General features: G+C 41.0%; 1 protein-coding gene across 1 annotated transcript; it reads right to left on the minus strand.

Annotated features, from left to right (window-relative positions):
- Positions 1-15839: 15839 nt before the first annotated feature.
- DNER (delta/notch like EGF repeat containing) lies at positions 15840-121566 on the minus strand. The gene is made up of 13 exons (XM_033150337.1): positions 121129-121566; positions 68296-68592; positions 65383-65477; positions 60118-60284; positions 53705-53850; positions 46656-46809; positions 43984-44097; positions 33917-34141; positions 26795-26917; positions 25368-25481; positions 21445-21576; positions 18084-18330; positions 15840-16920 (listed from the first exon to the last, which is right to left on the minus strand). Exons 1-13 carry the CDS (start codon positions 121387-121389, stop codon positions 16809-16811), a joined length of 2187 nt encoding a protein of 728 aa, XP_033006228.1. The 5' UTR covers positions 121390-121566; the 3' UTR covers positions 15840-16808.
- Between the last annotated feature and the right edge of the window lie 330 nt (positions 121567-121896).

Consider the following 121896-nt stretch of genomic DNA (forward strand, 5'->3'; position numbering starts at 1 on the left):
TATACATATTTTCCCAGAATCCCATTATCTCTGCACTCCCACCACATATGTAGAAAGGTTCCTGCCGCATTGTTGCATCTCCAACAGACATCACTACAGTTTTTATACATTTTTGCCAGTCTGACCGGTGTCAGGTACCATCTGTATTGCATCTTCGTTACATTCTCTCTTAAATTATAGCATGCCATAAATTTGATATCTCTTTTCCACAGCCGTTCCCATTGGCTCATCATAATATTTTCCCCTAAATCCTAGGCCCACTTTACCATCACTGTCTTCACTTGCTCCTCCTTTACCTCCCATTTTAGGAGCAAATCATATAATTACTTAGTAAAGTATGCTTTAGTTGGACCCTTCATTTCTGATTTGTTGGCACGTGTTAAACTGGGTATAACATATACCCAGGTATATGTTGAGATAATTTGACTGATTTGATTTGATTTAAATGAATCTCAAAAGTGGCTTACAAAGAATAAATAACAATAACATAATGAAACAATCACAAATACAGCGTAAGTCATAATCCAGTGTTTTTCAACCACTGTTCCGCGGCACACTAGTGTGCCGCGAGATGTTGCCTGGTGTGCCGTGGGAAAAATTGAAAAATTCAAGAGAATTACTTTATATATAGTCAATATAGGCACAGAGTTAAATTTTTTAGCATTTTCTAATGGTGGTGTGCCTCGTGATTTTTTTCATGAAACAAGTGTGCCTTTGCCCAAAAAAGGTTGAAAAACACTGTCATAATCAATAAAATAATTGCAATCTATAAAACACGATTAACAAAACAGCATCTAAAACATAAAGATCATTATGACAAAAGTCATATGATTGACAAGTCAATATGGTGTTTATAGACCATGTCTGGTTTACTCGTGAGTTTTTATTTTGATAGTTGCTGTGTCCTTTCCTCTTTTAAAACAAGGGACCCCCTTCGGGCAGTTAAAATCCACTCAAAAATGTATTTTGAATTCCACTTTGCAGATTGCAGGCTTTTCCCCTTACATCTTATTTTCCTTAGGGAAGCTGCTGTACACAGGCATAAGAGCATCTGCGCGCACACACACACATACACACATATACACAAGTACACATTTAAAAATCATGCCCCTGGATTCAACAAGATTTACGTGCAAGAATAGCAACATGCATCAGTTACATCTGGCCTTCCTCTTTATTTCAGAAACATTATGGACAGAAGACCAAAGGCAGAGAGAGAACTAGGAGCTTTCTGATACCCATCTGCAACAAAAAGTCCCATCTCTTTCCTTCATTATGCAATCTGCACTAGTAGGTGAGAGTAACAGAGACATCTGCTGGTAAGCGATGCAGCAATTTCCCTTATTTGGCAGGACTTATTTCAGGGCCCAAAATTCATTGTTTTCCCCCCTAGACCACACTTCAGACCACACATGGAAATAAGCAGCAATCTGGCACAGGAAACCTCGTCTGGTGTTGATTGTGGCAACTGTTCTCTTAATTATTAATTCTCTTCATATTTATTTTTTGAGGGGCGCAGTGGGAGAGGCCAAGTTCAGCTTTTAGGTTTTAATACAGTGAAAAGAACAAGAACTTTTTCTTAATGCCAAAAATGCTTTGTTCACTTCACAATGCATTGACAAAATTGTAAAACTTCTATTATACGTTAAACTTAAAGCAACATGTTATGACAAATTAGTTTTATTTATCATTGTTGTTAATGACTGCAGCAACATCTGCAACAACAACGAAATTAAAGCATTTCTGATCTTTCGATTTAGTACCAGTTTGAAGTCACCTTTCCTGCTTCTTTAGCCAAAGCACAACAACATTTGTGGGATCATAGCTTTGCGGGATTACTGCTTGCACAAATGTTAAGGTACTTCTTTAGCACGTCTCCACTAGTGCCTGCCCCACGTAAAAGCTTTTCCGTGTTACACTAACTAATAAACCAGTCAACATCTGCAGAGAAAGGGGTTTTTTCCATGATCTGGAGAGAACTGTGTGGCTGCTCTCAGATTTTGGAACATCACCCCTGTTGAGATACAATGGACCCTCGCCATTTGTAGTTCCCAGAACCGATCGAAAACATTCTTGTTTTGACAAGCAACAGCAACAACTTCCAGCCCAACAAAAAAAACCATACACCACCCCAAACCACCATTATATCGCTTTAACCGTCATGAAGAATCATGAAAACCATAGTTTGTTAAGGGTATGACCTCGCAGAGCTGCAATTCCCAGGACCCTTAGCAAACAGGATTATCCATGATGGTTAAAGTGGTATAATAGTGCTTTAAATGTACAGTGCGGGTGTGACACCGGTGAGGTTCTCCACTTCCTCCCTTCCTAGACCAAGGGAGTACGGTGATGGAGAGCCTCAACAGCACTGCCATTAGGAGAGGGGCTTCTGCTGCCACCATCACAGGAGGGTGGACAACAAAATAGGGAGACAAAGGCAGCAAGGAAGCTAACACAGTGACCTTGGTAGGGGAAATCCTGCTGCCTTGGGGGTTTGTTTGTGTTTGAAAACCTATTTTTAGTTGCTTTATCGTACGGTGGTAAATCACCTTGAAATTTGCATGAAAGGCGATTCATACCTACAAAAATAAATGTATAATAACTTTTTCAGAGCAGTGTAAATAATCATATGTTATCAGCACCTTCAGCAACTCTGCTAAAGTTTTCATTAGTTCCTTTCCTTTCGTTACTTTATTGAAAGCAACACACATATCTCGCCAGAAGGGAACCGCCAGAAGGCCGAGCGCCGAGGGCCTTCTGGCGGTTCCCTCACTGCGAGAAGCAAAGTTATAAGGAAACAGGCAGAGGGCCTTCTCGGTAGTGGCACCCGCCCTGTGGAACGCCCTCCCATCAGAGGTCAAAGAGATAAACAACTGCCTGACATTTAGAAAATACCTGAAGGCAGCCCTGTTTAGGGAAGTTTTTAATCTGTGATATTCTAATGTATTTTAATATTTGTTGGAAGCCGCCCAGAGTGGCCGGGGAGACCCAGCTAGATGGGTGGGGTACAAATAAATTATTATTATTATCATCATCATCATCATCATCTTGCATTTATTTTACTTACGCGATCACCGTTTTGTGTAGGCGGGGGGGGGGGAATAAATAAATGAAGAGTGGAGGAAACACACTTTCCAGAATTCCGAAAGCCAGGTAATGCAGAGTGCTGGAGCCCTTTCACCTCCTTCCCAAAGCTCGGCAAACACTTACTGGGCTTTGGGAAGGAAGAGGGAGGACTCTAGGACTCTGCTTAGTGCCTTTACGCCTCCTTCCCAAAGCTGGGCAATCAGCCCTCCACCTTGCAGGAGGCCCAGTTGAAGGGGCTCCTGGCCTCACACAACATTGTTTATATGCACAATGGCCAGGAACATAACCCCCATTTCCCTATGTATTTGTAGGAATTTTGAACCACAGCTACAATGGAGGAGACAACCTGAGTTTTCAATATTATTAGTGTGGCAATTTTGCCTGCATCTCTTTTTCCTGTTGCTTCAATTTCATTAGTGTCCTAATCACTGAGTAGAGTCACAAATGATTTTTTTTTAAATCCTGTTGGCTTGGGGGGGGGGGGGACTCCATTGCTATTTCATACTTTCAGCCAGTAAGAAAGTGTCCATTTCTTCCCTTTATTTTTTCAATGGATTGCATCGTTTCACATTTCCTGCCTGTAGTTTTCCAGACAATTACTCGTAATAAGAAGTGCTCATAGTCTATAATTCATTCTTTGGAGTGCCTTTCTAGTGAGATCCTTCATCCTGCCAGTGCCACTATCACACTCCACACATTTCCGCTTCAGTTCCATCAGCAAATCAAGGTCCTATAGACAACAGACCAAATTATTACTATGATTACTTCTAATGCGCCATCAGAATTCATGACAAGAATGAAAGTACTGGTAAATCTCTTTTCTGGGTAGCTTTGAGTCCAAAGGTGGACAAGTGAAAGGGATGGAAAGAGACAGGAGGGAAACATGATGGAATGAAAGACTCACTCACAGAAAGGCAAATACACTGTACTAAAATTAAGCCATCATTCTGAACCAAATTTAACCCATTTTCCCCCACCAAGGAACACTGGCTTTTGTTTAGCTGGTTTACCAGGTTAAGCAAATAATGTACCTGATTATTATTTTTTGTGAGGTGCAACCAAGCCCACTTTGCTTCAGAGGAAACTGCCCTGACCACTACACTGGTTGGGTACCCGATTCCTTTTCTAGTGGCTAAAACACTCCAAGGTGAGAAGGGCCCACCTCATAATTGATGGGGATAGTTCCAAGGCTGTGACTGTCCTGGCTGCAATGGGTGGGTGTATATCTGGTTCCTCAATGATGCCCTGCATTTGGAACTCCTTGTTTGTCCGTGTGTCCTTCCTACCCCATTCTACATAGGAGTGCCTTCAGAGCATGTTGATGGAAAGCTGCCTTCTCCCATTGCAGCAGTCTTCTTGTCCTTGGTCACTGGCTCTCTGTTACTTGCCTACGCTTCTCCCTGGGATCAGTTTTGTCTTCCATGCATCCCTGGGGATTTTGTGCATCTATCAAAGCAGGCAAGTAGGTGGGCCACTAAAGGATGCCATGCAGTTCAATAAGAGCAGGTGTTCTCAGTGTTTAATTCCAAAAAGTGAGGTGCCTTACTGATTTCCAAAGAGGAGCACTTCCACTACATGCTATAATCAAGTCATTCAATTCCTTGTCTATTAATCACACTTGACTGCAGTGAAGCACAAGCTATTCAATAGCTGGCAGTATTGGTTCCTCCGATCAGGATAGTTATGAATAAAACCTGAACGGTGAAGAAGAGAAACATGACTCGACACCAATGAAGCCACAGTAGTGGAATAGCTCAGCTCTAGTTTAAGGAGGAAGGGTTTAAAAGAAAAGGATAATTTAAAAAGAGCAAGCATGTGGTCAATGTACTTGAATGGATTTAAATAGATTCCGCAAGTGCTAGAAGCAAATTCAACTTTGCAGTTGTACTTTGAAACAGGTCCAGTTTAGAAGTGAGATTGAGACTGCATGAGACACACATGTGGTGTTACTAGAGACTGAGGGAAAACTTCATTATTTGTCTGGATGGTTTTCAGAGTGTGGGCAAATCTGTCTGTTTCCCAGGTCTGGAGGGAGGAAACACAAGAATGGGCCTTTTCTGCAGTGGCTCCTCATTTGCAGAATGCACTCCCCAGAGAGGCTCACCTGGCTCCTTCATTGCATATATTTAGGTGCCAGGGGAAAACATTCCTCTTCACCCAGGCCTTTGACTAATTAAGCAAGCTGCAGACTTTTAAACTGGGTTGGGTGTGGGGCGAGTTACGGTTTGTTATTATGTTATGTATCTTTGTGCTTTTGAACTGTGCTTTTGGAACATGTTAAAAGCTTCTAGTACTTGGAGGTAGTGTTTTATACTCTACACACCACAGACCTTTTGCTTCCCAGAAATCCCAAGCTAAGCAGTTTGCTTATGCTGTGTGCTCTCTCTCTCTCTCCCTTTTACACCAAAGGGAGTCAGTAGATCCCTGGAGCTATTAAACTTTTTTAATGCTAGGATAACTTCCCAGTTTCTTTATGGAGCTGCTATTTTGATTGGTTCAAACAAAGCCCTAATGCATATCCCAAGATGGGCTCCTGACGCAGCTCTATTCTTGGAAATGGGGCAGTGCCCTTTTGAGATAAGAGCTTGGTTGGCAGCCATTACTAAAGAGCTTTATGTTCAAAATGGAAGCAGGGCTGTGAACACATTTCCTTGGGGGCACTTATTGCATTGTTGGGACAAAGCTTGTTGCCCAAAAACTGCCTATATTGGACACCGTATTTTCTTTTTCTTTGACAGCATTTGATTGGTCCTTTACTGACCAAATTACCAGTAACATCAACTCTATTTCCACTTGATGGAAAATAAAATCCTAAGGATCCCACTGATAATGACTACATTTTGTCAGTAGGAGTGAAAATGAGAGAAAAAATTGCCATGTAAATCTGAAAGGGCTATCTCCCGGGGACTATCCAGAGGTGACTGTACCTCTGTGTAGTTGTCATTAAGTCACACTTCTGAATCTGTTTCACTCTGAAATTCAGGGGAACAGTATGTATTTGTTTTATTTCTAGTCTATTGAGTGTAGTAAATTGAATGGGTGAAATTTCATTATGTCCTGTAACTATTGGTGAATTATGTAAGACATTTCAGTGTTGTGAGCCATCTTGAGCATGGTTTAGTATGGAAAGGCAGCATGCAGATAAATTATGGTGATGATGAGTGTACTGTTTAAATTGGGTCAGAGTCCTTAAAATGGAAAAGAAGCTTTCTCATGCATGAAGAACACATTGCTAAGCACTTGTGAAACTGAGGCAGGGCTGCAGCTCTCAAAACACCTAGAGACACTCTGTCTTCTGTGTAGTTTGTACAGCACTTACATTAGGGCTGCAGAATATAACTCACAGAACCCTTGTGCTCTCTTATTTCCCATGATCATAGGCTGAGTTGCTATGGCAACCAGGTATCCCTCAGTGACCCATCTTTGTGCCAAAAGAATTTATGTTTCAGGTATCCATTCAGCTGGAATCCTGTTTTATTCAGGAATGCCACAGGGCCTACTAATTTCTATCCTCCCCTGTGAAGTATGCTTCAGAAGCGTTAATTTGAAAGCCGACCAGAGATGCAAAATAAGCCAATTAAGGTTGTAGTCCTATTCACACTTAGGAACAAATGTCATAGAAGTTGATGCATGCATATACAGAGGGGGGGCGCTGTGGCAGTGATTAAATAAACGAAATTTTGCATGTTTGGTGTTCTGTTTATCTTCATGCTTGTGAAGGATCCCAAACTGCCACTCGCAATGCTCTGGATGCAATGTCACTCACTCTAGGGGCAATGTCCAGCATGTACCTGAGTCAACAATTTGGTAACATGGAACAATGGAAATTATCAAACTATTTCCTTTCAAAGCATGAAAAATAGACATCTGCATATTATTTGATTCTGTTTTAGTTTGTTATGTGAGGCTTCTTTAATGCTACTACTGTATTCTGGAGGGGCTTTAGCACAACAAAAGTGGGACAAAAACAAACGACGTTTGGTGCTATAAACAAGTTATGGGATTTCAGCAGGAAGCTGCAGAATATGCACTGATTGGAAATGAAGTGGCATGACCTCTCCCCAACTTTTGCGGGCACAAACATTATTGAAAGTGGAATCACGTATCACCATCCTTTAGCATCAGGAACACAAATAATCGTGAACGTACAAGAAAAAGGGCAGCTGGAAGGTTCCTCAGAGTCAGTTGTGTATAGAAGTTGTTTGCTTAGTGCAAAATAATTTTGCGCTTAATCTTTGACACTTTTAGTAGTTTGCACCTTTTCTAATTTGCAGCAAGAAATTGCAAAGCCTTCAAAACGTTGCACTACTTACGTGGACTATTTCTAAGGAAACCTTTCCAAAATAAATGACGTGGAGTTCTCAGTGCAAGTAATTTAGCTGCAGCGAGCTGCTGGAAGACATTTTGATTGAAAGCTCAATCAACAACTAGCTCATCACAGAATTTAAATCCTGCACATGCCAAAAAGAAAAACAAACAAACAAAACCCTACAAAGCATCAGGGGTGTGTCATCTCAGTCCATGCATGAAGTATTCTGTGTGTGAAAATTAAACGGATGCTTTTGAATGGTGAAGGCAAAGCTGACAAACAGCACAGTTATTGTCGCCTTTGAAAACATCTCATCCAAGCTTTATCTTTCTCTAATAATTCATTTGTCTTGTTTGGTAGGAAAGCTAAGATGTGAAAGGCTAAGACATATTTGCTAACCACCACAATTTCAGTGCTCTAACAATTTAAATATAGAATACCAGACGAGAAGAAACCAGAAAGTCAGCCTACTGTAGCCTTCATAACAACTAGAGTTGTGTTCCTAATTTGTAAGATGTTTTCAATTGTTTGTGCCAGATTTATTTCATGGCATGCAGCCCACAAGGTAGAGTAATCAGGACCTTGCATGTACAAGCTTAAATCACTCCAGTTCTAAAAATATATCTGTTGGGGTGTGTGTGTGTGTGTGTGTGTGTGTGTGTGTGTAAATAAAGACAGCTAAAGAGAAATAACACTGGGGATACTACACCATCTGGGGGAAAGTCTTAAGAGGTTATGATTCTGCAACATGATTCGTGCTTGCTGGCTGAATCCTGCAGATGACAGAAGGAAGGCAACAAAATTGAAAAGCTGCCATGTGTTATAAATGTTGGTGGCATACAGATGGCTGTGTCAACAGGCACACAGGCTTGGCTGCATTAGTAATGCCTCCGATTCCTAAAGAGTACTCTGAGATATTCCACTTTGTACTAACCATTAGCCCCAACCTATCCATAACCAAGGGTTATAGTAGGATGGGCAAATCAGTGAGTTTCTGACCTGTCTCTCTTTCTATCCTGCATCTGTTTTGAATTCTGATTCATTTCCCCATTAATCTGTGTTGTTGGCATCTATCTGTCTTGAGAGACAATGGAGTGTGTCTCAGGGGGTGAAGTCAAACCATGGCATTAGCAGCACCAAAACGACCTTCCATGGTGTGCAAGCCAGGGCAGTGTGTATGGGGGTCCTGGGTTGTCCAGATGAAGAGACTCCCCTCTTGGCCTTGCTGATGTGGCACCAGCAGGAGTTGCTGAAAGGAGGCATACAAGGTGCATCCAACCACCTTAGGGACTCCACTCCAGATTTGTGTAGGGTTTACTCCTTAGCCTTCTCTTCTCCCGAAAATATCCCGCAAGACAGTGGAGTTTTATGGTCAGAGTTTTCCTTCTCCTAGATGGGCTACCTTCCCAGGTTGACGAGCTCTATCTGCTCCTTTAATTGCATATTGCAATATGGTTTGTTTTTTTAAAAAAAAATACTTTTAATTAATTTTCCAATAAAAACAGCCAATTAACAAATCCATCAAATCATAATCCAATTAAAAACAATAAAGTAAAATTTAAAAAACCAACCAAATTACAATTCAAATTATTAATTATTAATTTTTCCGGGCCTCCCATAGTCTGGACCTCTGAAGTATAGCTCCAATATCTTCGTTGCTGCCTTCTTGTTGTTCTCATATTTTCCACATTCTGTTCTTAACGCTTTAAATTTCTCTGTCCCTGGCTGTGCAATTCTCAATCAAGTCAAAAATCATATATCCTTTCATCCATCAGCTTTGTGTGTGTGTGTGTGTGTGTGTGTGTGTGTATTCAACTGTTTATTTGCCAGCGCAGCTTTTCCTGACTTCATTCCAATCTTCCAAACTAGGCTGTTGTCTAAGTCTATTGTTTGAAGTTTAATGACGCAGCAACTCCCAAGTTGTTAAATTATTCCAATCTGGGCTGTTGTCCAAGCCTGCCGTTTGAAATTTAATGATGCAGTAACTTCCAAGTTGTTAAGTTATTACTGTTCACAATGATTTCCCATCGTTAAATTGTTGTGCATACTGTTTGCAATATTGCAATGTAAATGAACTGTATTCCATAGATATAAGTCATTTGGCGATCGATCAGCTTTCCCGGAGACCACACAATCCCCCCCTCTGGGCCCTAGAAGGGGGGTTGCTAGACATCCATTTAGCCTTCTCTCTCGCTCATAATGAAGAAATTATGCAAACAGATGCACTGTATGTTATCCCAAACTGTTGTCTCAAGTCATTATTAAGTCAGCTAGCAAATATTTCCCACTTCCCTCGAAAAAGGGAGAAGTTGTCATTTTTCCATGCTGCGTCATATTTACAAGCGCCATCTTGTTTCTTTTATCTTTATCAAGTCTTTCAAGTCTAAGTAAAGCTGTGCAATTTAATACTTAATTATAAATAGAAGTCCATCTGTACTTTTAAAAAAAATAGGTTTCTTAATAAGGCTTGGCATAGAAAAACAATTGTAGGTATTGAGAAGAAGAAGAAAAAAATAATGTACCAATCACCTCCATTAGAATCTCTTTGAAGTCCGAGCTTAAACACCAGGGACTGTGCAGTTCTGCAGCATTTTTCTCAGTCTTCTTCGGTCCAGACTATGTCTGTTTATTGTCCAAATCTAATTATTTTATCAAACAGATATTTCTGGCTTGTGAGAGTGACTTCGGAGAGTGCCAGCCATACCATGCTCTGGTACCCAACGTCCTGCTGCTTGCATCTTGATGCAAGCTGACAATCTCAGACAGTCTGCGGGTCTACAAGTCTACGAGTCCTCCGCCACCCTGGGGAGTCTGCCAGGGCTACTTAACCCCATATTAACCCTGAATTACTGGCACGGCTGAGGTCCGATCGTGTGGGAGTCAGCCATTTCTCACCGCCGGAAACAGGAAGCCCCTCATATTACAATGTGCTTTTAAGCTGCATCACAACATTGGGAAAATAACAAAATCCAGTAGGTAGGTAAACTCCAACCCACACATTGGTCTGAGACATGTAGATCATGCATGTCATTTTGGTTTAGAATTTACAGATATCGAATTACTCAGTTCAGGCACTTTCATTAAGCATGCTAAGCAAAGGAGAGTGAGTATGAACTACATTGTCCAGCTTCTAGTAATGTACTCAAGTTTAAAGATTAAAAACAGAGCCCAGAATAGCTGCAGAAATATTTCACTTAATGTAGACCAGTAACGGGGGAACCTATGATATTCCAGATGTTGTTGAGAGTACCACTTCCACAATCTAGGACCATTGGCTAGGCTGGCTGTGTTCAACATCTGGAAGGCCACAGATTCTTCATCCCTGATGTGCCCATCTTGATTTTTGATGTTTGCTGAGGAGGCTTTGTTTTAGCCACTTTCAAGAAATGGCAGAGCTTCTCAGTGGAATCACTGTTGTTGCAGCTCCACCTTTCTAAAGAGGTCTTGCAGGTTTCCTTTGCACAGTTTTAGAAATGCATTTTAACTGAACATTTCTCTTGGCTGCTATGGATGTTCTCTGTTTCTTTCTCTCCACTGTTTTCTTCAGAGTTGTCTTGTTCATTCTTTCTATTTGTATTGTTTTAATATGCATGTTTCAATTACACTTCATTTTTAGTATTTTTTTTAATAGAAAGGCAACTTGTAGGTTGCATCAATTAACAGAACAGTTTGTCAATTTGTTTTTAAAAGCATTAAGGACCACCTGTGAATGGCAGGCTGAAATGAGATTATCTTCAACAGCAGAGACAAGGTGACACAATCATCACTCAGGCATTCCACAGAAAGAGAAGATCCAATCCCAGTAAGTAATAATTTATTTTCCAGCAAACTAATGGCTTCAATCACAGGTAGGCAGAAATATTACATTTAATAGTAGCAATACTGTAGGAGTAATTATTTATACTAAATTAACAATGTATGTGGCATGTTCATCAGCAGCAGATGCAGAAATTAACAGCACAGGTGAAAAGCTATTTTAGAAGGACACAATTGATTTAATTTCAGTCTCCTAACTTTGATCTTTCCAAACCTTCTCACATCACAGCTGGTGTACAGATAGGAATAGCCAAACTATATGAATATGGTTTCAGTTAGTGAGGAGGGTGGTTTATTGGGTTGTTGTTGTTGTTTTGTTGTTGTTTCCATTATGTATTTTATGTTTTTATCTTGTAATTTTATGTTGTGACCTGCCCTGAGATTTACAGACAGATTTAATAAATAAAAGAAGGGCACATTTCAGAAGGGTGCTTTGCATCTGTACCCTCTATTGATGCCTCTGAGTAAATGTACCTTCCAGGAGCAAGAAATTGGCAATCTTATTAATAGAAGTAGTACACATACTTCTTCCCATAATGGACACCTCTTTGCTTAATTTCAGAGTGGTCAATTAAGTTTAAAAAAAAAACCTCAGGCATTTTTATTGAACTTAACTAATGGGTAGAATGGTTGTTTCCTCTCTCTGTCTCTACTGCCTTCTTACAAGGTATGTTGTTCCTTAATTGAATATTGTGTGTGTGTTTCTCTCTCTGTGTGTGTAATATACACATACATCTATAATACCCACATAACTTTGTGATGGGTTCAGGACTTGGCTTTGCAACCTGTTTATAATTCTAGGCTTCAGCCCTGGCAAACACCAACTAATAAATCCCGCAGTCAGTTACAAAGGTCCTAGGTCCTTACTTGTTCACTCTTGAATAAGTACAGTAAGCTCCCAGTCATTTTGGAAGAGGAGAAAATATTTCAAGGGCAAACAGCTTGAGCCTGGCTATCTCTCTTGATTTAAGTGATTAATAAACACCATGTGAATTGCATATGGCAGCAGTATGAATGAATGGGGAAACGACTGAATAGAGAAGATGCAGGGCTGCCGATTATCTTGACCTAAGCATTGTCTGTATCTTGAATGCTGAATTGCCTGCTCAACTGCTAGGTTTTAAATCATTTGGGGGAAATGTCATCATAATTCTATCAGCAGTCAGAATGAGCAGCTGTAATACCTGGTTTTTAAGTGACAGCCCTACAACAACAACCATTATAAATATAGCAAGTTACTCACATATTTTGTTAAACTTAGGCAGTTCAGTTTGTAAATTTGGGGCAGAATTATCTAGAAATATAGCAAACTGATTTATTTCGACCCAGACCACTGGCCTCTCCAGCAGTTTTGTCTACTGACTGGCAGTGGCTCTCTTGAGTTTTGGACAGGAGCCTCTCCCAGCCCTTGCTGGTGTTGCCAGAGAGTGAACCTGAAAATTACTGTATGCAATACGTGTGTTCTACCAGTGAGCTCCATATGAGGACATAGGTCAGTTTAGGACATAATTATGACTACGGAGAATTCCAAAACAAGGCAACCATTGTCATTGTACAGCTCTTGCCCACAAAGTGCTTGTGATATGGAGACTCTGAACCGGAAGCGACACATCTACAGATCAGCTGTGTGGTGTTGCAAACACAGCCTGTTCCCAGTCAGGCACCTTTTCCCATGGTGAAAGGGGGTTGGGAAGCCAGAAGGAAAATAAGAATGCCAGCTCCAGTGCTTGCGTATTTCCCTCCATTCTGGTGGCATAGCAGAATAGGGGGACTGTAGATACAAAGGCTCTCCCAATGTGCCCTCAGAATGCCCCCTTTTTGTTATTACTACACATTGGAGTATTGACAACAGATTTGAACTGGCAGAGATTTCTGCACCTGCTTGCGAGGGGACAGTTGCTGGTACAGATTGCCCCCAAAATGCTGCATCCAGAGCAGGGGTAGGCAACCTATGGCCCAGGGGCCAGATGCGGCCCAATCGCCTTCTCAATCCGGCCCACAGACGGTCCAGGAATCAGCATGTTTTTACATGAGTAGAATGTGTGCTTTTATTTAAAATGCACCTCTGGGTTATTTGTGGGACATAGGAATTCGTTCATTTATTATTATTTTTTCAAAATATAGTCCAGCCCACCACATGGTCTGAGGGACGGTAGACCGGCCCACAGCTGAAAAAGGTTGCTAACCCCTGATCCAGAGCATTGTGGGTAGCACAAAACATTTGAGATGGCATGTTTTTAAAAGGAAGGAAAGAACCACTGTTCTGTTCACAGTGATCTCCTGACAAATATGGCAGTGGAATTTGCCATACCCACTTGAAAAATAAAGCAACTGAACACTCCACTTGCCATCTGTGGAAAAGGTGGTGAATTTGGATTCCACAAATTCCCTAGCTGAGATCATGCAAGATAGAATCCATTTATTGTTTTTTTAAAAATGGCACTGAAAGAGATGTAGGCTTACAGTAGTAGCGGGAAACTGGTGGCCCTCCAGATGTCACTGAATTACAACTCCCATCATCCCTGGCCACTGGCCATGCTTCCTGGGGCCTGATGGGAGTTCAGCAACATCTGGAGGGTCCTGGAGGGTCAAAGGCTTCCCATACCCTAATATGGGGAACAACAGTACAAAAGAGCTGAAGGGGAACGGCAAGTATTTTTTACAGAAGCAACATCAACTTTTGCAGTGAAAATGGAACTTTATGAAAATTCAATGCAGCACTAGATCACCTTTGTCTTTGCACTGAGGTGTGGGTGTGGGTGTCCTTTGATAACCCGAAGGCTGTGTCTTACATATTTTGGAGGAACATACATGAAAAGAACAAGGAAGAAGAAAGGCAGAGAGTGGGATTTCAGGGCTTGTTTGTTCTGCTACAGAATTCACAGGCTATCTGGCTGCTGTGATATCAAGCATCCTGCTCATGCTGTGAAAAGAAAAACACACAAAGCAGAAGCCACACGTTGCTTTCAGGCTCAGCAAACCAAGGGGATGAAATGGCATCACTGTGAATGGCTTTGGGGCTCATCAAAAGGAAGTCTCAGAACATCTCTGTCCAAGGTCAGAAAGGAACAAGATGCTTTCCCACAGAATAATCACTGCTCTGTTTTTGAAGCAGAGTGGCTCCTCTGCTTTAGGTGGCTGCTCTGTTCAACTTCTCAAACATGGAAATGCAACAGCAGGATTAACATAAAGATTCTTGGTATTCATAGCAGAGTTAAAAGCTTAGAAGCTGGGGCTACCTGGAGTTACCCAGTCCCACCACCACTCTTTCTGTTTCGTTCACACATCGCTAGCATAATTTTAAAAACAAAAAAATAGTTGGTCTTATGGTAAAGGAAAGGAGTCATTTATCTACAACTTCTTCATAACCACAAGGATTCTAACCTAGTTAGATTCTAAGCTAGTTCTCATGGCTGCCTCAAGCAGGAGAGAGAGAAGAGGGTGAAGGCAATGAAGACGTAGGGATGGGACTTTGGGCTTTGGCAGGAAACCACAAAGTGTATTCCTCCCTATTAGTCTCATCCCTGCCCTCTGCTGACTGGAGGCATGTAAAGTTGCTTAAACCCAACAGATTTCCCAACTCCCTTTCCAGAGGGAGGCTCATGCAGACATTTTTGTGCCACACTTTCCAGGCACAAGTCTGAGTGAGCCCCAAGTCTAGCACCAGGGAACAAGCCCAATGCTGCTTGTTTTTCCATATTAATTTCCTGCAATATTTATTTTTCACTTTAGATGAAATATGAATTAATTTTGTTTTAAAATCCTTCCTGAAAAGCAATGAACCTCTAGCCCCCTACAACTCCCACCATCCCTATCCATTGGCCATACTGGCTGGGGCTGATGGGAGTTGGACTCCCATCACTATCCCTGGTGTACATGATGCACTGAACTGTGGGGATAGTATTTTTTAAGTGTCACATATAGCTGGGCCCTGGAAGACAGGGTCAATGACTAGGTGAAAGCCACCACATGAACTTGATTGCTGAATTCAGGTCCTCCTAATCCAACACTTTCACAAACTTTCACCCTCAGCAGACTTGAAAGTGCACTGTAGATAGTGCTGTTGCCTAGCATTCCCACGGTTCACCCTGAGAAGGTTTCATCTAATCAAGTGGCCATTGTTGCTGTACCCATCTCAGCTGCTTGTTTTCCCCTTCAGTGAGCGGAAGAGTATGAAGCTGAAGCAATAAAGCAGGAAGGTGGGAAGAAGCCTTCAGCTGCCCCAAGGTCCTCCAGTCATGACAAACCTGAGCCCAACTACTTTTAATATATGAAGACGGCGAATGGTACATATATTGGTGCCCTTACAAAATACTATGCCCACAGTTCAGTGCAATCATGTACAAGGAGGAAAGCTGGACACTATGGCAGAAAATGATAGTTGTCCATCTGTAATGAATGGCTTTGAGAAGATAGGATTTGTGCCATGTGGCTGCTGTCATACAATAAGCCACACCAACCGCATCAGCACCATACAAAAGCGTTCTTAGTGTCACATGTGAAAGCACTCTAGAAATGCCACAGCAGGTTTATATTATGATGGCTCAGATTCAAGGGCACTCCTCAAAAAGTGGTTAAAAGAACTCCATCCTTTAACATCAGCTGAAGGCAAAACAAGATCAGCTGCCAACTTGAATTGATCACATTTATTCAATATTCTTCAAAATAAGCAAGAATTTTGAAGCACATCAGCAATCAAATAGAGCCACAAAAACACACACACGCATAAATAAGATACACTATGTGAAATGCACAATATTGAAACAAAAATAATACTGTACAGTAACAACATTTGAGAGACAAACAATTCAAATTAGGGTTTGCTTACTCGCACTATAAAAAACTTGACTTTGTAAAGAAAAATATAGATCCAATATAAAGGCCTGATCCTGAACACTGTGAAATCAATGGAAATTATATCATCCGCTCACTTCAAAGGCAGCAGGGTCAATCCTTTGTTTGCCTTAATAGGCACTTCAATTGATCGTTTTTTTACAAAGCTTACCTTGAATACTATTACAAAAAATGACAAACATCAACTCAAGAGAATGTTTCAGCAAAAGTTTCAGTAACATAATGCAGAAATAGGTTAGTTATCCATGCACAAAACAGGGAGAAAGCTAATTCATTCAGTTTAAGAATAATATTTTTTACTAGATTCCTTTTCACAAACACAAACATTTTAGACTTCATTTTTTTCTGTAATGGATATATCAAGTTTTACATTTTTCCTAAGTCTACTGAGAATACTGGAACTGTTATGTCATTGCTTAACATATTGCATTCTGTCTGTAATAACCACAAAGGTTCATCATCTGAGTTTGGTAAAAGCACACACTATTGTTAAGATTAGAGTTTCCTAAAGCTGAAAGTACATTAAAAGGAAAACCATGAACTTCACAAATTCAGTTTTAAAATATTTTTCCCCAACTAAAAGCTGCAGAAAACTTGTTCTTAAATAATCTACAGAAAATTCTGGAGCAGCTAAACATTTTAAATTTCTTATACTTTCTTCCGTCTTAAAAATATTTGAATTAATTCGGTAGCCCATCCTTTTGAAAAATAATCCAAAAAAGAAGAAAAGACCTGAAGTAGATTACAAATCTTTTGTTTTAATCAGTGTGACCAAGGGTTTGTCGTCAGGACTGTAATCTTCATAAGCAATTGGAGTTGCATCATACATTGCAGGTCGAGATTTCTTTCCAAACCTAACCCCCCCACACACAAAAAAAGGAAAAGAAGGATTTAGTGGAATTGCAGATTGGTTGAACATTTACACTTGTCGCAGTAACCCACTGTCCCAACATATCAAAGAATATCAAAGAATATCAAAGAAATATCAAAGAATATCAAAGAAATATCAAAGAATATCAAAGAATATCAAAGAAACTTCAAGCTTCATTTGAAATATGTAGTCAAGTGCCAAGTATGCATGAAATAAGGACCTAAATTTAGTGAACTCATAGAATGCAAACTTATGCAATCAGCAGAACCACCAGATAGTGACATTTTTCCTAGATGGTAACACTTCTGGTCACAGGTAGGACTGGGAATTACTGAATGTCTGAATACCCTTCCTTTAGTCCCTATGCATACAAAAAAAAAAAGTACATTAAAGATGAGGTTTCAGCTTCGCCTGCTCCTTGGTAGGGCATTTTCCTATGGATGGGTGCGGGGAATCTTTCTTTGTGGGAGACCATTCTAATGCACAACTCTCCACCTGCAGTCTGATATGGTACAATCCAGGACAGGTTTTGCTATTAGGGTGCTGTTGACTATATAAACTGGCAACATATAGCTAAGCTCCTATGTTCCTACATTCCAGAAAGAAAGAAAGAAAGAAAGAAAGAAAGAAAGAAAGAAAGAAAGAAAGAAAGAAAACTGGCACAGCGGAAGCAGTGCCGCATGCAACAAACACGGGTCAGATTGGAAATCAATGCCTTATTACATCTCTAGGTTACAACCAGGCCTACAGGTGAAACTCGAAAAATTAGAATATCGTGGAAAGGTTCATTTATGTAAGCAATTGTTTTCAAAGCTACTGGAGTTTAATATATGAGACAGACTCATGACATGCAAAGCGAGATATGTCAAGCCTTTGCTTGTTATAATTGTGATGATTATGGTGTACAGCTGAGGAGAACCCCAAATTAACAATTTCAGCTTTGGGGTTTTCATCAGCTGCATGCCATAATCATCACAATTATAACAAGCAAAGGCTTCACATATCTCGCTTTGCATGTCATGAGTCTATCTCATATATTAAACTCCAGTAGCTAATGAAAACAATTGCTTACATAAATGAACTTTTCCATGATATTCTAATTTTTCGAGTTTCATCTGTATATTTTCCCCTTTACTCCAAACCAACCTGGCGTGCCTGATGGAGGCAATAGCGCTGCTGAATTCACTGTCAATGCTCCTGCAGTTGTAGAATTCCTCGTACGCTGGCCTGGACGAGCCTTGATATTCGATCCGGCTGATGCGACAAATCCCCACAATTAGGATGATCAGCATCAGCACAAACGCAACGCATAGGGCTCCGATTATGATGTAGAGAGAATGTCGTGGCATGTTTGTCAGGCTCTCTGCCATGTGCCCAGACTTCCACTGTAAATCTAAAAGCAAGAAATATAATGGACATTGTTGATTAATTGTACAGTAAGGGGGTAATGAGGGACCCAGGTGGCGCTGTGGGTTAAACCACAGAGTCTAGGGCTTGCTGATCAGAAGGTCGGCGGTTCGAATCCCTGCCACGGGGTGAGCTCCCGTTGCTCGGTCCCAGCTCCTGCCCACCTAGCAGTTCGAAAGCACATCAAAGTGCAAGTAGATAAATAGGGACCGCTCCAGCGGGAAGGTAAACGGCGTTTCCGTGCGCTGCTCTGGTTCGCCAGAAGCGGCTTTGTCATGCTGGCCACATGACCCGGAAGCTGTCTGCGGACAAACGCCGGCTCCCTTGGCCTATAAAGCGAGATGAGCGCCGCAACCCCAGAGTCGGACACGACTGGACCTGATGGTCAGGGGTCCCTTTACCTTTAAGGGGGTAATGGCACATTCACTCCCACCATATATATTTGTACTTTTAATGGAGTTGCATAAAGATTGAAGTTAGAAGGTGTGAAACTATTGCAAAACAGATCCTTTCTACCATTAACCTCACACTTGGTTCCCACTGCCAATGGTTATTCCTGACAGAACAGATACAGAAAGGTGCAGAAATACAGAAGCAAGGTGCCTGCCTCTCTTAACTCGCTGGTGGCAGAGGCAGAACTGGAAGTTGAAGGAAAGTTGAATCCCCTTCCAGCTGGCCACAAAAGGTTTCATTTTCAAAAGTTCCTTCTGCCTCTGCCTCCAAGTGTTTCCTGTATTCTCTACTGATCAAGAAAGATGGCACTTTCTTCATTTTGCATTTCACATGCTCAGACGTTTGTATTTGCTGCCAATCCTGAGAGGTTTCTAGCTTATTTTCCTTCCACAGTTGGAAATTTCAGTCACCCCTCCAATTTAAACCTTTTGTCTTCTATTCCAAAAGCTAATGAAAGTGTTTTGGGTGCTAAAACATGCTGACAAAGGTTCCAGGTTTCCAAACAGATGTTAATTATATAGCAATCAACCCTCCCCCAATATAACATTTTTTCCTGACTCCCTTAAGCATCCATTGAAAGTTAATATTTGCCTTTACAATGCTCTTCCATTGGCCTGCTATAGCTTTATTTTATATCAAACCATGCGCTAAATTATTCCCAGTGTTTCAGTGTAACAACGTATATCTGGAATACCCAGGCCTCACCTGGGATACTCATGGATTCTTTCCTTGCCAAAGAAAAGTATCTATTTTCTTTTGCAATTATGCCACCACCACTTTGGCACTAACAAATTCTGAAATACAAATAAAACCCTGAAGAGCACATTAATTTTTATAATATTTATTCTCCCAAGCAGTGAACTGGAAGCACTCTCCCATCTCTTGGTTTTGCATTTTTCTGTAAAGTAACATGATCAATCTTACACAAGTCTTGCAAGTCTGTACTAATTCTCAAGCCCAAATGTTTAACACTAGAATGGTATCTTATATTTTTAAACCAGTTCCTATCCTAAATTTTATCAACATTTGTTTACGTCATTTGTTATTAGCTCATACTGTCCATTACATGAATCCATAAAGAGGTTCCATGCTATCCTTTGGTACCAGTCAATGGTTTCCTCTGTTTTTGTGGTCCCTCAGGATGGTGAACACATTTCCTTAATCTAGGGATGAGGAACCTGTGGCCCTCTACATGTTGCTAGACTACAACTCCCAACATCCCTGGCTGGGGCCGATGGAATCTGGAGTTCACCAACATCTGGAGGGCCACAAGTTCCCCGTCCCTGGCACAGGTGTGGATTTCTTCAAACAAGCATAAACTGAATTATATTTTGCTCAAATCTCACTTGTTCCTTCTGTGTGTCAGAACTAAGGTGAGTGCTATATTGCATCATTGTTTATAACCTGCACCTGCAACCAAGCTCCTTTACAATTCTGGAATCAAAGTATCACTCTGAGATATTTGTTATCATACCACATAATCGACAGCAAGTAATAAAAGCATATGGTTCCAACAATCTAGGCCTTTCATAGAAAGCCATTAAATTACATATTATTATAATATGTAGGCACTGCATGGAATGCATTTGTAAAGGATTACTGCATGTCTCAGGATATTAAATCCATCTGCCAGACAGCCTATTGTCTACCACCTAAAGAGGCTGTCACTCACACATGGATTGTTCCCTCAATTAAGTATGCATGCCTATTTTAGTCATTACTTTTTTCTTCTTTCAGCAGACCTTATGCCTTTATTTTATTTATATATGTAGCATCCTGTTTTTCAACTAAAAAAAAAAAATCCTCTTGATTACTTCCAGTACGTATTAAAATAATGGCTTGCATTCTAAGATAGTTAATCCCATATGCCCTTACATGGGAGTAAATCCCACTGGATTTAATAGGACCCACTTTGAACAGACATGCACAAGATTAAGATGCTGAGGAAATGGATAGAATGAAAGTTTTCCATTCCTTCGTTCTTCTTTCAGTCACCTGTGAGCCCTGAAGAGCTTCTGGAGGGTTATAGGGCTTTCCAGAGTAATGTGGGATAGGTGTAAGGGATGCTGCAGGGAGGAGCAAATGGGGAGAATAGTTTTGTTCTATTAACTGCTTTAACTTACCTTAGGACCCAAGCCAATATAATTCAAAATTTGCAAAAACCAGAGACTGTACTGGAAAAGAAAATAATTAACATGTCCTATGGTGAACAATGACCATCATAAAGGTAAAGGTAAAGGACCCCTGCCAGTTAAGTCCAGTCACAGATGACTCTGGGGTTGCGGTGCTCATCTCCCTTCACTGGCCGAGGGAGACGACGTTTGTCAACAGACAGTTTTTCCGGGTCATGTGGCTAGCATGACTAAGCCACTTCTGGCAAGCCAGAGCAGCGCATGGAAACACCGTTTACCTTCCCACCGGAGTGGTACCTATTTATCTACTTGTACTTTTTGGTGTGCTTTCGAACTGCTAGGTTGACAGGAGCTGGGACGGAGCAACGGGAGCTCACCCCGTCGCGGGGATTCAAATCGCCGACCTGATTTGCAAGCCCAAGAGGCTCAGTGGTTTAGACCACAGTGCCACCCACATCCCAATGACCGTCTTAGACTTGGTTAATTAATAAAACCAAATGGGAATAAATACTTACGTATTTCACAATTTGCCCCAACCCATCCACGTGGACAATGGCAAGTATACCCATTGGGTTGGTCTATGCACATTCCACCATGATGACAGGGGTTACTCTCACAGTCATTTATATTAATGTCACACTCTTCACCTTAAAACAAGGAAAGAAATATAGTTATGTGTTGCAGATATGAAAGCAAAATGGAATGCCTTCATCCCTTTCGACTGCAGACACTGCAGTTGATTATTATCAACATGTTAGTGTAACTTACTCTCAAAAAATTAACTTAAGCAGTCATATTATCTATGATACAACAGATTATGGGCTCCTTGTAAGGAGAAAATTACATTTTTCTGCAAGCAGTTCTTAACTGCAACCACACTCACTGCATGCTACTTATTATTAAAACAATGGAATAAGGTCTCTTCAGGATTGCACAGGAATGAACAGTATTTAAAAAGCAACCAAAACACAAACTGATGCAGGGCAGCATATCTGCATACAAAGCAATCAAACTTCAGCAATAAGTGGCTGGAATTAGATCATTGCAACCACATGAATCGAAGAAAGGTCTTGCTTTGCTACTGGAACGCTGTACATGAAGTTGAAGATGCTCATGTTTTCTCAAGATTAGAAACACCCAGGATTTTAAAAAAATGCTCTTACATGTCTATAGAATAAAATCTTAAATAATATCTAACAAGTAGGGCCACTTTAAAGCTGGTGATCCCTGCGTGAGTATGAACTAGTAGTGGGTAAACCCTTTGTTTACTCTTGCTTTTATGAAAACACAATTTGATACTATAGACTTCTTAGTGATAAAAAATAGGGCTGTTAAAAAAGGAATGTATCAGACTCATGGGGTGACTTAGGGAGAAGGGGTGAAGTGTGCAGCTTCTATCTGCAGAAACAATTTAAGCACTGAAGGACTGGACTAATTGGGAACTCACTAATGGGGCATGGGATATTTGACCTTTAAAGGATGTCCAGTTTGTCACTTGTAAGGAAAAGAAAAGGTTTTGCAGAAAACAATGCAAAACAGAGGTATTCCACACTTCTTTCTGGGTTTTGCATGTACAGTCGTACCTCGGGTTATGTCCACTTCGGGTTACGTTTTTTCGGGTTACGTACTCCTGTAACCCGGAAGTGTTTTTCGTCCCCTACACGGTCCGCACATGCGCAGAAGCGTTCTGCGAGGTCTGTGCATGCGCGATATCGCCGTTCAGGTTACGTACTTTTTGGGTTATGAACGGCACCCCGGAACCAATTAAGTATGTAACCCGAGGTACCACTGTAATGTAAACATTCATTTTTGGGTTTTGAATGTAACGCCCCAGCTGTCTGTGACAGCCTATCCTCATATACCACTCTTTGTGCAGCAGAATACATTTCTTGCCCCCAAACCACTTCTGGAGAATAAATTGGCTTGCAAGAATCCCAAAGCTGGCTATCCCTTCAAGGCATTCAGAAAAAGCAGAGAGAGTGAAATGTCTTCACTTTACTGGTATAGATTACATGATGCTAACCTGGTTTATTTAGCACCATTCAATTAGCATGTTGCCTTTTCAAATATTGTTAGCAAATGCCATATTGTTTCAGGAAGATATTGAATAAGTAATGGTTTAGCAGCTGTTTACCTTGCCAAGTTCTAATTAGCTACACATTTTACTTCTGAAAGCCGCAATTTCAAATCACTTCTAACCAATATTAACAGCTCTTCTGTCAAAGCTAAATTCAATAGCACCCAAATTAATTGGCACAGACTCTCTCTCTCTCTTGCTATACATTCATGCTCACAAGGTTATCTTAAACTGCTTGCCTACTAAATGGACCATTTTCAAAGCTCTCTTTTAACTCATGTTCACCTTCTCATTCCCCCTTGGATGAGTCTATCCCAAGTCTCTTTCAGCAAATTCTCCCCCACTAATGGCAGGAATGCCGTTCTGTAAAAGTAACAGAGGGATCCTGAGAAACCTGCTTCTCTTGCTTTGTTACTGAGATTGATCTAATGTAAAATTTATGGATTAAGACAGGATTGCAAGAATAAATGGCTGAAAAGAGCTATTCCACTGTGGAAAATACTCTATTTTATCATGCTTTAGATACTTAGATGGTGTGAACAAATGAGAACATTTGCAGTATAAATTAAGACTCCCTATTCTGTACTAAGAGATCATGGAATGTGTTTTCTAGACACAGAGCGCTTTAATTCACTGTAGTTATAAGAGAATCACAGTATGGCATTTATTCCGGATTGCAATAGTGTTAAACATTTTCACCTTGAATGAAGGGGATACAGCCTTCAAGGGAGATATAATATATGAGAAACAAACTGTGTTAAGTGATGCATTATATATGCGGTCTTAAAATTAGAATGAATACATGACAATATCTTCCCCCTATCCTCTTCCATATGATTCCTGTAACTGTTTTAAATCCTGCAGGTCTTGTTCTCAGCTTGCTACAGTGCAGAGCTGGAACTTACTATCTTATCATACATTGTTCCTTATCTTTGTGTTTTTAAAGAGAGTGCTTATTAAAAGGAAGCCTGAAGGAGGGGAAAAAAACAGCAACCTGTAAACTGTTTGAAATATGTAGTCTCTGTTGTCATTGATCAGCATATACATTTCAGCAGTGGGTTTTCAGACACTACTTTCAGGGCTTGTGCTAAGTAAATAGTACAGCAGCTCTGTGAACTCAGGTCATGCATTAGGGCACCTGTTAAAGCTCCTCCTGATGTTAATATGTCTTTCTAGCTGGAAAGAGATTCACACACTGTGGAACAGCAATAGCCAGCACCTCAAGCTCCACAAGCTCCTTGTGATCAAGCTGTTGAGAGTCTGAATAAGCCTCTCTTTTCACCAACATGGCCAGGGAGATATAAGAAACCCTCTCCTGCTGTCCCCAAGTTTCAAGATGTTGATTTAAAAAAAAATCCTTCCAGTAGCACCTTAGAGACCAACTAAGTTTGTTCTTGGTATGAGCTTTCGTGTGCATGCACACTTATTCACACGAAAGCTCAAACCAAGAACAAACTTAGTTGGTCTCTAAGGTGCTACTGAAAGGTTTTGTTTTGTTTTGTTTTACTACAGCAGACCAACACGTCTACCTACCTGTCCATGAAATGTGTATTGGTCCCAGCAGCCCCCAGGGCAGGGCTCCTCCCCTCCCCCCCCCAGATGGAACTCAGTTACAGCACCTCCTTTCAGGTGGGCAGGCGCCATTGCCATTATAAGAGAACGAGGGAGGTTTTCATGGTGAGTTCTGGCACCTCTTTTTCTAGAAAAATAGCACTGCTCCAGGGTATATTTCCATTACCTAAAGCACAGGTGAGCAACCAGTAGCCACGACAAACAACTCCTGAAGCTGCCACATTATTCCACACTACCCAGACTTCCTCCATTCCTTGTTCATTTCCTCCATTCCCCCCCCCCCAGTTTTTAAATGTATTTTGTGGTTTTGTATTCTGATTTTACTCTGTCAACTGCCCTGAGACCTGCGGGTATAGGACGGTATATAAATTCAATAAATAAAAATAACCATTCTACTCCCCTCTCCCTTTCTATGTAATTTCAGAACAAACTGGAAGGGCAACTGTTTTATTTGCTAAAAAATAAATTTACGCTTTCATTCTGGGTTAGTTTATTTCAATTTGTCTTTATTCGGGAGTTGTTCAGCCTGCAAGCCTAGAAAGAAAGACATGTATAAAGAGAGCTAGGCTCATTTTATAGAATACCTTCTCTGCTTCTCCTGCTTTGTCAGAAAGGCAATGAATATCATTAGTGATTTTTTTTAAAAGTGGAGTAAAATATCTGGTATCTAAACTGGGCTTCAGCAAAATAAGATGAAAAGCAGGTGCAAATGCATTCAGTTGACATTTGTCTTCCTCTGTATAGTCTGATTAATAATTATGCATATTATGTAATTTCAAAGTAACTTGCCTGTAAATCCAGGTGCACAGATACACGTAGCATTTAGCCCTTCACTGTCACAAGTACCACCATTCTGGCAGCTGATGTTAACACAAGGATCTTTGTATAATTCACAGTGCCTTCCTGGGAATATTAAGTGATAATGGATGATGTTAGAATTGTACATTGTTTAAGGGCTGGAGCAGGTGGAAGCAGAATATAAAGAATACTAGCAGCCTCATATATTCAGCATTGCTTGGGAATTCTAAGGAAACAAAATAATCAGTGGCAGCCAAGTCCTATAATTTTAACCTGATTATTAGAAGATGGGATATACAACAACAACAACAACAACAACAACAACAACAACAACAACAACAACAACAACAACAACAACAGGAAAATTCATTGGGGCCAAGTAATTAATGCATATCCTGAATCACCACCCTGGGATCTTCGGATAAAGGCTGGCATCAAAACTGAATAAATAATAATAATAACAACCCATCCCCTATCAACAGTTTTGAGCCATTTTGATGGTGTGCTGAGTAGTGCCCATCATTTCTTCATGATTGATGATGCTCAATGCAAGGTAAACAAAGCATTGGCTATCCATGGACTAAATCTGGATGGGACCACTGAACCTTTTTGTACCACCAAGGCCTGTTCTCAGCCACGTAGACCCTTCTCAGAGCTTAATAAAAGATTAGCTAAAAGACAAGTCAAATGGAGGGGGTCTGTATAGATACCTTGATCTAGCTAATGCACTCAGCACCTAAACCTTGTGTTATAGGATACATGAACCTGGTACTGGCAGCCCACAGCAGAATGATATTTACTTTGATATCCCCATGAGCACAACCAACAGTTCTTTAATAAATACATGTACAAGTACTGCAGGCATCTATTGGATACCGACTGTGACTTCATGGATAACACATCCTCTTTTTATCATGCTGCCCCTGAATAACGTTAACCACTCCAACCATTTCTTTTTTCAATATATATTTTAATAGCATGCCCTGCTTCTTCTGCACCTTAGAATAACCAATTAACTCTTTCCATTTGGAATAAAATTGCCTATCTCTGACAAGAATTCTTGTCCAATATCACAACTTCACTGACTTTTATTAAATGAGGTCGGGTGGCTATAATTGGGAGAAAAAGCTTTCCCCCCCTGAAGCAAGATAGTTCTCTGTGTCCTATTGCAAGTTTTAGCATACTGCCATGGTAGTGCAAGGGGAAAAACTGTAAATCCAAAGCAATATTCAGCTGCACTTTTTAGAGATGTCAGAAAAGCAGCACGTCAAGAGTATAATCCCCATACTACAGATGAGCTTCATAATGTTGGTTCCAAAAGGCTTGGCTCAAAGATAATGAAACTTAAATGATGCAGATCACGTTTATTAGGCAGATTTACAGTAACCCCACCTATGTTCAAGCAAAGCATCTCTTACCTTCGTATTCAGCAAGACACAGACAGTCATAGCTATTGACAAGGTCTCTGCAGGTAGCTCCATTCTGACAAGGGGCTGAAAGGCACTCATTATATTCCTCCTCACAATAGAGTCCGTGGTAACCTAAAAACATGTAACAAAGAAAACACAACATGCCCTGAAAATGTGTCTCAGGATATGGCAAAAGCTTCACAATCATGGATGGGACAGAGATAACTAATAGATGAAAATAGCAATGTGCAGATGCACCTTTAAAGCTGTTTTGTCATGTAATGTACATGAAAGGATTTGGAGCTCAGTTTACGTTGGAATCAAGACCTCCTTATACATTTCATACAGTGAACAATCAAAAACATTTTTGCCTGCTAAGAAGGCAGCCAAATGACCTCATTAGAAATCTAAGCAAGCCAGGAGCACGATAGAAGTACTGAAGCGAACGGACTGCATTTTCATAATTCATTTTTTTGCACGGCTGTAGATCACATTTATTAGGTGGGTTTACTGGGCTAAAACGAGGAGAAATCTTAGTGATGTATAAAGCCACTTTATATAATGAAACTAGATCTCACTCCAGCACAACTCTGAAGTGAAACACAGATAGCAAGCTGCAGGATATGGAGTAGCTGTCACTTGTCTGAAGTGGGTAAAGACATGGCAGTCCGAAGACAGAGAAGCATACTTGGTTGATTCAAGCTGGTAAAGCAGGGACGAACACCATTTCACATGTAAATGAACAGTAAGTGCTACCAATATGCTCAGCAAAATTTTGGCACAGCTTACATTGTGCCCATTTATTATTACGCAAAGCAACAGCTTCATAGAATACAGCATGGATTAAGCATTATCATTTATTCTGCTGTGTTCTACAGAGCTGCCGTCCGATGCGTATGTAAATAAATGAGGAATTGTGTATTCTTTACTTCTACTGCTATGCTTCTAGCAAACTTTTATTATACATGGAAGCCACTGAGTAATCACTGCAGCTGCCCCACCTTCATTTAACTGCATCAGATTAGCATACAATCTCCTTTTAAGCCTTATTCATTCAAATTGGAAGGTGCAGCGGCTATGACGGGTGAATTGTAGCCATTATTTTCCTTATTAGACCACTAGGCATCCACTACGACTCTTATTAAACCAGGGAGACCTTTCACCTTTCATATTTGCAATCATTCAAAAGCATCCTAAGCTTGTCCATCAGGTTCTAATTCACTAATTCAGGCAAACAGAAATCTTGGCTTGGATTCAAAGGTTGCACATTTGGGTGTGGACTTTTAGATAACAGGGAGGCCAAAATATAAAACAACCAGCAGCAAAATATATATGCTATTATTGTTTTTATTATTCTTCAGTAACAGTGGCTTGGATCCAAAGGTCCCTTTGTGCAAGTATCGCCACATGTGCACAGCAAGGTTCACTGATCACGACACACACACACACACACGAGTCTCTCACGTCCATGAAGATCAGGGAACCCTCCAGAGTAGCTTTTTGGGAAAATCAGGGGACGGGGACTTCCCCATGTCTCCCACTGACACAGCAACATCCTTGGGTCCAAGGTGCTGTTAGTCACTAACCGTTAATTTATCTATTATAACCATCATTATGTATTTGCTTTATTTGTCATTGTTATTTTTTTATTCTAGCCTTGCCTGCCAGTTGAGAGTTCAGACTAAAACCTATTTCCTTTCAATTTGTTTGCTTTAAGTTAGAAGTGATACTGTTGAAAGAGCAGAACAGGCTTTTCTAGAAATGTTTTTCATTTAATATTATTTTTACTCTCGTTCTCATTTTCTCTGAGGAAAATATAAATGGGATGGGCCATTTATTTAATTAAAAAAACAAACAGCAGCACAGGCTTTTTCACTGTGTGAAAGCTCAGGTAAAACTTTGAATGGCAAAGCGTGCTCTGTGAACACTCATGAGAAATCCAAGTGAGGTTTTTTTTTAGGGCTCTGGTCAAATAATAAGCAAGATGTAGTCATACTCAAGAACAAACCTATTGAAATTGGTCATTAATCATGACTAATTGACTTCCAGTGGGTTTACTCCAAGTATGACTGAGGCTGGATCCAGCCCTTTGTGCCATAAAAACAAAATGCCAGACACTTACTCTTTATTTCACTAGAGTCCTGAAATCAGTTGGATTTCACATGATTTCATGTCCTCGTAAGGGATAAACTGCCATTACTTTGTGGCCATTCTTTAATAAGACACAGGCACTATAAAAGTGCCATATGCAGGCTTAACTTGAATTCTTATATATAAAATAAATCAACACCAAGAAAATGCACTTGCAAATAAATTCATGTAATTCTCAATACATGCATACTGTACCTCTGAATTATATGTGACTGAAAAAGCCCACCCCCACCCCCGCTTTCTGCCAAACATCCATTGCTGTGGGCAAATACTCTGATTCACATGTTAAATTAATGACTTGTTTTGCAAATGATTATCAACCTGTTCTATGGGGCAACCAGTTGAAGACCGCAAGTTTGTGGTGAAAATGCCATTTTTCTCCACTAGAGGGTGGCTTCCACCTACCACACTTCTTAAGTTTCAAGAAGGGAGGACACCGCATTTTCATTCGGCTAGCTAGAAAAATATCGATTCCACCTCTCCTGATGTCAGCTGAAAAAAATTGCTATTGATAAGTTAAGATGAAGCCCTATAAAGGCAAAGGAGAGTCTTCTCCCGTGTGCAAGTCACCTCTAAATTAACAAACAAAAAGTTTTTATATTCTGTAACTTTTTTTAATGCAAGTTCGGAATAGTTTTTTTTTTTTTTAACACACAAATGAAATGATCGATTTCCTTCCCTGGATACATTACACAGAAGCAACTCTGTATTTGAGGGAGGGGGTTGCCAGTACAGAAACGTTTGCAAGCATGAAAGGATGGATCCCAAGAGACACTGTTCTTACTTTTAATCACATGGGAAGAAAGGGAACAGAAGTGCATCCACTGGCCACGTCTTCACAGTAGAATATGTGAAACGGGTCCTGTGTGCAGTTGCATGGAGTGTAACAGTCTGATCACAGAGGGTGTTCTCACCACATGGAAGGACTTATGCACAAACAGCTGTGTATGCGTACATAGAAGCTTTTACACTGAATGAATGGGCTGAGCCAGTGGGCACATTTCCCATTTCACTCGGTTCAACGAACACACACAACTGGAAATGAAAACAGGGTTAATGTCTCCTAATATGGATCCCCTTCACCTTCATCTCACTTCCTTTCCGTGAATTATCACACTTTAGTGCTTTCAGGCAACACATTAATTCAGAAGCATGAGTGACCTGATCACTATTCGCAACGACCAACCATTCTGCCTCCAATCAATGTTGAGCTAACCACCTGTGAAAATTCATACATCAGCTGTTTTCATGCATCTCATCTTATGATCCCTGAAAGCCCTGCCAAAATATGAATCCCATTTTCAGACTTGCAAAATGTATTTTATTTGTGGAAAGTGCTACATAGCTAAATATTACCAATTCCACCCCGTAATGAATACATAATAATTAGGTAAATATGCAGAAGTCAGCATAGCCTGCAAGCCTTGCGAGTTTTCACACAGACCAATGGAATGCCTGCCTATTGGTACCATAGGAGTGGCGGCTTGAGGCACATCTCTCCATGTGAATAATTCCGCAAAATGACATGGACATTTAACTATTTGTGTAGAAGAGCTGTAGCTCAGTGGTACAGCATCTGCTTTTCATGTAGAAGGTCCCAGAAACCCCGTTCCGTGTTCAGGAACAAGAGGCTGGAGTCCTTTGTCTTTGTCACAAAAGGGTGACATCAAGTAGTGGAAACAATGTCACATGTTTTACGTTCAAAACCAGACTTTGGTTTAAAATAATGACTGTTCAGGAGTATAGCCTGCTAGACCAGAATTTTAGCTGCAATACTGAGTCCTTGATTGCCAGCTCTCAAATACTGATGTCATCACTGGCAGAACAGAATCACATGTCAGACATGTTTTGGAAAGACTGCCTCTCATTGCCCCTGCCAACCTCTGAACATAATTTCAATAGAGCTTCTTGAAACGATTGCAGACATCTTTGCAAATCGAGCACATGCTAAGTGTTTCTTAGCAAGTGGTTATTTGAATATGCATAAGAGGGAAGCCTACAAAGGGGAGGGGGGGACAATGCACAGGCCTCTTTGGCATTGGCCTATTTGCAGTGAAAAGGAGGAAGTGACCTCGCGGATTGCTTTTCTGCTTTTTCTCCTCTATCTCCAAACAATGGAGCTTTTGATGCTCAACACATCTCCCTCTTAAATCCTCTGCATATGTAACAACTGAGAGCCCTGCATACTATTTCATATTATCAGTAGCTCCAAAATACCTTTGGAGCACATGTACCTTTTTCCTTTATGCTCAAAGATCAGAGAGTATCTCAAAGCACACACACACACACACACACCTCTGAAACCACAGTTGCATCAGGAAGCTCAGAAGCTATTCTCTTGGCAGCCTTGATGCTGTACGTTGCACACTAAAAGAAACAAAAGCCATGCTGCCACCTTTCTTTCCCATTGCTTGCTGCCTAAAAAAATACCAGTCTGACTGCTAGCCAGCAGGCAACTGAACACTATTTCCAACATGCTAAAATATCTTGCTGTAGATTTGGCAGGAGGAGTGGAGGGTTCTTTTGATTACCAGAACTAAATAGAATTTATAGGTTTCTTTCTTCCCTGATTCATTCATGATAAACAGCACAGGCAATACATCTTAGCCAGCTGTCCCATGAAAAGCCCTTTCAAAGACACTATTTGGGAACACCATTAGCAAATAATTATTTTCTGTTGTGGGGTGTGGAAGATTGCAGCTCGGTGGTAGAGCATCTGCTTTGCATGCAGGAGGTCCCAGCATCAATTCTCATCATCTCCAGGTAGGACTGGGAGAGAGACAACTGGAATCCAAGAGAGCTGCTGCCAGGCAGAGCAGAAAATACTGAGCAGGATGGACTAATAGTCTGACTCAATATGAGGCAGTTTCCAATGTTCCTATGTGGGGAGCCTTTTCAGCCTGAGGGCTGTATTTCCCAATGGCCAAGCTTCTGAGAGCCACATGCAGGTGGTGATCAGGGCCACTCCAGTGTGGCCTGCATTTTTGAGAGAATGGGTGAGGCTTGTGCAGGTTTCCGGGGGCACCTGCAGCCGCTGAGCCTGACACACTTTATTCCATCCATCAAAATATTCTCTTAATGAAAGTCACAGAAGGGCAAAACTGTGAAAAATGTGTTGAGAGTGCAGAAGGGGAGAGAACAATTAAGAGTCACACTGATAGCACCATTCCTGCTCAGAAAGCTGCCACCCCCACCCCAATAATCAGCAGGAAGGATCACTTAGCATAGTGGGCATAAGACAGCAAAGTGACTAGAAAAGCTATCCACCAACGCGCATTTCAAATAAATTAAAGGCGCAATTTGATAACTGGCTGCTCTTTTAAGCTGAAACTCTACACTCTTGACTTGATACTGAGTTTAAAAGTCACACCAAATTGGTCAGTTCCAACTCTGTTCCTTAAGTCTGCACTATGATCGGCATCAACACAAATGCACTCATCATTTGTTCTGCTTTTCATCACTTTACTCCACGGTCCTCGGTGACCTGAGAGCAAGAGCACCACAGATCCTAAAAGGCGAAAGAGAGCAAGGGAAGCATTTGATCGGCAGCAGTACCACAAAGATCACAGAATCAATTCTTCATCCCTTCTAAAGCCTGAAAGGGAAAAGTAGGATGCTGGTTTAGAAAATAGGCCTTTATGCTATGTAGAACTGCTGTGATAGCTCCAGCCTTTTACTATTTTGTCACTGTAGCAATTTTTAGCTGAATACAGAACAGGAAAAGCCGTATATAGACAATGATCAGCATCTTTCCACCACCTTTACCCTAGATTGTTGTGAGTGCGGGAAGTTAGTCTGCATTGATGCATGAGTTCCTTCTAATTCCTGGGTCCTGGATCCAGCAAGGGGCTAAAATCCATTGTTGCACTAGTCAGGCAAGTTTCTTTGGGAGTTAAGGGTCCTAGGACCATCTAAAAAAAGAATATAGTATAGGTAACGACTATTTTACGTGTGTCAGATATGTGCGAGACTATACTTTGCGCCAAACCCAGAACTGACCCAAAATGAAACATAAAGGAGCAGGATGGGGCCAAGGCAGTGGCAGAATGGGTTTTTGCAGGCTTTTTCCATGGTGTTTCAAATGCACACAATTTCACTTAAATGCGTGGTGCCTTGGAACGTAACCACTGCATAAACAGGGAGTTGCCTGTATAACAAAAGAGGCTGCTCTTTGTTCCTTGAGCAAATGGGTGGGCCTTTTCCCCTCCTCACCTGACTGATACTTGGAAGGACAATAGCCAAGACGGTGGTGTGTAAGCAGGGCTAGAAGTAGGCAGCAGCCAGAGAGACAGAACCATGCTTGATTTCTGCTAGATTCCAAGGCTGTGACTATGACAATTAAGCAAGACCTTTGCGGGGTGGGGTGTTAATGCTGTGGGACCATCCATATTAGGCCCAGGCTGTAAATAAGTGTAAATAAACCACATATCATAAAGGCATCACCATCTCTGCTGTCTCACATTCCAAGGAAACCAAAACCTGGCTAAGCACCTGCTGGTGTGCAACAATATGTTCTTTACAATGCACAGCCTCTCATGTCAAAATGGTTGTAAAACCTACTATTTCATGGGTACTGTGCAACATATTCATATTATAAAGCGTGGTTTTTTTCAATTTTCTGCAAATACAAATATGTGATGAGTACAACCTGCATCTGTAAAAGTAAGGTGTTTTGGTGTGTGTTTTTAAATCATATTGCTACTTAATTTAGTGTTATCACCTTAAAATTGGTATCCTGGAACAGTATTGTTAAAATGTCAGATCAGATAACAGACAAGCTATACAGAAAACAATTTGCATGTTCATTCAGATTTTTTAAATAAAATTAAATATAGAATGTATCAATACCTATCATTATAGCACACTGAAACTAATGTACTGTCAGCATGCATGTACTAAAGAGGGAAAAGGAAGCAATTTCCACCTCCATGTTTCTCGATGCTAAGAGCATCTGATGGAATGCAGGAGGGCCATACAAACCTGGGATACAGAGGCATTTGTAACTTGTTCCGACACTGCGACAGATGCCATGGGCACAAGGATTTAGAGCACAGAAGTCGATCAGCTGGGCACAGGTAGGTCCTGTAAATCCTGGGCTACAACTGCAAGAATAGGAAAGCCGGTCTGTGTAACAGGTCCCATTGTTCTTGCAAGGAAATGAAGCACAGGCATCTACTTTTCCCTCACAAGATGTTCCCAGGTACCCTGAAACAAAACAAGTGGAATTTATTTGCATGCACACATTTCATTCACCAAACCTTTGTCAAAGCATGGAGACTTAACACCTTTTAAAAACAGATTTATTTATTTATTTTGCTAGAGTTATCCTAACACATGCTTAGATACAGATACAAGGACTGCCTCTCCCCATATAAACCAACTTGGACCTTGAAATCATCATCTGAGGTTCTTCTTCATGTACCTCCTCCACAAGAGGTCCAGAGAGTAGCAACACAAGAACAGGCCTTTTTTGTGGTGGCTCCCCGTTTGTAGAATGCTCTCACAAAGGAAGGCTCGCCTGGTGCCTTCATTGAATAGGCGCCAGGCAAAAGTGTTTCTCTATTACTATGACTTGGGCTGATTAACATTCTATGGTCTTTTAAATGTGTTTGTGGAAGGGAAGTTATTGGTTTGTTTTTGTTTTATTATGTGTTTTGTGTTCTCGTTTTGTATTTTTACACCCTGTGATCTTCAGATAAAGGGTGGTATACAAATTTAATAAATAATAATAATATCCACACAACCTAAATGTAAATGGAGTGTCACAGCTAACACACTCTCCTCTCAGCTAAGGACACCAAATGCATTAACAGCTTCATGAGGAAGTGTGTTCATGGAATTTTCCACAGTATGCCCTTCATCTGAAATATTTATTAAAATATGCTTACATTGTGCCCATGATAAAAAAAACCCTCAAGCTATTCTACCACTGATCTTTGTTTCAGATAAGTTTATTTATCCTCCCCACAATGATGTAAAAAAGGTAGGCTAAAGGTAAAGGACCCCTGACAAAGTTAAGTCCAGTCGCAGACAACTCTGGGGTTGCGGCGCTCATCTTGCTTTACTGGCCGAGGGAACCCGCGTTTGTCCGCAGACAGTTTTTTCCAGGTCATGTGTATCTGCTACTAAATATGGCCTCCTCCCCTAAGTGCTTCATGGTAGAATTCAGCTAGTCTTTTTCGAATTATCCATTCCCTCTTCCCTCTGATGTATTAACACAGTGATTCCCATATGCTTTCAGTTCGCTGTGGAACAAGAAAAAAAAATTGTTTTCTTGTGCTATCATTTGAACTAGGAACAATATTAATAGTGGAGAATATGATGCAATACTGTAATAGGACCTGTATTATTTTCTTATGCTCTTTGATGCTGGCTGCCCTCTTTGCCACCGATGTTCATTCTAAGTCTTATTGAGCTATAAATAAATGCACTGATTAGGTATTTACAGAAATACCTATCTGTTGGCAATGTTACCCACAAAAAAACTCCCACAGATGGATATAAAACCAGTATTAAAAACCAGTGTGTATCTGTATTGGATCAGAAACTTGTATGCTTTTATTGTTGACATTTGGTGGAAAGTGAACCATTAATTAATTAACAGTAGATTTCCAGACAAGTCAAGCCAATGGAAAAATAAATGCTCAGGTGGAAGAACCTCACAGTGTAAATGTGAAAAACTGCAGGGGGGGGACACATTTAAGCATTGCATTTATTAGCAGTTTTTATATTTACAGTTCCTTCACCAGCAAAATGAAAGGAGGGAGAGAGGAAGCCTTCAGGATAAGAATATTATTGGTAATAGAAGTGTGATGAAAGCATGAAGCTCACTAAAGTTTGATGAGAGTGCAAATCTACCACTGGCAAGGAACAAACAGGAAATGGCAAAATAACAACAAATATAATATCATTGTTCAAGAAATATGAAGAAATGTTTTTTTGCTGACAGGACATTTGAATTAAAGTTGCAATATGTGGAGAAATCAGTAAAATAACTGAATAAGGTGATACCCTAATGCAGCTGCAGTGCAGCAGGAGATGGTTACTAAAGTGAATCGAGGAAATGTTTTACAGATTAGAGAGCACCATAATGAGTACAGATTCATTATCAAGGAGAGCTTAATTATTTGGCTTGGTTGTGCTCAATAGCCTTGGGAGGGAGTCATTTACCGTACTGCATTTTGGAGACTGTGCAGTGTTGCTTTGTTAAGTGTCTGGTGATCACACTGGATATTTAATCCGAGAAACATATAGCCACACATGATAAATGAAGCTAGTAGCTAGGATTAGTGATTATAAAATATTCAGATATGAAACACACAGTTGAGTACATCAAGCAGCAAGCAAGACAAATGGTTTTTATTTTTCCTTTACAAAGTCAAATGGAAACACAAAATTCACATTACAGGAAAGAAGTAATCAAAACTGGAACAAAAATTTGCAAGAACCGGTCTAAAAGGAAAAATTGAGGCCAATCTAGACAATGTGTTTCAGCAACAAAGAAGAGACTTTTACAACCCCGGATGAAGCCGATATTTGTCTTTTTTAAAAATTATATCTGCATGCCACTCTTCCTTTATGGGGTTAACCTATTTAATGCAGCAAACCTCATGGTAAAACAGGAATTTGAATCCGGGTTCCATGGGCCCCAATTTACAAGATAGAATGTAAACGAATAATAATGATTTAAAAACAACAACAATAGAGAGGAGTTTCAACAGCAGTAACATGATCAGCTAATACAAATGTGTTCTGCAAATACTGTATATCCACAAGTTGTTTCAGGGAGCTTATAAGAATGCTGCATTTTCTAATTCTGATATGCAGCAGGTTATGCCTGCAGTATATTAGGAACAGATGGATAACTGAGTTAGAAGAGGGATATTAATGGCTGATGGCTGCAGGGGTAGACTGACAATTTGCTGAGCTAGGAGCAAGCTGCCTGTTCCCTTTAAGCAGTGAGAAGACACTGGATGCACACTGGTGGAAAGCTTTACCCAACATGGTGCTGAATTTTTATTTCTGAATCACAGAGGATTGGCAATCAAACAGAACTAGTCTTTTCTGACTAATTCCAATACATGGACTCCATAGATTATGGGTAGGCAAACTAAAGCCCAGGGGCCAGATCCGGCCCAATTGCCTTCTTAATCCAGCCCGCGGACGGTCCGGGAATCAGTGTGTTTTTATATGAGTAGAATGTGTCCTTTTATTTAAAATGTATCTCTGGGTTATTTGTGGGGCATAGGAATTCATTCATTTCCCATATATATACATACATATGTGTGTATATCTATATCTATCTATATCTATATCTATATCTATATCTATATTTATATCTATAGCTACATCTATATCTATATCTCCCAGCCCCTCACAACGTCTGAGGGAACAGGCCCCCTGCTGAAAAAGTTTGCTGACCCCTGCCATAGATAATATTCACTGGATCATATTTTTGCAAGCTGTTGTAGCTAGCCTAAACTATAGCATCAAAGACTTTATGGAAATAATTTCACCTGATTCCCATAATGAATGCAAAACTCAAAACATTAAGAAAGTTTGCTTGTCTGATCTATAAACTCATTCACTCTGGGCCTCAGGGGCGGACTTTGGTAATATGGCATCCAGAGTGAGGACAAAATTTGGCGCCCCACCAATTATTTCTTATTTCACAATAATTCTTTTTGGTACAGTTGCTTTTTTATGGATCTTCTCAGCAGCTACTCATATAAATACAGATGATGATGATTTTGCACTCCCTTGTTTGACATCCTCTGCGGAGGAACCCGCCTGCACCACCCTAAATCTCTAAATCCGGCACTGCTGGCCTTCTTGAGTGCTGTGCCCATTGTTGAACTTGTTATTTTTCTTTAGTAACATTCAATGGTCCTGAGTGCAACTCAAGACACTTCAGAGCTGCCCATATGTGCCTAGAGTTTAAATTAAGGCCGTGTTCGTCAACCAGAGAAGGTTGCTTATATTGAAGAAGGAAAACTGGATCGCAGTCCATCATGGCTAGTTATCACTTACAGCTTTATTCTCCATGAGCTTACCGATATGTAAATTAGTTATTATTTTTAAAAGGTTTTATTACAATGAAGCAGGAGATAAATCTTATGCTATAAAATAATAATAATAATAATAATAATAATAATCCCATTCAAGTGGTGGCCACATAACAAACGGTAATCTAAAATTAAAGGGCTGTAGCAAATGTTGCAGCAACAAAGTAGACATGATTTCAAGCACACACAGATATAGAATGACCTTGATGAAGATAACAGATCGTAAACAGAGGGAATCCCATACTGCAAAGGCTCGAAACCAATGGAATCCACTCAGGAGGTTCCTGCATTCTAGCATTCTGAGAGAGAGAGCACTGTTAATTTGCCCATAAATCATCTCAACCACTTTTCATAAGGGTTTCTGTCATTAACCTGAGATTTTAGCTAATCAAACATGGTAGGTGGAAAACTATTTTAAAAAATGAAGTTCACATTCAAATCTAAGCCTTGCTCGGCTTGGAGGTCAAATATGGAACAGTAGAAATTAGATCTGAAATTCAAAGTGAAATGAATGCAGCTAGTCTCCTTAATATATTATACAACTGAAACATGATGCTCAACAGGAATTACAGAAGTATTTAAGCATGAGTTGCTAAATCTGAAACTTATCTTTACCAATTCTTTTTTATCATTCTCTCTCCAATGCTCTCCAATGCCTTCTCTACATTAATTGCTTGAGAATCTTGCCTTCCTCATTTCCTGCAGCTCAGAGTTTGGCACCTTGCCCACAGATCTGATCTTTATGCTGCAAATAGGTCATGGACTAAAATTTCTTTATTAGCTCCTTTTATCATCTGTTCTCACCACATATTTCATGCTTCTATTACATGCTGCACTTCCCCAAGCAGGGGGGCAGCTCTGGTTTCTTTTAGATGAGATACTGAGAACCAGAGTTTGAATTAAAGGATGGTGGGGAGAACGGACCAGTCCCCCTACATCCTATAATGGCTCCCTTCGCTACTATTTTTAAATGACGTGGGAAGGCCATGGCTGGGCTACAGTGGAATCAGGGGACGTGCCTTCAGTTGGAAGCAATCCACTGTACCTTGCATCAGTTCCGAGAAAGCTATACATCCAGTTCTACCTAATGCAGCTATTAGGTAATCCACATCTCTCTACTTCCCTCCTCCTAACTAAATTCAAGGAGGAAGAAGAAGAAGAAGAAGAAGAAGAAGAAGAAGAAGAAGAAGAAGAAGAAGAAGAAGCAGCCTGGTTGTTCATCAGTAATTCCCTGTCAAACACATGTCCCAGACCCCACATCTGCAAACAAATTGCCCAGCTGTAACAGTAACAGTGGGTGGCGCTGTGGGTTAAACCACAGAGCCTAGGGCTTGCTGATCAGAAGGTCAGCGGTTCGAATCCCCGCCTGCGATGGGGTGAGCTCCCATTGCTCAGTCCCAGCTCCTGCCAACCTAGCAGTTCAAAAGCACGTCAAAAGTGCAAGTAGATAAATAGGTACTGCTCCAGCGGGAAGGTAAACGGTGTTTCCGTGTGCTGCTCTGGTTCACCAGAAGCGGCTTTGTCATGCTGGCCACATGACCCAGAAGCTGTACGCCAACTCCCTCGGCCAGTAATGCAAGATGAGTGCCACAACCCCAGAGTCGGACATGACTGGACCTAATGGTCAGGGGTCCCTTTACATTACCTTTAACTGAGCACCGCTAATCTTATTTTGTCAAGTCCTCAACTGCCGATCATGCAAATCATAGTAAGAGACTCATTTATAGGAATCAATTTACAGTAACCTGGCAGTCAAACTCGCAGCACCTCCTTCCTTTTTTCCCTTTCTCCCAAAGTTATGTATTTCCCATCATTACTTCATTTTATTTTATAGTTACTGTACATTGCTTCTCCCAAAGACTAGGGCTTTTTAGTGTATTCTAGCCCGTGGTCTATGTTTTCCCAGGGAGCTGAAAACTTGCATTTCAGAGTGCACAGTCTCTTCTCGGCATGTAGCTACAATGAAGCACAATGAAGGAAAGCAAGATTTTCCCCAGAGAAGGGCTCCTTTTCCCTGAAAATTTCAGGGCAGTCTAAAAATAGCCATATGTGCAACTTAACACACCTGCCTTTCCAAGCTGCTATCTCTCAGGCAAATGCAACGTGTCTGTATTTTAATCTCACTTCCAACCCCAAGCCTCAAAATAAAGGCAATGGAGTGGGTGGTTGCATGCAAGAGAAAGCTAATTCTCACGAGAGGTGAAAAGGGGAGAAACTAAACTGATGTGATTTTTCCCCCAGTGTGAACGATTGAATGCATTGATATCTTTGCCAAATTATTATCTTCTAGCAGTTATCAGCACTAGACTACTATGCTTAGGATATTTTGCAGTATAAGATCAATTAGGCAACATATTTAGAGCAGCTCACAACAGGAGACCTGTGGCACCATTCTATTGTACAGGTAACTGCCATAACACAAAAAAAGCTGTCCCAGACCTCTGCGAGAAAATTTTATTGCAAGTCAATAATGACTGGCTGCTGTTACAATGTTTGCTTGGAAACATGTCTTTAAATGTGTCTGCAGATCCATGTAAAAGGAATAAGCACATCAGGAACATGAACAACCGGTGTTCTCCACGTGTTGCTGTACTCAAAACTCTCATTGGCCCCAACTACTAAGTTGCTGGTCAGGGATGATGGAAGTTGTAGTCCAGCAGCTTCTGGAAAGCACATTATCTGCTTCTGACCGAGGGGTGGGGGGTTGTTTCCCACTGCAACCCTGGAGTACAGTCTTGGTTTGGGTTTGGCTAGCCAAATGCCTGTGGAAAGCCCACAAGCAGAACATAACTGTAGAATCCATTTTCTTATCTGTGTAACACTAAATAATCTGGCATCGTCAGCAAACTTGGCCACCTCACTGCTCACTCCAGGTCAAGTTAAAAACCGCTGGCCTCAATACACCATGGGTAATAATTTAGTTAAGACAACAGAGTGTTCACAGGAAGAGGAAGAGAGACATAGGGAGAGGAAACAGGATGTCAGCGAAGCTTGTAGGGAAGGAGGCCCTATGGAAGGCAAGAATGAATTCAGGAAAGGAAAAGAAATTCTAGGGAACTCTGGTATTCTAAGATAACTATAGGTTTTAGTGTTAGAAGATTAGAAAAGAGTGGGGAGGTCCTCAAAAGGTGACTGCAAAAATATTGCTTAACAAGAGATGATCATCTTGACTTACAGAAAGAAGTACCTAAGATCTCATGTTTCTCAAAGTCAGTAGTAATGTGATACAGTGATGCTTGACTGAAGTTTGGTATTAATGATATCCTGAGATCCTACACTACCTGAATAATGAGGTGAAGACACAACCTTGCTTGTGCTAACAGATGGTTTCCACCAAGAAACTTAAAGTTTGATTTGCTCTGTGCAGCTAGGTACAGTATCTTTTAGCTCACAGTCATTCAGACAACAAGGGAAATGGTTTGAGCCAAGTGCTAGAACCTTCTGAAATTCTTTTGTCAATGGTGTTGCTGATCTGCAAGCGCTGTGCTTTTCACCAGCTGCCCTCTCAGCATTACCAAGCCCCAGAGCTAACTGGGGTCTGGATGACATGGCCTATAAAAAATGTGACAATAAGTCAAGAAGGGGTGCTTGTATTAGTGAATTCCTTGAGTAGAACTGGAGGGGGTTGGGAACACAGCCCACCTTGAATGAGGTCAAAAATTGTATATCCAATTTTCTTTTGTAATAACACAAGCATATATTTTGTTAAAATAAATTTGGAGCGAATAGCTTTAGGAAGCCAATTCAGGTTTGGCTAAGTGCCAATATCCGATTGTCTCACCAAGTGCTGTTACTATTTATATACTCACTGGGGGAAGCAGAGGAGGCACAAAAATAATTCAAAATGCCAGATATAAACTGCTGACCTTGTGTCAGTTTATAGGTCTCTGCCTAGCTATTAAGTGGGTCACCCATTTTACTCCAACGAGAGATAAGAGTCCAGTGTCGAACTATTAAAGAACACTTTAATTGTTAGGCCAGGATATGGTATAAAAAGAGAAAAGAAAAAGTCTTGATACACAATACAGCCCAGGTATACAAGAAATAATGCTGTGCTTTGATAAAAGGAACAGACTGGAAACAGCAATGTCTTTAGCCCTGGGTGAAATTCTGAATCAACATTTTAGCACCGATGACTAATATGAAGGCTTTATTATTGAAAGCTTCCATAAAAGCTGAGAGCAAATCAACTTACACAACAGGCATTTCCAGGCAGAAACAAGCTACAAAAAATTATGCTTCCTGCCATCACACAATGTTCCCATTTGACACATCTCTGGCATGAATTTAGGGAGATGAAATCTGCTGGGTGATCCTAGGGCCCTGCTTTGCTAGACAGCTGCCACATAAAGGCTAACGTTGACAAAGCTTACATCACAATCCCCTGCACTTGCAGAGGCACAGTCAACTCCGCAGTTGTTGTATAAAAACAGAAGCCGATACAGCAACACTGATCGACGCACCCACATATGTAGCAACACCACCACCATCTATGAACCATGAGGTTACTCACTTCATGGCAACAATCCCACACTACTCAAGACAGAGACCATGGTAGGCTGTCCATGTATCCAGTGCAAGCGTGTGCATGCACACCACACCAAGGGCAAAATAGCACACCATGCCAGTGAAGATCTGTGTTGTCTGGAGATACTACTAATTGTGTGTAGTAGTTGGCTGTAGAGTTAGTCAGGATCCTATTAACCTGGCTATTTCTTGATCCCAGGACACATTTGCTTCATGAGTCTGCTGTATTTATTTATTTCTGTAGTACAATGCATCATATTCAGTTGGATACATGGCTATAATTGTAATCATTGCTGAAGGTAATCAAACTGCAATTTTCAATGGTAAATTTATTGAAGTATGGTGGCACCTGCCCTTTGAAATTCGCTCCCATGACAATATTCAACAGTCACCATCCCTGCTGTTTTTCAGCGTATATAGAAGACCTTTCTCTTTCAATAAAACTTTTACGTGGAGAACTTTATCCTAGTCTGAATCAGTAGAGGAGATAGATAGATGATAGATAGAGATAGATAGATAGATAGATAGATAGATAGATAGATAGATGATAGATGATAGATAGATAGATAGATAGATAGATAGATATAGATATAGATATAGATATAGATATAGATATAGATATAGATATAGATATAGATATATATGGAATTGTTTTTAATTGCTTTTACATTTATCTTGTTTTATGGCTGCCACTGTTCTATAATTGAGAAAGTTGAGATCTTTCTCAGTCTGCATCTTTATTCTAAGATGTTTTTATTGCTTTATCACTTGTTGTTTGCTGCCCTGGGCTTGTTTGGGAGGAAAGGTTGGATATAAATTTAATGAAGAAATAAACAATTGTGTATTTCATCATTATAACCCATCCTGGGACCTTATGATAAAAGGTTGATAATAAATCCAGCAGAATAAAATAAAATAAAATGCATGCATGAATGAATGAATGAATGATAAATAAATAAGCAAGCAAGCATGTGTACAGGGCACACACATATTACACCAACCAGGCAGACCAAAATAGCACCTTTCCAGGGAAGACCATCCCAGAGGAAATCAGTGTTCTCTGGCAGTGGTCTTCTATATTGCTCATTGGCTGCAGAGTTATTCACAGTCCTATTATCCAGCCTATTTGCTGATCCTAGGAATAACATACTTCATGAGCCTGCTTGCATTCCCCATCTTTTCCTAACACACTGCATCAAATTCAAATGGATATCATTGAAAAATACTATATTTACTGATGATAATAAATTGCAATTTGCTGGATAAGATATTCCATGAAATTCATTAAGCATTAAGAATTTAAATTCTAGACAAGGAGAGACGAAGTGCAACCTGAAGTGTTGCTTCAGGTTTTCCCTAATTACTCTAAGGAGTCAGTAAACAGGACTATAGAGACATAAATACCCCCAACAGAGAACACAAGCCTTCTTAAAGATGGCAACATTTATTGCTTACCTTCCGGACACTGGCAGCTGAATCCGCCAACATTAGAAATGCAGGTACCTCCATTTTGACATGGCTGTTGACTGCAGTAGTCAATTTCTGACTGACATAGGACTCCAGTATATCCTTCACCATGATGGAATGGTTTGTTTTGAATAACAGAGACAAGGAGAAATTGGAAGCAGTTTATTGTTAGGTCTGAACGCAAGCAGAATGCTGCAGATGGTCTTAACTAGGGATGGAAAATTTCATTCTCTCTGCATTTTTAAACAAGCCAACCTGATTTACACCTCACACACTAATAATTGGACGGGACTGTAATTATCCTTTAGATTTTGCAATTCTCCTAATTTTGTGATACAGTTCTGGGCTAAAGCAAAATAACAAAATGCAGGGGGGGACATGAATTTAGGGAAAACGTTTCTAAAAGTGCACACTGAGGTAAAATCCATATTTTTTATATACAGTGATAAAATAAGTATTTAAATTCAGAGAGAGATAAAGACAGAGAGAGGGGGGCATTAACTTATGTTAATGTGAATTATGTTATGTGAATCTGACATGAACGGGCAATCACTTGTCTTAACTATGGATTGGGGAACCAATCCAACTTCAAACCATGGTTTACAACCCTGGCTTGGCTTTTGGTAAGGCTATCAATGCCTATTAGCCATGGTGGCTATGCTCATTAATACCAGTTAATGGAAAGAGTGTTCATGTGCTCAGGAGGGAAGAGTGTTCATATGTTCGCTCTTTTCCCACAGGCATCTGGTTGGCCAAAATGAGAACAGGATGCTAGCCTAGTTGGGCCACTTATCTAATCCTACAGGGTCATCTTTTGTCCTTACGGTGGAGGTGGTTTGGGCTTGGAAAAATTTGCCTCTCGTGTTCCAGCCCCCCCAATTTCTATATCGAGTCTAGCATAGGAGAATTATGATACTATCACTTCCAGATACATTCAAACTAAAGTCTGGATTTGTTTACAATAGCTTCTGAAGCAAAAACGGAAAACCCACTTGAAATGACTGAGGAGGTGTTCCATTTTTATTTTTCTCTCAGATATTGTTATGGTCAAGCTATATTCATGTCTACTGAATGAACAGATTTCACTCACTTATGACCTTAACTATACAGCTTATTCAAGGAACTCTACTTCAAGTTCAATTACAGGCTAATTTATCTCCTCAAATGTACTTTGCAGTTAATAGAATTTAAAGCATTACTTAACTATATTTACATATCTTTCTTGTTAAGGCTATGCTTGGGTGCATTTGCATATTTATATTAAATGTAACAGATTAAGACTTACGTGCATCGAGAGTTAATTTCTTCCTACCACCAGTGTTTAAATCAGGTTCAAAATGTTAATATAAACTATTTGTCTGTATTTATAAAGTGGAGGTGGGGGATTGCAGTATAGAAATATCAAGCCTACAGGACATGAAATATTTGCCATTTATGCAAAAGGTAGCTCTGCACTTCCAACATTTAATGATGTTTAAATTGTGGTCCCTTCATTCAACAAGGCTAAGGGAAGTTTCCAGTAAGTGGAGATAATATTAGAGTGCCGTTCATTCATGCTGTTGCAGTGGATTAGAGACAGGCTGGTCTTGGGCAAGGGAAGATCTTTACCATAGCTATGTATCGAACAGGTCACCTCTTCTTCTGTCTAACCAGTCCTGCATAACTTCACTACCCATGCCTGCTGATTTCTAGTTTGGCTTTGCTGCAGATGTAATAAAGTTCTAAGCCCAGGTAAGTAATTTCCCCAGGAAATTACTTCCTTCTTTATGAAAGAGGTGCAGGGGCCTGATATAGATTAGGAGCATAGAGCATGGGAAGAGGTTACCTCCTCACTGTAATCTTTGTTATAAAAAAAAACTCCCCCCCCCAAATGCCAAATAGCAGCAGAAGAAAATGATCTCATTGGAACCAATAAGGGCCTTTCTTTTCCTTTTGAAATTTGGCATTTTGATTGGTGATATTATTATTTGCAACCATGTGGGTGGACAGGATTAAACCTCACCCCCCCACACACACACATATGCCACAATCCTGATTAGGGGAGCCCTGATTAGAGATCTTACTTTTAAGTTAAAAAGCCATACGGAGTTGCACAGTGCATGTTTAATGCAACATGTAGTTGACTCTCATTCTCAAAAAATACAGGCCTTTGTTCTGAAAAGCAAAGCTTAAAGACACTCTGCCAGTGGTTTTCAACCAGTGTGCCATGGTCAGGGGTGCCACGGGCAACACTGGCCACTGTCCCTCTTTCTTTCCCCACCTCCTCTGATGCCCTCTCACGTCTCTGCCTGCCAAAGGCTTGCACAGCTGTTAATTGCAGCAGCCCTGGCTATAAGCTCCGCAGACGAATGGTGCCTCTGGAAGGCACCTCTCTTTGGGGCAGGGGAGCAGCTCGGAGATCTGGGACAACAGCAACAGCAGCAGCTGCCCAGAGGACTCCCAAGGAGAGGGGCCTAAGGGAACACTCCACAAGGGAGCATGTCTGGAAAAGGTGAGAGGTGGCCAGCTCTGCAGGCAAGGGGTGACTTAACTGGATTTTTGAGCCCCACAGGGGTGCCACGGAAAGAATGTGGTTTGTTAAGGGAGCTGTGGTCTCAAAAAGGTTGAAAACCTCTGCACTATGCAAAAGGACACAATTCCAAGCACAGCGTTAAACATACCAGTAGGGCAAGTACAGGTGAAATTGCTTCCATCATGCTTTTCTGTGATGTCCACACAGGTTCCATTGTTCTGACATGGATTGCTTTGACACGCATCAAATTCTTCACAGAGGCCACCCAAATACTGACTTTCACAGTCACAGAAAAAAGTTTCCTAGAACAAACACATTATAAAGCAAACTTTATAAAAATGAAACCTCAAAGCTTCTTTTGAAACCAAGATCTTGATCAAGGTTACAGAGAATGATCAATTAAGAAAACTAAAAAGATCTATGGGGGTGGGGGGAAATAACACATTAAATTATAGATACTTATGCAAGAAAAACTGCTACGGAACTTAAGATTTCGGCCAACTAAGCCTAACACATGCTTTATCATGGACTAAACTTTTTTTTTAAGGACCATCTTTAGTTTTGTTTTTCATAAGCACAAAGAGTGAAGAAAATTCAAAGTGAAACATGAGATTAACACATTTTAAAAAAAACAAAAAACAAATCTAATTATCTGGCCAGAATTTCACATTCATGCAGCTGATGATTCCTCAGATACAATATCACTGAGTACAGTGGAGATTATTTCCAAGAAACTGTGCACCAATAGTTCCTATGCAAACTCTCTTTGTACATTACAAGATGCAGTGCAAAGCATAAAGAATAACACATCAGCTCTTGGCTACAAGATGCCCTACGAAATGTGGAAGAAATACAAAAGAGGCAGAGCAAAAATAATCTCATATAAATACTCTTCTGGTAAGTGGCGTATTTTGAACCTGGGTGTTAGATATTCAGCATTTATTCTTCGGTACCTTGGTGATAATTTCCACCACTATTAGAAATGGGGTGGGGGAGCTTACACAACAGTTATTTTGTTGTCCTAGAAACTGCAGCGCTTTTTATGCAACTGTTACACAAATCTCCACAGTACATTTGCCTTTATCAAGCATTTATATAAACCAAAAGCTAAATATAAGGTGTTTGTTATGTCCAGCCTTGCTTGCAAAAACTCACATCACAGGAGTGTCCTATATTTTGCAAATATAGATTATTTCTCATGAGAAGCATCTGCCTTTCCAAAGCAGTTCCTTGGTCCTGTCTAAAACTATCATGCACGTTTGTCCAAAAAAAAATATAGCTCAAATTAAACTATTTTAATTTTCCTCTTCTAGTCACATTTTCCCAATGTTTAATTCTCATCCTTCCCACAGCTCTTTATGACTGCCGAATTAGAAAAATTGTCCTTCTGTTGCTCTACCTCACAGAAAACGTTGAGATGGTCATTATGCAAATCAAGGAGCCATTTCTCCCCCAGTCTTCTTTCAAACTATTCTTGACAGGAAATGCTAGGTAATGGGAAAAAAAATTCTGAGAAGACATAACATGTATCAAAATATGTGCCTATTTAAAGGGGAAAACACAGCAGCCCAATCCACTCATCACATCAAACCATAGTTTAAAACAAACCATAGTTTGATGTGAATGTGCTAGAGCACACTGCTCAATAGTTCCTGCAATACTTCTCCCCTGCTTCTGCTGCACCATAGAAAGAACATGTCAGGGTAGAGTTAGAAAAAGAGTTAGAATGTTCACAGAGGCAAGGGTTAAGTTATGACTCCAACTCGGGGGAGGGGAGGTACAAGCCAGTCCTCACGAGGAGGTTAGAAAAAGAGCGGGAAAAGCCTTTTGAGAGTTGCTGGTCAGGGGAGAAGCAGAGCTCTGAAGGTATCTGAACTGAATGACTCTGTGGAGTGATAGTTGAAGTTAAGAACTATTTATTAATACTGTTTGTGAATTCTTAATAAAAATTATAAAAGACCAAGAGACGTTTGTGTGGTAATGTGAAGAGGAATCGACCAGCCTTGACAGAACATGCCAATGCAAAGTAGAACTGATGGGAGCTGAAGTCCAACAATACCTGGAGGCCACCATATTGGCTATGCTACCTATAATTTCTTCAGGTTTCTGCTAAACAGCAACCAACTAAGCAGAGAAAACCCATGGCCTTATCCACTTAGGCTGTAAATCCTAAACCCAATGATGTGGAATAAGTCCCGCTGAGCTGAGTCAGACTTATTTTTGAGTAGACATGATAATATAGCACTGCTACATTATTATTATTATTATTATTATTATTATTATTATTATTATTATTATTTGCTTCTTATGAGGCATCTCAAAGTGGCTTCCTATTTTACTGTACCAATGTAGCATATGAACTTGTTCCAATTAAAGCTCAGGATTATGTCAAATATAAATTAGAGAACTACAAAGAAGGTAAGAAACAAACCTAGCTTGACAATTCAACATGTACAGAAAGGGCGGTGCTTGTGTCAAAAGCTGATGCATTATAAGAATTTACTAAGAAATGGAAAGAACAATTTATTCTTAAGAAAATATTGACAATGAAGCATGTCTCAACACTTCCAGAGAAATATTTCAGACAGGTAATAGCACTGGGACTTAGACAACTTATTATGCAGAGATGATTAGGTACCATTAGTGGTTATTAGCTAAGCAGCTGTCATCTTCCTCCCATCACAGAGTAACATTTATGGTGACATATACTCATTTATTTGAAGAGCAAAGAATTAAGAAAATTACCGATTGTCATAATCCTTTGTTAAAGGCAACCTGAACAGTTGCTTACAAATAACTGAATATTTATAAAGCTATTTACTTACTACTTTCATGTTTCCTTTAGCAGGCATGGTATGGATATTCAAAAACGGGAGGCTCAACAATATGAGCTTCCCTCAAATTCAGCAGGCCCAAATTCAAGGGAAAGGAAGTCATCCCCACTCTTGAGTAGGCCTACTTGAAAGTGGGGTTCATGTAGGTTCCACAACCCACCTCCACTAGAAACTGGAATTTTAGTGTTCCAGTTCCATGGAATCAGTTAGGAGACGAAATTAGGCAGTCACCTAGTATATTGATATTTAGATAACTACTGAAGTCAATTTTTGTTTAAGGCTTTCTCTGAAGTGTGACCCAATCATTTCATGGAATATTAATTGCACATTTGCAAATACGGTTTAAATTGTTTTTAAACAGTCTGCATCTTTTGTAATTTAACTCTTCTTATCTTAATGTACTTTGCTTTGATAGCTTCCAGCAGTGAAGTGGTCTATCAATCAGTAAAATAAATAAATAAAATAATGCTGCATATATTTATCTCCTTCAGCCTTGCAAGGCCATCCAGGCAACACATTGCAAACTGTAAACCACAAGGTAACATTACTAAATGTATATATAATGACACAGATGCACCTGAGGAGCAGATAACAAAAACATTGCATTGCATTTTTTGTACCGTGGAAGGAGTGATCAACGATAAAAGATTGGTGACTGAGAAGAAGATACTGGAGTGGCTGGATGAATGATGTGTTTGTATGTATTGGCAGATGTGTGTTAGATGTGGGACTAGATTGGAATGAGTGACAGTGGAGAAGGAGGAGCTACTACACAATTTGTATAGATCCACAACAGAATTTGAGTGTGGGTATGGTGTTGGTGTTCAATGGTGTTGAAGTTGAGGCTCCAGTACTTTGGCCACCTCATGAGAAGAGAAGACTCCCTAGAAAAGACCCTGATGTTGGGAAAGATGGAGGCACAAGGAGAAGGAGACGACAGAAGATGAGATGGTTGGACAGTGTTCTCAAAGCTACTATCATGAGTTTGGCCAAACTGCGAGAGGCAGTGAAGGATAGGCGTACCTGGCGTGCTCTGGTCCATGGGGTCACGAAGAGTCGGACACGACTGAACGACTGAACAACAACATGGTGTTGGTGCGGTGAGTGTTGTATATTGTGAGTCAATATGTGACTAGGAAAGAGGATGGCTGAAGGAGGAAGGGATCATTGACTCTTGAGATGTTTTCAGAATGTTTTGTGTTTTTGTTTAGGGGGATTTGATCGTTTTATATTGCATTGCATTGCATTGTGGTTTTTCAGTTTTGATTGTTATTTTGGAAGCCACTTAGAGACTTATTATTAAATGATAAATAAATTTTTGAAATAAACAAAACTGTGTAAGGATAGGCGTGGATTTAATTTTTTTCCTCTTTAACATTTTACAATCTTTTATCGCAGGCAGTCCAGCATTTCTTTTATTCACCATTCCAACATTACAGAATACCACAGTGTTTATGGAATGGTAAACAGAGCTTAGAGGTGGTCTATTACTGTGCACTCAGATACCTTTGAACCAAAATTATAAAGATCATGATCCCAGAAATTATCTTCGTTCTGGCAGCAGAAGCATCAGCCACTGCCTCCAATGCTTGTTTATGGCAAAATGCCTTTTGGATTTTCTTTTTTAGGAACATGCTTAGCATTTGAGAAGGGGTTGTGAATAAAATCAGAGAAAGAAGGAACCCAACGCTACGGATGATTCACATTAAGCATACCGTTTGGGCATTTCTGGACATCTCTCACCCCAGGTGGAAAAAAAACAGTGGCAAAAGATCTCACACCTAATTAAGCCTACACTTCCCATGAGCCAGCTGATTAAACTGCACCGTTCGCGTCAAGTTTTATTGGCTTAAATTCCTGCCCTGCAACTAGCAGACCAAAAAATACAAAAATAAAATAAAATTGTGGGGGAAATTGCTAAGGAAAAGAAAACAACAGCCCGGCCAAAACTAACATTCAATCTAAGCTCTATGCGAACTTACGGTTGGGTGGCTAACCTAGCAGTACTTTTATAAAACTGATCATCTTCAACAAGCCTCTTTATATGCTAGCTCAAAAAAAGTACTTTAAAGGAGACTGGAGGCTGGTTACATCTTGATGACAGAAAGAATGACATGACATTTTCCAGTTACCAATATTGTGAGCTCTTTGCTAATAGCAGTTTTGTTGAGCTATTGTTCCTCTAGGGCTTTGTAACTAGTTTTCAAGTGTAAGAAACCAGGAGAAACACAACCCAGGCAAAAGTGGGGTTTCAGTAGCATGAATTTGAGCATGAATATTTGCAAGAGTGGGGTCTATGCAAGTCATAGGAACAACTTATCTCTTTCTCTCCTATAGCCTGATGGAATATTCAGCTGCCAGGTGACAGCTGAAGGAGGAGCCTGACTTAGCTTTCAACAGAATTAACTAGTTGCCATTCGAAATCACAGTGCAATCCTATGCATGCTTACTCATAAGCAAGTCTTACTGAATTCAGTGTGTCCTCAGGCAAGCCTACATGGAAGTGCAGCCTCAATCTCTTTGGCATCTAAGAATAAGACCCATTTTCAGTTTCCAAATCCAAAGTGACAGATGTCCTTGTAAATCCCATATGAGGAATGTGTTGCAAGTTTCCCCCCCTCTACCCAAATACTTGGGGATTTCATAGATTTGTAGTTTCGGTCACTAATAAATGTTGACACTGAAGGCTAAACCACCTCTGAATGTCTAACAATTTCAATCCTCATGGCAAGGTCACTGCAAAGACCTCAAATGTCTGCAATCTCCTGCTGTGCCAGGAATCCTAGCTGAACTATTCTATGTGACAGGAGCACTAATAACAGCACCTTTCCCTCTTCTCGTGTGCTAAGGAAGGCTGATAGCACATAACATTTATCTGACATGATTAAGCCTAAGATCCCAAGTATAAGGCTTTGAACTGTGCAAAGTCTGGGAGCAGAACTAGGCCTGACACAATACAACATAATAGTAGGGAGCATATATGACACGCAAAACTATCTGGAAAACACAGAGCATATTCAAGTGTCTTCCAAAAACTGAACAATTAATAAAACATTTTGTGATGAGTACAGCAACACGATTGCCTCTATATTGATTTTCTAACAATTCATTCACAACCACCTTGTAAAAATAGCTTCCTAGAATGAAATACTATAGTTGTTTCCACATTACTGAGGCAATGATTTTCCACAATCAGCATAACCATTAGCAATATTAAGGGCAGACTTCGTGGTGGAAGGCCTTGAAGGCATCCAGCAACTTGCAGAGCTGCTGCAACATCCTTCCCTTCAGTTTCTGTTCTTGTGTGGGTAGGCAAGGCTTTAATTGCTGGCTTCTTCTCATTCTTTTCTTTTTAAAATTAGCAGAACTCTTGCCAAAAAATAAAATAAAGGATAAAATACTCATAGGCTAGGTACTGTATTTGGATCCAAATTCAGAACTGGGAGATGCAATATTAGAGGACCACCAATCCTGCAATAAACCAGCTTCACAAACAGGAGCAGAAGCCCAGGAATTAAATGGCACTAATATACCTGAAACCAAGTGCCCAGTGCCCCATAGCAGGCACCCAGAGCCTCTGAGGAACCATCCCACAGGTCCATCCAATTACCTAGTCCTTTTTGCCAGAGATTATGAGTACAGTAGTTCCCAAGAAATCACAGTGAATGGAAGCTGTGCATCCATACAGGCTGCCACTCTCATGCGCCGTCCGTATGGGCTGCCTCTTGCACAGCGACCATACAGGTGTGCACTTCGTACAGGATGCCACATGTGCACAGTCCGTACAGACATCGCACGTGTGCCACCGGGCGGTTCGCCCCACCCTGGGTGCCGGAGAGGGTTCCTCCGCCACTGGGCTGAGGTCAGAACTATCCATAAACTTGCCAACAGGTATCCTGTATTCTGCTACTAGTTTTCTCCCAATAGCTGCTTTCTCCAGCTGCCCTTTAGCAGTGGAATGCCCTCCCACCAGATGTCAAAGAGAAAAACAACTACCAGACTTTTAGAAGACATCTGAAAGCAGCCCTGTTTAGGGAAGCTTTTAATGTTTAATAGATTATTGTATTTTAACATTCTGTTGGAAGCCGCCCACATTGGCTGGGGAAACCCAGCCAGATGGGCGGGGTATAAATAATAAATTATTATTATTATTATTAATCCACTAGCTAGTTGCTGCTTCCTGTGGCCTAGTACCTGAACAATGTGGGTAATCCATCAGTCCCCATGAGCCTCTCATGGACAAGGTGGGATGCTGATCTATCTTCCTTCCTTCCTTCCTTCCTTCCTTCCTTCCTTCCTTCCTTCCTCAGCCCTCTCCAGCTTCTGTCCCACTCCATGCAGCAGGCATAATGATGCCTCTTACCTCAGATGCTCTTGTGATACATTTTCCTTTCCCTGAACACTGAAGGTCGTCTAACGGGCTTTCTCCTGCCAAGCATGTGCTGACTTTTACTATCACAGTCAAGCGTAAAGCCACTATGCATTTGGCGACGGAATCATTCACAAAACCTAAGGAAAGAGAACAAGTACATTATTATTAAAATATTGTGATTTATTTTTATTTTATTTATTTTTTAAATAATAACTTGCCAAATCATTGTCATGTGACTAGACCAGGGAGACCAGACATGGGGGAGACATGGGGGTTTAAGATGCCATGTAGGTATGGGGGAAGGGTTAATTCCCTGCACCATGACACAACCAGGGGCCTCCAATGGCTGCTTTTAAGCTTACCGGGCTTTGAGATGGCGCCCCCTAGAGCTCAGTGCATGCATGTTAAACCCTGGAGAGCTGCTGCCACACAGTGTAGACAACACTAGATGAACTAATAGTCTGACTTGGTATAAAGCAGTTTTCTATGTTCCTATGATCCCTGTTGCAGAGATTGGGTCCAAACTCTCTTATACCAGCAAATGTGAAATGTGTGCTTAGAAGTCATGCTAGTAGCAAGCTGAGGTGGTGAATGCCAGGAACTATCACACACACACACACACACACACACACAAAGAGGATCACTGATAAACAAGAGGGATGTTTGGTGGAACCCTAGAAGTTTGCAGAAGTAGAAATATTTCTCATATATAGACAGTAACAGGCCAATGAAGACCGAGCACACTTGGTCTTCGTGGCGGGGGGGGGGGGGGGAGGAGGATGGACAGGGGGAAGGGGGGGAAGTGTGGATTGCCCTGTGTGAGGTGAATGGCTCCTCGAACAGAAATCAATATGCGTTAGAAGCGAGAATACAAACATTTTGCGATATGTTACACTGCGACTTGGAACAGTTTAGAACTCAGCACATCAGTTGTGCTGCACCAGCACAACTCATAAAAGCCCACGGTGGCATGATGTCAGTAGCCATGCTGAGAAAAACAATCATGCTGCTTACACTGAATATGTTTTCTTTGCTCTCTCCCCTTTCTGTGTACATTTAAAGAAAACCAAGTGCGGAATTTGCAATTCTGTTGCTCATGCTGTTTTTCCTCACCTGAAGCTATAACCTATTTGCAACATAACTCTCGGCAGTGCTGAATACTGCTGAAATGCATATGAGATTAAGTTTTCTCTCAGACTTAACAGCCAGTGCTCTAAGGAAACAAATGTTCCATTTTTATGCAAATCACCACAATTACGGGAAAGTGTGAGACAGAAAAATATATAAGCTGAACTCCCCCCCCTCCTGAGGCATTTGAATGAGGGGAGGGGGGACCCTAACTTCCCTCCTAAATTTAATCCTAATGTTGCTTTTGTCCCAAAAAATAACCCCCCAAAAGAACTCCATTATTCTTGAACTTTTCTACTGGGAAATGCACCTCCGTTTTTAATGAGTTAGACCATATTTTCTCAGATGTTTCAACTTCTTGGGGAATTCTGTTCCATAACTGGAATGTTGTATTTGCTGTGGTGCCTGTAATGAATAAGGTAAAGGTAAAGAGACCCCTGACCATTAGGTCCAGTCGTGTCAGACTCTGGGGTTGCAGCGCTCATCTCATTTTACTGGCCAAGGGAGCCGGCGTACAGCTTCCGGGTCATGTGACCAGCATGACTAAGCCACTTCTGGTGAACCAGAGCAGCGCACGGAAATGCCATTTACCTTCCCACTGGAGCAGTACCTATTTATCTACTTGCACTTTGATGTGCTTTCAAACTGAAAAATTACTTTATATATAGTCAATATAGGCACAGAGTTATATTTTTTAACATTTTCTAATGGTGGTGTGCCTCGTGATTTTTTTCATGAAACAAGTGTGCCTTTGCCCAAAAAAGGTTGAAAAACACTGCCCTAGGCTCTGTGGTTTACCCCACAGCGCCACCCGCGTAATGAATAAGTAGCACAATATATAGCTATATCCTGGGACAAGGAGAAGGGTAAATGAGCAGGCAGGCTTCCAAATGCAGCATGGCTGCTTAAATTTATGATTTGGTGTCAGGGTAAGTGTACTGAATTCTAAGAAATCTGGGAGGGACCTGCCCTTCTAGATAAGATGGCTGAAAGTTCCCCTCTCCCTCTCCCCCATCGCCTCTCAGTTTTTAAATGGGGGTGGGGAAGCTCTGCCCCCCACTTCAAGAGGTAGCTTGGCTGTCCTCAGCAACCCAGCAGCATTTAATTTTTAATTTAGAACACAATGCCCAAAGGGAACATCACAAGTCACAATATAGAGTCACTCCCATGGCTTTTTTTTTGGGGGGGGGGTTGAAGTGAGAAGAAATGGCTGCCCACAATGGCAATTCATTTAACTGACAAAAGAAGCTAATGCATCTTACTTTCCATGACAAGCTTACTTCTGCGCCTGACTCATTTAATAAAGCAACTATTTGCTTTATTAACTTTGCAGTTAATACCCCGTTGAATTCAACAAATAAATGCCATTCACACACTCTCTCTTTTTTTATCTGCCTCTATCATTTATCCCAAGACTGTTTACTACATAGCTGGCCCAGAGCCTATTGCCAGGGGGAACGTTCATGAGTTATTAGTATGAGATTCTTTGCATTACTAAGGACCTTAAACGTGACCTACAAAATAATTCTAATTGCTAAAACTCTATGCATAGGCCCTGATCCAACTATATGTGCTGGCTGCACACTTGAAGTCCCATAAAATAATATGTGATTGAGTCTATTGGATTTTGAGGAGGAGGGATGGGGAGGAAAATATAGCCAGACTCCCTTAGACAGAACCAGAGTGGAAGAGATTTTACAACTTGATAGTCCCAAGCTATATTGGGAACTCCCATACCTCATCTAATATTTTATATATCATGTTTGCTGCTACTCCAAAAATAAAATAAAATTTAGTAGCAGTTTCTGCCTGTGCGAGTGATAATGAAGTTTTGGAACATGGTGTCATCAGTACATTTTTACCAACTTTGTCTGGTTCGCCAGCTATAGTCATTTCTGGACAGGGATAACTCGACCTCTGTTGTCCATGCATTGGTAACCTCAAGGCTGGATTACTGCAATGCACTCTATGTGGCACCTAGTTCGGACATTCCACCTAATGCAGAATGGAGTGGCTAGATTGCTGATGGAGTCACATAGCTGACAACATGTGACACTATTGTTAAAACATTTGCACTGTCTGCCCATCTACTACTAAGTCAAAGTCAAGGTCCTTGTATTAATTCACAAAGCCCTGAGCAACTTAGGGCCAGGGTATCTTCAGGATCTCCTACGCTTTATATCCTAGCTTGATCACTGAGGTCATCTGCAGGAGCACCATTGCTCATCCCCCAAGTTGGCATGGCTCATTTACTAGCAACCAGAAACTGAGCCTTTGGTTTCACTAGGTTATTGTGTACTGCTTAAATTTTTTTATGAATAGAGGTATATAAGTATTTGTCATAAATAGTAAATAACCAGACCCAGCATGTCTTGCTTTCGGCAAGTCAAGCTATTGCTCAATTTCTGAAGTATCATCTCAGTGGCTTGCCAGGATTTCAGACAGGGATGTTTTCCACCCGCACCTTGAAATTCCACAGATCTCATATAGGACCTTCAGCATGCAAGAATGTGCTCTTCCATTGAGTTGTGGCTGCTCCCAAACCCCTGTTAAGCACAACTCCTACTTCTCTTATAGAGCTATTCACATATAGCTCTGGAGACGCATAATTTGTCCAATGCACAACTGTTTGCAATCTTCCATCTAGCCAGGGGCGTAGCTAGGTAAATTGGTACCCGGGGGCAAAAAAAAAAAAAAATGTCACACCCCCCCCAAAGGCATGGGAAGGTCAGGTACCCGGTGCGGAAAATTTCTTGTCAACCCCCCCATTGACACCCCCCCGCAAAAATGGTTTTACGTTATTTCATATTTTCTTACAAAGGAATAATAAGTAATAATAATAATAATAATAATAAAATATTTATATCCCGCCCTTTCCGGCCAAAGTCGGGCTCAGGGTGGCTAACACCAGATACATAACATTGGTATAAAATCAAACAATAATTAAATTACCTCCTAAAAACCTCTCAAAGTCTAATTAGATGGCTTTCCACAGGGTTAGGGTTGGGAACAGTAAGTGTTCTCTGAACTGAAATTTCAGCCTTCATGACATAGGAAAACAGCCAAGCGAACAGCTATTTTGGTGGAGGAGGGTCAAGATATTAACCGATATGCATGAAATTTCATATATAGCTATATAATCCCTAGTATAGTAAGATAAGACCTTCGGAGCAGGCATTTTAAAAAAAAATTCAAAAAAAAAATTCTTGCTAGTTTGTCACCCCCTCCATTATGGAACCCGGGGCGCACCACCCCCTCGCCCCCCCTTGCTACGCCCCTGCATCTAGCTAGGGATATGTGCACCTATCACCACCAGATTGTGACAACATATTACTATGACTTACTGAACTGAAACAAGCTACCTCGTCTGTGTAGCCAGATACATATCTTTAAAACTTGAAGCACTGCATAATCATAACTATTGTTTTTGACAGCCTAATCTTCTGATAAGGGGCTATTCAGGTGTTGTACAAAATATACTTCATTCTAACAAAAAGTTCCAAGATGAAGCAACGGGTGCCAGTTTGCATAAGGAGGAAAGAAAGCAAAAAAAAAAAAAGCTGCAATTAAGTTGTGACAGTGTGCAGCTGCCACCAGGTTGTTCATGAGTACCGCTGAGGAAGAACTTATTTGAAATGTGTTTGGCTCAATTTTAAAACTAATAATAACCTTGTTCATGTTTGTGGTCTCCTTCCTTCTTTTCCTAAGTCCACACGTAAATATTAATTTGCTGTAAATATTTATGGCCCAAAAACCAATGAAAACCAATGAAGCAAAAGCTACAGTAAGGGTAGCCTAGCTGGGTTATGTGCACGTGTTCAGGCTGCAAGACCAGATCAGAAGATGCTTGCTGGTAATTTCTAGATGCAGTACATTATTTCCTACACAGATACTATTTGTGCACTGAATCACTTGATTGGCTAATTACCATCTTGGCGCAGACGCCTGTTGAATTTCTTGCAGTGATGTTTGAGCATCTTTAAGCAATTGCTAATTTAGTTAATTAGATACCAAGAGGCACTACTAAAGCAAATAATTTACTTCCTTGAATGGTTTGTGTTTGGCACACGAGAATTATTTGGAAGAACTTGCAAGAGAGTTATCAGACTGAAAAGGTTAAATTTTGCAGCAATGGATCAGAAAGTAGATGATGTAGGCCAATGATCAAAGAAAAAACTGCATTAATCTCTTGCATCTTCCTCATTTCAATGAGGGAAAAGATTAAAAGTAGCTAATAAAATCTGTTCCTACACAATCAACTAATTACTGTTAGAATCTTGCAAAATGCTTTTCAAAACTCATTTGTGCTAAGGAAAAATATGTTTTTTCATTCATTGCCATCTTTACAGTATGTGTGTTTTTTGGAGGAGGGCAGAGATATGAGGTGGGGAATCCAATCCAAAACTGCAGAGTAATTGCATTCTTATATGGTCAGAGGGTTGTGTTCCTGGATCAGGTTGTGCTATTCCTGGACTTTAAAAGATACAATGAGCTCCTATGCTGAAAGGTTGCTCTAGTTCTCTGCCGTATGAGAGTTTCTGCAGCTGCATTTCTTCCCCCTTTGCTGATGTGTTCATAACTCCATACTGCATACTGCAGCATGCAAAGGAGGATAAAGGAACAGAGAGGGAGCCACAATAGGCTGAGATTAAGGCATAGTATGAACCCATAATCTGAACTCATTTTCAACAACACAGCCTACCAGAGCAACCATGACCTTCATAGCTAATACTACAGGTATGCTGACTTTTGATAGTCAGCAGAAATAGTTACAGTTTCCTCTTAGGAGTTCACTTTATCTGTTGGAGTAAAAGGTACACAGGCACTGCAAATTAGGTACACAGGTTCCAAACTTTGGAACAAACTGCAAATTCCAAAGGCAACACCACCACCCCCAGGCCAAGAGTCAGACAGAAGACCACCCTCATAACCTGCAGTAGAGCTGGACAAACCAATGAGTTTCTGGCCCATGTCACTTTCACAAATAAAAACTGATATGGGAGAGAAAGGGTTTAAGAAAGAAAACATGATTTAAAAAAAAAACAAACTTAAACTGGCATAAACATAAAACTTGGATTTGTAACTTTAGATGATGCACCTTGTCTGTAAGGGATGCTCAAGAGATTCAGCCTACAGCCTTTTGATGACATCTAGTGCTGTTTTTTTTTTAAATTGCTTTAGTGTATACTTATTTTAATTTGTACTGAAATCCATCTTAGACATCCCGAGCAGATCAAAAGGTGGGATATGAAATCTACAGTGTTATCAAAACTCACCAATGAAATAGTTGTTTCCTAACACAAGCATTTCCTCTGTCAGGACAAGTCCACCCATTGCTTGGAGAAGAGTGACACTTGTGGCATCTATAAGCGAGCACTGCTTGAATCTTTCTGTTGTGACCTTCCATAACAAGATAAGGGAAGCTGTGGCATCTTGTCTTATGCTAAAGAGAGGAGAAGAAGAGTCAAAACACTAAACAAAACATATGGAATTAATTTTTTAAAAAACCAGTCTGAGCATATATTATATCACTCAATAATATAAAAAGGCAATAATGTTCTAGAATCAAAAGACTGCTAACTTGATGCAACAAGTATTTGTAATGTATTTCCCCAAGCATTTGACTCCTGAAAGAGGTCAGAATGAAGACCAAAGCAAAAATTAACAGAGCAATCGACCTACTTGGAGGCAGGAGAAAGATCTATAGATGAGTCGCTGCTGTCTCCAAAGCTTTGCTTGCTCATAGGGTGGTGAACCACCCAGTTTATTCTTTCGTTTATGTTTCTTCTTGTTCCAGCCAATGCAAGGGAATTAACTAGGCCAGCTCTAATCTTAGGCCCATTTGTGTGGGCATTGGACTATTAAAAAAGTCCACCCCAGGAAGGTTTCTTTCAACTGAGAGAGTGAGTGAGTGGTTAGAGTGCGGGACTAGCTAGGAAAACAGGGTTCATATCCCCACTCAGCCAGGAAGCTCACTGGGCTATTTCGGGCCCATCACTGTCTCTCACACAGGGTTCTTGGATGTTGGAAGCGGTCGGATGCTTTAAGCTGCCCTGAGCTCCTCTGAAGAAGGCTGAGAAATAAGTGTAATAAAGAAAATGAATGAGTGAGGTCCTACTGGTAAATAGACAGAGGTAAAGGAGCTGAATGAACCAACAGCATAAGGAGCTAAAGCAAAGGCTGACAGAAGAGGGAGACAATGGGAGATAATCTGAAAATTACTACCAAACTACATGTTCCATTGTTCATACTTCAACTGGACCAGGGTCCAGCTGCATCAGTTTCCAGCTGCAAAGTGCCCTCTGGCAGCTTCTACTTTCCCCAAAAGGTGCTGTCTGCAGTAAACCAAACCTCCAGGGGCAGATTACACAGGAAGGACCGTAGCTCAATGGTACAGCATCAGTCCAATTGACAGAATCACCAGATAAGGGCTGGGAGAGAATCCTGTCTGAAACCCTGAAGAACCACTGCCAGTCAATGTAGACAGTCTCATACTGTACTGTGCACAGTAAAATGTGGATACTCAACATGCAACTGTTGCTGGACCACATTCCAGTTTAAGGCCTTGCAGCTGATTTTTCCTTCAAAATAGTTATGGCCCCAACTTCCTACAAATCCTCGAACAAATATACTCCCAAGCCTCAGCAAAATGCAGAACTAACAATATGGTCTCTAACACCATAGCAATCCAAAGAGACACAAAACAAGGGTGACTACTGTCTCCCTTCCTATTTATCCTGGCTCTGGAACCCTTAGCAATCCGAATCCGAGCAGCCACAGACACCAAGGGAGTGGAAATAAAAGGCAGAACCTATAAATTAGGGCTCTTTGCAGATGACCTAATGGTCACAACACCAGACCCCTTAAACAAAGCAACCTCCCTAATCAGAGAACTCAACACATTTGCAATGGTATCGGGCCTACAAGTAAAATTTGCAAAAATCAGAAGCTATGTGCTTCAACACCCCCCCACACACCCAAAAAGAACTCACTAATATCACCAAGATAAAACTTTGTCACACCAAGTTCAGATACCTAGGGGTACAAATAACCAGGAACCTCAATAAATTATACCTCCGCAACTACAAGCCCCTACGGCGACAAATAAACAAAGACCTAAAGAGATGGAACAACACGAATTTCACTCTCTCAGACAAAATAGCCATGATCAAATTAACCCCAAACACCTGCACCTCCCCACCTCAGAAGGAGGATGGGGAATCCCCAACATACTGTTGAAACATGCTACATTGCCAACCAAATACACCATATAATACCATATATGCCTGAAGATGAGACAAAACAATGGACACACCTAGAGAGGGACACAATCGAAAATACCTGTACCACAGCATACCCTCTCCTCCCAAACAAACTAAGGAAAATTCCCACAACACACAGACCATGCTCAAAGCATGGAAAACAGTAATAGGCGAACTATCCCCAACCCCATCCCCACTAATTCCCTTGGTGTACCACCCATTATTCCACCACGCAGCACAAAACCTCCAGATTAAAACCTTGGAAACCAGAGGCTTATATCGCCTAATAGACTTCCATAAAAATAACAAACCTTTGTCATCACAAGAAATACAAGACAAACTAGAAGACACCCAAATGCCCTGCTTAATGCATCACCAATTACATGCCTTCTTAAACAATCTAGCAGTAAAATCAGCAGCAAATAGGCCCCTGACAACCTTCGAAAACCTCACCCTAAAAACAAAGGGACACGGCAGAGGGATGGTATCCGCAATATACAAAATACTACTCAAGAATCCCACGAGCTCCCTAGACACAATCAAAAAACAATGGGAGGATGACATAGGATATGAAATCAACCCCACCCAATAAACCAGAATGTGGTCTAAACCCCCCTTTAAATCCATATCAACGAAAAGAAAAGAACTCACCCTAAAACTAACCTACAAAAACATCATAACCAGACACTGGAGAGACCTATCAGGAGTAAGCATGGACCAATGGTACCAAGTAGTATGGGAAACGGCCCTACTAGAAAAATTAACCAGTAAGCTGAAACTGACATGGGGACAAATAGAAGAAGACACCTTCACCCTGGTATGGCTCCCCTTTATCACACACACAGCCCAACAAGACAATGACAAAAATCCACCAACAGCATATAAATCAATATGGCTAACCTGATCCAAAACACTCACCCACCCCACTCACACAGGAAAACAAAGACCACCACAGCCAACCACAAATGAACAATCACACCCTACGCCAACCCCAACCTCGCTCACCACCAAAGGAGCACAAGCGAACAACAGAGAACCTGCACAAGCAATGCTGACACCAAACCCTACATATATTAAGTAAAATAGAAACATTGTCACCCCACCCCACCCATCTCCCTACCTCGCCCACATCTTTCCCCCTTTTCTTCTTAATGTCTCAACAAACGAAACTGATTTGTAAAAATGTTACAGGGGAAAAATACCAGAGAGACATTGCACATACCTTTGTAAATCAAGAAAATCTTTAATAAAAAACAAAAAAAAATTAGTTATGGCCAGTTGAAGTGCACTCTTTAAAAGCAGCATGGATGATGTAACATGTATTCTGGCCTTCAGAATATTCAGGGGAAAGAGGTAGCAAAGGCCTGGACGATGAAGGAGAAGGCCGGGGGGGGGGGCAGGTTTCAACCAATGCGGCAGCCAACATATTGAGTCCTGAAAGTGCAACAGGGCTTGACCTTCCTCCCTACCCCACCCTACCCCCAAACTGGATCTGGGGAGTCAAAAGAAGCCCTGGAACAGCACTCAGGGAGAGGAGGAAGCAGCAAGGCTTGCACCGACAGAGAGATCTCCTTAGCGCTACAATGAATTCCATGTGCCAAGTAGAAAGAAGTGGAGAATCTGTGAGAAGTCACATCAGGCTAAGTACAGAAGGACCATATGCTATTTTTAGGAAATTAATGAATAAGTTAAGGAAGCTTTGGAAGTATGAGGACTGTAGGCAAGAGAGCCGGAGAGGAAGGAAAGAGGGCTAAATTTGACAAATGTTTCCTTTTAAGTCCCTAGTTGTCAATTAATAATTAATTAATTACTTTCTGAGGAGCAGAAAAATTAATGGCCCATCTTTTCCGGAGTAGCAATAGTATGCCACAGTCACTCAATCACAGCAGATTAAGAGCACAGCTTTAATTAAATCATACTGTTTTGGCTTGAATGCAAATATTTAGAGTTTATGTTTTTTATAAAAAGCGATCGCTCTTCATCTGCATTGTTGTTAGGTTTCCTGAAGGTCAAATTTCTCACTTGTGAAAAGAATGCTTTTGCTCTTCATCGTTCTTCCCTCTCCAAACTGATCTTTCTTTCATCACCCATCGGCCTTTTCAAGCCAAGTGGGCTTTGTAGACATTCTTGATCAAATCATTCCCCTCAATTTCAATGGGTCTTTGCTCTCTGTCTCTTTCACTTCACCTTCCTCTTCTACTTTTTCCACAACAATGAGTATTTTGGAAGGTTCTGTTGCAAACACAGTTAGAATTAGAGGTGGGACAAGTACTCAAGAAGCAGAATCTATAAAAGGTGAAATCCACCTGCTCAAATAGGCAGGACTTAATTCGTATCGGATCCAGACGCTTCAAGCAAATTCTAACAATGCACATTGCCTCCATCACCTTTCCCCACCTTCCCAAACCAAAACAAACAAAAACCCCTTACCTTGGGAAAGGAAGGGACAGATGACAGAGTTCTTCATGCAAAGTGTCCTTTACTGCTGGTTATCATCATGGGACTTGATCCCCTCTTCTTTTCCCTCTTTTGATTGACTACAAACCCCATGATCCCTGGCTAGAAATGATGCCTTCTGTAAGCTGCTCACCTCCTTTCCTCTTATAGCAGTAGAACATGTAATTTGCAGGTTAGAAGGGGCCCCACAAAGACATCCATTCATTCACTGTGTTTAACTCCCACTTTTTTTCCCCTAAGGATCTCTTCAAAATAAACCCTGTGAGGTAGGTTAGGCTGAGAGGCAGTGACTAGCTCAAGGTCACCCAGCAAGCTTCATGGCCAAGTGGCAATTTGAACCCTGGTCTCACAGGTTCTAGTCCAGACCTCTAACCACTACACCACACTGGCTCTTTTCTGTCTGGGAGAGAGTTACCACCAACATCTTCCCCTCTTCCCAGGAAGTGAGAATCTTCCGACTTCAGCAAGAGGGGGGAATAGCAGGGAAAAGGGAGTACCAACAATTATTTTTTGTATTTACAGTAATTGGAGCAATTTAATCTGGGGGTGAACAAGGAGTCTTCTATTATCAGTTACATCAGAGATACCATGAAGCTTGCTCCCTAAACTTCTGTGAATTTTCTTGTTACCTCCAACATATTCTTATCTTGCAGTACTGATAGCAGTAAAACACTTGCTCATCCCCCACCTCAAAAATAAAACAGGGTATTAAAACTTACTTGTTACCACTCCTGGATAAAACACCTAAGAGTAATGAGTTCGACAATGAAAATTGCTTTAAGCATATCTGTATAATAATTCTAAAGTGCAGCAATTTCTTACTTTATAGATGTATTCTGTGGAACTTCAAAAGAGATTAGGCGCCCCCCACCAGAATTATTGGAGCTAGCATTGCCACAAGCCACATCAGGGATTATCTGGAAGGGGGGAAAGAATATTTATCATGACTTTTCATATGCCCAGTGCTATTTAAACAGTAAAAATAATACTCAGGAAAAACTGTAATTGATATTCACCAACATAAACAAATTGCACAAAGTCTTACAGTTTAAGGGAGTGATGGAGAACCTCCACCCCATGGGTCTAATTAGGTTTGCCAGCCTTCCCAATTTGGCCAGCATGGCCATCTGGCCAGCCAATGCCCACCAGTCACTCACCTGATACCATGTGACTTCAGACATGGGACAGATAAACCTGCAGCTGCAAAGGAACAAGTAGAAACCTTTCTGTGCATTCCCAGTTGTCCCTTGGCAATGCAGTGCACATTCATTTAACAAATGGAAACAGCACTGAATTGAAGATACGGCTGAAAGAGAACAAGCAGGAGCATGGTCTACCCCAACTTTTGCCTTTCAGATGTGGCTTGCCTTTGATGCAGTTCAAATTTGTTGCCAAATGCCAGTCATGTCAGTCCATGTCTGACATATGCTGTCACAGGATTGACCTTGCCCACTTGTAAATGTGGCCTGCGAAGGACTGGTCACTTCTACATCTGCCCTGCTAACTGCTAGACCTCTGGTCTAAGGGCCAAGATAGATGTGATGGAAACTGAGTAAATATAATTCATCTCTCTCTCTCTCTCTCTCTCTCTCTGTGTGTGTGTGTGTGTGTGTCTAGATAAGACAGATATGGGAGAGCTGCAGGGCTGCGGGTTTTAATTACCTACAGGAAACTACTATTTTCACCTGAAATATTACCTTAAAAAAAAGAATGTCTGAAGTTCTGTGCTTTAACAGATTGCCTTTAAACTTTAACTTTGCCTTTATAAGATATCAGTCAATCCTTTAGAAAAGCATAAATGGATTTTCACATTGTAATACGCTAGATACCAATGAGATTGCAGCACAGCCCTTTTAACAGCAGGTAATAGAAGCTCATGGGATTTTAGGAACTGTAGCAGGAACAGCTGATAGCATCTCTCAGCTATGCTTACTATCGCATAGAGTTTCAACAAATCACAGATAGCAATGCTCTGCCACCTGATCCCAGCAACAAAGATGCCTGTTATCATTTTCCCAGCGACAGAAATCTTTCTACCAGGGAAAAAATGGAGCCAAGAGAACCTGCCAACGAAATAAATCCATGACCTATGAGTGCATCTCATTGCAATGCAGGTTTTCAGGCAAAAGTTTGTTCCACAGAACAGCACTGTATTTAGGGCATGCAGATGGTTCCCCTGCACAGGGTGCTGAGCAAAAATGAGAAGATTCATAATTGAGAAGATCCATTTGGGGACACAAAATTTTGACGTCGCAGAGGGTGTCATGGACCGGTTGGATGCAGAGGATGGAATGAGGAACCAGCTGGGGAATCCCTAAGGAAAGAAGGCTCAGAGCCAGGGGACTGGTGGTGGGATGATGATGATGAGTGGTCAGAGGGAGAGAAGGGAGAAGGCATAGCTCAGCTGGTTAGAGCACAGTGTGAATAACACCAAGGTTGTAGGTTCAATCCCCATATGGGACAGCTGCATATTCCTGCATTGCAGGGGATTGGACTTGATCATCCTCAGGGTCCCTTCCAACTCTACAATCTATGATTCTAAGACTTGAAGGAGGTGTCGGGAATCTGAAGGGGTAACTGGGCTTAGTGAGTGGGTGGAGGGAATGTTTGTGGCAGAGAGAAGTCCAGAATCAGGGGCAGAAGCTGAAGCAGGAGAAGAGGGAGCCCAAGAGGCATGGGTGTCTCCCTCTCCTGCTGCAATGAGCTCCCCTCCCCCTGTCTCCCAGAACCAGGAAAGGCATAAAGAGGGCAGAGTAGAAGTTAGCTTCACACAGGCACCATCTCAGAATGCTTGGGGAAAACCCTGGAGAGGAGGGGACCCTGTGGGGAGGCGAGGACTTTCAGTCTTAGCAACTGCTTCATGTGGGGCAAGACCTGCCAGAGATGCTGTGCTCATTAGGTCCGACACTCCTGTGCAGAACCTATTCTTGCTAATAAAGAGCTAACTCCAACTTGCTTGGTGTGATTTACTGCTGGCTCACTCCTGTCTTGGGGCACCATATTATGAAAGATTACCAAAGTCCCTGTCTACTCAAAAAACAATGTTACAAAACTAGCTGATCAATCAGATTGCAGATGTAGTAGCAATATGTTACAGATTGTGGTGCACAAAAACACAGTTTCAAAAGTAGGAGATGGTTTAACTTTTGAAAAATTTGGGGGGGCAGTACTTAGCTAATTGGGAGCCACTGTTCTATGTGGTATGGTTAGGTTATACCAAGGGAGAGATTTAAGAATGGGGTAGGATAATTTCATTGGGTTTCCTTTAATTTGCTTTTTGAAAAACTTCTATACACACTGGACTCAAATCAAGTACAAGTTCTTGGATATATATTGGACTTGAATCAGGTACAAGCCTTTACCATTACAATATGAATAACAATCAGAGCTGTGTGCATTTTCTGTAGGATGGCATTTTCTCTTTCCCTTGGTCCCAATCACTCTCTTTGCACCCATATGGCATTGTGAGCATTAAGTTGCTTGATTCCTAGCCCATCACTTGCTTAGCAAGACTCTGCACTTCATATAATGCAACAAAACATTCCAAGGAATTTATATATACATAACTTAACAACCATTTGTTTGGTAGTGTCCTGGTCATTAAAATGAATTAATTAGAAGATGCTTTCAGTGCTACTTTCCTGACTCCTCACTCTTTCCATATGCAAAGTCATTTACAGGCAACTTCCGAAATGATTTGGCATTTTTTTTTTTTGTTGAAATAAAAGGTCTTACCTCTACTTCATTCCATTTTAGATCCACAACTTTCTGACCTTCCTTTGGCTCCCATGTAGGCAGCGTCACTGTTGCTTGCGACCGCGGCAAGACCATGTCAGGTTCAACAGTGGCCAATACTGGCCTGTTTTGGATTGGTGCTTCTGACTCTGTCCACCCAGAGACGGGAGGACTGTAAAATGAGTCCTCACAGTTTGTACCTTCATAGCCTTCATTACAAACACAGAGATATCCACCAGCGTTACTGCTGCAGTTGCCATGGTGACAGGGATTGCTGGCACATGGATCTGAAACAAACTGAAGAGAAACAATATAATGAATCAATTAATACCACAACATCAGCTTTGCATGTTCAACCACTAATGGTAGTTGACTAATATTCATTATGTAGCCTAAAGGACTTCAAAGGCTTTGCATTTGGTTCTTTGTTCACACTTTAGTGAATCAGTTGCCATATTCTAGAGGGTGCCATAAGGCAAAGTAACAAACAAAGATTTGGCTAAGATAGGTAGAAAAGTCCTAAGAAAGGAATGCTGTGGAATTGTGTGCTATTAGGAAGGTTTCAATGTAGTGTGCTGGTTGTATGAACCAAAGGAAAAATCATCTAGGTATCCTTCCCTCTCGCTCTTGGCTGAGTTAACTGAGTGATATTTGGCTGAGTTAACACAGTGATATTTCTGATATGACTCTACCCAGTCACTGATACTCTACCCGACATAGCCCCAAGTTTACGGCCTTACCTGGCATGAAATTCAATATATAAATAATGGCCTTGTGTTGCATTTCATTTTCAAAACTGGTGCTGATGAAACAATTGCTAAATTTTGTATTTGTTTCTATGGAAAGTACTGCTATGGTTTAAAAATCTATTTTAAAAATAAATAAAATAAAAGCTGTTTTTAGAACTGAAAGGATAATAGATGTTGCTTGTACATTTAGCTGATTCATCTATGTTTTTACAGGTCATGAAGCCACTTGATCCCTCTTGTGGAATCAACACCAGTACACACTTCAAGAAAACCCTTCATCTATGTACTGCGTTCTAAACAGTGTAGCAATTTCACTAGTAATGTTTAGAATGTAGGGCACCGTATCCCTAAGGAAGAGCTCTCAAAACACATTGGGACTAATTAACAATGAAAGTGTTTTCAGTACACCATTCTGCATCATCTCACCTATTTCTTTATTTTGGTACCTTCCCCCACTTTCTCCCATTGTGTAGGATCCACATACATGTATCCTAATCTCTCTCTCTCTCTCTCTCTTAATCCATTCTCCATACTCACATCAAAGGTGAAAGCTTTCCCTTTCAATTGTTCTATCATCGCAAGGAATTTTTGAAATAAATAAATAAATGGAACTCTTGATTAATCGAGCTTGTGTCAGCACAAGTATGTATTAGAAACCAAAGTCTAATTCAACAGTTCAACATTGCAACTTTGCTTCTGTGTACATGAGATGTCTTTTAAGAGATTTTAAAGTTCAAATTTGCAATATTCAAGCAGATGCCATTGTATTTAATGTTCTGGAGACCATGTAATTGCTATGCAGAAAACAAAACAAACAAAAAATGTTAAAGGAGATCTAAGCCAGACTTATGAAGATGGTTTGCTTTTGTCTTTTTATCATAATCCAGTAAGGACTCCAAGAGGATGTTGCTTTGGTTTTATTTATTAAAAAAAAACAAAATCACAGTGAGCAGAAACAGGTTTGGTAATTTGCAGATAAATTCAGATTCAGAAAGTAGCAGCTTTCATCTCGTAAGCATGAAAACTTTGTAAACTTCTATCATTAACATCCTTACGATGAGGCTTCTTGGAGCAGGGCATTTCACAAGCCTTGATAAATAATATTTCAACAGAAATGCTAACATTAGGAAATATTATGCCTGGCTACGGAGCTTAAGGAAGAGGATAAGGAGAAAATAATTAAATTTTACAGAAACAAAATGATCTGTTGGAATATGAAAAAGTGAATAATGTTATTTATCCATGTAAGAGCTACAGATCTTTACAGGGTATAATATGCTTAGGCAGTCCACCTAAAACCTCCTCATAATAAGCTGTACTTCTCTCAAATATTACAATTTCTGCTATTGCTTCTTAGTACAAGGCAGCCTCATTTCTGAGGATTTCTACCAGCTGCTATGCATCCCCCACTTTCTCCATACTGCTTTGCCATCCTTCTTCCTTTGCACGTAGCACCCCAATGCTCCTCCAAAGTCACATGACCCAGCGTCCTGTTTTGGCATGGCTGTGCATTAATCACGTATTCCCCTGAGCAGTTTATTCTCAACACAAATCAGTTATTAAGTAACATCTGAATCATGCAGAAATCTCTATCCTATTTCCTGGATAACTTCAAAAGAGGATTACTGTAGTCAAGTTCACAGAGGATAAGACCACCAGCGGCTACTAACCATGAGGGCTATGTTCTATCTCCATAGTCAGAGGCAGCAGGTCTCTGAATGCCTGTTACTGGTTTATCACAAGTGGGGAGAGTATTGCTGCGCTTAGGTCATACTTACAGCTTCCCAAAGGCATCCGGTTGGCCTTTGGCCTGGCCCAGCAGGGCTTTTCTTACGTTTTGGTCCCTCCAATGCATCACCTTTTGTCATGAGAAAGATAAAATATTCATGGCCTATATATACACTTCCTGTCATTTCACAAATTTAAGTAGACCAAATACTCGATAAATGCATTTCAAGCATCACACACACACACACAACCCTGCCCTTCTTGTTCTCATATAACCCATGTGCTCTGAGGCACAGCTCTCTTTCTGCTTTCACCTCAAAATCTGATACCCGGGTGTGTATAACACATTTGGGCACAGCATTTACCAGCCACACAAGCCCCAAACACAGAATATATATCAACTTTTGCATTTGCCACCCATCAGCCAGCCATGACACCAGACTCCTGGTATCCTTTCCCACTTCTCCATATGACAGACAAGGCAACTTTTTCTTTCCTTAATAAAGCCTGAGTCAGTGTGCTTTTGGCTGCTGAGCTCACTTGACTGCTCTTAGCCACTCCCATTCATTTTGATTGGGTATGTCCAGGTGGCATGTGCTTTAAGGCTAGTGTCTGAGATCCCAGGGTGATTTGATGAGCATTGGAAAGGAGACAGAAGGGTGAGAGGATGACATGCATCACAAGATGGGGAAGTTTTTAATGTTTGACATTTTACTATGTTTTCATATGTGCTGTAAGCCACCCAGAGTGGCTGGGGAAACCCAAACAGATGGGCAGAGTATAATAATAATAATAATAATAATAATAATAATAATAATAATAATAATGCACCACTCAGAGCAGCTTACAACTATTTAAAATTACAATACAATAAAAATGTTAAAATACAAAAAGGGGGGGGGAACCAATATATATATATACTACACAACAGAGAAAATCCACTTAAAAGCACCAGTGGCAGTGATCTCAGGTAAAAATGACCTTAGCAGGCAAAAGTCTACTGGAAAGAAAATGTTTTTACTAGCTGATAAAGCACAACTGTGCTCTCTCTTTGGTTAAATGTCTGCTAGGATGCAAAGAGCGTATTCTTCTAATTCATACCTCTTCACTTACTTGAGGGGGGAGGGCGTTGGTAAAATGAACATGTGCCAAGATTATTTATTCTTTATCTAGTCCAGACTTTTAATCCATTCACCTGGTCATGCGCAGCCTCCATGCAACCAAACTGAGATGTATTCTGAGACTGCCTTTTCTGGGTTTTCAGTTCCTTTAGGGCACAGATATGCTACAAGTTACTGATGTGTAGGTAGTTATGGGGCAGGCAGCATAGTTTAAAAATATTTGGGCTACTAGTTTATTTGCAAGGCTGACTTTGTGCACAATGCCAGCAAACTAGCAAGTCAATTACAAAGCTCAGTTCATTCAGAAGCTCTGCTTAGACTTTCATTTCAAAACATTTCAAAGCGGGCAATGTCGCACCAGTATATGCAAAAGGCATGGTTTGTGAGACACTTTGAGCAAAATGTATTAGCAAATCATGTTCATATAGTTCAGCTACGTAACAGTTTTCAGAAGTACAAAAAGACGCAGCCTGTGCGCTGTTGTTATCTGTTTCTGGATTTATCCCTGGATCATCTGACTGTCATCTTGCATGTTCTACTTAATAGATACGGTGGTACAAGGCAGCAGCTGCAGAATCTAGCTGACAAAGCAAGAACTGGGATGGGGGAAGAATCACAAGACAAGTTTCACCCCAATTAATATGAGGTTTGCAGACAATTGCATGCCAATGTGACCTTACACTGCAGAAGAAGTTCTTTTTCCAAGGTGGACAGAATGCAAAAAAAAGTAAAGTACAATTACAATTACATTGCCTATAGCAATTTTCTCTAGCTATTCACACTGAGTTGGAGCTAGAGGTGCTCTTCTAGACACAAAAGAATTCCTTTCCAGAATGGAAGGGACTTGAATCCAATGGAGTTTCCATGAATGAAAACTGGGGGAGGGCATACAATTTTTGTCAGTGCTCTTGCAGTTCCACTGCTCCAAAGGGACTGCCAACACTCACGACCACATACTTTGGGGGGGGGGCAGCAGAACCTGCAGGGAAAAGGGGGAGACGAGACCTCAGAGCACCCCGATCCATCACCAATAAGCATGTCCAAAAGTCTCAAGTGAACCCACTCCCTTTCCATTTTTAATGAAATGGGGGAGGGATGTAAATAGGCAGTTACGCTGGTTCACACCTATAATGCGGTAAACCAATACTCTCAAGTTATTTTTCTTTGAGCTCCTGGCCTTCAGTTGATGAGTCAGAATCCACAACTCCCAGCCTAAAGTGGGTCACATCAGTGCTACCTCCATCACTTCAATGTGGGGTTTGGGGTTTGGCTAACCCCCCCCCAAAAAAAAAATCCCAGAACAGTGGAAAGTAACCAGCATTACTATTACATAAACCACACACACACCAACTATAAAGGCATTTCTGCCTGTGAGTAATGACGACCAGTCTAAATCAATTTTTTCAACAACAACAACAACAACAACAACACCTTCTGCCAAACCCTCCTATAAAAATGTATGGTCAGTCAGCCTCCTTAAAAGCTCTGCCATCCCACTGGTCCATTCCGCTCCCCTGCCTGTTTTAGCCAGCTAGTTCAATTTTGCCTCTCAGCAGGTGTGAAAGAAAAGCAGGTAATCAGTGCAGCAATGGAAAAGAAGAGGTGCAGTGCTACATGCTCCCTTGCTGCTGCAGTGCTGTTAAATAGTCCATATCTCTTAACAAAGAAGTAGGAATTCTCTACATTAACAAAGAACTAGGAATTCTATATATGTAAAAAAAAAAAAAATCAACAATGCTCTAAACCATCTTGGCTGTGAGTCCTGAGGGCCCTGATCCATGGCTTGCAGGCTCTTCCACCAGGTCCAGGAGGGCAGGGCCCATACTGACTGGAGCTAGAAAAAGCTGAGGCTGCTGAGGGTCTCCCCTTCTTGGGCAAGGTTCTTGAGTGGGTGGTTTCAAACCAGATCCAGCCACTCTTGGAGGAAACTGATTTTCTAGATCCATTTCAATCAGGGTTTAGGCCTGGTTTTGGCACAGAAACTGCTTCGGTCACCTTGCATGATGACGCCTGTTGGAAGAGAGGCGGGAAATGTGTCCCCATTAATTCTCCTTGACCTCTCAGTTCTCAGTGGCTTTCAATAGCATCAACCATGGTATCCTTCTGGAGCAGCTTCCTGAGTTGGGGTGGGTAGCACCGCTTTGCCGTGGTTCCAGTCCTAGTGATCCTGGTCCGACTGCACTGCCTGCCAATTACCATATTTTTCCATGTATAAGACTAGGGTTTTTTTTTCTTAAAAAAATAATGTCAAAAAATAGGGGGCGTCTTATACATGGATACTTCCCCCCCCCCCATTTTCTTAAATCTGAGTCTCAATAATAGGACACGCCTTATACACGTCTTATAGGCGGAAAAATATGAGAGTTTCTGGCTCCAATTCAAAGTACTGGTTTTATAAAGCCTTAAATGGCACAGGACTGACCTTGCAATCATCTGATGCTCTTCTTCATGTGCTTCCTTCGCAAGAGGTCCCAAGAGTGGCAACATGAGAACAGGACGCCTTTGCAGTGGCTCCCTGTTTGTGGAAAGTATTCCCCAGGGAGGCTCGCCTGATGCCTTCAAGCAAAAATGTTTCTCTTCAACCAGGCCTTTGGCTGATTATCATTTTGTATTTTTCTGTTGTGAACTGCCCTGGGATCTTCTGATGAAGGGTGATATACAAATTTGATGATGATGATGATAATAATAATAATAATAATAATAATAATAATAATAATAAAACAAACCACTTTGGGATCAACATCACCCATCACCTCTCCCTTGTACAGGGATGTGCCCCCTAATGTGCAGGGGGGTTGCGTTTTGGGTCATTGTGCACAACAGCGAAGCACACATAAGCCCCCTCCACCCTGTTATGCCCCTGCCCCACCCTCTGTTCCTCCCACCTCCCCAGTCATTTCTGTCTAACTGGTCCATTGGACATGTGTAAATCAGCTGCCGCCTGTATATCAAAGAGAGTAACTATCTCGGTCCATCTCCATCCATAAATAGAGGTTCATTTTCCAATAGACATATCTTGCAACCTGCCTATATTTCACTGCACAAAAAAACCCTCTTAGACTGCAATCCTATACATATTGATCTTCAGCTTGAACTTAGTGTGGCTGACTTCTGAGTACAATAGATTTTACTTTAAGGAAAATACTGGCATTGTATTAAACCAAACATTATTTGGAGAAGCTACACATTATAGATGACAACTGCAATTGCAGCATGAATGTCAGTATAACATATATATTACAGCTGCCTTGAAACACCCATGTGCGTGCAACTGAGCCTGCTAACCTAATCATGGTGCCTTTTACAATAAGCATCAAATCAGCTTCCTACTACATAACTAAAGATTGTTAATAACTAAAATAACTAACTTAATCCAGTGTAAGATCGACATCCCATGAGATAATTTAAAGAACCAATTTTAGCTGTATATGACAACTACTCTGGGCTCTTTGCAGGCTGTGCTTCCACTTCTACAAGTTTTGAATATTCCATGAAATAAATAAATAAAAAACTGCCAGCAAATGTAATAGATGCACATAAAGCATTTCCCTTACTCTAGTGAAGCAGCAAAAAGTGCCTCAAGAAATGTTCCATTTAACTGAGAACCAAAGCACAATGGCCTACATCTGAGGCACTGGCATACACAAATCCATTCATTAAAAAAAACAACCAAAACAAATATCAAGTTAAGCTGTGCACTATTTTCATCCAGTTTTTTTCTTCATAGCTCATGAGCTTCCCCACAAAAAAATTTGGACCCACTTGAACATTCTTACGCTAATCAACACTGTTTTTTTATGAAGGATATCATCTAAATTTATCCTGCATCGCAGAGATTGTCCAGAAATTGGGACATCCAAGATCAGATCTACAAAGGCGCTTATTCCAGAGGAAGCACTCAGTAGCTCGCTGCCATGTTTCTTTGCTCAGTGATACATCAGTCCTTGGATCTGTATTTATTTAGCACCTAAATCACCTAAGCCAAATTACTGCTACAACTACTGGATTCCTTACCCAGTCTTCACCATAAAGTCCCAGGGTGGGTTACAACAATATAAAAATACATCAGTTTGTTCAGTTTGTTTGGGGGGAGTCAATGATCTACCAGTGATCTACCACAGACGTCCAGTGATCTACCGGTAGATCACGATCTACCTGTTGGACATGCCTGTGCTAGCACAAAGGCTTCAGGCTGTGAATAATATTTATTCATTCATTCATTCCCCAGCCACTCTGGGTGGCTCCCAACAGAATATTAAAAACACGATAAAACATCAAACGTGGAAAACTTCCCTAAACAGGGTTGCCTTCAGATGTCTTCTAAAAGTCAGATAGTTGTTTACAGTGGTACCTCAGGTTATGAACTTAATTTGTTCTGGAAGTCTATTCTTAACCCGAAGCGTTCTTAACCTGAGGTGCGCATTCCCTACATAGGCCTCCTGCGGCCCCGGAAGTGGATTGCGTTCATATCCCGGGCAAAGTTCGCAACCCGGAACACCTACTTCCAGGTTTGTGGATTTCTTAACCTGAAGCGTTCGTAAGCAGGACTGTTCGCAACCTGAGGTATCACTGCATTTCATTGATATCTGATGGGAGGGGGTTTCACAGGGCGGGAGCCACTACCAAGAAGGCCCTCTGCCTGGTTCCCTGTAATCTCACTTCTCCCAGTGAGGGGACCGCCAAGAGGCCTTGAGAGCTGGACGTCAGTGTCCGGGCTGAACGATGGAGGTAGAGTTCTGAAACAGAACTTCCCTTCCCTCTCCTCTCTCTCCACTGTGGAACTTACTCCCACAGGAGGCAGTGATGGTCACCTATTTCAATTTCTTTAAAAAGAGGACTGGACAAATTCATGGGGGATAAGGATACCAGCGGCTACTAGCCATAATGCCTATGCTCTTCCTCCACAGGTGCAGGCAGTAATGCTTCTTAATGCCAGTTGCTGGAAACCGCAGGAGGCGAGAGTGCTCTTATGCTTGGATCCTGATTTCATGTTTCACATTGTGGCATCTGACTGGCCACTATGAAAACAGGATACTCGACTAGATGGCTCATTGGCCTGATCCAGAAGGGTCTTTTTATGTTCACAGAATGTACATTACATCCCCAGTAATTTCCATAACGTGTGTGATTCTTCCCTTCATTCATATTGTTCCCGTCATAAGGACAAGTGTTTTGATAGTGACTTAGAAAAATACAGCAGACGGCAGCAGGTATTAGGGAAAGACAAATCCTTATATCCAGTCCATGCCACTGTCATAAGTTTTTACCCATAATTTCACTCCACCCCATTTCTGCATTAATTTGCAATTTTTATATAAAAAAATCCTATCAAAATATGTAAATATGTCATTTAAAATGTGCATTTTTTCTCAGCACTATTTAAATATGTATTTTCTCTCAAAATATTATTTAAATGCACTTGTGATGTGTTTAAATTGCAAATAACTGTGTCATGAGAGTCAGGTAAGTGCAAAACCCAGTTAAATTATCTGAACATTTAGTCCAATAGGCACAAGTCATGTCATTTCATAGGGGAATTCAAAAAGAGGAAATTTCCCTGGCATCCCTAGTTAGTATCACCACCTACATTTAAAGTACACGGGGAGGTGGATGTTTATGCCTCTGAATCCTAACGCTGAGCATGGTAAACCTCACCGGATAGTTGTTTCCAAAACTGCACAGCCATCAATAAGGAAGAAATCATTAAAGTTCACTAGATGTTTGTTTTCCTTCCAAAAATAGTTTTGTATGTTTGGCTGTTGTTGTTTGCATTCACTTCATGTACCATATTCACATCAGTAGAAGTCTCCAGACAAGTAGACAAAAAATGGCGGATGAAATATTTAGAAACTGTAATTAAATCTCATGACACAAGGGCAATGTGGATGGTTGACAAGGAGGTGGGAGAACAAGGATTTATTGGCGTGACATCAGTTCTCAACACATGTCAAGCAAAATGCTCTGCTTCGTTGAGGCTGCAATGTTATACCAATTACCTGGGAGCAAGTCGCACTGAATTCAACAGGGCTTACTTCTGAATAGACGTGTATAGGATTGTTCTTAAATCTCACATCAGCAAGCTAGAAAGTCAGAGCAACCAAGTCTTCACATGTTTGAGCAAGAATGTTACTGGCACAGAAATGGAAGCAAGAAGAATTACCGACGATGGAAGAATGGCAGATAAAATTAATGGACTGTGCAGAATTAGATAAGATGACAGGAAGAATTCGAAACCAGCGGGCCCAGGAATTCCTGAAGGATTGGACTAAGTTCGAGAAATATCTGAAAGAAAACTGTGAACAACAAATCACGCTAGTAGGCTTACAAGAAGTTTTGTAAGGTTAATTTTAGGAAATATTACGGAAATAATTTTGGATGGTAATAATTAATTGTTGAGATAAAAAGTAATAGTGAAATTGGAAATACAATAAGAAATTTGAAAATTTGAAAATCCTGAGAAGAGGTTGATGGAAGTCAAAAATATGTGTAAGAGATGAATATCAATGGATGTTTAAAATAATGTATGTAAATTTTAATAAATGCTGCTGCCCTAACAGGATGTACTTTCCTGGATTTTTCCCCCCATTGTTTGTAAGTTAGAAAAAAATATTCATGCAATTTACACATCAAAATCCTCAAGCACTTCTGTGCAAATATGAATGCAAAACAGTATCTAGAACCTACAGCCCTGTGTTTCATAGCAGCATGTGGCAACAGTAAACACATAGGGACAACGCTGTGTGTTCAATTGTATCTTTTACAGTGGTAGCTTGGTAGTCAAACGGCTTGGCTCCAGAACAACTCAGTTCCCAAACACCGCAAACCCGGAAGTGAGTGTTCCGGTTTGTGGAAGTTTTTTGGAAGCCGAACATCCGACGCAGCTTCCATGTCTCCCAATTGAATGCAGGAAGCTACTGCAGCCAATCAGAAGCCGTGCCTTGGTTTTCGAACAGTTTTGGGAGTCGAACGTACTCCCGGAATACATTGAATTTGAGAACCAATGTACCACTGTATTTTAGGAAGTCTCCTCAATCCATTAATGCTGAACAAGGTGGGCCAATGGTCTGACTAAGGGAACTTTCTGTGTTTCTAGCCCCCTGCACCCCTTCAGATCTGCTTCAGAGAACTGGGACTCAGTCAGCTAGATCGACAAAGAAACGGTGTTTTATATGTGTTGTATATGTGATATAACACTGTGACACCAGATGGAGCTGTGGAGTCCTCATCTTTCCCTAATGGATTTTCCAGTATGAATTTACAATGTATTTACGGTAACTGAATTGCTTCTTTGACGTGTCTGGAGACCCTTTGGAACAGCATGGGAGGCTGCAGGAAGGAGAAGGAGTTTGCAAAATATCATCTCCCTCTCTCTTCCATTCACAAACATCTCCACTGGAGTAAAGAGTCTCACATAAGTATATGGACCCACCTGAATACAATCCATATGCATGATCCAACAAAATATGATATGCCCGATTCATCAAGCAGAAAACCATTTCTCAGATGCAGATCATGGAATCAGAAAAGCATTTAAAAAGGTATATTTATCACCTTTTTATTGTACTGTGGTTGAAGCATCATTTACCGGTATAGCACAAAAGAGACCTACAGCAGTGTGGCAGATGAGCCTTAAACAGGAACTCCTGAGTCTGTTTTTAAAAAATACGGTGCAATTTATCCAATTGTTTTACAGCATTTAAAATTGGATTCCTGGCATATCTCCCTCGTTCATGTATACTGCATTTGTGCTACCCTGTAGAATAATACTTTTGAAAATTGCTAATCTTGCCAGTTGAGTCGTGAACGATAATGAAAATGTTCACATATAGATATAGATATATATATATAAAACTTCTTTCTTAAGGATTTGTACATTGTTATGCTTAAGTTAAGGAATAGATCAGAGACCTTCCATCCATAATTGGAAGACTTGTTTTAAAATTACCCCTCTATTACCTTAAAATCATTTGACTTAGTATCACCTTAGCTGTGAAGAATTTCTTAATTTCACTTACAGTACTTAAATATATTTTATTTCCCTTCAAATGGTTGCTGCACTGCCTTGACCGAGTTATCATCTCCTTACCCCTTGAGTAATGCCACGACTTGCTTTTACCAATTCATCTGCCTTCATTACCTTAGACCTAAGCCTCTTCCATCATAGAAATTTCAGGGGGATTAGCAAAAGAATCCATGATGTCAACAGTGCTAAGAACAGCGTCACTGAATTAGTTTAAGGCTCATCTAGGGATGATGTGATTATCATCTACCCTTTTGCACAATCCTACACATATCTGGTAATATTTGAACCTGAAGATCATGTAAGAGGGGCTGGGTATACGTTTTCTTCTTAAGCAAGCCACCTTTACTATTGTAACCACCTGGGGGGCTTCTGCCATGCTGGTTCAAACGTTACTGGAGACACGTATGATTCAGCAAAAGCAAACAGCAACCATCAGTCTTATGACCTAATCAATGAGTCTAATGGACCATTCAAAACTTCAAAGAAAACACATATAGTATAGTATGCTACTATAACTATTTGCAAGTTTTTGCTTTTGTTTTAAACATTTTACCCCTCCTTTCAGTGCACGTGGGCCCTCACAAGTTGGCTTACATTTTAAGAAGGCTGACACGTGAACTGGAGCGATTCAGAAGAGACAGTCAAAGATGACAAAAAATATGCTTGATAAATAGAGGAAAGCCTAAAGGAGTTACCACTAATAGAGAGTTATGATAGGTATACCTGAAGGAGCGTCTCCACCCCCATTGTTCAGCCCGGACACTGAGGTCCAGCTCCGAGGGCCTTCTGGTGGTTCACTCACTGCAAGATGTGTGGTTACAGGGAACCTGCCAAAGGGCCTTCTTGGTAGTGGCACCTGCCCTGTGGAACGCCCTCCCATCAGATGTCAAGGCAATAAGCAACTATCTTACTTTTAAAAGACATCTGAAGGCAGCCCTGTTTAGGGAAGTTTTAAATGTTTAATGCTGTACTGGTTTTTTATATTTGGTTGGGAGCCGCCCAGAGTGGCTGGGGAAACCCAGCCAGATGGGTGGGGTATAAATAAATTATTATTATTATTATTATTCGTGTCTGTGTTGCACTGTAGCCAGAACTGGCTGCTGCTGGACATCACTCACTCCTAATGCCTTCTACTTCGTATGGGTATGTCTGTGGTGCAGCTCACATGAAAACTGACCAATAGGAGTCCATGCCTCCTAAGTCAGTCTAACTTGTTTGTAAAATGTTGGTATTTGGTCTTCTCATGATGCAGAATGAATGACAGCTATTCATTTACATAAATTAAAGTATATGTATAGGAACACACTGCGGGGGTGAGGGGTGGTCTGTGTTAAATCCATTCCTTACCCTTGGTGACCTTTGTGTCTGGGTTGATGTTTAGTCAGAGCCCACATGTTGAGGTGGGGCTGTCCAAATGCATTTCTTGGTCACAAATACCTACCACACCATGGTAATACCCTGCCAAGCAAGGCAGGGCTGGCCCAAAACTTGTTAGCTGCCTGGAGCAGTGCAGCAAATGACACCACCACAAAGTCAAGGTACATAGTACTTGAGACTGGATGAAGTGGGCACCCGAGGAACCTTGCCCTCTCATTGGCAGTAAAAATACAATGATAATAAAATTTAAAAAAACTAACATTTTGCTGCCCTTTTATATCATCAAAAACCAGCTGCCCGAGGCAGCCACATTACATTGCCCAATGGTAGAGCCAGCCATGCTATAAGGAACTGCTACAGACTCCATTAATACAATCATTTCATTTTTTTTTTTTTACACACACACACACACCAACCTGATTTCATTTACATTTTGAATTTTTTAGGCCTGCTTGTTTAGCTTCTGACTTTTTATTTAGTTTTAATGTGCATTTTATGTAAACCACTTAGTTGTTTTTACAATTAAGCAATATACAAATCGTTAAGAACTTTCTTTCCTAAGGTAGACAAATTCACCCTGCACATTTTTGTATGAGACTTTCTGCTATATAAGACATAATCCCAAACTACGGCACTAAGAGGTCGAACTTTTCCCCTCAGGGGTAGGACAAGGTTCTTTATCAATCTGTGCCCCAATACAGCAAAATCTCTGTTTATCATATATTGGGGAAACCAGCAGCTTATGGGATGTTGCAGCAGCAATCCATCCACTTGACTGCAGACTCAGAAGTCCATTGTTCTCATGAAGAAACTGGGCAAATACCACCTGGGCTTGCATGCTTCCAGAAAAGAAGAAGAAGAAGAAGAAGAAGAAGAAGAAGAAGAAGAAGAAGAAGAAGGGGAGGAGTTTGGATTTGATATCCCGCTTTATCACTACCCGAAGGAGTCTCAAAGCCACTAACATTCTCCTTTCTCTTCCTCCCCCACAACAAACACTCTGTGAGGTGAGTGGGGCTGAGAGACTTCAAAGAAGTGTGACTAGCCCAAGGTCACCCAGCAGCTGCATGTGGAGGAGTGGGGAATCGAACCCGATTCCCCAGATTACGAGTCTACCACTCTTAACCACTACATCACACTGGCTCTTTTAATATTGTTTCTTTTTATTCCCCCCTCTCTATTGTACCCCTACCACATGTAGGGCTGTTTAAAAAGAGTAAGACCAAAAAACTCCAAAACACAGTCAGTAATATAGCTCTACAGAAAGTGACCTTCATCATTCAAAAGCTTAGCCTTTTTACTCTAGCTTCACAAGGACAGAAAGATGGCAACCTATTTGGAGATGTCTAAACCATTATAACAATTTCTCCTCGTTCACATAAGACAGTATGTTTTGTAGAGTAAAGTGGTTCTCTTGGGCTCATCTGATTTCAAAAATAAATACAGACTGGACACCTTGGAACTATTTAGGGCTACGTGATAATGCAGCTCATGCTCGCAGAACTCAGCTATTTATAGATTCTATGGAAAAGTACATCCATGAGTACAGCATCAATATTTTATCCTGGTACTGACCGTCAAAAGTTGTTTGGGGTGATCAAAATCAAAGATGCTTTTTTTTAAAAAAAAAGGAAGAGGGCTGAATAGAAAGCAACACATAAATTGCAACTTCTTTCATCTCTTAAAAGAAATCATGCTCTTAAAACAGAAATCTTGGTTTGTTTATGACATTCTTACCCCACCCCACCCTTCCTCCCAAAGGAGCGGAGAGCATTTCAAGCCTAGTAGTGGCATATCCTGTACATCATGTTGCATAAGACTGCACAGCATTTTTAAGATGCCACTGGGGTGAACGTATAAGCAGCATGAAGTCTCTAGGTCAAGGCTGCTTGTGTTATGTAATCCTGCCTTCAGAGGTCCAGAACCACTGTGTCCAGCTTTATATATAGAGAATGTTTATCAGTTCCACCAATGCAATTTATCTGGCAAGCCCTGACAGGTATGGGTCTTGAAAATTAGAATTTGAATACAAAGGTCACAGCGGAAATACAATGGGGCTTAGATGTGTATCGTTTCCACCCTAAGAAAATGGCACAGCAGGTACTAAATGCTAATGTTACTTCCCTTAACGAAACAAAAATGAACAGTATTACTCTGAGCATGCTCTCTGAAGTAGTAATGCTTTTGGGGAAAGCAGCATATTTAAATTGTTCACATCAGATTCCTTGTTAAGCCAGCTCTAATGGACTTGTAATGGGTAATTAAGAAATCCATAGGATGCCAACCCACAAATGCAGGTTTCGCTGGGATACATACATGGTACACACACTTTTAAAGGGCATTTAAGGTCACAACTCAGAACACACAATTTCCATTAATCTCACCAGAATTTACTTCTGAATAAATAAGGTTGAGACTACACTGTTAATCTTAAATTGAAAAGGAGAGAAACACACTGGTCTTATGTAGCAAGATTTTTCGCATCCCAGGAGACTCGGGACTCAAACTACAGAGCATACTATCCTTAACGTCACCCATCACTTTACAAGCGACTGATCCAAGTTTAAACATACCCTGTCAATTTATTTCAGTTGGCTGAGTTCCTCATGACTGCTTTAGCAGACCACGAGGTTGACAAACTAAGTGACACTGGGTGACATTAAAATTCTTTCTGCAACACTACAACTGCCATGGCTAATTCAAACATGCAAGTTGACGTGCAAAGCCTCCAGGTGATTAATGTGCATACCTGTGCCCCAGAATTTTAAATCTTTTCGCTGGAATATTACGTAGGGTTGCATCAGATATTCAACAGTGATTACTTTGGATGTGAAACAGGAGCCCAAAAATTTCTCCAAAACCTCACTAATTTTTGTGCTAGTTTGCTGTTCCCTGCTGCTTCAGTGCCATTTTGTTTTGTTTCAAAGCAGCCTTCTTCCTCTGAACTATGCTGTCATGTATTAGTCCTTTAGATCTGGCTGAAGGCCAACAGCATGAGAGCAATGCCCTCTGAAATAGTTCTGCTTGCCCTCAATGATGTCTTCATACAACCAAATCTGGTTGGCTACAGGATACTATTGCTATGAAGGCAGCCGTTTTAAAACAAACAAAAAAATTGTGTTGAAGCAGAAGCCAAGTGGGTTCAGCCTAGAGCAGGGGTCAGCAACCTTTTTCAGCCGTGGGCCAGTCCACTGTCCCTCAGACCATGTGGTGGGCCGGACTATATTTTGAAGAAGAAAAACTATGAATGAATTCCTATGCCCCACAAATAACCCAGAGATGCATTTTAAATAAAAGGGCACATTCTACTCATGTAAAAACATGCCGATTCCCAGACTGCCCGCGGGCCGGATTGAGAAGGTGATTGGTTGCCTACCCCTGGCCTAGAGCACTGCTGTAATACCTTGTTCCAAGGAGGTAGATGCTCAAAAGGCGCTCAGGGGCAGAAGCATGTGTGCACTTTTTTTTCTACAAAGATATCCCCAAACATTCATTCATGCATTGTATACAAGTTCACCAAAAGCAGGGGAAATGTTCACAAAACGCACCTCCTATTTTAACAAAATGCCATCCTGGGCCACAACAGAACCACCTGCCACTGCTCACAGAACTGGCACTTCGGCTACAGGGATTGTTGTGGCAGTAGCATCTTCTCCTGTAGCCCGAGCCACTGCCTGCATGCTGCTCTCCATAACAGCATCTTAGTTTACACACCGTTTTAAAGTATTGGAGTCTGAGCCACACGGGCCCACTGACATCACCGAAACATTGCCTGCTGCTGTGCTCCCAAGCTCCTGCCAGCACCAGAGGGGAGTTGCTTGTGTGAGTGAGAGAAAGCTTGTGAGGGGGTGGGGCTTGTGCGCTCTTGTAGGTTCCTGTTTCCAGAGCCTGGGAAGCGAAGATGGGGAAGGCAGACCAAGGGCTGGGAGAAACGCCGAGTGGAAGTTTAGGAGCACATGAGCACGTTTGTAGACATGAAGGAGCACTATAACCATCCCTAGCTTAGTTGCGTCAATTATCGTCACCTCGCAGATTTGAGATGTTTGAGATGTTGCTGCCAAACTGGCCTTCTCCCATTTGGCACAGGGGGAGGGGGAGTAAAAGAGCACGGCTGAGGCAGCTGCATCACCTCGCCTCATGGGCAGGCCGGCCTTGACAGTCACGCTTCTGCCTAAACTTTCATAGTTGTTTTTTGCACATCCGCATCAAGATAAAAATGAGCTTATTGCTTCAGCAACTTTTTAAAGAGCCTAAAATAGCAGCTCAATGATTAGTAATACTAAAGGATAAAATATAACATTTTCCCAGTATAAAACAAGAATGAGACACAAATTGAAACCAGCTTATCTAGCTCTAGAGGCATTATGTTTCTCTGATTTCTTTTTTTGGGGAAGAATGGATGGTGATACTAAGATGCAGATGAGCTACAGCTGCACAATTAAGTGCAAGTAAGTATTTCGGTTGAAAAGGACAGAAACACATTTCTGTAAATAAATCTTATATAAGCAGTGAATATTTCAAAGGCCAAATGAGCCCTTAACACCTTGTTGGACATTTCTGAAATATTAAAAGTAAGGTTACCCAAATCAAACAAAGCAAACTTTTAAAAAGACTATATAGACTATACAGTTGTACCTTGGAGGTCGAACAGCTCAGTTCTTGAACGTTTTGGCTCCCGAATGATTGAAACCTGGAAGTGACTGTTCCGGTTTTTGAACGTTCTTTTGGAAGCCGGACGTCCGATGAGGCTTCCATGGCTTCCGATTGGCTGCAGGAGCTTCCTGCAGCCAATCAGAAGCCATGCTTTGGTTTTTTAATATTTTGGAAGTTGAACTGACTTCTGGAACGGATTCCATTCAACTTCCAAGGTACGACTGTAAATCCATAAAGATTATCACTGTGTTATGGAATCCCAAAGTCAATTGATTTTGTTACATTTTTATCCATCCTGAGAAAAATATGCTTGACTACAAATAAATGTTTTAAGTTGTGTAACCTACAGACAGACAGACAGACACGTTGCATGTTCCTACATTAATACAGCTCTTTATCAGAAGTTGTAGCCTCTCCATGCAAATTAAAGTTCACTCCCATTGGCTTAGCAAAACAAGGTCTGTATATGTACATCAAGCCTCTGATAGCCTTCCATATTCTCAGTTGGAATGCATCTCAAACACCCAGTTAGCACCGTTTCCCAACATGTCACTAGTCAGAAGCCAGACTAGTGGGCTTATTTTGTTTTTATTTGAAGATGTTCACATGACAATGTCAACTACTGGCAATATGAAGAGCAAATAAGGAAAATAAGTAAATGAAAATAGAAAATAGAAAATAACTATGATAACACCAAATGAAAACATTAATTAAATAACCAAGAAAAGGAGAAAGACCTAAGGGTGACAGTCAATATGAGGAATTAGGAGATTGAAAACAGGAATTTTCAGTATCCAAACTAGAAATAAAATAAAAGATTAAAGCATGTTCCATATTGATTTGACACTAGAACAAAATAGAACAAGTGGCTTTGGTAAGTTAATGTGAGGAAGTTTGCAAAAATAAAGTTTCCCATCCCCTCCTCCACACTGCATTCACCTCCCCCACCCCCCACCCCATCATGAACAAAACTCCTTCACCTGAGAATGCTGACTTCCCTCTTTAGAGTTGTGTGTGCTTAACAGTGTAATCCTATAGCACGAGGTAAGCCTCACTGAGCTCAATGGGACTTGCTTCCAGCTTAAGTGTTTATAGAACTGTAGATCTAATTCACCCAGAGGAAATATACTTCTACAGGTAACAACTTGAGGCTTAACACAAAATGACCAGCTCGGCATAATTTTGCTTTCATCAGCACCAAATAAAGAAGATGCGAATTTACAAACAAAACAGAAACATAAAATATTAAGAAATAATATTGTATACGATGTGCATATCTTAAGTCTGTAGCTGAGTGTGCTTTGTTATAGCTTGAGGAACGCTGTATTCTTCAGGCATCTCTTATGTGATATACCCGCTCCATGAGCCGGATTCTGTTAGGGAGGAGTGTCAATCTCTTCTCTCCTTTGGACATCTCCGCCCGCTCCCTGTTGTTTTTCATGCAACTTGTCCCTGGAAAGAGTACACCTGGGACTTCTGCCAAGATGTGCTGAACCATATTATTTCTTGTTTTACTTAAACTTGGACAGGTTTTTCTTTCTTTATTTGGAGAGGATCCCTATGACAATATTTCTATCCTGGCAACCCTATTACTGTGCTCAAGAGCTTCAAAGCAAGACTCTCAATTCAGCTGCACATTCTTCAAGGTCATAAATGCAATTTTCTGCCACAATGATCTACTCCAGTTTATAAGGTTAACCAGGTCCATTTCTACATTAATATCATAGACATACGCCACACATTGGCAACTTACAAAAATTATCTGGTGAACAATTCAGAGTCTCTTTTTTTTTTATTCCCAGCAAAAATATGTCAGGGGACTGACAGAAGATGGAATTGCTGAATCAAAATGCATGAAAATATTCAACAAATGGCCATGTATCTAAATAAAACCAGGGTAGAGACTTCATGTGCAACAACAGATTGGATAATGCATTTATTGTATTTTTGTTGCAAGCACAACTCACTTTTTCCTCACTTAGTAAAACATATTTCTGTGCACTGTGTGCATGTTATATATTGCTACCATTAAAATCCCAACCACCATTTACCAAGGAATGTTGAAATTCTCATCTACCAATCACCTTACGTGATTATCATCACTGGGAAATGTTTTACCAACAATTCAGACTCCCATTGATGAGCTGTGACAACTTCTAATTTCAAGGTCACATATTCTAACCTCATTCAGTGTCTGTGGCTATTAAAAGTAGGCCCAGCCAATGATAGCTCATGACAAAATTGATTAGGCAACCTTTTGGGGCCCATCAGTACATTTGGAAATCTGATAAACCATAATAGGCACTACCCACCCTACATTTCCACCACCCGCGCTTCCTACTCCAGCAATTAGGACTTTTAAAAAAGCATTCTATTGTAGCCAATGTGCGTGTTTTCCCCAAGCCTAATTGTAGCCAGAGAACAGCAATTACAGGGTTTGCAACTTGGGGAGGCAACAGGTAACTTTTTCATCCCCTAGCTATGAACCCTTAGTCTTTTTCTTTTTAAGCCTTATATTGTAACCATTTTTTTTTCAAGCGTAAAAAGCAGAGTTTTCAGCAGTGGGGAATGAGTAAGTTGACACAGCCATTTGCAGATCTGAGCCCCATACTGCCCACCTCCCCTTGTAATAAGACTTGGGGAAAACCATTTATTGCAGCAAATATGAGACAGAGGGGCAAGCCTCATTGTGGCGGAAGGGAGCATTTTTGTATGGTGGAGGGTATGCAGCTGGAAATAGATTGTGTTAACCCTTCCCACCTCAGCTGTGATCCATCCATTCAATGTGACCCATACAAAACCTTCTATTGGATATAATAGGGGTTTTTCCCCAAGCCTAATTGCAATGGAACAAGGGGAGGAGGGTGCTGCTATGGGCACCACAGAAGGCTCTGGCAGGCACATGTGGACTCAGAGGCACCAGTCTGATGATGCCTAAATTAACTAGCCTTTAAGATGTCTTAAGTCTCATTATTTTTTTATTTTATTTTATTGCTTAAACAGATTAAATATGGATCCTCTTATAATATGACACTCCATTTAGTTATGGTGAAGCTTTATTGACACTATGGAATGTATTCAACAAAGTCCTACTCAGAGTCAACCCACTGAAATTAATGAACCTAAGTTAATTGTGCCCACTGATTTCAATGGGTGTACTCTGTGTAAGAACAGCATTTACTACCACTCTATGTCTTCAGGCACATGTTCCACTGAGTGGTAGTGATTCATCCTTATTACACAATCCTGCTCTAGAACTGGCTTCAGCAGCTCTAACAAACTTTGAAAAGTGACTTCATAGAACTTCCATCACACTTTTATTTGGCGGAGGGAAGAGAAACAGAACAGAACAGAACAGTGTAAAAGGCAGAAACAGATGCTGCAGATCAAAAGCAAATCTTACATCACCAAACATTCCTTCTTCACTTCATTATTGCTGTTGTTTTCCTTTTGTATCAATGAAAGAGTATGGTCACATATGTGGATTCAGTGACACTCCTGGGGGCATCATTTCATTACCACACACTCAGAATCACATGGAGTAAGGCTTCTGAGCCATAAATGATATGAGATCTCACACCCCTATAGCATGAAACAGAAAACAAACAAACAATAAAAGATGATGAGTGATGCTCCCCAAGGAACCAAGAGACTGTGTGGCGTAGCTCTTCCAAAGAATTTATGGACTGATCAGGAAATCTATGAAAAACAGCAAGGGCTTGACAATGATGGGTTCAGGCACAGCTATCAGCTTGGCCTCTCTTTTGCTTCTAGTACTGCCCTTTTCCTTCCTCTAGTGAAATATCGGATTAAACAGAACATTCTGTAAAGTCAATATTAACCCAGAGGGAAAGCCAGCCATCATATTGCATACACAGCTGTAGTGATCATATTCAGGAGGCCGAAAGCCTCGGCTGAAAGAAAACAGGATTAGAAGAGAAGGCAGGGTTGGAAGAATAACATGCATTTTTAAAATAGACGTAGGAAGAAAAAGAATTCAAACAAAATGGAATGCTATCTATACAGTAAAAAAAAAAATTGTTAGGGAAAACTAACAAAAAGTCTTCATGTAGTACAGTATGTAGGCATATGCAAAGGAGCAATGAAGGTTGCATACTATCTTCTACACATTGATGAAAGTCCAATCCCTGACTCTTGTTGCCAAATGGTCTACTGCAAAAGTCGTCATCATGGTACCCGCAGGTACCAGCGTGCCCAGCATTATTATGCCTATGAAATGTCCCCTCAAAAATCCACAATGCATGAGTGACTGTTTCCTCTTTCAGCTCAATTCCTGTTTGCACTGGTTCAGTACCCACCCCCTGAAACATGTACAGATCTCACTGGCTTGGCTAACCAATTTCCAGAGAAGAGAGACTTGGCTATCACCCCCCTGCCAGAGGTTCTCTTCAGACTCTCCCGCTAAGCCCCACTGGGTGGGGGCCAAAGAAGTGGTTGACCACTGTAAGAACATGATGCTGGGTTGGTTGGGTCAGTGGCCTAATCCTGCAGAGGCTCTTCATATGGGTGCACACAGCTTATCTTTCCCTGTAGCTCATAAGAAAATCTGATGGCGAATCTGGACCATCAGCAGATATTCACTGCGTTGTAAAAAAAGGCATCAACCTTATTAATAAGCACTGAGCATTGAGAGTGTAGCTGCTTACAATCCAGCCCAAACCTATTAGAAGTTATAGGTGCTACAACTTTGGTAGAAAGAATCCTGAGGAAACAGCCACAGAGACACTGAATAATAACACTTGGGTGAGTTATTGAAGGATGAAGCATTAGCATTATCCAGTCTGTCAGGGTCAGGGATTAAAACTTCTGCATATGGATATAAATCCATTCTGTGTTCACCAAATCAGTTCCCTACAGGGTGTTCCTGTAACGGCCAGTATTCCCATATTTGGTAGAATCAATTTTAAAAGCTCCCTGGAAATATCCAGCAGCATTTCTTTTCATTTACTTAATGTGAACAGCTGATTCCTGGAGCCAAATTTCATGTATTAAAGGCGCTGTGTGTTTTTCCTGTGTGTGAACAGGCAGCGCCCCTGCAGAACAGAAACAAGTGACCTGATGCCATTTCATCTGAGAAAGTATTGTGCCAAGTACTGCCAACTGGACATCAAATGTAAGCATATGTTGCCATTTCCATCCTGCAGACAAAATACAGTGGTACCTCGGTTTACAAACTTAATCCATTCCGGAAGTCCGTTCTTAAACCAAAACCGTTCTTAAACTTAGGTGTGATTTCTCTAATGAGACCTCCCACTGCCGGTGCCCTCCCACCATTCAGATTCCATTCTTAGACCAAGGTAAATTTCACAAACCGGGACACTACTTCCGGTTTTGCAGAGTTTGTAAACCGAATAGTTCGTAAACAGGGCTGTTCTTAAACCGAGATACCACTGTATTCAGTGTGTTTTGCAAAATGTGACCCAGGCTAAATTGGGTCTGATTTTTGTTCTTTAGGTTGTGGTGACCTGTGTAGAAATGGCACATTCATTATCAGAAATCTGCAGCACCCAGAGGGTGTAGTTAATTGATAAACAGAAACCATAGCTGCATCAGGCACCCTGAAGTTTGAAAGCTGAACAAAAATGTGTTCCTGTGTGCATAGGCAAGAAGAATGGGGTGTCCTTTCTAACAGCTTTGAAAGGAGTGTTTGAGAATGCAAAACCCTACTATACAGGCATGAAGTAGATTTGTAAGCTTTAAAATTAGCATTTATTTCCCTACCTTCTGCTACTACCCATACAAAATATCTGACTCAAATCTCTCAGCTCTCAACATTGGGGGGGGGAACCTACTTTGCTTTGATTGCATGCTAAGAAGTATGTGGGTAAGAAAATGGCATGACCCAATCAATGGCTAAGACATCAACTTCTAGCTAAGACATCAACTTCTAAGAGATTGCCTTCATATCCCTGGCCCTGAAATTAACAGTTTTGTGGTATTCCTCTCCTTTGCTATCCCACTATGAATCAGCACCTGTGCATGCGTAGCAACAAATGTATTCTAACAGTGCAGAAGTTCTTTCCAGGTAGTTCATAATTTTAGACACAGTAAAACAAAATTGTGTATCGTATGCAATTTGCTCACTGACTCATATACTTCAAGGTCACCTGCCCCAAACTAAGATTCCATTTACAGTTATGAGACTCCATTTACAGCTATCAGACTAAGTTCATTCACAATCATAGGATTTATTTCTCCCCAGTAAGAGAAACGTTTCACACCAACACTTCACAGCAAAACAGCTTACGTATGTCAATAGGCCTATTCACTATTCAGAGTTCAAGCTTTGGACATATTATTTCCAGAAGCCCATATCACTTACCCACAAACACTACCCTTTCTATCCTTATACCACCTTGAGGAGCTTGCAACCCCCATTAACTCCTACCCAAAACCTACTGAACTGTTAGTGGAGCTCATTTTGAAGACTGCCAGAAACTGAAATCAGTACAAACTTTATTTCTGTACATTTCTATTCAGCCTTTCTTCTGTCATTGAACCCAAGGCAGTGTGTATGTTTTTTGCTGGCTAAATGCAGCTGCTGATATAAGTAACTGGGGTCAGATCTTGGGATCATCTCACATCTATACATGAAGAGCTGCCTTTGCTTCTCCTGAATACACTTCAGAGAATGCTTACATTAAAGGTATGCATGACTTTGATACATAAAGGAACGACTTGTTCTACATAAATCTGTCCCTCTCACAGATATATGCTGTATACACACCATAAATTTAAAGCACATTTAAAGTGGCTCTATGAGGAATAAACTACCATTCCCAGGATTCCTGGAGTGAGTGTTTAAAGTATATGGGGTGTAAACAGTTGTTGTTGTTGTTGTTGTTCAGTCGTTCAGTCGTGTCCGACTCTTCGTGACCCCATGGACCAGAGCACGCCAGGCACACCTATCCTTCACTGCCTCTCGCAGTTTGGCCAAACTCATGTTAGTAGCTTCGAGAACACTGTCCAACCATCTCATCCTCTGTCGTCCCCTTCTCCTTGTGCCCTCCATCTTTCCCAACATCAAGGTCTTTTCTAGGGAGTCTTCTCTTCTCATGAGGTGGCCAAAGTACTGGAGCCTCAACTTCAGGATCTGTCCTTCTAGTGAGCACTCAGGGCTGATTTCTTTGAGAATGGATAGGTTTGATCTTCTTGCAGTCCATGGGACTCTCAAGAGTCTCCTCCAGCACCATAATTCAAAAGCATCAATTCACAGTTAAAAGGCTGTAAAAAAAAGCCAAGGAGTCATTAATAAGAGCAAACCCATTTGTTTAGAATTAAGTTACCATCCAAGCAATACCCTCAGATTGTTTTAAAATTTAACAATATGTTTGTCATTCAAAATCATTTCTTAAGCAGTAGGAGTTCACAAAAGGCTCTCCTTTATTTAACAAACTTCATCTATTTCTTTCTTCAATAAATCACTGCTCAGTAAGAATCAAATATCCATCTATAAAGCCTGCATTCGTCCTTGGTAGTCAAGACACATTTTTCATTACTTTTTGGTCAACTGTCAGTGAATTTCAAGCTATTTGTATGTCTGGCTTCTACAGAATGGATTTGAGATTCTGAACAGTAATTATTAGTTCAGGTAAACTTGTATTTATTTTCCCTTGTTTATTTAAGGCCTATCAGTTAAGGAGACTCCTGCCTCAAATCGGCACCATGCCCGATAGCACAGATCTTAAGATTCCATTTTAGAATCACAGGCACTCATTCTCGGATTGAGTTGTGTGTAGAACAATATAGCAAGTATTTAAAAAAAAGAGTTCTGCACAGAAAGATCTTTCTCTTTCTCTTATTCCCAAGACACTGGGAGAGACTGGGTCATTGAACTGAACTGTTTGCTGGCATATTCCAAGTAAATAAATAAATTTGTATAACAAATAATTAATGTAAATATATTTATAACTGCTAGAATGTCCATAGCATGATACAGAGGGAGGAAACTGAAATTGACAAGACACACTGGTGGATCTTGACAGTTTTGGATTGATGGGCTCTCAGACTCACACACTGTCATTTAAAAATCTGTCTAGGTGTTCATTCTCATGCATAAGAGAAACCACAGTTTCCTATTTTTTTAGCTATAGGCACCCCACCCCAACCCATTTACGGTACATGTGTTTGGTTTTCATCATCCATAATATTGCCTATAAATGCTATCAAGCATATTCTGCACAATTTTAATTCAAGATTTCATCTGTTGTGTAATGAAGAATATTTACTTGAGGGACTGCCTTGCCCCTTAAGTGCCCACTCAAACACTTTGATCTATGGAACTTGCATACTTACAATTACAATATGATGTTTGCGCCACATCTGTGAGGTGAGGAGCTGAACTTTCAGTGAGACAGCACCTGTGGTTTGGAACTCCCTGCCTATTAACATTATCAGGCAGACACCATTGCTGTACTGTCTCAGGTACCTGCTAAACACCTATTTGTTTCAACAAGCCTGCCAGGACATATAACCTAGTTATATATACTTGTCTTTAAATCTTGCTGATTTCATTTGTATATTATTGATAATAGTGTTGGCAGAAGCGTCCTACTCTTGTGTAGGACCCTGGCAGAGACACATGCCTGGCTGGCATATTCTCTCCCTCCTGGTCATTCATTCGGGAGCTTCAAAAGCTTTCTTCTGCCTGAACATCACAGCGACTGATACTAAGAAGCATCAGCACACTTAGGGAATCGCAGAGTCTTTGCGGCATGCGTAAACAGACCTCAGCAACTCAGCATTTTGGCTAATCTACTTTATTTACAGAAAAAAAAACACGGAGCACTGCAACATAGCTCCCCCCCTCTCTAGTATCAGACAGCAAAGAGAAAGGACAAAGGACAATAGTCCCACTTCACAGAACACAGTAACACAAACATCCTGTCTCCTTCACTTCCCACTGTGGAATGAAAACATACATCGTCATGTGATAGACAACAATCCCATGACTGCAGACACGGGGAATGGATCTCCAACATCCTCCCCCGATTCATGAACTGTGTTGCAGTCATCAGTGTAACTGCAACAACCATACAGACGTCATACACACAGTATACAGTATACCTCTTTATCACCCATTCCACCTTTGGAACTACCTGCAACTGGATTAGCCTTGGGCTTTACCATCTTGCACTTCTGACTAGTCTTGGCATCATAGCTCTCCTGACTATCAAGAAGTTTCACACCTGGCTTTGTTGGGACTCGAACCCTAGCCTCGTTCCTCTCTGAGGAATCGGTGAGCCTCTCACCCTTCGTAGCTCTTTCTGCTCTGCAAATCAGGCACATGCCCTCCACTGTATCAGTGGAACTCACCTTGCATATTTTTATAAAATTATTCTAAATAAAAATTAAATTCCCTGGGCTATGGCATAAAACAGCATTGCTGCCCCTCTTTTGTTCATTTTCCATTACTGTATATTATTTAGGTATTGATCCTTGGTTTTTAAGATTCTCCTGCAACTAAAAAAATAAAATAGCCAAACATGTATGGCTATATGGGGTATTGAGAGGCAGGGGAGACAACATTTGAAGCTGGGTATTTTGGAAGTCTTTTGCAAAGCCCTTCAAGGCATGAAGGTCCAATTACTAGTAGGTACTGATATGACCTCTAAATGTTTAATTTACACTGTTAGCACAACCTGAAATAGTGCCATGAGAAACAATTCCATTTATGCCAGTAATGTACAATGCTGCTTTAAATTTAGAGATATGTGGTTGTTCAGGAAGAGTCGTTCTGCAGTTAGGAGGAAAATCAGAAAATGATTCAGGCTGACTACAGTGGAGGAAAGAAAAAAGTGTCACATATTCATCTATAGGTTTGTATGTGATGGACGAGAAATATTGTAGTTTGTCAAGCATAAGCAAAAGTAGTCAGAGTTTGTCCCAACCCCATGAACCACTTATATTCAAGCTACTCATTATAAAAACTATGCAATTTTAGGAATTGGTGCCCTGAGTTCGCACGTTCTTTTCTTCCCTCCCCAATCCTTTTGTGTCATGTCTTTTAGAACGTAAACCTACTGGTGGCAGTTGTCTTCTTTGTAAAACCCACACAGTGCTAAGTAAGCTTTGGGTGGTGAAAACAATTATCAACACTGTGCTTACAAGATAAGCAGAAAATCCAGCTTAGTATCTTGAGATGACTCCCCTAGTTATTATATCTCCTGAAAAAATGGATTCTAATTACAGTGCTCTTAAACTGTACAAGCACAGGTAATGTTAACAAGAGTATCTGTGAGTGTTTCAACAACATCCTCCTATGTAGAATGTTGTCAGCAGCAACAGCACCATCAATTGCTGTTGATAATACCTTACTATAAATATGCTTTTAAGGAGTGAAACCTAATTTAACATCTTATCACAGCACTCACAACTCAAAATGACAATGTACTCTCCATAAGACACTCCAACACAGTATTGTTCAACGTAAAATGAATTTAGGAGAGCTTCACACTCTTGCTTCTTAGTTTCTGCTTTGGCTTTTGCAAGAAGGTTATTAACTTAAACCAATATCTTTCAACTCAGTTATATCTACATCAATTAATGTGATAGGCTTAATCCTCTTTCTGGAAATGCCTTTATGGGAGCTTTGGAATATAGCAAAGAACTCAGTCCTTAGGGGATTGGTGAAAGGGGAGAGACTCCATCAGGCAAGGCCTCCTTCCACCTGCCTTGCCCCACCTCCTGGCCCTGGGACTCCTCATAAGGAAGCTGTGCCTGGAGGAAGAACTGTGAGGGGAGAGACTCCATCAGGCAAGGCCTCCTTCCATCTGCCTTGCTCCACCCTCTAGTCTCTGCTTCTCAGTTTGTATTGTATTATTTTATGTACTGTGGTTTGCCATTGTTTTATTGATTATAGTTTAGAAATTATTTATTGTAACTGTTGAATGGATCTCCGTTTAACTTTTATATGTTGATATTATTATTTTATACTACCTGTATTCTAATAATTGTTGAATGTTACTTTTTGATGTTAGGTTGCTTGCTTTAAAGTTTTGTTTTATTATCACATTTTTGTAGTGCATTAGATTGTTATAAGATGTACATTTTTTTGTTTCTTCAGCTTGTAAACCGCCTTGAGTATTGTAAGATAGAAAGATGGTATACATATTAAAAATGATGGTGATGAAAAATGATGATGATGATGAAACTGACCAGAGAAAGGAAAAATACTTTCAGGAAAGCAGAAGATGTTGCACTAGGTTTGAGTTGCATGCCTGGCAATCAGAGATGCATTCTAGGTTTATCAATACTCGGGTATGGAAAATGCTCTTAGCTGAACAGTAGATGGTACATGATGACTTACATCTGAAAGGGTCCAGAATGCCTGTCCAATCCAAGCCTAACTCAGTCATTTAAATTTCCATCCCAGGTCAGGAGAAGAAGAAGAAGAAGAGTTTGGATTTGATATCCCGCTTTATCACTACCCGAAGGAGTCTCAAAGCGGCAAACATTCTCCTTTCCCTTCCTCCCCCACAACAAACACTCTGTGAGGTGAGTGGGGCTGAGAAACTTCAAAGAAGTGTGACTAGCCCAAGGTCACCCAGCAGCTGCATGTGGAGGAGCGGAGACGCGAACCCGGTTCCCCAGATTACGAGTCTACCGCTCTTAACCACTACACCACACTGGAGCCATATTTTGTGGATGAAGACAACCTTGTTTAATAATTTAATAAATTAATAAATAATTTAATAAACTATTTCTGTATATGGCAGTAATGGCAGTAGGCAGTAGGCAGTAGGCTCTGGCCAAATGTCCTATCTTTACCTTCAAGTAAAATCAGGTTAACACTTAACACACTCGGCAATGGCTGAAAACCACACAGAGAAATCAAGTTTAGCTTCACTGCTAAGCAGTACTTTAAAACCAGGTTCTTCCTGGTTCCGTCCTGACACTTTAACCACTATACCACAATGACTCACACGGCCTTATACTACATTATACCAGCATATTGTATTAGCTTCGTGTGATTTGGTCTTAAATGTATTGCTAAAACAGAATTCCATGTCACACCGAACTACTTTGCAATCAGGTTTACATTTGCTCATATATATATATATATATATATATATATATATATATATATATATATATAATGACCTAGCTAGTGTTGACAAAAGCTGCTGTAAAGTCACTGCTAAAACATCCCGGTTTCAGTCGCCTTTTATTAAAGCCATCCCATTCTACTTCTATAACCTCAGGAAAGGCATCTGGCTGCAGAAATAATCAAATCATTTTGCAGCAGAGGATACAAGCTTCTCCAGACTTCTTACCAGCTATTTAAATATTTTGTCTTTTGTTGCATTCCCTTTCCATTCTACCCAGAACACCTGAGGTTCTTGCAGCTATTCACATTGTTTATTCAGCTAATTAACTTACAGAACTCTCTCGTCATCGCTTTCCCAGTGCGCAGTCTTATCAAGCCTAAAATATTCTCTAGTAAACATGACACAATTTCTGGAACATCTATTCAGATCTACTGCTGAACCTGCAGTCAGTATCATCATATTGTGAAAGAAGCAACAACAGCAACACAGAGAAGTTAAAAGGCAGCATAAGGACTCCATCCAAGCTTTCTAGTTCTGAAAATGCTTTTAGTCCTGACAGGTGATGCCATACAGGAATAATCTAGGGTTGCCATACGTCCGGAATTTCCCAGACATATCCAGAATACTGCAGCTGCAAGCAGTGTCCGGGCGGAAATCGGTGAGATGTCCAGGACAATCCAGACGTATGGTAGCCCATGTCGGCAGTGTCATACAATCCCCTATGGAACCCTTATGAAATGCCAAACGTCACATACATTACAAACCATTTACAAACTGTTGTACAATCTACTTCTCTTAGATCAGCTCCCAGTATCTAATTACATGGCAAGCAGTCCATGTGTGAAACAGATTTTATGGGCAAAATGCCATCCTGTATGTGTCTGTAGACATTTGGTCCCTTTGGTTTCACAGCACACCTTTGCCAGTATAAAATATATACCAAGATGCTGTATACTCTGAAGCAGTTAATTGACCTATTAAAACGTGCCACTGAAGGAGAATGGTTGAACTGTTCAGCAACTAAAACATAGGAAGCTGTCTCATCCTACGTAAGACCAACAGTCCATCAAGCTCAGCACTGCCTTTGCTGATGGGCAGCAGCCTTCCAAGGTTCAGACAGAACTGTTTCTGGCTCTACCTGGAGGTTTCTTTACATGCAAAGCAGATGCTCTACCTCTGAGCTATGGCCTTGGGTAACTTAGTGATCTGGCATGTGTTATTACATTTTTAGGAAGTCAACCACTCGTGTCTGTCATGTTTCTCAGTCCAGCAGCAGGATAGCTCTAAATGATATGGGAGAGAACATAGGAAACTGTCTTACATAAAGTCAGAACATAGGTCCTTCCAGAGCTGTATTGTGAATAAAGTTTTGTTTATCTGCTGCCGTATTCTGCCTTTCAACATTCATTGTAATTTACAAAGTTGCTTTTTATCTTCTTCTTCATCATCATCATCATTTATTATTTGTACCCCACCCATCTGGCTAGGTCCCCAAAGCCATTCTGGGTGGCTTCCAACAAATATTAAAATACATTAAAATGTCACAGATTAAAAACTTCCCTAAACAGGGCTACCTTCAGGTATTTTCTGAATGTCAAGTAGTTGCTTATCTCTTTGACCTCTGATGGGAGGGCGTTCCACAGGACGGGTGCCACTACCGAGAAGGCCCTCTACCTGGTTCTTTGTAGCTTTGCTTCTCGCAGTGAGGGAACCGCCAGAAGGCCCTCGGCATTGGATCTCAGTGTCCGGGCTGAACGATGGGGGTGGCGACACTCCTTCAGGTATACAGGACCGAGGCCGTTTAGGGCTTTAAAGGACAGCACTAACACTTTGAATTGTGCTCAGAAATGTACTGGGAGCCAATGTAGATATCTCAGGACCGGTGTTATGTGGTCCCGGCGGCCACTCCCAGTCACCAGTCTAACTGCCACATTCTGGATTAATTGCAGTTTCCAGGTCACCTTCAAAGGTAGCCCCACATAGAGCACATTGCAGTAGTCCAAGCGGGAGATAACCAGAGCATGAACCAATCTGGCAAGACAGTCTGCAGGCAGGTAGGGTCTCAGCCTGCGTACCAGATGGAGCTGGTAGACAGCCGCCCTGGACACAGAATTAACCTGCACCTCCATGGACAGCTGTGAGTCCTCCACCATCCATCCTCCAACCGCCTCCAGGCACTCACACAGGACCTTCACCACCTTCACTGTCTTACCGTTGTATCTTCAATTCATGTATAATTACATACTGAGTAAAATTTTAAAAGCATGTTTTTAATTGTCTTTCACTTCCTATATATGTCAGTGCTGAGTAGTCAGGAATTATTCCTTAACATTCACTAAAATTGGTAACTATCAAAATGTGTCTGGTAATATTTTTATCTCTCTGAAGATTCTCCTGTCCCCATGGGACAGTAGCTGTAGCATGAAGGAGGGGAGGGAAGGGGAAGGTTTAAGAACTCAGCCTCTCTGTTGCTTAGCAACCAGTGATGTCTTAGAATAAAATAAAAGGGGAAAGTGCCTGGTATTCAAGCACAGCTCAAATCCTAGTGTTTTGCATTGTTCAGAGTTTTCGGTATAATTTACACTGAAGATGGTCATGTCAGAATGAACTTCAGTAACAAAGGCTACAGCTGCTGAAATTTCATCTCCTACAAACTATCAAAAGGAATGAATGCAAATCTAGTGAAGGGAAAATTAAGAGTTCTATAGGTACCTGAAGACTTTCATACATTCTATATACAACTATTAAATGTATGGTGATGTGTCCTATATTGCATCTAGTCACCTTAGGGTCACCATCACTTGCCTTTTCTCTGAATACTAATAAGTCAGTTTGAAAACCAGCAATTAATTAGTTTCAGAGACGTCAAGGTTCTTGTGCGTGCCAAAAGAGGGAAATCAAGAAAATGAGGGAGGTTGTTGCCCTTCATTCAAAACTGACTAATGCCTTTTGCAGCATTTTAGCTAGATGCCAGATCTTGAAAGCCTCCTGTGTAAAAAAGAAAAATCAATTAAACACGGGAATTCAATAGGAATTCCAAGCAATGAAGGGGCCCGTGGTAAATTAATCATTCTTCTTTGGGATCCAGCTGCAATGCAAGCTGTGTGGCTGCTGTGTGTTGAATGAAGATAGTGCATAAACGGTGGTGATTGTGTACGATAGCATGAAAAATGTGTACAAATTTACTGTATAAGACTGGAATTTTGAATATCACTTGGTCATATGCATCATCTCTGACTGGAGACAATACATACTGAGCAAGCAACACACCCAAACCATTGTATGTATCACATTCGCCAACATCACTTGGAGGCAATGTATACTGATTCATCAATATACACTGTCAGTTTGCAAGCTTTCAGTGTCTTAATGTAGATGTGTACAAATGCTTTCTCTGCTCAATTCACATTAACTTCAGCATATTTGCAAAACCTGGAGACTGTCACCGCTAGTTAACTGCACCCAACTACTTTAATTATACTGTTTGTGTCACAGACAATTTAGGGGGGGGCAAGCCTATTTACTTGACTTCCTCATTGTTTCCTGCTCTACAAATGCCAAAGGAAATCTACTTAAATAAAAGCAATACTGTTCTCATTCAACTTGTTAGTTCAAGTAAAAATCTTAACTATATATATAGCTTGCAGAGCCAGTGTCCTGATCAAAAATCATAGCCTATCACTAAATAACAATGCACAACAAATAATGCCAGTATTTTATGGTGAAAAACATTTCAAAACTTCATTTTTAAGTGTTGTTTTGCTTTCAGAAAATCTACAACAGAAGCAGTCTTCAGACAAAAATGAATGCGCCTGAGGGGAGACAGATCCTAGTCCTTAACACATTCACTGCAATTTGTGAGCAAAGCCTGATTATGGGGCGGTGCAAGACGGAGCCAGTGGATACAACTCCAAAAGTTATGAACATGTGGAGGTCTGAAGCAGGGCCAGTAGATGGAACCCCACACCCAAGAATAGGTTGTCTGAACAAGTTTTTGTTAACTGGAAGAGAGTGCCTTGTCTTCCATGTCTTCACATTATGACTAAGCATTTGTAGTTAGTTACACAGGTAAGTCAAAATGTTCATGATCGTGTTCCATTAGTATGGCTGGGATATAGAGGCAGAAGAGGGATCCTGTGTGTGCTGCACACTGTCCACCCCATTACCCAGCAGCCACTTTGCCTGGGCTGGTTTAGGTGTTCCTTAATGTGGAGTTGGTAGACCCCAAAACAATTTTAATGGGAGACTTAAACACACTGAATCTTGTCTCGGTGACAACCATGGGACTGCCTCAGTACATCATTGGCCTGATACATAGCTGTTGCAGGGCACACAATTGATCTGTTTTTTGAATGGAGTGTTGTGGCAATGGTTCCATAGTTCCATAACAATGGTTGATCGTTTTCTGGTGAGATTTTAATTGGGTGGCATTTCTCTTTGTAGGAATGTGGGGGCTATTGCAATAGTCTGCCCTGATGGATTTCTGAATGATCTGTGGTATTTTACAGATGGTATGGCTGCTGGAGCAGCCCTGGTCTCCCTACAGCATAAGACTCTTAATCGCAGGCTCGTGGGTTCAAGCCCCACATTGGGCGAAACATTCCAGCATTGCTGGGGGTTTGACTAGATGGCCCCTGTGGTCCCTTCCAATTCTACAATACTATGATTCTATGAAAAGGACGTAAATAGGATTGTTCTTAAGTTCTCCCTCCATTGCTATATAGAGACTAGAATTCACATTGGTTTCCCAGTGAGCTTCAGGCAATAAAAGAAGTGGGTGATGACCAGAGCACAAATGGTGCAAAACTCTCAGTGAAGCTAGCTGAAGCAGGTTGGAGCACATGATCATGAATACCATGTGCCAGTAATAGCCATGAAGAAATCCTACTTCACCACTATTGCACCGTGAAGGCTCTAACTGTAGAGGAAGTTAGGAAAACTCTTTTCAAAATCCTGACAACACTGACATGAGACGCTGTACCTACTGAAATTCCTTGTTCTGCATTTATTAAAGGCACAGGTCTCTGAACATTGAAAGTTTGGCCATTGTTGGTCTGTAACAACTATAAAAAATATCATTCCCTACTTAAAGAAACAACAACAACAAAAAGAAATCAAAGAAGCTTTCAGCCATGAAGCTAGCTAACACTAGTAATTTCCCCAAAGAAACATATAAAGACAACAATGCAAGGTATCTATTATTCATTTGTCAAGTGCAGTAGGAAAAAAATGTGAAGAGGGAATAGTACAGAGAAACCCAATTGTTTTCATTACACTTTATTGCCACATTGATCCATCTGAGACAAGGAAAGAAATATCCTGTTTTCAAAATTACATATACTGCAGGAAAGGATGATAGCGTATTTGTGGAAGGATTAACAGTGCTGCCAAATTCTTAAGGGGCAACTTGCTTATTAAAATTCATGAACAGCCAAATAATGGTTTCCGTCTCCAATGCAACAACCATCTTCATTGCATATTTTATTTACAAATTAGAGACCACATATACAAAGCTTAGTTAGAGATGCAATAAATTATTAAAAGCGTGCAAACAACAAGCTGAACTGCTTAGGACATCAGTATGGAAGGAATAGAATTGGCATATATGGAGCACATTCAAGGGTGCTTTGAACCCCACCGATAGATAGTTATATGGGCAACGCTGGCTGACCAAGCAAAACACCACAGCTCTTCCAAAACATGTGCTTGCTTTTGCTGCTGCTAGTAGAAAACTCCTCCCTCCAGCCTGTGATCATTTTCCCAGCTGCATGGAGCCTGGTCTAAAGGGTGGAGCTTAGTCGTATTATTGGCAGTTGGCAGTCTCCCTGTTGGAAGCCTCATCAAATTCCATGGCTTTCCAGCAGTCTACATGGTGATTTCTACCTCTCTGCCTGCCTCCATCAAACCCCACATATCTTAAATGCCAGCCTTATACAGTATTTTCCTCTATCAACAGCTTATGTGGGGGGATGTAAATTAAACCTCAGGTAGATGACCATCTTCCAGTGACTACATAACTAGCATCATCCAATTTTCAGGCAACATAACTCTGAGTGGACTTTTGAGGAATCTGCTTTACAAAACTGTTTCTCTCCCCCCTCCCCTTATATGCACATCTCTTTAGAAAAATAATCACATAAAATGTACATCTTGCTCTGCAGATCTATTTACTATTGATACTGAATCCCATTTGCTGAACAGAATGATGGGCATAGGTTTACACTGACCTGTACCTATATTAGCACTGAGAAGTGAACTCATCACAAAGCACAAATTGGATTCTATTTTTCCCTGAGAACCAGTTGCAATCTCATTTACAGAGCTCTAAACATTTACAGTACTAATCCCTGCTAATCCTTCTCAGGGACCTTCAATGTCACTGATCATCATCCTAGGGGTCAATAAGTATTTTTCAGTAAGACCTGCTCCCCAACTGGCTACTGACTTTTGATTATTTTTTTCTTCCCCTTTTCCTGTAGTGTACGGGATGTCGCTCTGCAGGAGTCAGCACTAGGAGCAACAGATGGAGGATATGGTACGTGGAGATTAGGACATCAAGATGACTCAAGTGAATGAATGTATGCCATGTTTATCATAATGAGGGATTCATAAATCCAGGGCATACATTTCCTAGTTGGCCTGTTTGTCATTTTCTCCTGATATTGCTTTGCAGGAGTTGGGTGGGAAATATCTGCACATGCATTTACTAAATTTTCATAAGATTACTATTCAGGTGAATATACCAACTGGTATATACAATATTTTTGCAATAAGCTTTTTAATATTATGTTTTTGGTTCACTTTTGAACTCAATGCCTTGTGTGGCAATTTCCTTTTTGGGGAAGATTCTACTTCTGCTACATTGGGAAATGTGCAAAAATTCCTTCTCGCCCACCAGAAATGTTTTTCAGACCTCTGGGTTGATTACCGTTTGCCTGCTCCTGACCCAAAGGGGCATTTGTGCCTATAGCAGCCTAGGAGCCAGAATAAATTAAGAAGTATTTCCCACCATAATGCAGCAGAAATTGAAGAAAAATCTCATACACATCTTGCTGAAAGCACAGCCATTCTCTTTGGGTAAGAAGTCAACAATACTAAGGTTGTTCAAGAGGCTTCATATTGCTAGGACCACATTTGAAATTACAATCCAAATACAAGAACTATAACATCTTGATATACTGGGACACACAAGCTCCAACTACTTCAAAACACTTCCTTCTTCCCAAGCAGAACATCACTTCTTGCAAATTGAACTTCCTCTTCTTTAAGCACTTTAAGTCCCTTCTTCCTTCTGTACTCCTCATACACACTTCTCAAAAGTACCAGCCACAGTTTCAGCTGTTGGTGGGATTCCTCCTCTTTCAAACCTTTCTAAATGCTTACAGTTTTAGTAGTAAGCTGTGCACTCGTCTCCAAACCCAGTGCTGGAGTGCACATCACTATTCTCTGTTAGAAGTGGCTCCCTCCTCCACAGCTCAGAACCCCAGCACTATTTCAGCACCATAGACAGCTCCCTGCATTCCTTTAAACTCTGCTCTGTGTTCCACTTGCAACCTGGTGCCTACCCTTTAGGAAATTCTTATTCCTCCAGAGTCCAGGGTTCAGGTGTGTATAAGATACTCATGCATGCATGCATGCTTAAATTACTAATTATAATTTTAAGCATGAATAATAACAATGCTTCTCCAAAAGCTTAGCATTTAATACTAATTAAAAAATAAACCTGTCTGCAACCTTGAGAAGAAAGGCAGGAAATAAAAGGAAATGGGTGGAAGGAGAAGTGACAGAAGAGAGATAAGAAGTTGATACATTTTTAAATGTCATTTAGTTTTCAAGGAAGAGGTACAGATGTTTCAGGAAGCAATGAGTTCCAGAGAACAGCACTAACAAGACAAAAGGACAGATACATGAAATTAAAAGTATAACCTGAGCTTCAGCTGAGTTTATTTTTACTAAACTTTCAGCTTTAAACATCTTGACAGATGGATTTATAGGCTAGACAAAGAATTTAAGCTATTTTTAATTCATTGCATCTCAGCTCCACTTAATCTCATCTACCAATATGGACTAGTCAGTCTACCATTCATTCTTTGCTGCATTCTTACAGCAAACTGCATAGTTTGCATCCCCTCTATACTGTAGGTTACTCTTATGGTCTTGCATATTTCTCTGTACTCCTCACAACCCACCTTTGGTCCACCTCTTTCCCTACAATTTTTTTTATACAGAAAGGACTCCATTTAAAGCCATTGGGCATTATAATCTTGACTCATATAAATACATATTTATCATTTCAAATATACACTACATTTACAATTGTTGCTTCAGAGCAGAGACAGGTTTACTGAGCTGTCAGAACAATGCTAAAATCTTTCTGTTGCACTTTAAAATTAAACTGAAGCATGCAGAAATTAGTCCTTCCTTTGTAGGAAGGACCATTTGTTGGTCATTTCACTTCTGACAGCTTCCTGTGAAACTTTCAATTACTTGCAAGCATTTAAAAGACCATGTAAGCAAGGGAGCTTTTCTGATTTCTCTCCCGTTTCACATTGCAGAAGTTTATTTTCCACTCCTGAATATAGGATACCCTCCAGAATAGGGTTCAATCCAACATAAACGGATCTGCAACTGGAAAAACAGGAATCCTTCCAGCTTATAAGTAGTAGTGCTTTGTTGTTTGTTTGTTTGTTTGTTTGTTTGTTTGTTGAATAATGCCCCCTATTTCAGCTCTATTCTCTTTGTTCCGCCTCCCCACAAAAACAACCATTCTTTAACCTTCTTTGTCTAGATGAATCTGTTATGCCTTGCAAATTCTATCTAATCATTAAGATGCAGTCTATTTACCTTAGTACAAAAAAGCATTATATTTTCTATACTATTAATTATTGCTTTCTCACGTTTACCATATCTGGCTCATAGATATGTAACTACCATGCAACCCTTGTAGAATTTTTTATTAAGCAATGATAAACATTACAAAATCAAATAGGAAAAAAAACTCAAGAGCCCTTAGTGACTCTTGTCTAGCTAATGAATGGCCACAAATGCTTACAAATTCATTCTTTTGGTATCATTTATGAATATAATTGTTATGGGGCAGCACGTATAAAGAGGTGCTGCTCTTATCTGAATATTTTTTCTCAATCAAAGCTAATTTAATGGTAAGCTTTCTAATAAGAATACAGGTTTTTGAACCTCAGGGGTATATGTAAAAACACTGATTAATTATATTCTTCCATCCTTGTTAGAGGCTAATTGTGAGTGGCTGCCTTCCATGATTGTGGCAGGTTAAGTGGCAATCTTTTTATATCACTTCAAACACTTTGCTTAAAAAGGGAGAGATGTCTACATTTAATGTGTATCTGAGCCAAGTGTAAAGTGATGCATCTCAGGGCAAAACAATCTTAATTCCACATAACCGCCCATGTAGTCTTAATGGGAGGTGACTGACCAGGAAGAAGACCTTGGGGCTTTAGTAGATAGCTCAGTGAATCTATTGACCCGGTGTGCCACTGCTGTGAAAAAGGCCAATTCCCTGCAAGGGATCATTTGGAAAGAAATTGAAAATAAAACTGCCGATACCATAGTTACACAAATCCGTGATCAAGGGGGTGGAGGTTGCAGCGTTTGGGACTCTTCAGTTGGAGAAAAGGTGAGGAAGAGAGGACATGATGTAAGCTTATAGAATTCTGCATGGCATTGAGAAAGGGGCTAAAGACACATTTTATCTCTCTCATCCTACGCTAGAACAGCATGGATATCCAATGAAGCTGAATCTTCAAAGATTCAGGACAGATTTTTCGAAGTACTTCTTAACTCAGCTCATAGTTAATCTGTGGAACAAGGATCTGAAGAAGTGTGCATGCACACGAAAGCTCATACCAAGAACAAACTTGGTCTCTAAGGTGCTACTGGAAGGAATTTTGTTATTTTTTATTTTGTTTTGACTGTGGAACAAGAGGCAGTGATGGTCATGAATCTGGATTTCTTTAAAAGAGGATTAGAAACATTCATGGAGAACAAAGCTATCAATGGCCACTAGCTATGAAGACTATGCTTTGACTCTGCCAATGGATGCGGCAATGTTTCTGAATACCAGTTGCTGGAAACCACAGGTGGGTTGAGTGCTCTTGTGCTCAGGTGCTGCTTGCGGGTTTCCCACAGGCAGAGGCATTATAGGAACAGGATGCTGGGCAAGTTGGGCCTCTGATTCAACAGGCTCTTCTTATGTTCTTCCCAGCACAACTCAGTTTTGACTAGCAGGGCTGTAATAGGTTTGGAGCATTGCATCCAAAAGACATTGCTTCTCACCCAAGCTGTGTTTTGATCTCTAAAGCCAATTGATAGTTTATCCTCATACATACCATGCATGCACATCCACTCAAATAAACTCGGTACATGAGGAAGAAGTGCTGCTGCTAGGGGAGGTGATCCTGATGGTTGTACCTCATTGCTGAAATTTCCTTCTCTTCACTACCATTCAAGCCCAATAATCCTTTGGGAGCATAATAAAATCAATCTGCTTTGACTTTTGGTACCTATAGTTCGGTTCAATTGGTTTTGGGGAAATTTTAACACAGTTTGTGCACTTAAAATAATGTGTTTTTAGAACCCTTTTTAAACTCTTTGTTTTAAGTCTTGCAAGTTAGGTGGGGTAGGAATGTAAACAAGTACATATTTAGGGCGCAGCTTTCCTTTAGCTATTAACACACCTTGACAAAGGATGGAAACGGGAGGGAATGATATCGACAGTGCTATCAGATGGTGATTTATTTAAACAAACAAGTTGTTACATTTGTCCCCTCTAAATGGTGCATTTAAAATTTAATCAGGCACAGGGGGGGAATTCCATCTTTCAATGACAGAAAAGGTCTTCCTGAACTGAGACAGCCATAAATAATGAGTAAGATAACAAATCTGAACAAAATTTGAATGAGTTTGAAGCAAATGCCACTGCTACAATTCACATAAATTAAATATTATCCAGAGATGAAAGGCAATACTAAAATATAACCATAGTTATAGTTATAGTCTCTACAGCAGCCTTCAGCAACCTGATGCCTTCCAGATGTTTTGGACTATAACTCCCATCATCCTTAATTATTAGTCATAATGGCTGTGGTCCAAAACAACTGGAGGGCACCAGATTGGGGAAATCTGCTCTACAATATCTAAAGAACAGAGCTGACAGTTCCTACACACCTACCTGGGAGTAAGCCACATTGTGAACTTAATGGCACTGAGTAGATATAACTGCAGAGCAGGTAAAACTTTTGTCACCATCTGACTTCTCTGCTTTTGCTGCTGCTCCCTGCTGAAGGGAGAAGAGAGATGTCAGAGCATCCCTGAAGGACCCTAGAACCACCACTCACCACTGATTTGCAGCAGCTGGTCTTGACACTGTACCTTTGGGTCAGGTAGGGACTTCTCAGGTCAATGCGAATGGTTTGAGTGCTAGGGCGAGGTACTGCATTTTTGTTTATCTGCTAGTTAGTTGGTAGGAGAATTGTTGTATTTGTTTTTATGTATTGCTAATGTTTTCCTTATTACTGTTTATGGAACTGGTGTGCTGTTTTTGTTTTCCCCATACATTGTATGGAATATTAACGTATTAGATGGTTTCTTCCCCCTGGCTTCCCCCCTCCCTCATGGTATAATGTATTTGCATACCTTTTTCTCTGATATAAGTTGCATGCAGACCTTTGGGTGACAAGCAACTAATAAGTTTAATAAACAATATGTAAACTAATAAATAAAATTAAGGGAGCTGAGTTGATGCTGGGCATGCCTGATATAATGAGCTCCCAAGAGAAATAAACAAAAGTGAATGTTACTTTAAAATTGTATTACATTTCTTTCACAACAGTTACAACGTTTCTTCTTTAATCTAAGGTGGTGTGGAACTGGTAAATGTACTGTATCAGAATCACATTTTCTACCTAATTGTTAAGCCTGGCACCACTAGACAATGAGTGCTTTGGAAGCGTGTGATCAACTTACAGGTACAGTGTGACAAACCCAGTAGCCTTTCATCAAAATTGCAATCTGGCAGATCACAATCACAGATCATTATGATGGCACACAGGTCTAGCATATCAGAGTACCTTATTTATCATGGTTTTAGACCTGTGCGCCTGAAGTTTTTAAGATCAATTGTTTTAGCTCAATTGTTTTACAAGATTCAAATCTAGGTTGATGCCAATTTAAGGTCACTGGAAGTTGCGTAATCTAATCTAAATTCCTTACTGTGGGATGTGTTTTGAATGCTATTCTGCATTTTGAAGCTGGTCTCCACTTCATTTTCACACAGGCCTGGCTACAATTCAGTTTGGACCCGGCTGGCTGGCTGGTAGTTCTGCTTGATTCACATGAAAGCCACTGGATAAAAGCCAGGATGTTAAGGTTATGTTATTTTGGAAATGTGCTAAGAGGAAGGCATGCTTGGCAAACCCTCACCGTGATCAACTCCCACCCGGAAACCTATGTCCCACTGTGGTAGGATGTGTGGATCCAGAATTGGCCTCCAGTCATTTACGGACTCATTGTTAAAACCGTGTTCATAGAAGACAATCTTACTCAGCTATGAGTGATAGAAGAAGAAGAAGAAGAAGAAGAAGAAGAAGAAGAAGAAGAAGAAGAAGAAGAAGAAGAAGAATTTTGGTTTTTCACCACTATGTTTAGGTCTCAATAATGCAAAAGACCTAATGAGGAAATACCTGCTGGATACTGAACAACAGCAGAGGTCCCATTTCAGTTCAAATAAATCTATGGTCTTTCAGCAGAGGAAGATAAAGTGAGAGCTGGGCCATCAAACTTCAGAAATGTAGTCAAATTTCTTAAGCCATGATATTCTTTTCAGTCATATAAAGGACTAAGATATGCAAAGTGGGGATTCTGACTCTTCCACCGGCAGCAGCTGTCTGTACTGCATTGCAAATTATTTTAAAAGCTGGTGCCATCGAGTTAAATGAGCAGCCCCCTAGATTACAGCCCAAGTCTGCCAGTACAGGAAATTAAATCCTTCCTATTCTCAATTTCTAGGAGTGTGGTGTGTCCAACAATATATAGATAAGCATAAGTAATCAAAAAATTCTCTCTCTCTCTCATATAAGATTAAATTATTAGGGGTTTTGAACATTAGTCTGCAGAAGTTTCTACATGAATAGCCCAAGAGTGTAAATATTTGAATGCAATCTGACCTTGAAGTACAAATAGAAATGAAGCCCATTATCATCCAAAAATTAAATTAGGGTCTATAATGAAAACAGTACTCCGCTATCAGAAATCATCTCTAGATGCAATACCGAACCATAGAAAAGGGGAAGTATGTGTTGATTTATACAGTACTACTACTCCTTAAAAAAAAAAAGAACTATTTTTTAATTTTTAAAAATGAAACATTTTACATGAAATACTCTGCTCAAAGTGTAAAGATGACAGAAATTAGGAAGGTGTAACAAAGGGTATAGAAACAGAGGAGGAGATAAGAGGGAAATATCGAGGGGAAAAGAGTTGCATCTTCAGTGTTCATTTAAACCAGGTATGTTCAAAGTCCGTTTTGGGGGTCTAATCTGGTTTAATCTGGCCCCTGTGGCAGAGGTGGAGCTTCATTCACTGGCACCAGGGGCAGGGAGCAGGTGGGGCGGGGCTGGCATGCATGCTGGGGTGCCCTGCCCAAAGGGGCAGGGCACGCATACTGGGGGCGGGGTGGGGTCATGTTCTGGGGGTGGGGCAGCAAGCCTGTGGGGGTGGGGCACCCAGTGCGGGCGGGAGGGCAGCCGTGATGGAACTCCACCAGGATTGCGCAGAAGGGATTCCGCCCCTGCCCTATGGTAGTTTACTTCCCTACTTCCTGGGGTAAAAAACTTCAATCCTAAAAAAAGGTCAACAGCTTTGGTTGGCCCTTTGGTCAGCCCTCACGGCACTTCACTTCATCAAATCTGGCCCTCTTTGAAAAAAGTTTGGACACCACTGATTTTAAACCAACACTTGAGAAACCTTTTCAGTCCAAAGGCTGCATTCCCTCTTGGCTGATGTTCAAAGGGCCACATACCAGCGATGGGAGGGACCAAATACAAAAAGTGGGTGTAACCAAAAGCGAAAGTGGGTGCAGCAATGTGAAAGAGGTCAGAGGTTTCTATTTCAAAAAATAAATTTTATTAAGTTTTATAGAGAAAAATACAAAACTTAATATCGTTTCCCTTTTTTAACCAAACCAATACTTTTCTCTAAATCCAATAAAGGGGGAGAGAGAGAGGAATAGAGAAGAAAGAAAGAAAGAAAGAAAGAAAGAAGGAAGGAAGGAAGGAAGGAAGGAAGGAAGGAAGGAAGGAAGGAAGGAAGGAAGGAAAGCAGAAAAGAAGTTAAAAGAGAAAGATAGAAAAAATACTCAGAAAGTAAAGAACTTCCTATTCTTCATCTGTCTGATATATAAAAACAATATTCACTTCATCCAATCCAGCACCCAACAAAGCCACTTTCTATAAATAAATATTATCTTTAATCCTCAAATCCAGCTATCTTTATTTCATTTTCTTCTTCACGCAAAAAAATCTATGAGAGGTTTCCAGTCTTTAACAAATGTTAATGTAAAGTTGTTCAGTGATTGCTCATGAGTAACCAGCCGGACTCTGAGGTTCCTAAACTAAGTTTCTTTATTGTGCAGATATGTACAGTGCAGCGACAAAAAGTGCGTCTAGCTCATCCTTCGCCAGAGTCCGGGAATTACCCCTTCCGGTTCTTTGCCCAGCATAAAAGCCGCGGGATGTGGAACCCCCGCCTACCCCCTCTGCGTCCTTCCCCCCTGCGCAAGTGGGGAGGCGGAAGAGGTGTCTCCCCTCCAGCCTCTGCTTGGTGCGAGGGCTCTCCTTCCCTGTCAGAGCCCTGACTCCTACTTCCCGGTCCCGTCTCTCCCTCCCCACTAGAGGGATCACTGCCTTCCTCACTGGAGGAAGATGAATTGCTAAGCAGTTGGGGCGTGGGCTTGCGATACCGATAAAGCCCTGGCAACTCTTTGCCTTGAGGTGAGGGCAGCACCCTGACAGTTAACAATGACTTTTCTCTGATTAAACATGCTAATTTTGCCATCTCCACCAAGTCTGTCAGTTTCTATATATACACACACACACACGCACACACACACAAAAAAATCCATCCAAGCAAGCAAGAGGAATTATCCCAGTTCAGGAACACATTCCAGCCAAGCAAAAGCAAGGCATGGAGCATAGCCAGTGAGAAGTTGTGGCCGGTGGAGGGCACATCCCAAGGGGGTAGGCCTGTGTTCAGCCCCTGGGAATGAAGTTTACCAAATATAAAGCCATCCATATGTCAGAAGACAGAGTATTGCATATGAATGGAACACACAGAGTGGAGGGATGATGACTATAAACAGAACATGTTCCTATGAGTTTGTGAGTTAAAGGATACTGACAGAAAAGGTGGAACAAGGATTTGATAATAGGTTTGGTTGGCACTCATATTTAGGCTATGGTATGACAAAACAAAAGTGCATAAAGGATTTGGAAACCACAAAGTCCGAAGATCTCTATATGAAATATGGGATAGGTATAAAAACCTATTAGAACAAAAAACACCATGGTGGTTGTCACCTTTGGAAGCAATGAGTGTAAAAGAAATAAATATGAGTAAAAATTGGGCCACATATGAAAAGTTAGTAAGAGAAGAAGGAAATAATTGGAAAATTAAACCTTATGAAGAGGTAAAAGAATATGTAAATGATTGGTTGCACTATCGCCAAATTAATGAAATGTTTAAAGAAGATTTAAAGAAAAACTGAATCGAAATTTGAAATGGAAATATTAAATAAATTTAAAACATTCAAAAATGTATAAATTGCTGTTGGAATGGCATCTGAAAGATGAAGAGGTTACCGTAAGTCAGTTATGACACATTGGGCCAAAGACTTTGGTTATAATATACAGCTAAAAGACTGGGGGAAATTATGGAAAGAAGGAACAAAATTTACTGCATGCAATCCTTTGAAAGAAAATGTAATGAAAATGATGTATAGATGTTAATTACACCAGTGAAATTAGCTAAAATGTATAAAATAAATAATAAACATTGAAAATGTAAGGAAAAGGGAGGCACCTGTGGTAGGAATGTAAGAAAGTGAAAGGCTTCTGGGAAATGATTTATAATGAGATGAAAAAATGTTGAAATATACATTTATTAAAAAACCAGAAGCATTTTTACTTGGTATTGTAGGAACTGACATTAAAAGACAAGATAAAAAAACTGTTTTTATATGTGACAACTGCAGCAAGAGTATTATTGGCACAGACATGGAAGCAGGAAGCACTACCGACGAAAGAGGGATGGCAGATGAAATTGATGGACTACGCAGAATTGGATAAGATGACAGAGAGAATTCGAAACCAGCGGGACCAGAAATTGTTGAAAGATTGGAGTAAATATATGAGTTATTTGAAATACAATTGTAACCAACTGACTACGCTTGTAGGACTACAAGAAGGTTTGTAAGGAGAACTATATGAAATATTGCAGAAAAGATTTATGAGAATGGATTTTAAGTTACGGATTATTAAAAGTAATAGGATAACAAATGTAAGATTAAGAGATGAGGTTTGAAAATCATTAGACGCGGTTGATGGAAGTCTCATGCTAAAATAGCCAAAATGTTGTGTAAGATGGGATGAGATGAGATGATGAGATGAGATGAGATGAGATGAGATGAGATGAGATGAGATGAGATGTTTGGAAAATGTATGTAAATACTAATAAAAATGTATATTAAAAAGAAAAGAAAAGGTGGAACATGGAATAAAAATGAAGTATTGATGGTCAAGGAGGAGAAGGGCTGTAGCTCAGTGGTAGACAATCTACATTGTATGCAGAAGGTCCCAGGTTCAATCCCCGGTATCTCCAGATAGTCCCCCTGCCTGAAACCCTAGGAAGCCACTGCTATTCAGGATAGACAATGCTGAGCTAGATTGACTTATGTTCCTATGAGGAAATGCAAGCACTTGAAAGCAGGAGTCAGAAATGATCAAAACCCGAAAGCAGAAGAACATAGGTGGCAATGAGAATTAAACAAGCCTGAATTAAATATACAGTGCATTAAGTACATTGGGAGACATCAAGCATCGTCCAAGCAGACTTCCACAATGGGACTTCCCATTCTTTTCACGAATGTTTCTCCCAGGTGCACAGTGGCCTGTGTGGGAGGGAAGGAAAGAAGATCCATACTGCCAACAGAAATGCATTCCATGGGAAGGCAACCACAGCCAAATACTAAGCACATTACTGACAACATGAGAGATAACCAATGTTTCAGTTCTAACAGGAGAAGGAATTTAAATTTGAACCTGGAGTATCGTATTTTGGTTGAAATCTTGGCAAATGGTTGGCAAAGTATTTTTTTTAAAGTACATCTGTAGTATATGAGTCTTATTCACAAACAGCACAAGGCAGAACACACATTCTACTACAAAGAAATGGCATACCATCTGTCAGTTGTACATGGCACATAGAAGTGAATGAAACAGGAAACAGTGGCTGCCACATTTTGTGGCAGGGGCATAAGAATGGTAATACATGGTAGTACTCAAATCCATTAACTTGAAATGTTATTGCCAAGTTTCAGTGGCATGGAGTAAGTGGTTGGAGGACTGCAGCACTAAAGACAAGTGCTGGTGACACAGAAAGCCGTTCCAGGAATTCATTACTTCTGAAACAGAACAGGAGGCAAGTTCCTCAGTGTCTGTACCAGTGCCAAACCACAGAAGGCAGAGAGGGTTTAAGCATTCAGCAAAACAAAGCTGAAGATGTCCATTAAATGCACAGCCTATTTCTATGCATAAAATCAAAACACAACTGATAAATCAGCTACATGAAAATGAATCTGAAAGTTCAGTGATGGGTTTGAAACGAACCGCAACAGAATGATTATTTTTTTAATCAAATTATTCCAAGAAATCAGAAATAGGAAAAAGCAACTCATTTTAATTTGGCTATAAACTACCATGATCACCCAACTTAACACATTAAGACTGCTGTCCTATACACCATGAGTTGGAAAGGCTGGTCTCAGGAAGGCTTCCATGCACAGCTGCCTGGCTGCTGTATATAATTGCTTTTTTAGATCATTTAGGGCCAATTCAAGCACAGCCTTTTTCCTCCGGGATGCAGCCTTTACACTAAGGCTGCTCATCTCAACTGCACAGCAGCAGTTTTTTTAAAAGCATTCCTCCTGGGAAATACATGTAAATAATTACATTGGAGTTTAAACTAATACAGTTTAAGAACAGTCTGGTTTAAGAACAATTTGGTTTACAAACTCTGCAAAACCGGAAATAGTGTCTTGGTTTGAGAACTTTACCTCAGTCTAAGAACGGGATCCAAACCGTGGAAGGGCAGCGGCGGCGGGAGGCCTCTTTAGGGAAAGCGCACCTCGGTTTAAGAACGGTTTTGGTTTAAGAACGGATTAAGTTCATAAACCGAGGTACCACTGTAATTTGGTACAGCAGGAAATGGTGGCTTTGTTCCTCACACATGTCACCAGGTAACTCATAGGTTTATGTTTATTTAATTATTCATTAAATTTCTATACTGCCCTTCATCCAAGGATCACAAGGTGATCACAAAAAATACAAAAATGTATAACAGAGTAACAAGCAAAAACAATAACACCCCCCCTGCAAAGGATAGATTACTGGATTTGTCTTGATGGCACACAACTAAAAAAGGATACACTACCTAATACAGTACATGTACCCCCAAAAAATGGTGAGCAGCAACAGGTTGCATGGATTTTCTTCTGCTCTAGACAGACACCAGTTGCCACAGCAACTGATTGCTGGCAACTTTTTTTAAAAAAAGTCAGGCAAGATTGGCCAGAGTGGTAGAAAAGAGCTGCATACTTTTTAAATATTCTGAACACACTTTTAAAGTTAATATCTAGATGTCATTTTACTCTATTAAGATGCGGAAACTCTATTAAGAAAGCATCCTCACCAATGTGCTGGAGAGGGTGTAACACAGTTGGTATGACATTCCTTAAGTGGTGGCTATGTGAACACGTGCAGCCATTCTGGGAGAGAGCATTTATAGAAATAAGCAATATTACAAACTAGCAGGTACACTGTAATTCAAGTCTGGGTTTACCGGCAATATTCAAAGAAGACCAGCTCAATTTACAGTACAAGGAACTTACTACTTTTCTTTCAGTGGCAGCACGACTCCCAACATAACACATAGAATTGGAAAGGACATCACATCACATCACATCACATGATGGAGAAAGACTGTATGGACAATTGCTACATCAGAAAAAAACTGACAAAAAGGGTGCACACCTTGAACAGCACACATGATGCGGATGACTTTGTTGAAATATATGGTAGCCGTTCATAAGATTTTCTAACGAACTTTCCAGCAACTGGCATCTGCAGAGTTCACAAACACGGTTGTGGCAGGACATAATGAATTTATCATCTGTCCCAGAAAGGAGTGGGGAGGTGCAAAGAGGAACTTTGTGTTGTGATTATAATTTGTTGAAAACCAATAAAAATCTTTATTAAAAAAAATATTTTGAATGCATCTACTGTGTAATCGTTCTTGTTTCTCCTTACAACAATGCTGTAAAATGCATCCGAATTTGCTAAAGTTAATACACTGTGGCTATTTTAACAATCCTACTGCAGAGTGTTTTGCTTTAGCTACCAAATTTTTAGATGAAATTGCCTCTTACTCTGAACCCCAGTTCCCAAAAAATACACTGCAATCAGATACAATTATTGTGATATTATTACAGATATTGGGGTGGGACGAGAGAGATGTCCATTTAAGCATTCATCTGTCCTAGAGATGCCATCTAACTATTGCAATGTGGTTGTAATTCCTATCTTGGAGCTTTCATCTTCTTCTAAATAAAAATTTGTCATTATTTCTGCTGTCTCATCAATACCTTCGAAAGTAAACTACATCCTTATGCCTGAATCATGGATTTACATCTTACTAGTTATGGACAAACTTAGCCTGGCACCGGGGGGGGGGGGGACAGAGAGCAGACGGGGGCATGGCTGGCATGTGTCCTGGGGGTGTGGCGACCAGCGTGGGCAGGGGAGCAGCCACGATGGCACCCCACCGGGATGGCGCTGCCGGGGGCGGTACGCTCCCCACACTCCCCTCTTCCTCCACCAGTGCTTATGCTGTGGAAACAGGTGAGCATCTGAATACCATGTTCCATCTGCATGGTGATACTTCTCCAAGCCCTGCTGAACAGGCTACATGCATCTACGGCCACCAACTGACTAGCTGCTGCAATCCATTGATTAGGGTCACTGGTTTCAATGGGAAGATTCCAATATACTTTTATGCTTAACTCAGATTCATAAGCACTCGTGACTTTATTTACCAATTCTCTTGCAACCTGAAAATCCCTTCTGGCCCCTTACACACCATTCCTGAAAGCAATGCCTCTTCCTCCAGGCCAGGGACAGCCCATCCACAAGGCAAAGCAAGGGAATTGCCTCAGGTGGCAGGATCCACTGGGCCAACAGATCAAGCCTCCAAGAAATGAATCACCCACTGCTTCTGCCTCCGCAATGGGGCAAGGACAGCTACGGCACAATCCTTGGAGGCCAGATCTGCTTCCTCCTAGGCAGCTCCACAACGCTGCCTCTACAGTGGCCTCTTGGCTAATAGGAAATGCTGCTTGTCTCCAGGGAGAGACCATCAGCAGTGCCTCCTATTTGCCAAGAGGCTGCTGTGCAATGAAATCTCTAGAGACCTCTTGGTGAATAGCAGGCACTGCTAGTCTTTTCCCAACACTAGAGTCTCCTGGACTCTGCACCCACCTGGCATGATTCAGAGCAGGCCCCTTTCCCCGCACCGATGGCCTTCGATCCCCACTTCAACTGTCGGGTTAGGTTGTTTTGATTTCCACCCCCTGTTCTCATTGTAGATCTTCACTCATCCCTTCTTCCCAGTTCACCTCCAGTGCCGAAATGTTTTGGGTCAGCCGTGCTTCAGGCCTTTGCAAATCAGCATTAGGCTGTTCTGGCATTTAGAAGAACAATTTATCTGTGTCACACATATTACAGTATATAGCCATCAGCAGGCAGCACCAACCAAACTGTTCTCTCTCTCTCTACTAGCACACAAGACAGCCTGTGAACAGTCAAACTCTTGTTAATGAGACTGCTAAGCTAGGTAAAAAAAATATTCCTGATAATTCACTTAAATCTAATTGATTTGACACAATGTGGTGGACTTGCATGGCTGAAAGGAGGCAAGACAGGCTCTCTAAAACAAAACACATAACTTTATTTCAGTCCCTCTCAAGAATTATTCTATAATAAGTTCAATAAGCAATATCAGCGTTGCAGGGGGTTGTTTGTTTTAAATCTCCAATGCTTTCGTCCTCCCTGCATCCACAGATGCTACAGCTTTGGTGCTGTTGTGTTTCTTTTAACAATATAAATAAAAAAGGAGAAAGTGTATCATGGCACCTGACTCAGGATAATCCTTCATGTATCAGATGAAGTGGAAGGTAGTTCACATAGAAGCGTGTAACATAATAAATTAGTTGGTTTTTATGGTGTCACAAGACACTCCTGATCTTTTTACTGCAACAGTTACCCCTCTGGAAAAATAAAAGAAAGAAAGGTCACAGACCCTTCTGCCGTGCATCGTAAAATGAAAAAGAAAAAGAAAAAAAGCAGGAAAAAAATTGCCCTCTCCATAATAGTCCAAGCATGTTTTAAACAAAGCTCAGTGGATCTTTCCAAGGAAGTATGAACAGGACTGAAGCTTCCACCGACCAATTGTATCCATTGAAATCAAACCAAACTGACATTTTCTTTTCTTTTTTCCCCCCCATGGAAGGGATGCAAGTACACCATTTTTAAGTCAACATAGTAATAATCTTCTTTCTTCACCAAAGTGGAAAAGATTAAAAGCTCTATATTAAAAATAAAAAAATAAAAACCAGAGTAAATGGGGATTATTAGTAAAGCCTTTCAAAGCAGTTTTCAGCCTTCATTGTATTTTTCATCAATAAGGAATTGATTAAAAAAAAACAGCTGCTCAAGTTATATTTTACCAACCCATTAACATTCCACTAAACGGATAGTCAAAGCACAAAACGACTTGAAGTCTAAGAACAAACCCTGATCTTGACAATAGTGGCCAACCCCCCCCCCCACTGGTATATTAAGCACGGGGGCAGGATCTGTAAATAAAAGTACAGAAATTGTTCTCCAAAAGAAGGGGGGGGCCGAGAGAAAGCAACACTAAAATATTCAGATTTAACCTTGAGCACAGCAGAAACATCGCTCTGGTTTAAGTCAGCCAACAGTTAGCAGAATGCTTGAAAGGTTCACACAACAAGACCTACGATTCTGACAACCACAAAAAACCATCATCACTGAAGGGGAAAACCAAGTTCAGCTTTACCGAGCCTAATAACCTACACGCGAAAGCCATGGGGGGCGCACCTACTCAAGGTGCCCAACATGCCCTTCATCCTGAGCCCTCGAGCAATTGCCCTCGTTCCCGGCGCCGCCACCCGAATCCGCAGTGACGAACAGGCGCACGGAGCCCCGGCCGTCTGGTCTGCCCGTGTGCGTGCAGACAAGATGCCCGAGGACCCCTCTGCCTACTAGAGAGGGCTGGAGAGGAACGGCCCTGGGCATCGAGGCAGTTGTTTAACGCCAAATAGACATGGAAATTGGCGTGAGAGGAGGGGAGGTCAGCGACGAGGAGATCTGCAGAGAGAGGCTTAAGGCAACAAGACGTGACTGCACGAATCAGATGGGAGAGGGAGAGAGGGAGATCTCTCCTCCAGCGAGTGCCAAGAGGGGAAATTGCACAGAGATAAGAGCACAATCCCGGCCGTGAAAAGAGGGGAGGCGATAGGAGGAGGAGGAGGGGATCCGGCGAATCCATAGGCAGATGGAAACCCAGGGAAACGGGTGGGAGAAGGGAGGGCGAGAGATGAGACGGGCGGAAAGAGCAGGCAAGGGTAAGGAGAAATGGCAGCTGGAGACTCGCCAGGGCGGGCGCTTCCAAAGGGCTCGGACGGGCGGCCACCAAGGCGCAGGCGAGGCACGTCTCCGCGCCGGGCTTACCTGGCAGTCGGTGCCGGTGACCCCCGGCGGGCAGGCGCAGCTATAGGCAGGCTGAGGCGAGAGGAAAAGCAGCGGCAGGCGGTGAGGCACGGCGGGGAGCTTGGCCAGCGCCGAGGAGCAGGTGCCGTTGTTCCGGCAGGGCTGGCTGAGGCAGGGGTCGGCGGGGCTGTCGAGGGGCGCGGCGGCGGTTGGCCCGGCGAGACAGGCGCGGCGCTGGGCCAGGCTGAGGAGCAGCAGGAGGAGCGGGGCGGCGCAGGACATGGTGGCGGGTCCCGGGGGCTCCCGGGGCGAAGGCGAGAAGGGAGCCCGGGTCTCGGTTCTCCGGCTCCCGGCGAGAAGAAGTCGAGGCGCAGGAGACGCCTCAGCTGCTACCCGGCTCTGGCAACGCGCGGGCGGAGACTGGGGAGGGAGTGGCCGGCATGGAGAAGCGCCGGCGCCGGCAGCCGGAAGAGGGCGCTCCCGCCCAGCGCAGCGCCGCCAAGAGCGCCCTGGTGCTAAGAGGGGCGCAGGAGGCCAGGCAAGCGCAGGGAGAAGGGCGGTGACTTGCCTACGGGCAAGCTGGGTCCTTGGTGAGAGAGTTCACCTCCTGGGCGCCATTATGCCACTGAGGGGTAATAGGGAGACAAGGGCCAGCTGGGCAGGATTCAAATCCTCAGCCAGCTTGTTGGGTGACCTTGGAGCCAGAGTCCACCACACAGGGTGGTTGTGACGATGGGGTACGACGGGAACGGGGAAAACCCATGTAGGCTGTTTTGAGCTCTGTGGAGG

This window comes from Lacerta agilis, chromosome 5 (assembly GCF_009819535.1).
Source record: "Lacerta agilis isolate rLacAgi1 chromosome 5, rLacAgi1.pri, whole genome shotgun sequence".
NCBI lineage: Eukaryota > Metazoa > Chordata > Lepidosauria > Squamata > Lacertidae > Lacerta > Lacerta agilis.

Coding starts and splice junctions, on each gene's coding strand:
- DNER (XM_033150337.1), bottom strand. CDS start 121,389: ATGTCCTGCGCCGCCCCGCTCCTCCTGCTGCTCCTCAGCCTGGCCCAG. Junction 34,142..43,983: donor CAGCTGCCAGTGTCCGGAAG/GTAAGCAATAAA, acceptor GTTTTGTTTCAG/GGTACCTGGGAACATCTTGT. Junction 21,577..25,367: donor CTGTGCACCTGGATTTACAG/GCAAGTTACTTT, acceptor CCTTGTTTTAAG/GTGAAGAGTGTGACATTAAT.